Source organism: Brachycentrus maculatus, unplaced genomic scaffold (assembly GCF_059751285.1).
Source record: "Brachycentrus maculatus isolate JH-2025_06_01 unplaced genomic scaffold, ASM5975128v1 h1tg000049l, whole genome shotgun sequence".
Classification (NCBI taxonomy): domain Eukaryota; kingdom Metazoa; phylum Arthropoda; class Insecta; order Trichoptera; family Brachycentridae; genus Brachycentrus; species Brachycentrus maculatus.
Window position 1 is genome coordinate 1,489,972 of NW_028280803.1, and position 144,179 is coordinate 1,634,150.

General features: G+C 32.2%; 2 protein-coding genes and 1 non-coding gene across 3 annotated transcripts; all 3 read left to right on the forward strand.

The window, feature by feature from the left end:
• Nucleotides 1-18,083: 18,083 nt before the first annotated feature.
• LOC148312179 (paired mesoderm homeobox protein 2A-like) lies at nucleotides 18,084-101,799 on the forward strand. The gene is made up of 4 exons (XM_088277753.1): nucleotides 18,084-18,363; nucleotides 36,163-36,356; nucleotides 94,640-94,880; nucleotides 101,468-101,799. The coding sequence occupies exons 1-4, from the start codon at nucleotides 18,153-18,155 to the stop codon at nucleotides 101,662-101,664; spliced, it is 843 nt and encodes a 280-aa protein (XP_088133879.1). The 5' UTR covers nucleotides 18,084-18,152; the 3' UTR covers nucleotides 101,665-101,799.
• On the forward strand, nucleotides 80,208-80,279 carry TRNAH-GUG (transfer RNA histidin (anticodon GUG)). The gene has a single exon. It is a non-coding gene; the product is annotated as a tRNA-His (tRNA).
• A 10,367-nt stretch (nucleotides 101,800-112,166) lies between the features above and the next one.
• Mp20 (muscle-specific protein 20 transgelin) lies at nucleotides 112,167-113,700 on the forward strand. Its single transcript, XM_088277709.1, has 4 exons — nucleotides 112,167-112,254; nucleotides 112,410-112,621; nucleotides 112,800-112,920; nucleotides 113,040-113,700. The coding sequence occupies exons 1-4, from the start codon at nucleotides 112,225-112,227 to the stop codon at nucleotides 113,229-113,231; spliced, it is 555 nt and encodes a 184-aa protein (XP_088133835.1). The 5' UTR covers nucleotides 112,167-112,224; the 3' UTR covers nucleotides 113,232-113,700.
• Nucleotides 113,701-144,179: the final 30,479 nt, after the last annotated feature.

Below are 144,179 nucleotides of genomic sequence, written 5' to 3' on the forward strand. Positions count from 1 at the left end.
AGATATCTGAACAGAGATTAAGCCTCTTTTCATACAAAGGTCTGGTCATTCACAGAGCTTGCGGACTGGATAAAGCTGAATCAAGTGATCACATTAAATTTTTAAAAAATGTTCCATAGGACGTTCCCATTCCAGTAAGACATCCATATTTAAGTTTTATGTACATATTATACTAAAGTAAACAAAAATTACCATTTTGATTTCTTTTCCGCATGAATAGATACACATAATTTCAATTGTTTTTAAAGTAAAATTGATATCTTTGTCTTTAAAATTTTAAAACACCATTTTACTGATGGTCATGTTTAAAAAAAATCATAATCCATTAACAAATTGCTCGAAAAAAACTAAAAAAAAAATGTTTTTAAATTAGTTCGTTTAAAAAAAAAAAACGTCATCTGTTGAATTTATTGATGACTAAAGTCTTACGTATCGAAGTGTTGTACAAAAGCTTTTTATTTATGCCGCTAGATGGTAGTACATAAAAGTTTTTGACAGGCGCTTCTTTTTCGTTTTAAAAGTGTCAATTGTAGGTTTGTGTATTATTTTTTTTTAATTCATAAATATTTCTACATCCGCTAACATTGTCAACCATAGAAACATAATGTAAAAAATTAGTCAATTGAACCGCAAACGCTCTCAAGTCAATTGGTTTATTATTGTTAATGTTCTTGATGATATTATTATGCTAAAACTTATGTTGTTTATTACGGACAAAAAAATCAGTTAAACAATAATCAACAAAAAAGCCCTCCTTTTATTCAATAATCAGGTGACACCAGCTGTGAATACAATTACAGTAGAAGCTCTTATAACGAACATAATTCGTTCCAGTATCTTACTCGTTAAGCGAATCATTTTTTCCAACACACAATCTCGTTGACTGTAAATCACATTCGACAAAACTCTCTGGCCAAAGTTTTTTCCAAGCAGAAGTAAGGGTCCTCTTGATAACTCCTTCGGATAAGTCTCGGCTCACAAGTGAATGTCGTAAAAAGTTAGGTACCTACTCTGTAACTCGTTATGCGCAATGTCGCTCGTTAAGGGAGTAACTTTTTCACATTTTTTTGCTCGTTATGCGAATTACTCGTTATTAGAGGTTCCACCGTATATATATTTTTTACCGAGGATTTTTTAGAAAATAAAAAGGTAAAAATAAATCAAAATAATATGTAATGACACTTTTATCCAAACAAAAATAAGGGTTAATTTTTTTACGATTTATCACACCGTAACCTTACATGTTTACAGTTAATAACAACATCAATAGAATAATGGTCTATTCATGCGTAATGTGACATAAATCTTGAATTGAACTATAGAAAAGCAAATACACCACACAATTTGTTTAATATTTGCATAGGTAAGTTAAGGACATTTTACTTTATTTACGCATAAACGCATGGAAGTTTTTAATATGTAGGTAACAGAGAAAAATGTCCATAGTAATATAAATAGGGAAGAAAAATGACGGTTGGTTTATTCGATTCAATATTTAGATATAGTAAATAATTGTCCTGCGATTAGGTATATACGAGTATAAATAATAAAAACCCTTACCGCACCCAATGGTGCATAGGGCACTGCTTCATATAAACGCAGTGTTATCTCGATCGTTTACACATGAAGGAAAGGTGATCAGCCCTCCATTTCAGGTACCAGTCCAGAGTAATATTGAATAAATATTAGAGTGAAAAAATCACCTATATTTATTAAACCCCCTTGGGAATCGAACCCGGGACCTCCAGAACGGTAGCCGAGCATGCTGACCATTACACTACGGAGGCGGACAAGTCTACTAGTCAACACACATATTGTTTTTGGTTTTAAACAAATTTTTAAGCGTTGGACTAATTTTAAATGGTTTTAAAAGTTTGTTAAATACGTAGGCGTATCACAAAAACTTGCTGTTGAGGTAGGATATTCGAAAGCCCGCAACTTGATTTGTTTTAAACCCATGTAACATTTAACTTAATTTTTTGGTTAAAACACCGTTTTTGTATTGAAAAAAAAAATGTTTAAAAGAAAGAGTTATTGATATTTGAGGAGTTAAAACATGATAATTGAAAAAAATATATATGTTTATTCTAAAAAAATCTAATTTCAATATGTATTCTTAAAAAAAAGTGGGCGGAGACACATCTGGCTCCTTGTGCATTCGGTTCCTGAATTGTATGCTTGCCTGTATCCCATTAAATTGAATGATTACGTATTTAATTGAAATAAAAAATATAAAACAAATCATACATAAAATATAAAACCACCTCTACTGCTTACTAAAAATCTACACATATCGAAGGATAATAGAAAAAAGAGGCAAGCTATTTCTACAAATATGTATGTAAAAATAACTGGAGATGTGGAGAAACCCATATTTGTGAACAAGGATTTAAACACTCCCAAAATGCTGTAGAAAGTCTTTATTATTTAAAGCTTCCTAGAAGCGCCTTCCTTGATCTGATTAGCGCCGTGATGAGCGCCATTCGTCAGGGGGCCGGCCGCGGACAGGCGCTCCGGAGCTGCGGACTGATGGGGGCCCATTAGGCAGCGGACAGTGACGAAACGGGGGCACTTTCGTGACTCAAATTAAGACATTTCCAAGGCACTTCCAACGTACGAACATTTACAATTCAGAACTTTGATCTTCTCGAGAAAAAGAATAATAATATCAGCTCCTTTTCGTTGTGTATCCATGTGATATATAAATAAATATATATATATATATATATATATATATATATATATATATATATATATATATATATATATATATATATATATATATATATATATATAAATATATTTTTTATATATATATATATATATATATATATATATATACACACATAAATGTGCATATATTGTATATAGAAATTAATGAATAATAATAGTTTGTTCCCGGTCATAAATTTCACGTATTTATTAGATTTTAGTTTTGTACTGACATTTCTTAGTGGAACTGCATTTTATATAATAAAATAATAACTATATACTTCCACACAAATCTACGTAGAAAAAACTATAGAGTAAGAATAGTAGAAAAAACAGATAATTATTCAATAAAAAACAGATATAAGGAGCTTCTTCATTCAATTTATAATTCATATGGCAAAAACCTATGGTTCATTTGCATTTTTTGTTTTTTTGTTAAAATCCGTTAAAATCTAATATTTGTATTTAAAATTAGCACATTTAATCAATTTATATTTTTGATATCTATTACATTCTTTTTGTACCTTTTATTATATATAACCTTAAATAAAATGTATACCCACACACAGGTCATGTCTTTGTGGGATCTTTTTTTTGTACTGATCTAATAGATTATTTCTGAACTGTAATTATATAATGTCCACCTCCGTAGTAAAGTGATCAGTGTGATTGGATACCGTGCTGGAGGTCCCGCATTCGATTCTCAAGGGGTCAAAATAAATATGGTTGATTTTCACTCTCATAATTATTTAATATCACGCTTGACTAGTGATATTAAATAAATATGAGAGTGCAAGGTTGTTAATTAATGCCCTATGCACCATTGGGTTCGGATAAGGGTTAAAGAAGAAAGAAGAAAAATTATATTATATGGTGCTTTTGCCTAGAATTCACTCATGAATTACATAAAATTATAGTAACTTTAAACATAAAGAGTAAATTCACTCACGAGTAGGCATAGGCTATAAAGCTTAAAAAGTAGCAGCCAGAGTAGGGTCATGATAAGCGGTGTTGCATAAGCCGTAGCTAGATTTCAGAGTCAAATAAAAAGTCAGAGAAAAATATATTGTATAAAAATATATTGTGAAATGCAAAAAAAAACAAGTATTGTTTTTCTTTTTTCACTGTATATATTTTGAATAATGTATAAACCATATGAACGTTAGAGGGTTGCATACTTCACCTCAAGGCTTGGAATAAGGATAAATAAATAAATAAATACTTTTTCTCTTGCACGTGTATTTTTTCAAGGCGTCTTCAGTTACTGAAAAAATATTTCAGTTGTTTAGTTGATAGTTGGAAAGGGACTCGGGCCCTAACCCGGCATTACTAACGACAACACATTTGTGTGGAAAACTTTTCGCATTTCTCTTGCTTGCGAATCTTTTCCACGCGGGGGAAGATCACAATTCTTCGACCCCTATTTTTTACTGCGAAATTAACTTAAGGCGGTTCATTCGATCGCTGGTGAAAAAAATATAGGTGTAGACTAACTTACTACCTAACTTTAGTACGCTGTATTTATTAATTAATTAATTTATTTTTAAATGCGTAGGACGCAGCAAATCTTGGTTACAACTGTCGTCAAGAAAAGGCGATTCAGTTGGCTTGGCCATGTACTCCGCATGCCTCCTGAGAGCCTTAATCAAGCTTGCCTCTTTTACAAGGCATCAGGTTCGCGCCGCCCAGGACGACCACTGCTGACAATTCGTCGGCAGTTCTCGTCAGAACTTCGGGACGCAGATCTGACTTGGGAGGATGCAAGAGAGCTGGCAGCCGACAGAAAAGCCTGGAGACAGTTTGTGGACTCCATATGCTCCACCTAGGGAGCGGATATGGTATTATTTATTATTAAGTCATATATATAATATTCCCGATGAGTAATTTCTATTTCTCATTTTGGGACATGGGATTAAGGTTAACAAGACTGGAACACAAATAATAAAGTTACAATTAAAAAAATATATATAACCAAAACTAATACATGGCAAAATATAAAAACAATAAACAGGTTTAATAAATAGGAATAGGAAGCATATTTAAAAGAAATAAATAAAATAAATAAAGCTATATTTGTCTATTTAAAAAAAATCACTGATTTTTAAATAAATCTACGAAGCATATTACCTAGAATTTAAATTAAAACTATCGTAACTACCAATTCAACAAACACATACATTTTTCATAATATTTTGAGTGTGTCTACATCTTTCTTCACAAATCTGGGTTTTGTTTACTAAGGAGTTACATTTTTCATATTGATAGCTCAACATTTGTTGATAAAGAAGCCATTATAGGGACTTTATAGATTCAGTTGACATTTATAGGGTTTACAACCTGTTACAGGACGATTTAAGTATTTTTTTTTAAAACTTTTAACATTCACCATTCTATCCATGAATCACAAAAGGTCTCGTTTAAAAAAAAACTTACTCAACTCAAGCATAGATTGTGCTGAAAACTTACATGTGAAAGAAGGAAAGATACATTATATTTACAACTTCTGAAATTAGTAGAGTAGTGTGGTTGTCAATCATGGGTAGAATGATGAATGTTACACTGTATAAAGTGATCTCTTAAAACATCAAATGAGAAGTCGTAAACCGTATAAATATCCAGACTTCCATATTCTTCTTCATCTAATTTGAGATATATCAATATCAAAAATATAACTCCTAAGTAGGTAAAACCTAGTTAGTAAACAAAGATTTGGATACACTCAAAATATCAATCATTGTATTTTAATAGACAAATATAGCGTAATAAGCTTAAAAAAATTATCAGCCATTTTCTTCATCTATGTTCAGATATCAACAAAAATTCGTAGACGAAAAGGTATTTTTCAGATTTGTGTATTTATTAGATAAGGGAAGAAACACCGTTCAAAGATTTGTATCAAAATGTAAAGATAATATTATTTTATAATTGTATTAATTTATTTAAATATCAAATATTGGTAACTTTCCTTGAAATACTTGAAAGTTGAAATGTAGAGGGTTGCTCCACGAGTTGCTGAAGCTTTAAATTCACCTGGATAATATAAAATGAAGATGATTAGGTAGGTAAATAAATCCAATTCAAACAGTCGCTACCTTTGATAGATAGATATCCGTTCCGTAATTTTATCTGGCCAGTTCTTTCTGGCGGCGAGGGAAGGTTTTGCCACCCCCGCGTGGAGTGGGAGGAGCCTACGGCTGCTGGATATTTGAAGAACTAATGAGCACCCTCTCTTCATTTTGTCCTGACACCCCCTGCCCTAGACACCCTTCCACCCCCCTTCGACCGTCACCCCTCCGAAGGAATGCACAGGTCTGCCAAATCAGCGAGACCTTTCAATTGTTTCAAATTCCTGATTTTACACATTTTCACGCCACGATATTATTCGTCATTTGAACAATTTGGGAAATCATAGGATTTTTTTATCTTCCTTTGACGATTTCGTCGTTTATGTTAAATATGAAATTTCGTAAAGTATTTGATTGAAAGGCAAATATTTTAAATGAGACTATTTGCTTTTAAGTAACGAGCTATTTGAAAATTGTTGGATATGGACTTTTTGAATATTCCTTGAATTACACAAAATGAAAGAATTCTGAAAATAAATCAAGAATATTGAAAAAAACGATACCTACTTATACTACACTGACTAACTAACTAATCTTAACGCCGCTTCCGCGCAGGGGTAGGCAGAGAGCATAGAACGCCACACCAATCTGTCTTTGCAAAACCCATTATTGACAACCACACTACTCAAATTCTTGCAAGTTCTATGTATATATATATGAACCAATTTTGAAACATTATTCTTGAATCACTAGAACTTCACTAGAGACATCTATTGGTGAGATGAAAAGAAGCTTTTTTATTGAGCAGAAACTCTTTTATTAGTATGTGAGATCCGAATCAGATTTTGTGAACAAGTATTTGGACACACTCAAATGTTGTAAATAGTGGTATTTACCAAGTAAAATTGAATTACGTATAATTATTTATTACTACGTTTGAGAAGCTTTGAAGATTTAAAACTGTAGGTTGAATTATCTCGTGGTTGGTTCAGCATATCCGCTTCACTGAGCAACCCTTACCTGCTATCACCTACCCTTGTGCAGAGTTCCATGGTGTCTGTAGGTACCTACGTAAGTTGGATTCCTCTACCCCCTGGTGGAACGGTTAGAGGTCAGACTATTGGGGTGTGTTTGTAAGGAGACTTTACATCCCCAAAGAAGGTAACATTAAGGCCCAGCATTCATAATTTTCTCTAAATCCAGGTAAAAACGCTGTTTTTGCATTGAAAAAATAATAAGATTTTCTTCGAAATGATTATGTTGTTTTGAAAAGAAAAGAGTTATAAAAAGGTAAAGAGTTGAAAAAATTTTTTTTTTCTATAAATGTTGTAAAAAACCAAAAAAAAAATCTAATTCTTTTTAAAAAACGGACGTGAGCAGACATGTGACCTCTCCGTTGGTCTGGTAGAATGAACGCTACTTAATGAATGCCGGGTATTAACTTTGGTTACATACTTTGGTATGGTAAGATATTTTAAAACCATTTTAGTACTGATATATTTTCTTATATAAGCGTAGGGCTGATCACCTTTTCATCATGTGTAAACGATCCAGATAACACTGCGTTTATATGAAGCAGTGCCCTATGCACCATTGGGGTGCGATTTGAGTGTGTTAATTTTAAATCCAAAGTTTTTCCTAGAATTATTTACTCTGTTGACAAGTTGCTGCAGATGTTCAGCAGTGTACCTAAGGAGTTATGTCAGGAAAGAAGAATATGGCGTTCCATCCACTTTTCCTACCGCTTCAGGAAATGGCGTGATGGTAGTAGTAGCAGTACAATACAATACCACAACATTACAAAATGATAACATATAAGTTGTGGTAAGGTTTTTCTTCTTCCGTATAATTGTACCCGGTGGTGACCATGCATTCCTGTGCTGACTGCCAGTTCGTGCTGCCTTGGTCAGGGGTGAGAGGTTGCGAGGGAGGGTTTGTAAGGGGGGGGGGGCATGGCACTAATCCTGTTACCAGGGAGGACATATTCAGCCCTTGAAAAAGGAGAAGCCTTTACTTTTCGGGTGATTTATCCGTAACAGAAAGAGAGTCGAGAAAAATTATAAATGAGATGTTTTTTGTTGCTCTTTGGAATCGTGACTTGAGACTTCACAGCCTCCGAGAGTCAAAATTTGTGTTTTTTATAGAATTATAAATGTTTCATGTGTGTAAAGTGATCACTTAACAAGCCTACGACAGGGAGTAAGCCCTATAAATACCCAGACTTCCATATGTACGTTTAGATATCAAAAAATGATATTTATTTTACTGTAAACCTGCCCACATCTTTTATTCTCAAAACTAGCAAGTGCGCTAGTCGTCAAGTTGGTAAACTTGCGCGGCGCGCTGTCATAGTCTGTGCGAGTGATGTGTACTGAAGTTTTCATACTAGATTTTCAATATTACCTTGATTCAGAGTACTACTTTGAATATATTTTTCAATATTCATACTTTTTTAAATACAATATAACATCCAATTTGTTTTGTAAAATGTCCAATTTGATTTGAAAGGCGTCCTATTTGGTTTCTAAAACATCCAAATTGAAGTGAAAAATCTGCTTTAAAATCACTGTAAATATTTTATTATAAATAAGTAATAATAAAATATTTATGGTGATTATAAAACAAACTTACATTTTAATTGTAAAATGGAAAATCATAAAGTTAGTGCTTCAAATATAAATTATATGAAAAATCTGTATTTGGCAATTTGTGGTAGTATTAATAAATCCCACTTGTACCAATTTTTAACTTGCTATAAAAAATTACAATATAAGTAGGTACGTAAGTTTATTTTGCTAGATTTCCCAACACGCGATGCCACTGGTGAAGAAAATACGTACCTACATAATGTCTCGCACAGGAAGGGTCGCTAGTCGAGGCGACTGTTGAATATTTAATGAAATTAATAGAAAAATGAGGGAACTTCTTCTGCACGAGCTGCCACTGCATATCACAGATAACAATATTTCCTAGCCTCGTTGCTCTCCTGACCAACTGTCGTATCTGCGTTTTCACTACTTACTTTAATTTGCGTACCGCAAAAAGTACAGAGTTTTAGTTCGTTGGGCCGCGTTACATGCGCAGATCCAGACTATCCATCCTCTTTCCGCAAGGGTAAGCAGAGAGAATAGATCGCAATATCAATCTGTCGTTGCAAATAATCTTCGCGTCTTCCAGATTCTTACATCTCCTCATATGTACCAGCTGTCCGGCAGTCCGTTTTTTTTTTAAATAAAAGCTACTACAGTCATAAGATCACGCACCGAACAAGCGCACTGATCCGAAGAAAGACGGCCAAAAGCACAAGCCAATCTAAGACAATCTTCCGTTTTATCATGCTATTCGGACTGCCGGACAGTAAAATTCCGTGTAGTGCACAAGCGCCCTAAATCAGTAAATAAATGTATAGTGTTATTCACATTGATGTCTCAAATTTTGGATAAAAATATATATCGCTCACTCCTTTCAAGAACGTCATAAATCAAAAATCGTCAATTTTCAGTTGTGCATGTTTTCGGAACGCCCCGAATATGTACTATATCCCAGCAAAAGAGTAATATTTTTAACTTAATATTTACCCGCTACAGGGCAGAAAAAGTTGTTTTTGCATTTTGAAGAAAAGGTATTATTTAATTAATTTTTTAAATATTCTAAATATTTTTCAAGTGGAGAAAAAACATTCAGGTTTTACCTAAAAAGATCTGTTGCACAGTAAAAAGTTCAATAAGTGGCTTGATATTTATTTTTAATACATCGTGCTATATTTTTTAACTTAAAAAACGTTCTCCTGAAAAATCAAGTATTTTTATTTATGACGTTCTTGAAAGGAGTGAGCGATATATACCCATATATATTTTTTCGATTAGAGCCTTTTTTCGTGTACGAGTTTTCGGTAGCGTTTATGGTAAGTTCTTATTTTATTTTACGGAAATCTTCTTGTAATATATGTAAGATTCGTCCTGAATGATTACACATACTAGAAGACGTTTTGAAAACATGATATTAAAGTAACATTTTGCCAGTTATTTTATTCAAAATGTATGATGTGTCGAAATCCTAAACAAAGATTTGGATTAAAAAAATGCGAAATGTATTGTAGTTGTCCGCCTCCGTAGTGTAATGGTCAGCACGCTCGGCTACCGTTCTGGAGGTCCCGGGTTCGATTCCCAAGGGGGGTAAAATAAATATAAGTGATTTTTTCAATGTAATATTTGGACTGGTATCTGAAGCGGAGGGCTGGACCTTTCCTTCATGTATAAACGATCAAGATTACACTGCGTTAATATGACACAGTGCCCTATGCACCATTGTGGTGCGGATAAGGGTTTTATTATTATTATTATTATAGTAGTTAAAAAAAGCGGAATTCTCCTAATATTGTGTATATTATCGATAAAAAATGATGAGTTTAATACATATAAATAAAATAAAGCATGAATCACATCTCCCTTGTGGTACGATTGGAAATAAATGACGCATTATGATTACAAGTGTGTTTTGGTAAGAGCTTCATACTCGGGCGCCACGTGCCGCAACTGGCGTCGCGTGGCGAGCACGTGGGAAGTGATTCCAGCCCAATAACACGATTATGAGCAGTGGCGGCCGTAGCGTGTAGCGCGTACCGAGGGTAGCTTTGGGAGTGCGATCTGGGAGTGTGCCATCCTTATTGGATTTTATTGTAGTCTGCATTGCCAATATGTGACCGAGAACGCAATGCGGTCACTTATATAAATTAACGTTTTAATGTATGATTTATATTAAATTATAATTCCAAACCATTTCATAATTGAAAAAATGTCTTTTGATATTTTAAAACGGACAAATATTTCCATCTACTAACTATCATATTATTTTTTGTCATCAAAGATAAAGAAGAATATGGAAGTCTGGCAATTTACGGATCTTTCAAGTGATCTAATATGTTAAGCCCCCTAGAGATCAATAAAATTGCGACTTAATTTCTAAACAAAATGTCACAAAATTTCTTAACAATGGCTGTAATAACTAAAAAAACAATAGACTTACAAGAATTTGAGTAGTGTGGTGGTCAATAATGGGTAGAATTGGTGAATATTACACGTATGTAAAGTGATCACTTAAACTAGCCTATGACGGTCGACAGCCCCGTAAATGCCCAGACTTCTTCATCTTTGATGAGATGTCAAAAAATACTTGGTAAATACCACTATTTCTCCTTTACATTTGGTCTTTTTCAGCTGTACTGGCTTCAATAATTTCATAAATTGATTCAGCACTCTCCGGTAAACAGTGATATTTACCAACTAAAACTTAAAATTTTAATAATATTAAGTTTCAGTTTTAAATATGATTTAAGGAAATGTGATGATGAAATGTAATAATAACTAACTAACTAACTAACTAACCATCACGCCGCTTCCCCGCAGGGGTAGGCAGAGAGAATAGAACGCCACACCGCTCTGTCTTTGCAAACATTCCTCGCCTCTGCTCCTTTTTCCAATTACATTCGCCTCATAAATTTGTTTTACCGTTCTTTCCTCATTCATTCGTTCTACATGTCCAAACCATCTCAACACACCTTTCTTAATTTTGTCGATAATGCTTATCTCAGCTTTGCATTCCTTCCTTATTGCACTATTCAAACGTCTATCATACATCGTTTTGTCGCACATTCTTCTAAGAGATCTAAGAGATGTAATAATAATGTAAATTATTAATCGAATTGTGAAGTTTGGTGGATTATTTTTAGAGTTTCGGGCGGTGGAGGAGGTTGGGCGCAGACTGATTGGGCCCCGCAATACATTATTGGGCGCAGGTGTCGCGTCAGTCAGGCTGACAGCGGCGGCGCGGGGGGGCGTCGCCGCTGCTCATTTTTCACTATTGACAACTTCCTCGCGAAGAAGACGAATGAAAATGTCTCGAAACACACTCGCGAATATTGGAAAATGTCACTTTAAAGATTAAAAATGCCTCGAAAAAGGTTTTAGGCGAAGAATTAGCGTAGTAAGAAATATACTTCACAATAAAGAACGATGTTCAGTACACAATTTGATACTGAAGCGAAATAAGGCGCGTATTAGGTTTATATATATATATATATATATATACATATATATATTTATATATATATATATATATATATATATATATATATATTTATATATATAAACATATATATATTTATATATATATATATATATATATATATATATATATATATATATATATATATGCATATATATATATATATATATATATATATATATATATATATATAAATATATATATATATATATATATATATATATATATATATATATATATATATATATATATATATATATATATATAATATATTTATAATTTTTTTAATCATGTTTTAAAAAAATCATGTAAAATAATTGGGAAAGAATCATACATATATTTCATGAAGGAATATTAAAAGAGTTTCTGCTCAATAAAAAGCTTCTTTTCATCTTACCAGTAGATGTCTCTTCTGAAGTTCTAGTGATCCACGAATAATGTTTCAAAATCGGATCATAGTATTGTGGTTGTCAATAATGGGTAGAATTGGTGAATGTTACGCGTGTGTAAAGTGATCACTTAAACCAGCCTATGACGGTCATCAGCCCGTCACAAATGCCCAGACTCCCATATTCTTCTTCATCTTTGATGAGATGTAAAAAAAATAATAATAAGGAATTCATATTTTTTTATACATCTTATTATACATAGAGTCTTCCTCAGTTCCTATTTCCAACTACATTCGCATAACATTTTTACCTTTCATTCCTTACTCATTCGTTCCACATGTTCAAGCCATCTCAACAATCCCTTCTTAATTTTATCAATTAAAATGTCAGCTTTGCAAAGTAGTAGACTTCACACCTAGATCTACATTTATCTCTTTAAAAAACAATGACTTTGGATTTGTCAACATTCTTGCACACAAGGTGTATAACCTTTCACATATCGCTCACTCCTTTCAACAATGTCATGTATCAAAAAACTTGATTTTTAAGGAGATCGTTTTTAAAATTTAAAAATATAATGAAATATTTTTAAAATAAATATCAAGCCACTTATTGAACTTTTTACTGTGCAACAGATCTTTTTAGGTAAAACCAGAAGGTTTTTTCTCCATTTGAAAAATATTTAGGATACATAGAAAAATAATTTAACAATACATTTTCATCAAATGCACAAACATCACTTTCTGCCCTGTAGAGGGTAAAAATTAAGTTAAAAATATGCCACTTTTGCTGGAATATAGAACATTTTCTAGGCATTCCGAAAACATGCACAACTGAAAATTGACGATTTTTGATAAATGACGTTGTTGAAAGGAGTGAGCGATATGGCAAAAAGCACAGCATTGCCAGCATATAAAAGGCAGCTGTCATTTTAACGACTAATTTAATTTACTACAATGTTACATAATATGTCGTAGTCATACAGGAGAAAGTGACCAAGTGCATTGTTTTACAAAAACGTGATCATTGACTATTTGATATCTTACTAGCTTAATATAGCCTTGAAAAAATTCCAAAGGATTTTAAACTTGGAAGTATAATATATTGACTAGTTAAAAATGACTAACTACATTGGTGTTTATTTTCTTGCCAAGCAATAGTGACTTAAATGGCCCTCCTGAACATTTTACGTTTGGTAGTTGGTCACTTTCTCCTGTACGACTACGATATATGTGTTTATTTATTTACTGGTATTTTACACCCAGATCTACATTTATCTCTTTCAAATATTACTTTATACCGGAGTTAGTATCAGGACCCCATTGTACATAACCAGTTTAGCTTTCACTGTTAGACCAATATCAACTCATTCTAATTGCTGTTCCATAATATCTGAACGTTCTCACACGATTCACTTGTTCTCAGCGGCAAGTGTAGAGAGGGGGCTCTGTGCTCTGCTTCCCCCCGTCCCGGGGGGGTCATGAATACCCGCCGGGGGAGGGAGAGGGGTCCCCCGGGAGAGGGAGGGGGTTGATTAGTTTTTAATTCTCACGGCCGCGAAACGCGAAATATGTTATGGAACTTTAATGTGAATCCGAGTGTGTGGGAAATTCTTCGAATCATTTGTTTTGAGAATCATATCAATTTATTCACCTAAATCTATGTATATGACATATGTTACATATTTATTTATTTATTTCATAATGTACATAGTTCTCCGTAGTGTAAAGGTCAGCATGCTCAACTACCGTTCTGGAGGTCCTGGGTTCAATTCCCAGGGGTGGGGGTCAAATAAATAAAAGTGATTTTTTCACTCTAATATGTATTCAATATTACCACGGACCTGAAGCGGAGGGCTGATCACCATTCCTTCGTGTGTTAACGATCAAGATAACCCATTATACCGTTTATATGATGCAGTGCCTTATGCACCATTGAGCTGCGGATAAGGATTGGAAGAAGAACATTAATTTAATTAACTTAATTTTCCCCATTTCTGTAAAAGAGTTTTTACTATGGTGCATATGTTAAATTTAATTTTGATTTATTTATTTAATTTTCATATATCAATCATTTTGTCACCTGAATGCAGAGCTATCCTGACTGCGCATAGGAACATTTTACAGGAGAAGTAATTACATTTTCGAAAGTGAGTTTTTTCTCAATCATTTATTAGTATTTCCTTTTAAATATTTAGATTCATAATGTTGAATAGTCTATGTTTTCAAAAATCTTTTACACGACAAAATAGCATACCTAAAGTACACAATATATGTTATATTAACAGGCGCCGTGGCATAGTTGAGTAGTCGTGGGTTTGATTACTGCCAATTGCAAAATGAATTCAAGAAAGTTTTATTTTCAATTGGTCTGGGTGTTTGTGATGTATTTTTCACATTTACCTTCCATATCCTTACTTACTATCCTACCTGCAGACAAGCATCTAAAATAGACGCTTTGCGGGTTATTTCTTTTAAAAAAAATAACAAATTGATTTTTTTTGACACAAAGGACAGTTCTGCATTCAAATCAGATGACCAGCTGCGTTATAAATAAGTAAATTTAGTTTTACGGTGTCGAGGGCACATTTTACAAGATTTATTTATAAAATTACAATGTAAGAAAATAGTGTAACCAATCGAATACGACATGTCTACTTCCATTATGCTCTTATAAATAATAGGTACTTTTATATTTAGTTTCTATTTTTAATGACTTTATAGACAATCGAAGCAGGTTATACAGATTTATTGCATAATAATGAAAAATAAAAAAAATTACCATACCATAATGTGCCCTAACTGGATTTTCCCGTGCCGAGGGCACATTTTAGAGCACTTAATTAAAAATTATATGAATTGTATATGACATCAAAAAAGACATGGCTGAATGTTGCAATCTATTTCAGATTAACTCACCTTCATTATCCAATTATGAATAGCTCCTCCAATCTTAGTTTTGTTGTTATATCGCTCACTCCTTTCAAGAACGCCATAAATCTAATATCGTCAATTTTCAGTTGTGCATGTTTTTGGAATGCCCAGAAAATGTACTATATCCCAGCAAAATGGGCATATTTTTAGCTTAATATTTACCCGCTACAGGGCTGAAAGTGTTGTTTTTGCATTTAGAAGAAAAGGTATTGTGTAATTATTTTTTTTAATAAACTAAATATTTTCCAAAAAGAGAAAAATCTTTCAGGTTTTACCTAAAAAGATCTGTTGCACAGTAAAACGTTCAATAAGTGGCTTGATATTTATTTTTAATACATTGAATTGTATTTTTAAACTTTAAAAACGATCTCCTGAAAAATCAAGTTTTTTTATTTATGACGTTCTTGAAAGGAGTGAGCGATATGATATTATGGATAGTGAAAGCAGAGATTAGTTTGACGTGTTTCTGTGTTTGTACAAAAGTGTGTTAATTATGATTTTTGGGCATTGTTTGGTGCTTTTTTGTGTTATGTGAGAGTTATTCTTGATTGGATAGTTTTAGCATATCAATAGTTGTTTGACTGTCGTTGCAATTTGTTGAAATAAGGGATTGCTCTGCGGGAGTCCGTCTCGGAACTTCAAGTATAAATTATATTAGTATTAATTATAGTATATTCAAATATTTTTCAAAAATATTTTTGGGCAATAATACTATTTAATAATGCATTACTCGTACCACCCAAACCAAAATTTCATACTGTAGAATAGAATGATACATAAAGCGTAATATTTTTTTAAAATTTATATTTGAAGCACTAACTTTGTGATCTTCCATTTTATAATTAAAATGTAACTTTATTTTAATTATAATATTTTTTACTTATTGTTTTGAATTTAGGATCTTAAGTATGGTTTCAAAGATGTAAATAAGTTTTTTCAGTATTTTTTTATTGTTTATATTACAATTATGAATGAAATTTTTTTCCCTTGCAATATATAATTTTTCAATTTTAATTTTTGCTTAACTTTGTATCCATTTAAAAAAATGTTTTTTAATAATAAATTTACAACCTAGTAGACTAAAATCGTTGTTTTATTTTAATATTTAAAATTTTCTACATTTATGCTCAGATATCAACAATAATATATAAAAAAAACATTATTGTGACCCCCTTGAGAATCGATCCTGGGATCATGAGCATGGTGGCCAAATACGGTAATCACTACACTATGGAGGCGGACAAAAGTTTAATATAGTATGTTAATTTATATTATTTTTTGAGCCATGTAAATGCATAGACTTCCACACTCTTTCTTCTTCATTTATGTTGAGATGTCAAAAATAATGTATAAAATAATTCCCAATTGGAGATAATCCAGATTTGTGAAGAAGTATTGTTAGTATAAGGACACACTCAAAAATGTTGTGTTTATTTTCTTAATATTTTTTTTGGAGACACATTTACATATTACAAATTTCAAGAATGTACCCTTACTGAAATTCCCGTGCCGAGGGCACATTTTATAGTACTTATTTTTATGAAAAAAATAATTACGAGATGCGATCGAGGTGACATAAAAGCTAAAAATAAGGTGCAAGGAAATACAAGTCGTCCTTAAAACTAAAACCAATACTCGCCGCTGTCCTCAGCCAAACATTGTCCCTCGCTCGGGTTCCATCCCCAACTGTTGGTGCTGCCCGGGGTGGGGGCGCGCCGGCCAATAAGCGCGCGAGCCGCCCGCGGCGCAGCGCCGCCATTGGACAGCGCGCCGGGGGCGGCCCCGCCCCTCGCGGCCAGCTACCCTTATTGAATTAGTCTTATCATTTGATTGCGAGCCCGACCCGCGCGCGGTACTGTCCCTGCTCCGCGCGCCTAATCCGATATATCGCCCGTTATTGGATTAACCGCGTCTTGTCGTGTCTTCGATTAATTTTATGATTCGATTTGTTACCCTTGCGACCCCCCCGCGCTCCGCCCCCCCGATCGCCCCCCGACACCAGCTGTGCAAGGAATGCCCGACGCAATCCGATGACGATTACTCAAAATGACTTAGGCGAACTTTCTGATTGAATGTATCCGATTATAAACAATATCTTAGTTATAATTTATTACAATACTTTACATTCTCCGGGCTCAAAATAGATAATAAAAAGTCATACAAAACTTCGAAATTATTTTAATAATTAAAGGTTTTTTTTACTTATCTACCCATATATAATATGGTCTTAAGTACTAACAACTACTGATTTTAATTTTTTTTTACGATTTACTGAACTAAAAAATATTTATTTATTGCTCTCTATGTAAAAAAAGTGTGACTGAAAAAAAATTACCCGTATAAAAAATAGTATAAAAAAAACATTTCGTAAAATCGGTTTTGCGTATTTTCGTACATTTTTGACATTCGTTATAAAATCGGGACGTTTTGATAATATCGTGACAAATTTGTGACTAAGACCATCAAATAGTGTGTACTAACTGTTTGGAGAATTTGAGAGTTGAGGGAAGTTTCGTGACGTCATTTGTTCGCTTGTTCGTGGATTTGGTCGTCCCAGGCGTCCGGTAAGCTCGTCGGTGGCTTCTTTATATAAAAGAGACGTTTTGATAATATCGTGTGAGCAAAAGTTTGTGACTAGGAACATAAAACAGAGTGTACTAACTACTGTTTGGAGAACTTGAGATAACAGTTTGGAGAACTTGAGATAAGTGTTCGAAGAACTTGAGATAACAGTTTGGAGAGCTTGAGATAAGTGTTTAAAGAAGTTGAGATAACTGTTCGGGGAACTTGAGATAACAGTTTGGAGAACTTGAGATACCTGTTTGGGGAACTTGAGATTACAGTTTGGAGTTGAGATACCTGTTTGGAGGAGTTGAGAGTTGGTGTCGGCAGGGGTCGCGACGTACCTCGCGGTGGCCCTGGCGCAGGGGCGGCAGCAGGGCGCCACGCTGTGGGGCGCGGGCGCGGAGGCCGAGGGCGGCGGCTGGCCCATGGACTACCCGTACGGGATGCTGGCGCCCTCGGGCTTCGAGGGCGGTGAGCTGGCCGCCTGCGGGTACGGCGAGCTGGCCTCCTGCGCCCAGGTCTCGCAGGCCTACCGCTACTCGCGCGGCTACCAGCCCGCGCCCGGGCCCGCCCACTGCCCGCGCCCGCTCGCCGACTCGCACCGCCCGCCCATCTTCCCGCCCATCAACCTGCAACGTGAGTACAACCATAACCATTCATAATCACTTAATCGAACTTGTACTTTTCTACTCAACCTTTGGTTGAGTGGGAAATGAAATGATCAATCATTTACCGAAAATGGTCAACAATTTTCTGTAAATGTCTTTGCACTGTTCTGTGTCTGTCTGCTGTGCTGGTGGGGGTCGCCGAGGCGTCTGTGTACCGGCCAACGTCGGGTAGGAATCGGATCTAGCTGACTAACTGAACTAACTAAATACTAATCCCTTTCACTGCCTACATCGGGGTACTTCTATAAAATTTGGTGGTGGATTTACAAACTTGTATCTATTTTGATTAGCAGTGACATGGATATTGAAAGCTTTTTAATGTGAATTCACAGTAAAATCGGGATACAATTTTGTTTCACATTTTTCAACAAATTTCGCAACTTAGTTTAAAAAAATTGGTTTGGAAGAGAAGGTCTGTCAGGAAGCCTAAATGCTTCTGTATCAGATCTGGGAATACAGTGGGACATCTTTCAATATGTAGTTTTCTCCTATGACCTTTTTCTTCTTCTTCTTCCCTCTGTTTTCTACTAAGTACTCACTAAGTACTCATCACGCCGCTTCCTTGCAGAGGTAGGCAGAGAGAACAGAACGCCACAACACTCTACCTCATCAAACATTATTCTCCTTTTTTATGCCTCTATTCATACATACCCGCTGATTGTACTCTATATAATGATAAAAGTAATATCGATAAAATTAAGAATCACATTTGAAAACATTAAAAGTATACCTAACTTCGAGGCAAAACATTATGTTTGAACCCAATTTTTATCTTTTATATGCTAAGGGCAGCTAAAAGAGCCGATGCCGACGCGTATTGTTGGGTTGTGTGTGTGTTTTAAAATAAATATGCCCCGTCGGAAAACATTTAAGCTTTATATATACATATATATCGCTCACTCCTTTCAAGAACGTCATAAATCAAAAAACCAGATTTTTCAGGAGAACGATTTTTAGTTTTAAAAATATAATGCAATGTTTTAAAAATAAATATCAAGCCACTTATTAAACTTTTTACTGTGCAACAGATCTTTTGAGATGAAACCTGAAGGTTTTTTCTCGATTTGAAAAATATTTATTTTATTTAAAAAAAATAATTAAAGAATACATTTTCTTTAAAATGCAAAAACAACACTTTCTGCCCTGTAGCGGGTAAATATTATGTTTAAAATATGCCGCTTTTGCTGGGATAAAGTACATTTTCTGGGTATTCCGAAAACATGCACAACTGAAAATTGACGAATTTTGATTTATATATATATATATATATATATATATATATATATATATATATATATATATATATATATATATATATATATATATATATATATATATATATATATATATCCAAATTTTTATTATTTATTATAAGTTAACAATAATTTTGTCCTGAAAAAATCCTTAAAACCTGTAAACACATTTGAGCACCGACGGCTTTATTTTTGGGTCGTTGGTATGAAGTTGGTGTATAGGTAGGTACGTTAGATTAATTTTAGTCAAAATTTCTGACGATTTTACTGGAAAATATGACAACTGTACTGCTTCTAGCATGACGCTGTTTTCTCGCAGGGGTAAGCAGAAAAGATGGAACGCCACACTCTTCTGTGGTGACATACACTCCTCGCCTCCTTCACGTCCATACATCTAGTCACACATGCCCCCCGATTACGCAGACTTTTGACACCACCAGATTTAAGGTTCTGATTGATCTAATCGTGCCAAGTCTTTTTCCTCATGTATATTTATTTTATTTTTAACTTAGGTATTTATCAAAAAAAAATACAAAATGTTTGGTTAGTAGATAGTTCTTTCCGGAGTTGAATCATGGGCCCTAAAGATCAGCATTATGAACCGACTAGAAGCATTCGAAATATGGCTGCATCGCAGAATACTACGCATTTCATGGCCCAATATGGTCAGCATCGAGAATGAGCTCCAAAGAACAGGAGCAGGAAGACAGTTGCTTATCAATATCAAAGTCCGGAAGCTGTCCTTACAGGACCGTATATTTTTAAAGATTTTTCTTGATAGGTAGACACGGAAAAAATATTAATGAAACATAAAATTTTATCTATTCGAGTATTTTGCCCTTAAATATCACTAGGGAATAATTATTGTATATGATATTTTTTCACAAATTTATGTAAATAATTCGTTTACGTAAATTTTTATGAAGAATGAATATAGTTGGAAAAAGGAGCAGAGAATACCGAGAAAAAATTGTCTCTATCAGGTATGTCAAATACTTGAAAGCGGTCAGGTTATGTATGAGGAGATGCATGAATGTGGAAAAGGCGAATAATAATTGCAAAGATAGAATAATGTTACGTTCTATTATTTCGAAGAGGGTTGATGGTTATTTAGCTAATTACCCTATTTTTAACTCAAAAGTGAGGCGATGTAATAAACGGTGAAGTTTTATATTTTTCATAAATTAAAAAAAAACTGCATACTTAAGTGTTTGAGAAATTATTTGAAAATAAAATAAATACAATTTTAAGCGTATTTGAAAATATAATAAAGACAATTTTAAGCTTATTTGAAAATATACTAAAGACAATTTTAAGCCTATTTGAAAATATAATAAACACAATTTTAAGCTTATTTGAAAATATACTAAAGACAATTTTAAGCGTACCTATTTGAAAATATAATAAACACAATTTTAAGCTTATTTGAAAATATACTAAAGACAATTTTAAGCGTATTTGAAAATATAATAAAGACAATTTTAAGCTTATTTGAAAATATACTAAAGACAATTTCAAGCTTATTTGAAAATAAAATAAAGACAATTTTTTTCTGGACTCTTGTCATTCGATGCCGGTGACCAATTGAGGGCGCCACACTCCATACTGCATGTCGGGCAGAGGGCGTACTGAAACAAAAGACTCAAGACATCCCTTCCTCCTCCCTTCCTCCTTCCTCCTCCCTCCTTCCTCTCCCCGTGAGCGATTGCGGGTCTAATTGGAGCTGACGGCCGCTCGAATCTTACGGGGAGACCACCCCCTCCTTTTTCTGTTTTCCTCCCCCCGTTCCACCCCCGCGGACCCGCCCCTACGGCATTTACTTTGGAATGATTCCTTAGCGCTAAAGGTAATTGTGTGACGTATGCCGGGAGCTGGAAAACCCTCGCAGAACTCTCGTCATTAGTGAATAGTGTCGTATAATTAAATTAATTTATTTAACCTTTTGTTTGCTGGGATTATTTGTTTGCGTGTGTCTCTGGGTTGAACAGTAGAATTGGTTCTGAATAAAATTGTAAATAAAAAAACTTGTTTTTTACCACTAGAGCTTTATTTACTTTACTAGTTTCGGAAGCCACAAACTCAACTTTAACTTCGTTTATATTTTGACCCGAAGATGGAAGCATCTCTAGCTTCTGAAACTTGCCGTTAAAATAAATATATTTATTGTAACTGCAGACAGTTGGTAGAATTCCATATTGAATTGTTGGGTAATTTATCCAAAATAAAACACGGTTTTTTGGATTGAATTGGATTGAACACATTGAGTGTTTGATAATGTCCTAAGAAGACGTAACGCGTCACGTATTGAAATATGCATAAATAAATGTAGAATTCAATCCAAAAAACCGTATTTTATTTAGGATATATTACCCAACAAAATAAATATAGCTCAAATGGTAAAAAAAGTGTTTTTTTATTTACAATTTTATCATGTCTTACCATAAAGTGAATGCCGAAACAATAAATAAAATAGTTCTGAATAAGTGGCAACAATATAATGCAAGAAAATTAACTGGTTCGAATTACTCCAAGAAGGCCTTAATTACATCATCTTACTTTCAAGTTAAAAATACAGTAGACAACCCACATTTCATTGAAAAACTTAATATTGTAAATGGTAATAATTTTACAACATTTTGAGTGTGTCCAAATACTTGTTCACAAAATCTGGATCATCTCCAATTACAGAAATCATTTTCATATTTTTTTTAAAGTTTTTTTTTGCGTTTCTCATGTGTGTGATTATAATCCAGGATTCGGACCTCATATACTAATAAAAGAGTTTCTGCTAAATAGAAAGCTTATTTTCATCTCACCAATAGATGTCTCTAGTGAAGTTCTAGTGATTCAAGAACAAGGTTTCTAAATTGGTTCATATATGGTATATAGAACTTCCAAGAATTTGAGTACTATGGTTGTCAATAAGGGGTAGAATTGGTGAATGTTACACGAGTGTAAATTAATCACTTAAACCAGCCTATGACGGTCGTCTGCCCCGTAAATGCCCAGACTTCCATATTCTTCTTCATCTTTGATGAGATTTCAAAAAATAATATGGTAATAATTTTGTTTTTTTTTCGGGGTTACTTCAAATACGAATCACAGTAGTTTTCAATAATAACAAAAATATATACAATACATAAGAAAATGTTAGTACGGAGGATATAGTCAGATGGAGAAGACAGAAAAGACGATTCTGGGATGCCCATGTCTATAGAATGCAAGAAAATAGACTGGCCCAAATTGCTTTTCAAGAGAACCTAGACGGAAGGAGACCATCTGGATGACCTCCGAAACGATGGCGTGACAGCTGCCAGTCCACGTCACAAGAGACGGATAACGGAACAGACAGATCTGAGGATCTGTCTATTATGATTTAATTCATACGTTTCTTCATGTGCGAGTTCGCGACAATATCTATGGTTGAATTAGTATTTGATTGAAAAATCGTCTAGTGTGTATTTAGGGGTTATTTTTTTTAAATATTATCATTTTCATCAGGTATCTTCAACCGCTTCTCCGCCTCCATGGTGTAATGGTTTGGGTATTTAGCCATCATGCTGGACGTCCGGGTTATCTTCAACCGCTTCTCCGCCTCCATGGTGTAATGGTTTGGGTATTTAGCCATCATGCTGGACGTCCGGGTTCGATTCCCAGGGGGGGAGGTGAAAATAAATATTAGTGATTTTACATTTATTTAATTTTACCCTGAACTGGTGATCACCTTGCCTTCATGTAAGTACAAATCAAGATAACACTGCGTCAATACAATGCAGTGCCCTATGCGCCATTGGGTGTGGATAAGGGTTAGAAAAATAAAAATCTTCAACCGTTTGATAACCTTCTCACAAATGTAACGTTTATTTTTATATCTAGATTCGGTCATTTAATATTTTTTTATAAATTATTGAAACAGTTTCAGAAGTTTGATCGTCTCGGAAAGATATAAATATAACTGAGTTATGAATGGAAATATGTAAATTTGAGACATATAACTTTTTCGTCAAGGGGTTATATCAAATGTTCAATGGAGTGAGAAATATTACTTAAAAGATACATAAAAAACACAATTTTCCTTTATTCATTATTTATGGCTTTGTTCAAATATACCGCTTGTAATGGTATTCTGTAAATGTATATACTAAATACTTATTATATAGTCTATTTAAATAATATAGGTATCTCAACTCGATAACAAACATCTATCGTACCTCTTTATATGAAAAAAGATGGAAGTCTGAGTATCCCAGGGCTTACGACCTGCCCTTTGGCTGGGTTAAGTGAGCCACTTCATACGATTGTGTAACGTTCACCATTCTGCCCATTATGGAACATCCATATTGCATTTCTTGAAACCTGTATATATGCAATCGTCTCAGGACCTTTCACATATCGTTACAATTTTCGATACATTTGGAAGTATGGTTGATTTTAGCGGCGTCAGTTGAAAAATTGTGAAGTATTCATTTAGTTTTTTTTCCATTTGAACATGGTGAGATTCATTCCGAATTAGTTGATATATATTTTTTAATGTATATGAACTAATTTATATAAATTCATCATAGAATTTAATTTATAGAATTTGTCCGCCTCCGTAGTGTAATGGTCAGCACGCTCGACTACCGTTTTAGAGATCCCGAGCTCGATTCCCATGGAGGGGACGAATAAATATAACTGATATTTTCACTATAATATTTATTCTATATTACCCTAGACTGGTACCTGAAGCGGGGGGCTGATCACCTTTCCTTGCAAATAACACTGCGTTTACATGATGGAGTGCCCTATGCACCTTTGGGGTGCATAGGGCACTCCATCGTGTAAACGCATCATCCCTCATCATGTAAGGGTTTGAAGAAGAATTTATAGAAAAGGGAAGTTCCCCTATTTTCTGTAATAAAATGTTATTGACACAATAGCAAAATATTTATTTTTTATATATGTGTATTTTTTACGATTTTTGTTTATGCAAATGTTTTTTGGGGAAAACAAAGAAAATCTGAATGGACGGAGAAAACGGAATACAATATTTCGATATATTGTGATTCAAAATTTTATGACGATATTTTAGCACTTCTACATTGTAGGTACGTATCCGTTCGCTTGCAGTTTTCCATTTCCGCTCGAGTAAAATTGGAGGGAAAATCGAATATAAGGGTTGTTGCTGTCACATAAACTGATCCGACAAAACTGAATGTTGCAGCCATCATTTGGAATCACCCCGTAAATTATTCATTGTTTGAATCAAAAGCGCGAAATGCAGCGTTTCGATGGCCTCCATAAATCTATGGTTCCCGCCAAATATCCTCGACCAAAGTTCATCCCACTGAGAGTTTGATAGTAACTTTTTATCTATGTGAATAAAAATGAAAATCATAGTTTGTCCAAAATCTTAAATCTCTTAAAATTATGCACAGATTGGTTTGAAATTTTGAGACACACACATACAAACACACACACACACACACACACACACACACACACATATATATATATATATATATATATATATATATATATATATATATATGTATATATATATATACATATATATATATATATATATATATATATATATATATATATATATATATATATATATATATATATATATATATATATATATATATATATATATATATATATATATATATATATATATATATATATATATATATATATATATATATAAATACATTTGTGATAAGTAAAAACATGTTTGTTTAGTACACCATTGTTTACCACAATGGCGGCGCCATCTGTTGAATGTAACAATTACATAGGCAATAATCAAGTAAATAGCGTGCTTCTTCATAGCTGCTAAAATATTGTTTACCCACAAGCGTTGTGAAATTGAACTTGTTAGAGATGTACTTTTTCCCTTTTACCTCGTTTGCATTTACTTTTTTCCTCTTTTACATTTAACAAGACTGAGTTATAGTAGCACGTGGCCAGGTACAGATGCTTAGATAAAATATAAAGTAATTAGAGTACGCTCTAATTAAAAATTTGATACAAAATATTTTGATCAAGCAACTCTATCTGATACTATCTATCTGATGAAAAAAAAAATATTGAATATAAATACCATATATCGGTGAATAAATAATAATAATCTATACCGACGAAATTCACCGAAAGAAATAGTAAAATGATATCCACTTTCCTTCAGCCCAACCCGCGCCGTTTAGTTTTGAAGAATGATCGCCAATTTTGTATGCAAATCTTGCCCACTGCTTGCGTTAGCGCCACATTATTCCTGACCGCTCCCATAATATCTGCCATTAATAACAACTCACATATACGTGAACAACTTACCCCACACAGAGACATTTCTATAACGTTTCACAGTGAAGGCTTTCGTGGATATTTTTATGAAGGAAAAAATATGCAGTTAGTAGTGGCTCGTGGAAAGAAAATATATTTTAGGGGAGTGTACTTTATGTACTCGACTGCTAAAAGGAAATGGATGTATAAATTGAAAAATTTCTTACATTTATCTACGAATATTTATGTATATTAAAGACAACTTAATTATTTTAATTTAACTTCTTTGAATATAAGGAGATATGTAATAAATTTTATTTTGCCGCATATTTTTAACGATTCCATTATGCGATACAAACTAAATAAATGTGTTTTTTTATAAGTTTTCAAATTATTTATTTGTTAAATATATGCACATAAACATACACATTCACATTGGTTTATAAATTCATAAACATAAATGTGTAAAATATCAAGATAACTCTGCGTTTATATGACGCAGTGCCCTATGCACCATTGGGGTGCGGAAAAGGGTTTTATTATTATTATTATTAAACATCAATAACATTTTTGCAGTGACCATCTAGCCACCTTGTGTGTTTTGTCGGTGGAGTTCTTTTTAGATAAGTTTAAAAAATATATTTTAGCATATTATACACACAAAAAAATAAAGAAAAAAATTATACATTAAAAAATATTATTTTCCCTTTGTACCTTTCATATTTTTGTTTTCCCTCTTACCTCCGCCGCGGTAACAAATTAAAAATGCTCGGATCTATGTATTGAAGTGTTCTACATTCTTTCATATTTACTGTTCACTCTTGGGATCATCAATCCCTCGTCGATGGTGAAGCAGATACCATAGTTGTGCACTATATGATTTTTATACTTTTCACGAGTTTGCTTATAACGAAAAATACCAAAAGAAAATTTTATATAAAAAATAACACATATCGCTCACTCCTTTTAACAACGTCATAATATATCAAAAGTCGTAAATTTTCAGTTGTGCATGTTTTCGGAATGCCCAGAAAATGTACTATATCCCAGCAAAAGCGGCATATTTTTAATTTAATATTTACCCGCTACAGGGCAGAAAGTGTTTTTTTTTGCATTTTGAAGAAAAGGTATTGTTTAATTATTTTTTAAATATACTAAATATTTTTCAAGTGAAGAAAAAACATTCAGGTTTTACCTAAAAAGATCTGTTGCACAGTAAAATATTCAATAAGTGGCTTGATATTTATTTTTAATACATTTTGTTATGGTTTTAAACTATAAAAACGATCTCCTGAAAAATCAAGTTTTTTTATGTATAAACGAGTGAACGATATATAAAATATGATAATAACAAAGTAAATACTATATTTCACTCGTTTAGGGGATGATTTCATTTAGGGTCGAACAATACAATAAGTGAAATATGAAGAAGTTAGTCAAGTTGTTTCGGGTAATGTGTTCCTAGAAGATGAATCGCTGGAGTTGATAGAAGAATCAGGAAACATCTCGTCTGTCATATTTCATACTCTCATTCGCCTCATTGTTTTCCCATTTCTCCGACCCTTCCAATACTTAAATAATATCATATTTTCAGGATATAAATTCCACTTTATCGTGCGAATTCTTATTTTGCTACTGTTAGTAAGGAAATAAAACAATTTTATATAAAAAATAAGGTTGCTTGAAACGAAATTAATTTAATTTACTTTCTATTACTTTCTTTTAAGCACTTTTTATTGGTACACTTTTTCCAACCGGTTTCGACAAGAACCTTGTCATCATCAGGGTTTATGTACTAATTCTCAAATATTGAAATACTCATAGTTAGGTTATAGATTAAGAGTTGTTTTATTTTATAAAGTTTATAAAATGTGCCACAAAGTATCTGCGAAAAACAAACATTCTACACATTATTCTTTTGAATAATGGGTAAAATCGGTGAATTAAAAAATCTCACCAATAGATGTCTCTAGTGAAATTCTAGTGATTAAAGAACAACGATTCGAAATTGGTTCATCTATATAGAACTTCCGAGAATTTGAGTAGTGTGGTTGTCAATAATGGATAGGGTTGGAATGTTACACGTGTATAAAGTGTTCACTTAAACCAGCCTATGACGGTCGTCAGCCCCGTAAATACCCAGACTTCCATATTTTTCCTCATCTTTGATGAGATATCAAAATACAACATTCAAAATATTATGAATTAATTACTCGTTTTACTTAATTATTTCAGTAACGGATTTATTTAATTAATTTGTGGATAATGCCCCTCTAAGTATGTGGTATTCTCACATTCGCTATTTCCACAATAACCGCACCGCACTACACCACACCATACAGTTCATTTAATTTCCTTGTCATCAGCCGAATCCCATAAACCATTTACCACATCCCATAAACTATTCAGAACAAACCATAAGCTGTTTACCTTCATACATAATATTGGGATCGTATCAACAGCAAGTGATTTGATTATTTTCACTCAGGAAACTAACTAATCACGTCGGTTCTCCACAGGGGTAGACAGAGATAATAGAACGCCACACCACTCTGTCTTTGTAAAACAATATTCGCCTCTTTCTCATTTTTTCATCTCTTCATACGTACCTGCTGATTATTTGAATCGACAATTTGATTAGTTTACGTATTAATTTTTAAATCAAACACAGATTTTTTGAGTCTACTAAACTGTTTTTATTAACAAAAACACATAAAAAATTAAAATTGGGACAATTGTTTCGCCTAGTTATGGCATTTTCAAACGAATGCAATTGTCACAATATTAATTCATAAATTAAAATGGAGTTCTACAAATTAAACGCCAAATCAATAAATAATTTGATAAGTAATTTAGCAGATATTCGTGACTTTACGTAAGAAGAAGTCTTTTGATATGAGATTATAGAAAGTGCGGCATTTACAGGACTAACCACTGACCATCAATTGCTGATTTAAGAGATCACCTTAAGCACCGTGTAAAATTAACCATTCTTTCCATGAAAGACAAATTTCGAAAATTCGCATATAAGATATACAATAAATATGTACAGTTGAAAACATCTGATATAAAAAAAATCTTCGTCTGAGAAATCTATTTTACATAATTACAGTAAGTTAAAAACGAGAGGGAGAATGTAGGAAGAGGTGCATGAATGTGGAAGAGGCAAAGATTGTTTGCAAAGACAGATTGGTGTCGTATTATATTCTCTCTGCCTACCCCTGCGGAAAAGGGCTAGATGATTTGTTATTTAGTATGTTCCCTAATTAAGTTAGTTATTTGTACTTTTTCAATTAAAAAAAATACTGACATGTTATTTCATTTGTGTATTTCAATAGCATTACAAGTGGTTAGTAAATAAGTTAAGTTACAAGAAAGTTTCTTGACTGTATAAGAATATTTTCAGAAAAAAAAATTTTTGGTAAGAAATTTTTTGTTTACAATTTTCGTAAACAATTATTAATCAAATAGTAGTAAAGAGAATAGTCTGTCTTACGAAGAGAATTTTATTTTTACTTTTTTTGTATGTATATTTCTAGTGTCACATTTACTCTGTAATCCCGAAAGTTTATTGTGATACCGAAACTGAAAACTTGTTTTTATATTCAAATAAAAACACAGGCGCCTTTACGGTGACAGTAAATGGCGAAATGGCAAAAAATTATGGCGACGCGATTGAATCGCATTACGGCCGCACAGACACGCGTCTCGCCCACACCCGCACGCGCACACACACTCGCACACACCGGATACATGCCCTGCTAGGGGAGGAAGAAGACTTGCCCCTTGCAAGAAGAGGGAGTGTGGATCGTGAGAGGTAGTGAATGATTCAGGGATCGATAACATTCAGGAAATTGCAATATTCCTGAAAAATATACGCATTTTTTATTATTATTTTTATTTAATTGTTGAAACATCTCTCACTCCTTTTAAGAACGTCATAAATATAAAAAACTTGATTTTTCAAGAGAACGTTTTTAATGTTTACAAATAAAACACAATATATTAAAAATAAATATCAAGCCACTAATTGAACTTTTTACCGTGAAATAGATCTTTTTAGTTAAAACCTGAAGGTTTTTTCTCCATTTGAAAAATATTTAGTATATTTAAAAAAATAATTAAAACATACCTTTTCTTCAAAATGCAAAAACATTTTCTGCCCTGTAGCGGGTAAATATCAAGTTAAAAATATGCCTCTTTTGCTGGGATATAGTACATTTTCTGGGCATTCCAACAACATGTACAACTGATTGACAATTGACGATTTTTGATTTATGACTTTCTTGAAGGGAGTGAGCTATACGCATACATATACATATACATACGTTCATAAATTCATTTACATATTTTTTTGCGGAGACCCACCCACCATGACTTATGTGTCTTGCAGGTAAAGTTTTTTTTGACACGCTTTTTTAAAATATTTTTTTATATCCATTTTAACTTAACCTAAGCACAAACAAGATCAGAGAACTCTTTGTAGAAAAGGAATTGAGACCATCTTTTGTAAGATGCCTCAGACGCTCATAGAATTTGTCGCTAGACATATACATACAAGGGTCGCTAGACGTAATGATGACGAGCTGAACCACGATATGTAAAATTAAAAAAAAAACTAAGTGAATGAGCTATACATCTTTTGGTTTAAGTCTGAATGAATGATATCTCCAAAATGGCTAGAGCATGCGTTTAAAATTCAATTTTATTAATATTTAAAGCATTTACTTTGTGGTTAGTAATTTTTACTTTTTTTTTACAAAAATGTTAATAATATAAGTATATAACCAGTCACCGATTTTTTTTTGTCTACCGGTTTCGAGACGTACCCGTCTCTTCGTCAGGACAATCACTACCACAGCATGCCATGGTGGTGAAGGGCGGTATTGTTTGCATGCTGTGGTAGTGATTGTCCTGACGAAGAGACGGGTACGTCTCGAAACCGGTAGACATAAAAATGTCGGTGAGTGATTATTTATTAATATTATTAACATTTTTGTAAAAAAAAAAAAGTATATTTTTTTAACTTAATGGATGTTCACTAATGGGCAGAATGATGAGCTTTACATTAGTATATAAAGCGATTAAGCCAGCCGAATGCCAGGTCATAAGCCCTGGGATGCTCAGACTTCCTAAAAATCTCAAGTTGAGATACCTTTAATAGGTTATAGAACGAATGAGTGAGGAAAGAACGGAAAAACAAATTTATGCGGCGAATGTAATTGGGAAAAGGAGCAGAGGAAGACCGAGAAAAACATGGCACGATCAGGTATGCCAAATACTTGAAAGTGGTCAGGTTAGGAGTCGTAACAATCGGCGGGTATGTATGAGGAGATGCATGAACGTGGAAGAGGCGAAGAATGTTTGCAAAGACAGAGTGGTGTGGCGTTCTATTCTCTCTGCCTACCCCTGCGGGGAAGCGGCGTGATGGTTAGTTAGTTAGTTTTTATTTGAAAATAGACCGATCTCGGAAATAATTGTTGATCCCTGAAGAAGCATGTCTCTCAGCGGGAGCTACCCAGGAGTGGGGTGGGGGAGGGCCGCGGGGGGTGGGGGTGGATCGATAGAAGAAGAATCCCTCCCACCCTCCCCCCCACTTCCCCGCCGAGTCCTCTTCCTCGTGTCGCGAGAAGGGACATTCTTTGTAGGGAATAATATGGCCACACAAAATGGACGAATGGAAATGGCGATGTAGTTTCTTTTTTATCAAGTTTTGGTGATATTATACTAAGAACCTCACTAAATATATATTTTTTAATTTGACAATTAATTAATACATTATTTATTAATTTTTACCTATATAAAAAAATATTGTACATTATATAATTTATTGATTTGGTATTTAGTTTGTGGAATAATATGTTGATTAATTAAAAAATTTAACATTTATATTTCTATGAAATAAAACTGAATTAGAAGTCCAATACAAGTGTTTCATTTTCAATAATATTGTAGATTGATTTTATCTTATTTCTTTAATTATTTTAAATTTATAAAACACATTAAATATGCTTTTACATATTTGATCCTAAAACTAAAAAAAAAACTTTTTTTAATGTTTAATTTTCAATAAAGTAAATAATGACTAGTACAAAATATGTCGCGTTCAAAAGGAAACGATATTTTTAGCGAAAAATATTTATACTTTTTTTTAATAACATTTTTTACATTAATTACAAGCAGTACCTGGAGACGCATTGCTGTGGTTCGGCCTGGTTAAATGGAAAAGAAAAGTAACAGAAAGCTCGTATTAACAATATTGATAATTACAATGATGCAATGACAAAAAAAATGTATGAAACAACGTTACAATAAAGAATATAGAAAATTCTTAGTGATAGCAGCTATAACTAGCATTGCGTTAGTTGATTTTACGATCAACAGATGGCGCTGCCATTGTAGCCAAAAACAGGTTTTTGCAAAATTTGATTTTATCTTCCAAATTTAAAAGTAAGCGCTCAATAAAGTAGAGCGTTGCGTCAAATTTCAAAGAAATTGGTGACTTACTTGAGAATATTAAAAATTTTGTACAAACTAACATTTACGTGGAAGACTGGAGAAAACTTGGGATGATCAAGTGTTTCAAATATTTGAAAATGGTCAGGTCAGAAGTCGAAATAATCGGCGGGCATGTATGAGCAGATGCGTGAATGTGGTCTTCCAAGTGTGGTGAAGATTGTTTATAGACAGATTGGTGTGACGTTATATTCACTCTGCTTACCCCTGCGGAAAAGCGGCGTGATGGTTACTTAGTTTGTTACATTTACCATATTCTTGAATAATATGCAATACTCTTTAATTTAAAAAAAAAAATACATAACAAAAAAATTACTTCAGTTACGTAGCTACTAGGATAAATTTGAGTTGCCATAATGATGTTTTTTTTAAACCAATCAACAGTTAATAAACTTACCCTAATAGAAAGGTATTTAGATGATATACATAATACATAGTCCAGAGAGACAAGGCAATCGAGCCTGCGATATGTGCATGTAATGCTAAATAAATTTGACATCAATAATGTTACCTTTAGTACGTGTAAGAAAAATATTCTTGATGTCTATTTGACTAGTTGATAAAGAAAATTTCTATTATTTGATAAAAATATGTAATTTAAGTTTATTACATAGTTATACTTTTATGTGCATAACAGTTAATTTTTATTTTTAGATTACTAACTAACTAACTAACTAACCATCACGCCGCTTCCCCGCAGGGGTAGGCAGAGAGAATAGAGCGCCACACCACTCTGTCCTTGCAAACATTCTTCGCCTCTTCCACGTTCATGCATCTCCTCATACATACCAGCCGATTGTTACGACTCCTAACCTGACCACTTTCAAGTATTTGGCATACCTGATCGTGCCATGTTTTTCTCGGTCTTCCTCTGCTTCTTTTCCCACTAACATTCGCCTCATAAATTTGTTTTACCGCTCTTTCCTCACTCATTCGTTCTACATGTCCAAACCATCTCAACCTACTTTTCTCAATTTTATCGATGCTTATCGTAGCTTTGCATTCCTTCCTTATTTCACTATTCGCACATCTATCATACATCGTTTTGTCGCACATTCTTCAGATCGAGAGATCGCATTTCGACTGCATTCAGTGTACTTTCATCCTTCTTTTGCCAACTTAGATTACTTAAGTGAAAACCTCTAATTGGAATGTTATTTTTTTAATTTTATTATATTATGTTATTTTTGTTAAATATTCTGTTAATTTTCCAATAAATAAATAAATTATGTGTTTGATATAGAATTTTTTAAGGTGTCGATAACCCTTTACCTACCAATACCCGCATCAGAATTCTCCGATGAAAGGTGTAATCGAATCGACCCTAGAATCGATTCGTCCATCTGTCATCCCGCCATGACTGCCCATCGCTACGGTCCGTCCCTTCTTCCTCTTCTTCTTCCAACTCGGTTGGCGTCTCGGCTAATTAATTGCCATTGTTAATTCCCTTCCTACTCCGGATTTGGGAGACGTTTAATTCCGTAAATTGATGTTCCGCGAGTGAATAATTTATGGTCGAACAGAAGCTTCGGGCGGGAGGCTTTCGGGGGTGGCGGGACTACGTTTCGCTACCCTCTCTCTCTCGCGTAGAGGGGGTTGCTCCTCCATGGGCGCAATTAATTTAATTTAAATTAACGGGTGCAGTAGACTTTCATAAAAACAGGTCAGGTAGACTTACGGAAAACTTGAATAAGAAAACCTTACTATTACTACTTCTCTTTAATTTAGGTTTTTAATTTTTTGTACTTTTTTTTGCATTTCGCAATATAATATAATTTTTCCTCTTCTTCAAACCCTTATTCGCACCCGATGGTGCATAGGGCACTGCATCAGATAAAAGCAGTGTTATCTTGATCGTTAAAACATGAAGGAAAAGTGATCAGCCCTCCGCTCCAGGCACCAACCAGTCCAGGGTAATATTGAATTAATATTAGAGTGAAAAAATAATTTATATTTATTTTACCACCCGCCTGGGAATCGTACTCGGGACCTTCAGAACAGTATCATTACACAAAGTTTAAATAATATAAAGTTGTTGTTTTTATCTGCCTTCACGGTGTAATAGTTGAGGTGATTAGCTACTGTGCTGGAGGTTCCGGGTTCGATTCGCAGGGGGGTGGGTGATTATTTATCGAATATGTATTTAACATGACCCTGTAAGGGTATCTGAAGCGCAAGGCTGATCACCTTTCCTTCGTGCGTTTAACGATTAAGACAACACGGCTGTCCAAACTTAAAACACAGTAAGGGACATTTTTTTTGTAGTCTGTTTTTTTGCATTTTTTGACTAAGTAGAATCTACTTAGTCCAACAATGCAAAAGAAACGTACTACATAAAAATGTCCCTTACTGTGTTTTAAGTTTGGACAGTCGAACACTGTTTCAAATAAATATTACACGGAAAAACCCTCTAAACTTAGTTACATAGTTATTCGGCTCAACACAGGCCATGCCTAGAGAGCCGTAATACGTATAATAAATGTTTATATGAAATGAATATGTATATTGAATGTATCTATGTAATATGATAATAAATAAATAAATAAAATAAATAAATAAACAGTTTAATAAAAGTACAATAAACAGGTTAATTTATTTTTTAAACTATCTTTAAGTATACTAGGTAGTTTTATAAAGATAGGAAGCTGCTAAAACTGCAGATGCTTTCCTTTCATTTCATCTTAAGCGTGTGTCTGGCTTAAGTAAAGATGTAGGTTCTGCCAGTATCGGATAGTTCCCGTTCCCACCCTTCCCTTTCCTCTCGTCCACCCGCTCCACCATGCCCGCCCCACTTACCCTAATGATATTCCTGCACTCCGCCTAATGTGCCGTTAAATCACGTACCAGCTAGAGCACTCCATGCTCCGGAAACATTCATTGCCCGGGAAGGAAGTAGCTCGCGACACATGGAAATCCCTTACTTAAGCAAAGTTCGCGTGAATCAACTGAGCTTAAGTCGGATGACAAGTGTGACTCACTTAGGAAAATTATAACGTTAAATTATATGAATCGCTCGCAAAGTACTGCATCATTGTTTTATAAATTGTATTATAAATTGCTCTACTCGCACAGCGATTTAGAATAGCTGAAATCTATATGTATTAGCTTTTTTCAGAGATGTATGGAAAGATCCATGCTTGATTTAAGCCTGATGGATAAAGTAAGAAATTAGGAACATTAACAGGAACATATCCAAAATAGAGGATATCATGGATCGCGTGTCTCATTTTGTCTCTAAGTGATACTCCAAATGACTATCTAATCGTTCGTATTTCATCAGCTAAATAACATAGATAGAGCCCCACATGCTGAAGACGATAGGTACATATCGTAGTCGTGCAGGAGAAAGAGACCAACTAACAAAACGTAACATATTCAGGAGGGCCATTCACTTTTGCACTTTTGTCACTTTTGCTTGGCAAGAAATAAATATCAATGCAGTTTTAACAAGTCAATATATTATATGTATGTACTTCCAAGTTTAAAATCCTTTGAGATTTTTTAGGGCAATATTAAGCTAGTAAGATATAGTCAATGATCACGTTTTTGTAAAAAATGCACTTGGTCACTTTCTCCTGTATGACTACGATATACTCGAGCGCGAGTTGGGAGCCATTATTATAATTAATATTGTATATACAATACATCTGTCATCAAAATATTTTTTTATTCATTTTCATTAAGTAAATAAATTTCGGAATCACGTGTCAATTTAGTTTTCTCTTCTCCAGCTGGCCTGCCCTACAAGATGTACGGAGGGCACGAGGCGCTGGCAGAGAAGCGGAAGCAGCGGCGCATCCGGACCACCTTCACTTCCGCCCAGCTCAAGGAGCTCGAGAGGGCCTTCCAGGAGACGCACTACCCGGACATCTACACGCGCGAGGAGATCGCCATGAAGATCGACCTCACGGAAGCGAGAGTGCAGGTAGGAGAAACCCACAAGCAATATACTGAATGTAATTCCTAGTCCCAAAAGTAGAAACCATTCAAAATAACAGCAATTCTCCAACTGTTTAGAGTGAAAAATACTTCATCTAACTACGATACAACAAAAAAGTTCATCTTCGAGATACAAACATGACTTTACAATACCGAAATGCAAAACCAAACAATTCCAAACGAACTTTTTGGGATCCAAGCACTTAAACTACCTTCCTAAAGATATAAAAAAAGATGGCATAAAAATGCTAAAAAATAAATTAAATGAATTGAATACGCGTGTTTATGTAAGAAAGAAATAAAAACACAACTAAAAATAATTATAATAAAATGTATTACCGACAAGTGTAAGTCCCTCTCCAAGCACAAGAGTTTAGTCTCATTATTGGAGAGAATTCGTTATTAAATTAAGATTATAAAAATAGAAATGTTTAGAAGATAAATAAAATAATGTTTTTTTTTATTTGTAACCATATTAAATAAAAAATATAAAAATATATCCCCGAATATGAAAAAGTCGCCCGCCTGGAAGGGTGTACTGCAGCCATCTAGTTCACAAATCGCTCACTCCTTTCAAGAACGTCATAAATAAAAAATCGTCAATTTTCAGTTGCGCATGTTTTCGGAATGCCCAGAAAATTTACTTTATCCCAGCAAAAGCGGCATATTTTTAACTTAATATTTACCTGCTACAGGGCAGAAAGTGTTGTTTTTGCATTTTGAAGAAAATGTATTGTTTAATAATTTTTTTAAACATACTAAATATTTTTCAAATGGAGAAAAAACATTCAGGTTCTACCTAAAAAGATCTGTTGCACAGTAAAAAGTTCAATAAGCGGCTTGATATTTATTTTTAATACATTGTATAATATTTTTAAACTTTAAAAACTTTAAAGATTTTTGATTTATACGTTCTTGAAAGGAGATTTCAAATATGATTGATGTACGATGCCGTTTGCAAAAATTATAACATTTTCCGATAGTGTGATTAATTTTGCGTCACCCTGTATAATACGCACATAGATGATTCATTAATGAGCGAATCTTTTGAGAACCTTATTTTATGACCAAAAAAAATAACTAACTTAGACAGTCGTTTACAAAATCCCGTAAAATATAAGTAAAGTTAAGCTTTCACATATCTTCTGCGGATAGCGGATTTGTATATGTACATATATCTACATCACATAATACTCCCACGTATGTACGTTAACGAATACGCTTGTGAACAAAGAAAGGGATGAAGTTCTACGCGAATTTTAAAGGAACCACCCTTGAACATAAGACAAATTACTTTTACAGCGTGTGTGATGATTTAATATCGTAAATCACAAGAGTTAAATTAAAATTTGTGTTAATCTTAATTTCTTACATTGCTTCATAACTTTAGGGACCAAAGTAAGGTAAACTTCCCCCTAAATTACTTATTTATTACTTATCTAGTCTTACTCTTAAATTTCGGTTTGAAAAAGATTTCAAATTTAAAATATTCAAATATTTATAAATGGATTAAAATATTTGTATTATTTACATTAAGTTTTAACAATAGAACATAATTTAAACGAAAAAATTCGTATTATTTTTAGACATCTCAACATAGATGAAGAAGAATATGTAAGCCCAGATTTCCGTATTCGATAATCGAGATTGGTGAACAAGTATTTGGACACACTAGAAAAAATATATTCACATTTTTGTGTGTATCTAATATTCATAAATCTGGGTTTCTCCATTTGGAGTTATTTTCGAAATTTGATATTTTAACATAAACGGAGAAGAATACGAAAGTCTAGGTATTAACAGGGATTTTGACCTGTCATAGGCCAGTGAAGTGATCACTTTAATGTAACACGTGTTTAAAGTGAACCAGCCTGTGATAGGGCATAAGTCCCGTAAATACCTATACTCTTTTGTTGAGATGTCGAAATGCATAGAAATCATGCTTCATTGGATTTCTTGTTGGAATGTTTATATTTTAGGCTTCTTCACCACTAATAATTACCAGTGATTAAAAGTTATTAGTTTAACACATCGTTCACTCCTCAATTTTTCGAAAAAACATTTTCCTGAAAAATCAAATAACTTGATTTTTCAGGAGATCGTTTTTAAAGTCTAAGAATAGAATAAAATGTATTAAAAATAAATATCAAGTCACTTATTGAACTTTTTACTACGCAACAGATCTCTTTAGGTGAAACCTGAAGGTTCTTTCTCCATTTGAAAAATATTTAGTATGTTTAAAAAAATAATTAAACAACACCTTTTCTTCAAAATGCAAAAACAACACTTTCTGCCCTGTAGCGGGTAAATATTATGTTAAAAATATGCCGCTTTTGCTGGGATATAGTACATTTTCTGGGCATTCCAACAACTGAAAATTGACGATTTTCGATTGAAAGGAGTGAGCGACATGTAAAATAATAATTATGATAATTATAAGTAAATAAAATGCTTCTGAAATAATCATTATATGATTTAAATTGTAAATGAAAACACTGGTTTTATACCACTTGAGAGTGTTAAAAAAACAACCTTTTTTATTTACAATTTAATCATGTCTCACCATAAAGTAAATGCCGAAACAATAAATTTATTTATTTTTTTCAAAATATTGTAGTTTTCACATGACAAAACATAATCTCCCAAGGTTTTTTAGAAACCATATTTTTACCGGCATTTATCGTTATTATTCAATCATTTCACTTTGTAAGAAAATATCTTTTTACAGTTAATTTAACAAATTTTCATCATGTTTAAAAAATATACATACAATACCCATACATACACACGCTTCATATGACGTGCTTCATTTGGAATTGGAACAAAGAATTCATTTGTTCTGGGGACGAAAATGCGCGTTTGGATTGGTCGAGAAATTAGAGGGCTACCCTCTCAAACCTCCCACTCCGACCCTCGCGCGGTGCCTACGCACATATCATATACACACACACACATATACACAAGTGCTATACATTATCTTCATTCGTATATACGAGAGGGAGAAAAAAACGGCGACGTGTTTATTTTGTGGAACGGAATCAAAAGTTACACAGGGAATGTGACAATTTACATGTTTTATTCCTGGTTTAGTAAATTACTAAATGTTTATTTTCCGCAAGCTATGCGACATTGAAGTCCTAATACAAAACGTTATTGACTACTTTGTATTTTAAGAAAATCGTATGTGACTTAAGGAGCTTTAAAGCGGTTTAATTTTGTATTTATAATAAAAGGGATACGTAAAAAAGTACAAAATAAAAATAATGAAAATCAAAGTGTAAATAATAAACATTTTATTTATTGAATCGGCATTAACTTTGTGGAATGACATGATCATTTTATTAAAATTAAACACTTGAAAAATCCACATTCTCGAGTTTTATTTTTATTTACGACTAGTTTCGAAAACGACAATTGTTTTCATCTTCTGGTACAAATTAAAACTAACGAATAAAAATATATATAGGTTAATAAGTATAGGTAGGGGGGTTAAGGAACAACAATTTTTGTAAAAGGACACATTGATTATAATGGTGACGTATTTTAAACAGTATATTATTAATTATTACGAGAAAGTGGATTATTCAAGTGTTTAATTTTAATAAAATAATAATAAACATAATAAATTCAATTTCAGAACATCAAAGGTAGCTTAGTAATAATAATTTATCTTAATTTGAAATTACCTTGTATCTTGAGATAGAAGACCATAATTTTTATATATCAACAGGCATAGAGATTTTACATGTAAATAAAACTGGTCCATGTTCAGAAAAATTAATCTAGAAAAAAAAGTAAAGTAATTAATAATGTCTTGCCCATATTAAATAACCAATTAAATTTAACTTTAAGTCCGCTTTTAAAAAATATTCCCACTGCGATTCCTTTACCTTCTTTCGCTCTCTTTTAAATAATAAAAATAATAATAAGTTTAGTTTTGTATAAAAAGGAAACCGTAGCAATTTCACTTGGAAATAATGATGGAAAGGTGGTCATGAAGTATAATTTAAAAAAAAACATTTTTAATTTTTTATGCTTTATTTTTGTAAAAATATTTGATATTTATTTTTACGTTTTTGATTTCTGACTAATATTAAATAAAAAAAATATTGTTTCATTATCTGACAAATGCGATACCCATTATACAAATTCCGATAGTTGATTCCTAATAGAAGAAGAGTAACAAAAAAGGGTTGTGTGTTAAGACTTTTTTTTTTTAAATATTAAAAACAATCTTTAACCAATTTATAGAATACACCTTATATTGATATTTTTTTCACATTATTTCAAAATTCATATCTTAAGACTGGATATAACTGTGTACCAATCTATATTACTGGTAAAAATGGCTCATTTAAAAAAAAAGTTATATGGATACAAGGCTAAGGATAATATTAAACATTCACAGGAAGGCCCTCGGGTTTCACGGCTGACATAAAAATAAAGAACTATTAGGGAATTAGCAAAACTGAGCAGCAAAAGGGAGGAAAAGGAATAAAATTAACCTGACGCTAATTAGCGCGGGAAAGCTGACACGAGCCAGCATTATGAAATCAAGCTCGCAAAATGGCTGACAGAATAAACGTGTCGCCATTTTTTCAGGGTTGCCAATGCGACAATTTTTATTTCTATCAATTGAGTCTCTGAAAGGAGAATGTTTATTTTAATTAAGATAAATGTGAAAATAAATTTTCGTTATTTTCCCATATTTGTGTATTTATATATATATATATATATATATATATATATATATATATGTATATATATTTATATATACATATATATAAATATATATATATATATATAAATATATATATATATATATATATATATATATATATATATATATATATATATATATATATAAATATATATATATATATATATATATATATATATATATATATATATATATATATATATATATATATATATATATATATATATATATATATATATATATATATATATATATATATATATATATATATATATATATATATATATATATATATATATATATATGTATATATACTAAGTAAAACATTAATTTAAAAATGGATAGATTCTACTACAAAGTGACTGCCGAATCAATTAATGAAATAAAAAATTCAATAATTATAAAGTTGGTACCTTACTTAGAATATAATAAGCGATATTGAATATGCCGTAGATAGATTTTAAGCTACTTTAAATTTACTTACCTAAAAAAAATTGTTGCAAAAGTAGGCAGTATAATAAATATTCCAAAAATTTAATTATAAATATTTCTACATCAAAATATTCAGACACGTAAGAATCCGGATATTTCTTAAAAATAGGTATTGTTACAAAACGGAGAAATTTTGTAAGTACCTACATATTTGGGTAGATTGTAATGACTAATACAGGTATTTTAATCTCAGTTTAATAACGCGTTTCGTTTTTCATCGGTCGGAAAGGGGTATTTACCTCCGAGCGCCGTACGGCAATGTGTAAAGAGTTCAGTCATAACTCTGAATTATTGGACCTCTGATAATTAAAATCCGCGAAGTATCGACCCCCCCGCGCCATCACATATCACAATTAGAGCCCCCTGGCAGGGTGTGAGGGGGGTCGGGTGTGGTTCTCACAATCTGAAACTTTATCGCGGAAATTCTGCATTGTGTGCATATGTGGAAGTTGCTCGTATCAATAATTTATTACAATTATTGTATTGAGTTTGCTGGCGTTGAACCAATCTGGTAGCTATATGAAAAGAGTTATTCTCAATATTATTAATATTTAAAGCATTTACTTTGTGGTTAGTCATTTTTTCTTATTTATTTTTTTTTACAAAAATGTTAACAATATTAGTATATAACCACTCACCGAGATTTTTATGTCTAGCGGTTTCGAGACGTACCCGTCTCTTCGTCAGGACAATCACTACCACAGCATGCAAACAACTCTACCCTTCACTACCATAGCACTATTTACACAATTAAAACTACACAAAATGTATAACACATGCGATTTTTGGTCGACCTGAAGACTAACATGCACTAAAGGTTTCAGCACAAACATGCATTTTGAGCCTTGGTTAGTGCCGAGCTAGTCTATGTTCAACCTCAGCTTAACAGTTTTGTAAAAAAATAAATAAGTAAAAAGAGTTATATTGTTGTTGTTGATATCTCAACATATGTAGATGACGAATAATATGGAAGCCGGCATATTTACAGGACTTACGACTTGATTTTGGTAAAGTGATCACTTTATTCATTTCATTCAAACCCTTATCCGCACCCCAATGGTGCATAGGGCACTGCATCATATAAACGCAGTGTTATCTCGATCGTTAACACTTGAAGGAAAGGTGATCAGCCCTCCGCTTCCGGTACCAGTCCAAGGTAATATTGAATAAATAAAAGAGTGAAAAAATCACTTATATTTATTTGACCCCCCCTGGGAATCGAACCCGGGACCACCAGTACGGTAGCCGAGCGTGCTGACCATTACGCTACGGAGGCGGACAATCGATCACTTTATAGACTTGTAATATTCACTAATTCTACTCATGATTGACAATAGGGTGGACCGAGATTTTTTTGTTGCGAATTTAACTATGAAAGGGGTCTACAATGTTGCCTTTTGAATTATTTGTGGCAAATTTTTAGGGAGTGGGTTCTTTTTACATGAAAAAATATATTTCCACGAAATCCATGTATTATGAAAATAGAAATGATGAAAAAAAACTTAGCATCTCTAGGTAAAATGATGTTCATGATAAATTACATACAAATATCCACATATTTCATTGCTACAAGAGTTGCATCATGCCAACTGACAGATGAACTTCGACGTTCATTAACGTCCATACTCCTGGAAATGTAAATTCTGTCTTTCTTAATGCAGACATATGTTTCAAATGAGTTAGAATTATCATATATATATATATATATATATATATATATATATATATATATATATATATATATATATATATATATATATATATATATATATATATATATATATATATATATATATATATATATATATATATATATATATATATATATATATTTTTTTTTTTTTTTTTTTAAGGTTTTTGAATTGGTTCATATACATAGAACTTCCAAGAATTTGAATAGTGTGTTACACGTGTGTAAAGTGATCATTTAAACCAGCCTATGACAGTCGTCAGCCTCGTAAATGCCCAGACCTCCATATTCTTATTCATCTTTGATGAGATGTCAAAAAATAATATGAAAATAACTGGAGATAATCCAGATTTTGTGAACAAGTATTTGGACACACTCAAAATGTTGTAGAGTTAGAATTTGGTTATTTTTCAGTGTACATTTTAAAACACCAATATTTCAACGTCATGAAATTATAAATATAAATATTAATCCATGGAAGTGTAAGTTATTGCACGTTACAGGAGCGGGTATGTAGGGGTGGCATGTAGAGGGGAGGGGAGGGGGGTGGTGCTGAGGGCTGGAGGGGGAAGGAAAGGGGTGAATCGCGATGTGGTTGATTAAAATTTTATGTTACTCTGTTAATTTTTAGGGTGCTTCAAATTATTTTTAGTGTTCCCGGGTAACGGATATTGTTCCGCGATTATTGCCGGCTCTAGGATTGCAACGGGACTCGGAAAATTATTATGTTGGTGAAAACTTTAGACCAATTATTCTGATATTGGGAAATTAACTAACTATTTTCTTCTATTTCATATATCGCTCACTCCTTTCAACAACGTCATTTATAAAAAAAATCGTAAATTTTCAGTTGTGCATGTTTTCGGAATGCCCAAAAAATGTACTACATCCCAGCAAAAGCGGCATGTTTTTAACTTTAATATTTACCCGCTACAGGGCAGAAAGCGTTGTTTTTGCATTTTGAAGAAAAAGTATTGTTTAATTATTTTTTTTAAACATATTTAATATTTTTCAAATGGAGAAAAAACATTCAGGTTTTACCTAAAAAGATCTGTTGAACAGTAAAAACTTCAATAAGTGGCTTGATCTCCTGAAAAATCAAGTTTTTTGATATTTGACGGTGTTGAAAGGAGTGAGCGATTTGTATACATATTTTTATCATAAGTATCTAATATTGTATTAGACATAATGTTCATATTGAATTACTGTATGAATTTTAAATTTTTAAAATTTTACATCGGTTGCCGATCTATATTGCTAGTTCTTATAATTGATGAAGAATTTTTTTTAGTGTGTCCAAATACTTTTACCAAACCTGGGTTACTCCACTTGAGTTATTTTACATTTTTTGACATCTCAACATAGATGAAGAAGAATATGGAAGCCAAGGTATAAACAGGGTTAGTGACCTGTCAGAGGCGGGTAAAGTGATGATTTTATACATGTGTATCATTCACTATTCTATCCATGATTGACAACCATATTACTCAAATTTTGGCCATAGACAAATGATCAATCTCATTACGTTTCGTGATAGAATTCACAACAGCCATCGATGATTGGATTTAGAAAGCTTTTATTTTGCAAAGACCCCTTTGTTTGTATGCAAGATCCGAATCCGGATTATCTACCTAATTTTTATACTTTGACCAGCTATTTTTTATTCACAATAGTTTTAGTGCAGCGTTGTCCTTGACTTGTACATAATTTTTTATACATATATATTTATGTATATGAGAAAAACGATAAAATTACAAAGGCAACCGGGTATTTGAAAAGATGGTGGAAAAATGAAAAACGATATGTGTAAAAATGAAACAGAAAAAAATAATTTAAAAATATTTTCTGAACTAGAGCAGTGATAGATAGTCGAGTGAAAAAATCTTTCAGAGCTTGCCATAAAAGTTCAGGGCGGCAGTTTGTTTTCTCTCCTCATACACGAATATGTAATATATTTGCCGAGGGCGGACAATTTGGCACGAGAGTCCGGACATGGGGCATATGCTGCCGCCCTTCCCGACCCCTTCCCCGCCCCGGCGGGCCCGCCCTTGCGTCTTCGGCCGCCGCCCACCGCCAAACAACAAACTATTCTGATTTAGGATAACAGGACGCTTATTTGCAAAGGATGTGCGTAATGTGCCAGGGCTCCCTGGCGATTTTGCGAAGGACATTAACATTTACTAAACTTTTCTTTATATTATTAATATTTAAAGCATTTACTTTGTGGTTAGTCATTTTTACTTTTTTTTTAAACAAAAATGTTGATATTAGTAAATAACCACTCACCGAGATTTTCACTATTACAGCATGCAACCTTCACCACCATAGCACCATTTAAAATATTTTGTGTAGTTTCAAGTGTGTAAATGGCGCTATGGTGGTGAAGGGTGGTATTGTTTGCATGCTGTTATAGTGATTATCCTGACGAAGAGACGGGTACGTCTCGAAACCGTAGATATAAAAATCTCGGTGAGTGGTTATATACTAATATTATTGACATTTTTTTAAGTATTTACCAAACTGTTTGTATATATATAAATATGTATATACATATAACAGTATAAATTAATTCATTGATCAAAGCTTGATTTAAAAAAAATATTTTTATCTACGTTTATTATATATTTATACATGTTGCACGATGTATAAAATGATCACTTAGGCACAAATTTTGTATAAAAAATAGTAAAACTCATGTTTTATATTTAACCCCTTTTTGGCATCATTTCAACCAGAATCGAAAAAACCTTGTTTAATTCATGAGTTCTTAATTAATATTTGTTGAAAAGTGGTTAAAAACACAGTTTATATTTTTATTCATTTTTGTTGCTTAAAAAAATCTATCAGCATTAAAAAATTAAATTTTAATTTAGAAATAAACTCCTACATATTATGTTTATTTAAGCTATTTTATCGAAATACTAATATCCATAAATATTTAAGATTCATTGCTCTTTATTGTAAAATCCTTTTATTCATTGTGTACGGAATATTAAAATAACGTAAGGATGCTCCTTCACCATTCTGTTCACCTAGTACTTTGTTTTTACTAGAGGTGCTCTCGTAGTAGTATTTTACCGAAAATGGCGCTATATACAGAATTTATTATTATTAGCCGATCATAAAAACAAAAAATGGATAGATTTTACCACAAAGTGACTGCCAAATTAATTTATGAAAAAAAAACTCAGTTTAGGCCATAATATGCCAGGGTTTTCTGGCAATTGCATGAAGGACATTGACTTTTAACTATTGCACCTAATCATAAAAGGTAAAATAGAGGGTGGACGAGGTGTGGGCAGAAACTAAATCTCCTGGCATCGGAATGTATGAGATTGTACGGGGATCAAAACAGTTGAGGCGCTTTTTATAACTGCCCAAGTCAAGGACAATTACTCTCAAGTGATAGTTGACGTCAGGGGGACTTGACATGATACATGAATAAGAAGATGTTTTATAATTCAATCTGTTTTACTCGAATATTCTTGTTTTTTACATGCGCAAAATAGCAAACATCTAAAGATCCAAATCCAAAAAGCTCCCTTTTCCCAATGCTAGGGGAAACGTTCACTGTAATTACTGGACAAATACTTCAACTAAATCACGAGGATCGAGAGAGAATGACGAACAGTATACACCGAGGACTGAAAATAAAAAGAAAAATACTTGAAAAATTACCAGGTGTTGTTTAATACGAGAGCCCGTTTTTTCCCTCAGTTTGCGTTGTCATAGGGATGGGGCAATTTAATCCATCAAGCTGCGGTGGGTGGCCCTAGGGGTGCGGGCGGCGGATGGGTGGGAGAGGAGAGGGGAGGGGAGGAGAAACTACCCCCTGCGTTGGCGATCTGCCTGTGAAAAAATATTCCCAAACACCGAAGCGCAAGATTGATGGCGTACTCGTTAATTACAAACATCTTCTTTATGCTGATTTTTTTTCGTCGGCTTTTTGGACAGTGGATGTTTTGCAAAGTATTGAAATATTGCGGCAATTCGTTTGATTAATAACCAGCATCAATCCCAACGTCTCATTTACATATGTGTTTTGTCGTTTCAATTTAGCAGAATAAGAAAAAAACCTCAGAATCAAGAACATTAAATATTATATTAAATGCTGAAATAAAATTTAGTATTATTGTTTAGATCGGTATAGTAAGTTACTAATTTAAGTAATGTAAGTTACTAATTTACTGATTTACGTATAAATAAAACTTTCAGCGAGATATATATATATATTATTATAAAATTAATATTTTATTATTTTATATATAGGAATATATTATTGTCATATGTTGGTCAGAGATCGATGAAAATAATAAAAAAAAATCTGTAATAAAAAACAAATTAAAAAAATAAAGTATAAAATTTAGCCTTAACACTTTTTCAATTGCAATTTTCAATACAAAGGTAATTTACAAGATAATTGATAGTTTAAAATAGATAATTGAGGGTACTGGGGATTAACATAAACTCTGTTTTAATAGTATTTATCGTAACAAAGTCAAATAATATGGGTAAAATTATATTATTTACAGTAATTTTAATGAATATTTATATAATTGAGATGAAAATACATCGATGCTCCGCTTACTCATTATTTGCAGGTAGTCTTAACCATTGTTGTAATCTTGATATTTTTACGCCTTCTAGTTAATCGACAGTAAATATAAAGACTATAGGTTATAAGTTTGACACGCTGCTAAATAATTGAGCTTTAGATAATCAACTACGATGCATCGGTTATTCTAAATTTGGCACGTGATGGGTGTCACGGCTTTATGGCGTGTCAGTCAAAATTCACTCAATTTAATGGTCAGTTTGAACGTATCCCATGGGAGTGATTTGAATATTAGAGCTTAAATTCGATCCTCGCATTGTGCACTCCACTTCATAGATGAACATAATATTTATTTAATAATAATTGATAAAACATAAGCTTTATATTTAACCATTTTTGGCCCATTTTTTATTAATTAAAAGCATGTTAACTTTGTAATATGGTTAACATAACACTCTCCTTATCAAGAACGATATGGAGAGTATTACATTTAGGTTCTATTATTCCAACCGAAATTGTCATATTCCAACCGGTTTCAACAAATATCATTCATGAATAATATATTTTGAAACCGGTTGGAAAAATATACCATAAATAAAGTGGTTAAAAACAATGCTTGTGTTTTGTTAATTTTGTTACAGTTTATAAAATGTTCATCAGTATTAAAAATACATATTAATTTAGAAACATACATCTATGTACGTATTTCTTCAATTTAAATTGCTTAAAAACACATTTTTACATTAAATTTAATATTATCAAAACACCTACATGCGTTAATATTTTACATTCATTGCTATTTATCATAAAATTTATTCTAAAACTTTATTCTTTGTATCCGAAATATTAAAATAATGCGTCGATGCTCCTTTGGATTTCTGTTCGCCTAGTACTTAACTATTCATCAGAGGTGCTCTCGAGGTAGTATTTTTACTAAAAATGGCGCTATCCAAATGAATACTGTTTGAGATATATTAATACAAACTCAGGTTATATGCTTCTTATAATAAAGTCTACCTCTGCTTTGTCTTCTGGTATGTTCTACTCTCCTGTTACATATGATTATTTTGCAGTTAATTTTAAAACAATTTAAAATATAAGTGAAGAGGTGTTAAAAATAATTTTAGAAATTCACAACATTTTAAGTGGGTCCAAATACTTGTTTAAAATCTAGATTATCTCCAATTACAGTAATACTTTACATATTATTTTTTTAAATCTCATCAAAGATGAAGAAGAATATGGATTCTATAAGAATATAGTTCTAGTGATTCAGGAACAATGTTTGAAAATTGGTTTATATATATATAGAACTTCCAAGAATTTGAGTAGTGTGGTTGTCAATAATGGGTAGAATTGGTGAATGTTACACTTGTGTAATGTGATCACTTAAACTTTCATAGACGGTCGTCAGCCCCGTGAATGCCCAGACTTCCATAAACTTCTTCATCTTTGATGAAATGTCAAATAATAATATGAAAATAACTCCTGTAATTGGAGATAATCCAGATTTTGTGAACAAGTATTTGGACACACTCAAAATGTTCTAAATTTTAAAACAATTTAAAATAAAAGTAAAAAGGTGTTAAAAATAATTCTAGAAATAATTCTAGTCCTACTTTATTTATATATATGAAGCCTTGTGATATTAAGCCAAATTAACTATGATTTATTTACTGCATGTTCAAAGTAGGGGACGTATACTAAATCATCCTTCTTAGCGGAAGAAAGCGAACCTTTCAAGGCGTAACTAATAACGTGAAAAATCTCCTCGTGCAGGCTCCGTCTTGTAATACGGGTAACCTAGCGTGCTTTACCGTCTACCGTGACAGCGTAACAGCGTGTAAGAGCGTAACACCGTACCAGTCTGGAGCAAGGACCCGAGAGCTAGCGTACCATAAACGCAGAGCATATACATTTCCTGGCAAATTGAAACGACAAGTTAAACAACGAAAAAACGAGAAAGGTTTTCTTTAGAGATGCCGGAAGCGTAGTGGAATGACTAACAATTTTCAGCGTTGCTTAAAATATACGAAGCTATGTAATCTTATTTTAATATATTTATGTATCTAAATATACACCATTGTAACGTCATGTGATTCCAAAGCTCTTTTTTACTTACCTGCTGATACAAACTATTGTAGTCGTGTTTGTCTGTAAATATTTGGGGGTTTTATTTGGTGTATAGTTTGGGGATGTTTTTGTTAGTATTTTATATATTTTAATACAAGCTTCAATACATTTTTTTGTGTGTATTGTAATCTATTATATTCTACTAAGATGAATATATTATGATATCTTTTTTACCTTGCTTGTAGAAGGACCTACATAAAATGAATATAAATACATATAAATGATATTTATAATGTAAGTATTATATTATGTATATTATACTCTATTTTCCACTTGTTAACAAAGAAATGCTTAATGTTCTTCGTAACATTAATAGAAACTACATTTAAATAAATACAAATCACTTCACACTTTGTGTAGTGGATTTAATATAGTATATCACACAGGACAACAAATTAAACTTTGATTCATCTTAATTTCATAACTTAAGGGACCAAAGTAAGGTGTTTTATAGTAAGATGTACTCCTCAAAATGAGAGCCTTTTCCTCATGCCAAGAAAGGGATGTACTTCTGAAATAAAGGAACTCATATTTTCTTGAATGTATTTTTAGCTGAAACTTTGTAGCAAATTTTATAAACTTAATAAAATAAAACTCAAATATTGTTTATAACCTCTTTTATTTTTATTACTTTTTTCCAGCCGGTTTCGACAAGCAATTTTTCATCTTCAGGGATGGGTGCGTATCCATCCTTGAAGATGAAAAGGTGCTTGTCGAAAACGATTGGGAAAATACTACCAAACATAAAGGCGGTTAAAATAATGTTTGAGTTTTATTATTTAAAACGTACATATGTTCGTAAATACGTTTAAAAATACATATGTATGTATTCTTCTTCTAACGCTTATCTGCACTCAATGGTGCATATGACACTGCATCGTATTGACGCAGTGTTATCTTGATTGTTACTTACATGTAGGCAAGGTGATCACTCCTGCGCTTCAGGGACCAGTCCAGGGTAATATAAAATAAACATTAGAGTGTAAAATCACTAATATCTATTTCCAGCCCCCTGGGAATCGAACCCGGGACCTCCAGCATAGTAGCTAAACACGCTAACTATTACAACACGAAGGCGTACAAATATATGGATACCATATTATTACTCAAACAGTCAAAGTTTTTTTCTAATTGGAAGTCAAAACACCAAATACTTCATATCGTAAAAATAATGGTCTCTCATTGGAATTGCAAGATTTTTGAAATTTCAGTCGCAACTGAACAAGGGTACAGGCTCTCTGCATCAGGGGGTGGTAGGCACAGCGCGGGTTCAGGGTGTGTGTGACGTCAGAGCTAGAGGAAAGGGGGAGGGGGGAAGGGATAACATGATTAGGGCAGGTACACATGTCCCCGGCAGTTCTACAAACAGCCGACTTGGATATTCACACCTTTCGCGTCCGTCGCGTGGTTTCCATATTTGCCGAACGTATACGTCATATGGTATGCTTGCCTGGTAGCGTGTTTGCTGTCATACGTCATTTTAGGACAAAATGCGATGTTCGTGGCGATTTTGCTAACATTATTACAGTCAGAATCTCCAATAAACGATAGATATAATCCAATGATTAAAGAAAACACTTCGTTTTTACCACTTGAGTTTTATTATAGACTACGTGTTTCAGAAGTTAAACTTCCATCATTCAGGTCTGTATAATAACTAAAATATAAAATATAAAATTGTTCTATATATAAGGAGAGGGGAAAGTAAAGGGAAGGGGTTAGTCAAGGGACGGAGTTTGAAAACAAAGGAAAAATGGAAAGCAATGGTGAAGAATTTTGAAACAATATATTATTTAATAAATTATTATTAGAATTCAGGTTTTTTTGGATTTCTAAATTTTCAAGATAATTCATAATTTGGCCTTTATATGGAACAAGGTGTAATAATTTTAATTTATGAGAGTGAAATGAGTGATTAGTATCTATCATATGATTTGCAAATTCCGAAAAATAATTACTTACAAGACCGCTATGATGTTCTTTTATTCTAATCTTTAAATTTCTCGCAGTTAAACTGCGATTGTACCCTTTACGGTTTAACTAAAAATAGTTGCTAAGTGATTTTAAAAAATAAGCTAAAAAACCTATTTTTATTCACATCTTGTATTTTCAGAAATGACGTCATGAAATGGATGAATTTGGTTTAAAAACTGTTTACATAAACAGCAGTTATCTTCTTAAAACTAGAAAATTTAAATTCATCCATTGACTTTGTGGTAATTCTATTTATTTTTTAAGTAAATTTTTAATATGTAAATTACTTCAAACATATAGTTATACGTATTTCAATGTATTCCACTCGATAAAGATCATAATCACGGTATAATAGATAAAAAAATAGTGGCATACAGTTTATTACGGAATTAATGCTCAGATGTTCTAGTTATCATAATACGAGTTGTTTAACAAAAAAAAATATGTCACGATAATCAATCATAAATTTTTAAAGAATTTGTTTTACTTGATTTTGTATACCCTCATCCGCACCCGATGGTGCATAGGGCACTGGATCATATAAACGTAGTGTCATTTTGATCGTTAACACACGAAGGAAGGGGTATCAGCCCTCAGCTTCACGTACAGTCCAGGGTAATATTGATTCAATATTATATTTTAAAGAATAGTTAGGAATGTGGAATTTCATATATTTAACGATTTTTTAACCATTGATAACTGAATATTATTTTTATAAATACATAAATTGCTATTTTTTTTTGAGGATTTATGAACTGACAAATAATTTTTCTTTGTTCATCAAACGTTCACAATTTGATTCTTCTATCCACTGTTACAAATATGTGATTTCTACCAAAAAAGAGTGTCATTAATAATGTTTATAAATAATAAATCTAAGATAAATTATTCCGCCCACCACGAGATAAAATAGATTCTCCCACGCCGAATGAATTTACAACAAATAACACAATATAAAATTGCACGCATTTATTGGAGGTAGGTACCCAATAGATAGATAGGATCGTCAAAGTACCATTCGATACGGCTGTTGTGTGCTTATTCTGGAACAAGTATTCTGTTGTTAAATGCGATAATTTGGCGGGCGACTGTCAAGTTGACAGGCGTCGCGCACGCGCCGCGGGACCCGCCTTCCCGCCAAGAGCGCTGTCAAATTACGCGGCAAACAGTCTCGAGAGTTCCTGCTTTGAGGCATTTGTTATTCTATGTGTCATTTAATACGGTTGCGAGATCGGGACGGGACTCTGTTGGGAAAGTCATAGACAAAATAATAATAAGAAAAATTATCTCTGTATATTATGTATCGTGGGTGTAGGTAGGTACTGGCAAAAACTGGAAAACTTGAAAATATGAAATTTTTACTTAATGATGCTCATTAAAAACATTTCTACGTTCGATTTCTAAGTACATAGTTGGAAATGTCATACAATTGTGGTTTTAAAAGAAAATTCAACTTTAAGTTTATCAGGCTAAAAACATTAAATTAGAAGGATTTTAGAGTAAACGATTTTTGCCAGTATAACCACGATATCAAAATGAATAAAACACATATTCTTTTTGAAGTCTTTCAAATAGTTGAAAGTATTTAGGATGAGGGGATGAATAGATGTGGTAAAGGCGAATATTGTTTGCAAATACAGATTGGTGTGGCGTTCTATTCCTTCTGCGTACCCCTGCGGGGAAGCGACGTGATGGTTAGTTAGTTAGTTAGTTGACTAAGCAATGAATAGGGCACTCGTGGTTGCATACCCGTAGGTACTTGTTTTAGCTTGTGTATAGTGCTAATATGTAAAAGTTAATTGAGGATATAAAAAGAATAATATTTTAATTGGATGCCGTTTAAGTTTATAGGAAAGTATATTATAAAACAACAACTAAATAATTTATTATTATTTATTCAGGCACTGGATTATTTATCTTACGTATGATATATTATTATAAAAGTGTCTCGACTTGAGATGACTTGACTCGACTCGACTTAAAGTAAGCCATAATCCTCAACTGATGGCGCCACAATCAGTCATAGTTCCAAATCTATGTATAATTAAATACTACACACATGTAAAAGAGATCCATGACTTTTGCATGTTTACAAGTTTTATAAATTAATGGATGTTTAATAAAGGGCCGAATGGTGAACGTTACACAAGTGATCACTTAAGCTAGCCAAATGCCAAGTCGTAAGCCGTGGCATGCTTAGACTTTCACCTTCTTTCACATAAACAAATATAAATGTTTTATCTATCAGTATTACACAAAAAATGAATGATGATATGATATGAAAAAGAAAAAAATAACGATGAATGATAAGGAGAATCCATCAATGTTATGATAAAGTTATACATTTGAATAAGCCTTGTGTTATGGACTCCATGCTGGTAAATAAAATTTCACGACGCGAGGATTATCATTTTGCTAAGTGAATTGAATTCTTAGATCCTCGAAAGCGTCCATTTGGTCCTGTTCGCCCATTTCCGTCTTCTCATTTCCGCTTACCACCATTCCGTTACCGGCCATTGCTTCCGCTCTGAGGGAAAATGAGGGTTTATGAAAATATCCTTGAAAGAAAATGGAGTTCTTTTTTAAATTTGGTTTCTCCTTTGTAATTCTAATTTTTTAAACATAAATATCTACATCGACGTTCTCGTTATATAGCCAGAGATGTAATGAGTGCGAAGTCTTGAATTTATTAATTATATACGTAACTTCTTCGGCAGCATTTATGATTGAACGTAGTTTTTATTAGCAGAGACCTTCATGAAATTTATGTGTGTAAGACTCTTTCGTACATATATTTTTTTTCCTTATAAGATAAGTTTTAAAAGATATTCAGAACACAGAAATTATTCCTTCGGAGACCACCGAAGAGGTCACATGTCTGTTCACGCTCGTTTTTTTTGTATATTGGATATTTTTTGTTTTTAGAATAAACATACTTATATACAATAGAAAAATATTTTTATACATTTTTTACTCCTTACCTTTCAATAACTCTTTTCTTTTCAAAACCATATAATTATTTCGAAGAAAAAAAATATTTTCAATGCAAAAACAGTGTTTTATGAAAAAAATCTATTACGTAAAATGTTACCTGGAGAAAATTTAGTTGCGACTTAACGAATAGTGGGCCTTAATATGTTAAAACCATAGCTACATAAATGCATACGTACTAAGGTAGGATAAGTTGGTAACTAAGAGATTTGTTTTTAAACAAAATAAAATGTCTGATTTCACCAAAATGTAAGATAAGTATTACGCCTTAATTCTCGCCTAAGTACTAATTTAAGGCGCAGAATATTTCGGCGATACTCGTAATTGTTTGAAGCAGTTTGAGTTTTACGAGACCATTCCTACCCCCTCCCTCGGTCTAACTCTTTCCCTAATTAATTCAACCCTCTGTTTTACCTTCTGGTTTGTTCCCGACGAACTTTCTGGAGAGAAGATTATTAAAATTTCTCCCTTGCCAAAATTAGCTAGTCTTATCGTTATACAACTTTTTCATCTTCGGTTTCATTAAATTACAATTGATTTATTATTATTCATTACTGAGATTGAATTTATTTGAATATAACCCATAAATATGCATTTTACTTCAAAGTTAAAATAATATTTAAAAAAAACAATTATGGTTAAAAATATTCTAAAAATTTGAGACACTTGTACAAGATCACTTTCTTTTAGTTTATTAATGAATACGCGATTAGTTTCGAGAACCACAGATATTTTTATAAACAGTTGAAAATACAATGAGGGAAAACAAGCTTGTATTTTCACTTGTTTATGAAAATGTCTGTATTTATCGGAATAAGTCGTGTTTACCTCAAAAAAGTGATATTGTACAAGTGTCTTATTTTTTTTAATTCAACAATCTTGGTTTCTATTTTACTTTTTATATTGTCTTGTTTTAGTGTTTTGAAAGTGTTTTAATTTATTTATTTTATTTTTATTTTTTATTTTTAAATTATCATGTTATCATTGTAATATAATGGGAGTTATTGATTATCAAATCGCAGCGTCAGAAGTCTCGCTTCAAAAATGCTAATGCATATTGTATTTCTATTGCAACTCTCAATGTCACCAAATGGCGCATTAAGTGCAGTTTATACGAATGGTATTTTTTAATCAAAGTAAAACGGCAAGTGCTCTAGAGGGGTGGGGGATGAGCAGTAAGCAGTCACAGTGTGCTGTGGGTAGCCACCCCTGTAGCAGTGCTTCGCTCCCGTCCCGGCTGCAGCCCTTAGCTTCCCCCAGCACCCTCCGGAGCGAGCACTTGATGTTTGCTGGTTAATTCACACGTTAGAGCGGTACAGGGTGGGTGGCTGCACTAGCTTTCAGAGGTGCATTGTAACCTTCACATTATGAAAAAATATTTATAATATTTTGAGTGTGTCCAAAATACGGGGCTTACGACCGTCATAGGCTTTTTTGTCTTGATTTAATATTATTTTGCATTTCACAATAAATTATAATTAAAAGTACATCAAAAGCTGTCCCACCGCATGCCCAGATCTGATACAGAAGCATCTAGGCTTCCTGACAGATCTCCTCTTGCTAAGCAATTTTTTTTAAAAACTAAGTTGCGAAATTTCTTGAAAACGTTAAACAATATAAATTAAAAGTACAAAAACAAATTAAAGCCATAAAGATTCCACAAAAGCATGGCGTGTGTGTGGGTATACATTTTATTACAGATTATAATAAAGGGCGCTGGCAAGACTACAATAGTTGTCACTTTACACACTTGTAACATTCACCAATTCTACCCATGATTGACAACCACACTACTCAAATTCTCGGATGTTCAAGATATATATGATCCAAAAAACGTTTTTTTAGTCAGTGTTTGATAATGTCCCAATAAGACGAAACGCGTCACATATCATATATGTAAGTAAAAATAGAATTCAGATTAATTTTGGACATATTACCTAACAATTCAATATGGAAGTCTACCAACTGTCTGCAGTTACAATAAACGACTTTACATGCGATTAAATTATTTATTTTATATATTAAAATGCATGCAAAGTAGAAGACTTTCATTAAACTTATTTGTTTTGCATATTAGTGTCTAAAGACCTTGCAACGGCCCTGCCGCCTGACGTCCGTGTAACTACCCCCGGGGGACCAGGGCCGCCGTGAGAACTATCCTTACCCACCGTTCTGAAGAGGGGCATCACTTTTGATATCCGAAACGTCGCTATGCTGTAATTATTGTCAAAATAAACCCATTACGCTCCTCAGGGAAGATGTTTATCGCTCCGCATTGAATGTTGCCCTTTTTGCAGGCGAATTATGGGAATGTAATCTGTCGCGAGATAAGCGTCGGATCGACGTGGAATATGCTCGGGATTAGGGGGTCTATTTTTATATCGTAGGGTCAAGTTACATTTTCAGATTAGATCGAGATACTTGATCAAAATATCGTAGTCGTACAAGAGAAATTGTCCAACTAACGAAACGTAAAATGTTCAGGAGGGCCATTTAAGTCACTTTTGCTTGGCATGAAAATGAACATCAATGCAGTCATTTTTAACAAGTCAATATATTATGCTTCCAAATTTAAAATCGCTTTGGGATTTTTTCAGGGCAATATTAAGCTGGTAAGATATCAAATAGTCAATAATCACGTTTTTGTAAAACAATGCACTTGGTCACTTTCTCCTGTATGACTACGATATGTTGTATCTAATTAACACGTTAAACGCCAACACTAAAATTTGTCAATTTAGAAATTCATAAAAAAAATTCTGGTAAGTTACGTATTTTAATAATTTAATGTTTTTATTTTTTTTTATCATTATTATTTGATGATGGGTTCCATGGTTCAAGCATTTTGAATATAGCTCTTGATTGAGGTCAGTGGTGTTAATTGAAACATATTCTAATTGCTTTATATTTTTAACTATCTGTACCCTTAAGCTACTGTGGCTCATCTTGGTTAAATGGAAAACAAATAAAATAAAAAAAAACACATTTCTAATCTTTTTTGCACTCAGCAAAAATTAAGAAGAATATGTAAGTCTAGGTATTTTTACAGGGCTAACGATCTCTAATAGGCTGGTTTAGTGATAACTTTACACACGTGTAACATTCACCAATTGTACCCATTATTGACTGCCACACTACTCAAATTTTTGGAAGTTCTATATATATATTGATCAAACTCGTAACACAGTATGTACGAGTTCACAACAGCCATCTATGTTGGAATGAGGAAAGTTTTTATTAAGTAGAGACTCTTTCCATTTGTTGGTGAGGTCCAAATCCTGAAATGCATCACATATACTTGAGAAACGCTTGAAAACATTTTTTATTTTTATTTTTTATTTTAGCTTATAATTTGACCAATTAATTTATTTACAGCATATTGAGTGTCCAAATACTTGCTCACAAATAATCGTAATTGCTCCAATTTTGATTATTTTTTTTATATTACGCAAAATACTAATTGGAGATATTTAGATTTTTTTACAATTGAATTATTTGGACACTCTCAAAATTTTGTGAAATATCCACATTGTCAGAGTTTAAAGATATCAATGAAAAGAATCACAAACGTACATCTGCTAATCAAAAAATAACGCTCCAATTATAGTCGAATTGAACGCGGATGACATTTTAATATCGAAATGCGATTGTATCAGTTGATTGGTGCATTTACTGTCGCAGATAGCGAACAATCAAAGAAAATCAATCAATTCTGGACACGGGGTGTTTGCGATTGGTTTGCGGGGCAGGAAATCAATTGTCAGACAATCAGTTAACCCTCTAACGCCTCGGGGAGCCAGTGCCTACCCACCACGTGCGTGTAGGGGGTTGATCATCACCGAGATTTCTATCAGATATAACGTGAATTTTGCCAACCGTTAAAATGAACATGGGACTAGAGAAACTGTGCTTCAAAAACCACACGGGATAAGCGTTATATTAATTACATTTTTTGACATCTCAACAAAGGTGAAGAAGAATATATGTCGAAGTCTGGGTATTTACAGGGCTTAGGTCCACTTCTCAATCTGCCACATTAACCATTCTTTCCATGATTGATTCCACCGTATGCGGTGTTTGAAAATGATGCGGAATGCATCGAAACACGTGTCACAGTAGATTTTAAGAAATAGTGGTATTTACTTAGTAAAACATTAATTAAAAAAAAATATTTTCAATAAATTAGTGTAAATGCACTAAGCGCTATAAGAAGTTCCGGCAATAAGGGGCACGCGAGTTTGAGGACTTCCTTGAAGTGGCTCCCATGAAACATTAATTGAGAACCACTGCACTAAACCACGGACGCGAATGATCAGTTTAGCGAATATCAAAAAGTTTGATTCATAATTTCGTAAATCAAGTATGCAAAGCTCACAGACGTTTATATAACGATCACGGACCATTTGTTGTGAGCCGGGCTTAGTCGGTATAATTACATAAAATAATGTGATTAAACATTTAAGTGCATTAGATCTAATTACATGCGCTCAGCTGTCAGCCAACAACCGGAACTGTCAGAAAGTTTCCGGTACCCAATTTGAGTAAAAGTTTATCCCTGTTGGCTTCCGTGTGGAGCTCAGAGACGCGGGAGGCTGTACATACATGCTTCAGGAGGATACAAATATGCATCTCGACATGATTGAAAGGAAAGAGATGGTCAGGCCAATCAAAATGTGATTCAAATGAGTGAAGAAAGAACAGTAAAAGAAATTGATGAGGTGAATGTGGTTGGTAACACAATTGAATGTGGAAGAGGTGTAGATTGATTTCAACGACAAATTGGTTTGGCGTTCTATTCTCTGTGTCAACCTTCTGCCGGAGAAAATAAAATGCCACACCCATCTGTCTTTGCAAAAAATCTGATTGTTATTATTTTTTTTTGTAACGATCAAGTTAACACTGCGTTTACATGGTGCAGTGCCCTATGCACCATTGGGTGTGGATAAGGGTTAGAAGAAGAGTTTAATATTTTTTTAATATAATACAATCATTAAGTTTTTTTGAATGCTAACGATGTAAAAATCTGTCTCTATTAATTGAATTACATATAAAATCCACACGAATGCATTTAGTCATTGCTTATTGACTACGAATAAGCATACCATAAAACGTCAAATAGCTTCAAAATCACATATCATTCCCCGCCAAAAAAAACTCTTTCATAGAGAGTTGATAAATGACATTGATGCAGTTTCATGAATCACTTTATAGAGTTGTACTTCCCGCTGTTTACACTTGACGGAACGCACTGCATACAAGTAGGTCCACCGAACAGTAGTGCCATCTGTCGCCGACAGAGATAATGTTTTGATTCAACTTATGTCGAGATATTAATATTTATCTTGCATTTTCCCTCCGCGCTGACCGGAAAACGTTTATTTATTACCCAGCTATTTTAGACTGCATGGTTCGGTTGCAACACCATACGGAATTGGGTCAAGTATCTAATTCAGAAAACTTGTGAAATGGCTGTCAAATCACACTCTTAAAACTTGAGAAATTTTAAAATTTATATACGCTGTGTTCCTCTTATTTTGAATAGCCTAACGTCCAAGTGACACTGAAATCTAGCTACAGCTTATACAAAACCGCTTATCATGGCCCTACTTCTGATCATGCCTTATCATGCATACTCTTTGTAATGGCTTCAACTTTGTAAGTTTTATAGCCTATACCTACTCAGGAGTTGATTTACTATGTTAAAAGTTACTATAATTTCTTGTAATTCATGAGTGAAAATTCTAAGCAAAATCACTTGCTATAGATTGTATTCCCTATTTACATACGCGACAGCATAAAAAATATTAAAAAAGTGTAAAAAATCATAAAAAAATATGGTGGATGGGTTTTCTTGTAAAAAAAAAATCAATTCAGGATATCGAAAAATAAACTTCATTTTTGCTTATTGTATCAAAATTTTATTTAAAATACTTATGAAAAATACGAATGTGGTTGGCAATAGAAGCAAGAGATAAAAAAACGTGGCAAGATCAAATTTTTTAGATACTTGAGTCGGGATAATCGGCGTGTTTGTATGAGTGGATGCATGTATGTGGAAGAGGCGATGATAGTTTGCAAATAAAGATCAGTGTGGCGTCCTATTCTCTCTGCCTACCCCAGCGGGGAAGCGGCGTGATGGTAAGTAAGTTTTTTTAAAGAAAATTACATACAGAAAATATATTCACCTATCCCCCGGTAATATGTAGTAATACATATTATGTATATAATGCAAAAATATGTATTTTAAAATATTGAAAGTAGTTATTTTTTTAAATTTGGCAGTCACTCCGTGGTAATATCCGTTAATTTTTTTCCTTAAATTTCACTTACTGAATACCACTATTTCTAAAAATCTATCGAGATGCGTGTTTCGATACATTCCGCATGCGGTATTTTTAAATGATGCGGAATGCATCGAAATACGTGTCAGATTATATTAAATGAAAACTGGTATTTACTCAGTACAATTTAAATGAAATATTTGATTTTTAACCTGGTACTGACATTTCAACATACATTTTTGAAAAGAAATATCTCTCAAAGCCTTTACTTTTAGAGGCTTGTCTGCAGGTAGGTTTATTAAGGATCAGGAAGCTAAATGTAAAAAACACGCAACAAACTCCTTGACCCATTGAAAATAAATATTCCTTAGATTTATTTTTTAATAAAAGTGGTATTTACAATGTAAAATTTAAATTACAAATGGTTTTCTAATATAAGGGTTATATCGTGGAATTTCATCTCAGGGTATCGATATAATATTCCAAGCTATCGACTCAACTCTGTCGGTACTTTTTTTCATGGGGAGATATATTGACTTTTTGCAAATTGAAAGACAATAGATGGTAGTGAAAGGACATTCCCTCTGTTGGTTTACAATTAACAAATATTTTTCAAGAGGTTCAGGTAATCGAAGGATAATAAAATCGACGACTTTAATCAGTCCAAATATTTACAAATTATGTATAAAACCCGACTCGCGTTTCTGAATACTTTTTTTCTTGATATTGATATCTCAATGTAAATGAAGACTATGAAAGCTGGGTATTTAAAGGGCTTACGATCACAACCACGATTCTCAAATTTTTGTAATTTATTATAAACTTTATAAAAAAGACGATATTTTCAGTATGTGAAATAATTCGGAAAGAAGCTCAAACATTTTAAATAAGGGTCACTGCTAAATAAAAAGATTAGGTACTCAAATCAACCATAGACGTCGCCGAAAACTCACATATCGCTCACTCCTTTCAACATCGTCATAAATAAAAAAAAAACGTTTTTATAGTTTAAAAATATAATAAAATGTTTTAAAAATAAATATCAAGCCACTATTGAACTTTTTACTGTGCAAATGATATTTTTAGGTCAAACCTGAATGTTTTTTCTCAATTTGCAAAATATTTAGTAAAATAAAAAAAAAAACAATAAAACAATACCTTTCCTTCAAAATGCAAAAACAACACTTTCTGCCCTGTAGCGGGTAAATATCAAGTTAAAAATATGCCGCTTTTGCTGGGATATAGTACATTTTCTGGGCATTCCGAAAACACGAACAACTGAAAATTGACGATTTTTTAAATACGACGTTGTTGAAAGGAGTGAGCGATACGACAGGACATGTGAATTATTGGATAATAAGGATCTCCGCTAAATAAAAGCATTCTTTATCCATTCATAGATGGCTGCTATGATCTCAATCATGGAACGTCATGAGATTGATCATATGTATATGACTTAATATTTTTGTAGTGTAGTTGTCCATCATGGGTAGAATGGTGAATGTTACAAGTGTATAAAGTGACCACTTAAACCAACCCTTGATAGGTCGTAAGTTCTTTAAATACCCTGACTTCCATATTCTCCTTCATCTATGTTGAGATGTTAAAATATAAAAAATCGGCAGTCGTCGTGCTTACTGAACGGTTCCTTAAAATCGGCATACTAATTTATGACTGAGCTCATTAAAAAAATAAATAATTGATAAAATCCTGTTAAACAATTATTTAATGAAATCCAATCATATTTTTGTTATGACAGCCGGACAGTGCCGGGATTCAATACTCCTATTCACCAAATATAAAACCTCGGCAATGATTTCGCGGACCATACCAATATCTGAAATATGTCACTTCCTAACTACAAAGCAAGAATAAATACAATATTTCAGTCAGATGTACAATTCCTTGTCTTATGTATTCATCCCTTTTTAATATACTTAAAAAGAGATTATTATTTTCTACAATACAATAATTAATACATGTCATATATTTATTATGTACAAATTGGCTACGGTCGTAAATAAAGGAAAAAATCCATAAAATTAATTTATTATGAAAATCATTCTATTGTGTACTGGCAGTGCACAACGGAGTCCTGGTTCTAACTCTAATGTATGGAAGTGAAACATGGAGTTGGCAAAAGAAGGATGAAAGTAGACTGAATGCAGTCGAAATGCGATCTCTCAGAAGAATGTGCGACAAAACGATGTATGATAGATGTAAATAAGGAAGGAATGCAAAGCTGAGATAAGCATTATCGATAAAATTAAGAAAGGTGTGTTGAGATGGTTTGGACATGTAGAACGAATGAGTGAGGAAAAAACGGTAAAACAAATTTATGAGGCGAATGTTAGTGGGAAAAGAAGCAGAGGAAGACCGGGAAAAACATGGCACGATCAGGTATGCCAAATACTTGAAAGTGGTCAGGTTAGGAGTAGTAACAATCGGCAGGTATGTATGAGGAGATGCATGAACGTGGAAGAGGCGAAGAATGTTTGCAAGGACAGAGTGGTGTGGCGCTCTATTCTCTCTGCCTACCCCTGCGGGGAAGCGGCGTGATGATTAGTTAGTTAGTCATTCTATTGTAAGATGGATAGTGTAATGGTTGTGCTATTTAACCTTCATATTATCTTATCAAATTCGGTCATAGTTCAGATTCCAGACATTGGTCTTATAAATATAATGTCCCGTTTAATGTATACTGTAGCAAGTGTCATTTTTTCTAGTGTATAAGTACATGTGTTGGTGTGTGTGTGTATGTGTGTGTACTACCCCGGATAGTCAATTGAATTAGTATTAGGCCGCCAGGGGCGCAGCTGGGGAGGGTCGGGAGCAGAGTTAATCAAACTGTATTGTTGGGGAGCTTCCGCTTGCTTGAGCATCCCCCCTGGTAAGGTTACACCGCCACTGTGTCAGGAAAACAGTTCAGGGGGTCCTCGTAAAATTTGAAAATATTTTTAATTTATCTTCCAAAAAATACTACAATGTATTATTCTTCTAACTCTTATCAGCCCCTGATGGCACGTAGGGCACTGCATCATATAAACACAGTGTTGTCTTGATCGTTAATACATGAAGGAAAGGTGATCAGTCATCCGCTTCAGGTACCAGTCCAGGGTAGTATTGAATAAATATTTGAGTGAAAAAAAAACTTTAAAATTTTTTATTTAATCTCCCCTGGGAATCGAACCTAAAACCTCTAGAACGGTATCCAAGTGTGCAAATTCTGGTGATTCTTGTACAATGTTTCGAAATTGGATCATATATATATATTTAGAACTTCTCAGAATTTGAGTAGTGTGGTTGTCAATCATGGGTAGAATTGGTGAATGTAACACATTTGTAAAGTGATCACTTAAACCAACCTATTACGGTCGTAATTCCCGTAAATGCCTAGACTTCCAGATTCTTCATCATCTATGTTGAGATGTCAAAAAAAACAATGTTTTTTAGTTAGTTTTTAAATTTCTTATTTTTTTTTGTGTCACGAGCCGCCCTTGTTTGCACTTTGGTCACCATAAACAAGCGATTGAGTTGTTGCGACAATGTTTAACTTTTTCCGTACTATTGCACACCCCTCCGTGCTAATCAGCCCCTCGCGTCAAGTCGCCGCACAAAAATGATCCTTGCGCCCCCCTCCACAAGCGATATCCGAGCAAATACACCCCTGCGCAAAGATTCACTTGTCGCCCCGAATACAAAAGAATGTTAGTTTATGGTCTGAAGATATATCCGACAAATGTCGCATTATTTCAATTGAATCGAGAAAAAAATGTTTATTTAATTAAGGGTGGATTTTTTTCATGCAACTTTTCAATAAACAAAACGAGTACACAATATTCATGTCTAAATTATTGTTCACAGATGCTGGGTTTTTATCAATTTGATGATAGTTATTTTTGTATATTATTTTCTGACATCTCATCAAAGATGAAGAAAAATATAGAAGTCTGGGCATTTACGGGGCTGACGACCGTCATAGGCTGGTTTAAGTGATCACTCGTGTAACGTTCACCAATTTTACCCATTTTTGACAACCACACTATTTAAATTCTTGGAAGTTCTATATATATGATCCAATTTCGAAACGTTGTTCTTGAATCATTAGAACTTCACTACAGACATCTATTGGTGAGATGAAAAGAAGCTTTTTATTGAGCAGAAACTGTTTTATTAGTATGTGAGGTCCGAATTTTCGATTATAATCACACAACTGAGAAACGCCAGAAAATGTCATTTTCATTTATATTATTTAAGCTTATAATTTGACCAGATAATAATATTATATGAAAATAACTCATGTAATTGGAGATAATCCAGATTTTGTGAACAAGTATTTGGACACACTCAAAATGTTGTATATAGTTATTTATATTGATAGTATTCTAGTTTATACTTTGGGAAGGATCTTATGGGTATACATTTCACTATGCTTGCCTTTTTTTATAAGCTTTCTTACAATGTAATTTAGGTTTCAAATTCATTAAAATGAATAACTCTTTCTCTATCAGTTAGAACATCTTTTTAACGGTACATAGATAAATGGTAGACTTTTAAAATGTTCCTTTTTTACACATAAATATTTTTTTAGTTAATGAAAAAAAAAAACAAATGCATCCTTAAGTTTCTAAAATGATTTCAGAATAAGTGGAACACCAAGCTATTACAAAAACAAAAAGTTACCTTGGGAAAATTTAAAGGAAATGCACATACACACACAGACTCACACATATAATATATCAATGTAAAAATATGTATATACTTAAATGAAAATTTTAATATGCTCATATAAAAATAAATTTTTATTCTCACGTACATTATTTAACGGTGATTTATTTATCTCTTTCAAAAAGAACTCTCTAAAAATTTATTTATTATTCAACCCAAAGCTGTCACCAAGCTGTCATATAAACTCATGGGATGTATCTCGCGTGGATGCAAGAGTTTTTCTCTAGTATAAAACAATGACGAAACGTCTCTTCACATCTTTGCATATTTTTTCTTGCCCTTAGATACATACGCATCCATACAAACACAGACACACATTTAATAATTTTTTACATTGAATAAATTCAATAGTTAAGTCATGGGACGGCACTGAATTTGTATTTTAATTATTTCATAATGTTATTAATATTCCAACCCCAGTGTTTGGAAGTGAAGCATAGAGTTGGCAAAAAAGTATGAAAGTAGACTGAATGCAGTCGAAGCAAAACGATGTACGATAGATGTCAAAAGGGTGATATAATGAAAGAATGCGAGGCATAAGGGGTAAGCATTATAAAATTAAGAAAGGTGTGTTGAAATGGTTTGGGCACGTGGAACGAATGAATGAAGAAAGAATAGAAAACAAGTTTATGAGGCGAATGTAGTTGGTAATAAATGATGACGGGGGAAAACTTCACATGAACAAGTATTTCAAATACTTTAATTTGGTCAGGTCAGGAGTCGGAATAATCGGCGGGTATGTACGAGGAGATGCAAGAATGTAGATGAGGCGAATATTGTTTGCAAAGACAAATTGATGTGGTGTTTTATTCTCTCTGCCTACTCTTGCGGGAAGTAAAGTGATGGTTAGCGCGTTAGTTAGTAATTGCCATAATTTCGTCTCGATTGATGAATGAAATCTGGTCAAATTATAAGCTTAAATAATAAAATTGAAAATTATTTTTACTGGCGTTTCTCTTGTGTGTGATTATAATCCAGGATTCGGACCTCACATACTGTTAAAAGAGTTTTTGCTTAATAACAATCTTCTTTTCATCTCACCAATAGATGTCTCTAGTGAAGTTCTAGCGATTCAGGAATTTAGCGATGTTTCAAAATTGGTTCATATATATAGAACTTCCAAGAATTTGAGTAGTGTGGTTGTCAATAATGGGTAGAATTGGTGAATGTTACACGTGTGTTAAGTGATCACTTAAACAAGCCTATGACGTTCGTCAGCCTCGTAAAAGTCCAGACTTTCATATTTTTCTTCATCTTTGATGAGGTGTTAAAAAATAATATTTTTTTGTTATTCATCTATGATTATCTCTTGCTTACTCCCAGCTAAGCCGAAGCTTACTGCTTTAGCATAGAAATCCGGCAGCTTTCTGTCATGAATAGGTAATGGGACTCAATCCATCCCTCAGCAAGAGGGGTAGGTGGTAGTTTCCGCGCAGCAAGGGTAGTTTTCACGCTTTGGAGGCCATATCTATAATACAAACATCTCGGGGTGGGATTAGCTTCGGCGGAACATTTGTTGAACACCCTACCCTATGTTTTTTCTATTAAGGACAAGCCATGAAGTGATGAATGGGGCTCGGGGGCAGGAGGAAGGAAAACCTCCAAGGAAGAAATATGACGTCCCATCAAATATTCAATGGGGTTTTAAAATATGACACAATACTGTTCTGGAATCCAGGAAAAAATCTAACATGTTGAATATAATAAAACAACAACTGTTTATTTAACTTTCTCAATTTTTATTGGATTTGACCAGTGACCGGGTTTTGTCGTTATGAGTATAACAATATATTCATATGTATACCAAAGTACACACATATCGCTCACTCCTTTCAAGAACGTCATAAATCAAAATTCGTCAATTTTCAGTTGTGCATGTTTTCGGAATGCCCAAAAAATGTACTATATCCCAGAAAAAGCTGCATATTTTTAACTTAATATGTACCCGCTACAGGGCAGAAAGTGTTGTATTTGCATTTTGAAGAAAAGTTATAGTTTAATTTTTTTTTCAAATAAACTAGTTATTTTTCAAATGGAGAAAAAACCCTCAGGCTTAACCTAAAAAGATCTGTTGCACAGTAAAAAGTTCAATAAGTGGCTTGAAATTTATTTTAAATAAATTGCATTATATTTTTAAACTTTAAAAACGTTCTCCTGAAAAATCACGTTTTTTGATTTATGACGTTCTTGAAAGGAGTGAGCGATATGTTTATCTACATACACTCAAGCACAAGAGCTGTTTTTTGGTGAGGCTTATCGCAATAAAACTTATAAGATTGTATTAAGTACAAATGTGTGGAAACTGTATTAAATTGTATAAAATATGTAATTTTAAATAAATGATAAAATAATGTAAGTATTTATATAGTTTTTGTTTTATAATTTGAAATATAGTCAATTACGAAATATCAGCATGTTACAAAACTAGAATAATATGTTGAAAAAATGGATATGTTGACGTTATACTCTATTATAAACTAACTAACTATCATGTCTCTTCCCCGAAAAGGTTAGCAGAGAGGATAGAGCGCCTCATTACTCTGGCATTAGAGCTAAAACCATGATTCCATTCACTGCATTTATTTAAAATGTACTTTTTTCCAATTAAATACCTATTTTATTGTAAATGAAAACACTTGTTTTTTTACCACATCAGTTATATTTATTTAGACGACTAATTTTGGAAGCTACAGATGCTTACATCTTCGATCTGAATATAAACTAAAGCATAAATAATTATCTGTACTGTAAGAGAGGAGGGGAGGTAACTTAAGGGGAGGGGTGTGTGTCAATGAAAACAAGTGTTTTAATTTATAATTTCATCTTGTATTACCCCATTTCATCTTGTGTCCCCCTCTGTAGTGTAATGGTCAGCACTCTCTGCTACCGTTCTGTAGGTCCCGGGTTCGATTCCCAAGGGGGGTAAAATAAATATAAGTGATTTTTTCACTGTTGTATTTATTCAATATTACCCTGGACTGGTACCTGAAGCGGAGGGCTGATTACCTTTTCTTCATGCGTAAACGATCAAGATAACACTGCGTTTATATGACGCAGTGCCCTATGCACCATTGGGGTGCGTATAAGAGTTTTAAAAAAATAATTATGTTACCCCAAAGTGAATGCCGAAACAATAAATTTAATACTTATTTAATAATTATAATGATACACAAAGCACACATATACGCATGAGTATTTTAAAATACAACTTACACATTCAAGTACGTGTTATACCTACACCCGAACAATGAAAGCTCAAAGCGGTAAAATACCTTCATAATGTTTGTAAATGAAATGAAACACCAAATGCAAAAGCTCAGGTTTACTCGCACAGTCCTAAATGTGTGCAACTTACATAGCTTTAGTGGAAGCTTCTCTGTACTTACCGCAGGCCAAATATGAATTTTCGCTGTGTATTCGGTGATTCAGAAAACGCTTAACAAAATTACTTAAAACATAATTTCAGTTTTATTCGCACATTAGTACTGAGTTAACGATATCTTCTTTTATGTTCTTAACCTTGTAGATTAGTAGATAGTGTCGGGTTGTGGTCCCGTGGTTATTGTCGCGGACTCTTGAGTCTCTCGGTTCGAACCCACTCTGCCACAATTTGATACATATTCAAAATGATGAGCCGTTTACAGAAATAGTATGAAATTGAAGTATTTTTGTAAATAATATATAAAATACAAATATTTATCTTTTTTTTTAATGAAAAAATATTGGTTTGCAATAAAAAATGACATCTCCTTCGCCATTCCGGTCTACTATGCGCCACCCTCTTTAGCTCCTCATACGTTGAACAGCCTATATCCTCGTATAAGTCGCAAAGACATTTGCAGTGTGGGCGTCCTCTGGCATTTGTTCCTTCGATCTTCCTTTGATATCAACGGTATACAAGCTAATAAGTAAACCGAGATTAATGACGTTATGAATTTAGGATCTCTACCTCGAATATTTAAAAAATTAAAATTATACTGATTGTATAAATCGACTAAAACTTGGCATCACCAAGTGTTTCAAACGTCTGAGAGTGGTCAGGTCAGGAGTCGGAATTATCGGCTGCTATGTATGGAGAAATGTATGAATATGGAAGAGGCGAAGATTGTTTGTAAAAACAGATTGGTGTAACATTCTATTCTCTTTGCCTACCCCTATGGGGAGTGACGGTTAGTTAGTTATTTACTTGGATTGATAAACATTGCAAATAAGCTAACTATATTAGTATTATATTATTTTTCATACTCAACTTTCTTATTCTTATTATTTGTTAGCCTCTAATATAATTGAAGTCTTCCAACCGCATTCGCCTCATAAATTTGTTTTACTCTTAGCCTTGCATTTTTTCCTTATACTCGTATGCTTATATCAACATATGTACATTATCAGAACATCTATCATATAACGTTTTGCCGTACATCTTCTAAAGGTGGGGACTGACCGGAGAATTTCGTCGTAACATAACATTCATGGCGAACATCCGAACATTGGATGTAGTGCTCGGAACAAGCTCGGCTCGCTGTACTGACTATACGAATGCTCGAATCTTAACGTGTTTCGTTACGACGAAATGACTCCGGCCAGTCCCCACTATATCATGTGTTCTCTGACGATTTTTAACTTATATTGCTATTACAATGTTAGATTGGTAAAAATGATTATTGTTTAGCAGTTTTGTGTTGCCCCTGTGTTTATGTGTAATGTAAATTGTTGATAACAGGTGGCGACACAGTGCTGGCGCTGGGGCCGGTGTTTGCGTTGGCGCCCGCCAGGGGCGCCGGTAGCTTCGGCAAATATCGCAACCAACTGTTTAGCTGGCTGTTTATTCGGGCGCTCCAACACCCGCCGAGGGTGTTTTCTAATAAAATAAGTAGCTCTGCAAATAAGGATAAATGGGGCGGAAAGGCTCGCCATTGTTGCGTTCTGTTCCGCTGAACATTTGGCGGGAACACACAATGGGCGGCGTGTTGGGCTGGCAACACCACTCTATTAAATGCTAAATGTTAATGCCGTTTTTTGTTGCCAACACCCGTGTTATAAATGCTAAATGCTAACACAGTGTTTTGTCGGTGATCAAACCGTTATGTTCCGACCTGTTTTCGTAATTAAATCGTATTTACTTTATGGCTGCACATCAAAATAAATCCGTGGGGTACAAAATACATACAATGAATCGAGCGTTTGAGTCCATCTTTCTTGTATATTGTATGGTACTCACAAATCATCGATGGAGGAAATGATTGGGATTATGTATATGAAATGGATATATTTTGACATCTCAATATAGATGAGGAAGAATATGGAAGTACGAATATTTACCATAGGCTGAGAATGTAATCACTTTATACACGTGACATTTACTATTTTACCTATGATTGAAAACCACACTGCCTACTCAAATATTTGTAACTATGTGCGAGTTCGCGGCAGAACCTATGGTTGATTTGAAAAAGCTTTTTATTTTAGCAAAGACACTTTCAAATCGTGGGTATGGTGAATGTTACACGTTTAAACAGTGATCACTTAAACCAGTCTATGATAGTCGTAAGCTCTGTAAATACACAGAATTCTTCATCTATGTTCAGGTGTCAAAATGTGAAAATAACTCCTCAGTGAAGAAAGTCAAAAGAATGCCGATTAAGTTTTTATTAGCCATAAATGATTTCACCATTCACTCTGTTTCCAGCATCACTTTCCTTTCTATACCTGTATCAACATTCTATCCCTAGAAAACATACTTCCCAAATACACTAAAACTAATCATCTATCTGTTCATTTTGTGTCGGGTTGTGGTCCCGTGGTAAGTATCAAGGACTCTTGAGTCAGAGTTTCTCGGTTCGAACCCACTCTACCACATTTTGATACCTGTTTCTAATAATGAGCTGCTTAGGCTCACATAAATAGTATGAAATTGAAGTGTTTTTGTAAATAATAAAAACACAAATACTTCTCTTTTCTTTAAAAATTAAAATATATATATCTTGTTTATAACTGTTGAAAATCATTTACCAACAATTTTAGGTTAAACCGTAGAAGGGTGCAATTGGATACCTGTTCCAAAATTTTCCCCTTTACTTCAATTTTTTTAATTTTTCACATTTCAACAATGGATTTAATATAACATTTTTGACAAATTCACTAAAAACATGCTGATTAAATTGCGAGGTTCATGATTTTTTACAATGTTGTCAAAGTTTGTTAATTCTCCGTTAATAATTGGTTAATGAAAGATAAGCTTCGGAAAGGGAGGGACGAAGGTTGTAACAAGTGATTGGGGGTAGGTCCTGGTACCAACAATAAGCCTTGCATTATTCATGGGCCCGGGGTTTGGGGTGTCATTAGTATGACGGCTTTAAGGGTTGTTTTGTCCCGCTGCGACCGCTGGAGAACCACTTTGATTACCAAACTTGTCGCTCTGAAGTCGTGGCAAATTAATAAACTTATTTAATTAAAAATAATTTTAGCATAATGAAATAATACGAAAAAGTAATGTTGGATAATTTGATAAAAAAATTCAAGTGATTTTTTTTTATCGCGCAACACCGAACATATTTGTTAAAACACAATAATAAATTACTTACACAACTTGTGCAACCTCAGTGGTCATATATAGCGTCTGACGTGTACATTTAAATTATATCTTATTCTATTTATTTGTATCGTGTATACGTCCCTCTCTTTTGTTCCACTCCTGTAGCATCAGTACGTAAAGCTTTCTTTCTCTTTCTCTTTACGTCATATCTTTCTTCTCTCTTATGTAACGAAGTGTGCCTAACGTACGTGACGCGTCCTTAAAATTGCACTCCCGACTCTCGTCTAATTATGGATTATCCAATCGCCACCTTAGAAGTTTCACTTCAAAAACATTTATTGTGGAAAAGCGAATAAAGATATATTTGGCGGTGTCAAAAGTCTACGTAATCGGAGGACATGGATGACTAGATGTGAAGGAAGCTAGGAGTGTATATCAAGATAAATAAGTGTGGCGTTCCATCCTCTCTGCCAACTCTAGTAAGAAACAGTATAATGGTAGTCGCGCCGCCCAAGACGACCACTGCAGCAGTGCACTGCTGACAATTTGTCGGTAGTTCTCTTCTGAACTTCGGGACGCGGTGTAACTCAGGCGGGTGCAAGGGAGCTGGGATCGACTAAAAAGTCTGGAGACAGTTTGTGGACTCCATATGCTCCACATAGGGAGCAGATATGGTTTAAGAATATGTAATATATTATATTTTTAGGGACTATTTGAAATATTTGTAAAGTAAAAAGGTAGGTTTTTTATTGAAACAGTTTCATTTATATTGCACCATACTTCGACAACCCTTCCACACCCTTTCTCGGTTTAATATTTAAAAGGGGGTTAAACGAATCATAATTCGCTTAGTGAATGTTTTGTTCGTTATGCAGGATAACTGGCGGGGTGTAATCGAACATGTTTTTTATATTATCATCCCTTATCGTTACTACCCCTACTAAACTGACCCTTCGAGGGTTAATAGCGACCTGATGGGTTACTTATCGAACAGATAACGTAAATATTACATGATTACCCACTGCCCTGGAAACGAGAGAGATTCCGTGAAAATAGCTCCTTGAAAATCTATTAACTAAGTTTTACGTACGCTGTTTTTATACATACGATAAGAGGCTTGTCTGCAGCTAGGATAGTAAAGATAGGGAAGGTAAATGGAAAAAAAACATCATATACGCCTAGACCAATTGAAAATATATCTTTCATGAATTTATTTTGCACCTGGCGGGAATCGAACCCTTGACGCCAGTTTCAAGCCAATATTAATAACGCTGTTCTCTCCAATATAGAGGCTGAGCTCTTTGCTTGGAGAGCGACTTATTATTTATTTTTTATGTTTGTGTGTATTACAACATTATTTATTTGATTATATTTTTATACAAAAAAAAACAATGGGAATATATAATTTTCTTGATGTTATATGTAGATCACACAAATAGAAAATCATCACGATCGTAGGCGGGAGATATGCGGATTCGTGGGCGGGGAGTGTAACAGCTGCTACCTTTAGATCCCCAATACTGACGCAGAGTGTAGTGGAAAGATGGCCGTGTCGTCCGCCGCCGGTGACGCGTCGGGATTAATCTCAACAAATGTCCTCCACCTTGCCAAGTCGCGTGAATAATTAGCGTAAATATAGTCCAAATGTTCTATTCGCGATTTGGTCTTTTATGGTGGCTACATTCAAGGAATTTATTTATAGAACTTGTCTAGAAATTAGTAGATAAAAAAAACTTTGTCCATACGTCGATTTTACAGGTGTTTTTTTTTAACTTTTGTTTCTAACGACTTCGAAACCGATTGTTTATCGATGTAAATACTGTACATTACTATTCCATGCTTTAATTTTTTTGCATTGGCAAAAATATAAAACTGTGTCCGTCTTTGGACGGAAATTTAAATGACTTTAAGTCATATTATAGAACTAAAGAAAAGTACACATAATAAAGTAGAAAAAATTAGAAACGAATTTAATAGGATACATCGCTCACTCCTTTCAAGAACGTAATAAATCTAAAAACTTGATTTTTCAGGAGACGTTTTTAAAGTTTAAAAATATAACACAATGTATTAAAAATAAATATCAAGCCATTTATTGAACTTTTTACTGTGCAATAGATCTTTTTAGTTAAAACCTAAAGGATTTTTTTCCATTTGAAAAATGTTAAGTATATTCTAAAAAAATAATTAAACAATACCTTTTCTTCAAAATGCAAAAACAACATTTTCTGCCCTGTAGCGGGTAAATATTAAGTTAAAAATATGCCTCTTTTGCTGGGATATAGTACGTTTTCTGGGCTTTCCGAAAACATGCACAACTAAAAATTGGCGATTTTTGATTTATGACGTTCTTGAAAGGAGTGAGCGACATATAAAAAGGATACAGGTAAATAATATTGTTATTTTTATATTTTAATTTTTTAACAACAGGATGCCTAAATATTTTATCAATAAGATAGTAAAAATAATAAAACATGTAACTAGAAATAAAGATAGAATAAGACATTATTAAAAAAAACTGAATCGCTAAATTGCACTACGTAAAAAGGTTTTGAAAATGTATGATGACATGCCTGAATGTATGAAGAATAAAAAGATTTTAAATAAATTTACGTTTATTGTAAGATGTGATTAAATTTAAATATTAGTTTGTATACTAAGTGAATTATAAGATAACTTTAGAAAACGAAAAAATAAATTAAAAATAACGATCGTTCAAAATGAGTTCGCTGATTGTTTTGTCATCTAACGGTCGTAAACCTAACGCAGACATTAAACTGACCCTTATGCGAAGTATCGTGATGTTCGTACGAGCGCTACTTGATTAGGGGATTTTAAGTGCAGTTTTGTGGACATGGAGATTGCCCCAAAACCATTAATATAAATGATATTGACGTTTGTCCGAGATACATTGGCACAATTAATGGCAGGGATGATATTCAACAGCCAACTCTCATGGCTAATGCAATGAAAACGTCATTATTATAAGTGGAAGGTTTAATGCACAGTCATTAAACTAATTAAAATCTAAATAACACATTAAAGGATAATATTTTTTTTCCAGGATTTTGAACATTTTTATTTATTTATTCAGGAATTGTACAGCTTTATATTTAAAAAGTATATAATAAAAAATAGTTACAATAATAAAAATAAAGCCAATTAAACAATTCCGCATTTATGTTATATTTTTTATTATGCTATTAAAACATTAAGAGATAAAAAAAGAAGAAAAAAATATATAAATTGAAAAATATCTACCCTTTTGTAAAAATAAAATAAAATTACTTTAAAATATATCAATTAAATATGAGATAAATATCAGCAGCAAATTGCTTTATTCGTATCAAAATATAGAATCCATATCATGAAATAAACAATTAAGTTAAATGCAATTCAGATTGCACTCGTGATAGAACCCGCATTAAATCAGGACCAATAATGACTCCTAGCCCCGGAATGCACTCCGCCAAATTAACTAAGCTACATAAATGCATTTCTGCATGTTGCATGAGGAGGGTTACCACACATCCCAATAAATATGGGACTGTCCTCGTTTCAAACATTTAAGTATTTATCATTGGTTCAAATGGGATAAAATCCAGACTACTGTTAGTAAAACTCAACCTCTTCTTTCCTGGCTCTATCCCTACTTATCGTCTTTGAAGATTGTTGGTGTCATCTCTCCTCGTCCTCAGGTTGTAGGTCCTTCTATCATGGACAACGTCACCTAGGCCATGCCTTCAAATCATGTTATCTTTTTGTAGCATCTATGATTTTTTTGGTTTTCCTCTAGATGCCTTTTGAAGGAAGATCCATGCCAATTGCCAGGCTCACAAAATGATGGATTTAAAAATTAAGTGGGAATAAATAATTAAAAGTGCCTATTTAAACTGCCAAATAAAAAAATATACATGTATATGCAAATATATATTAAATATATATCTTCTTAGAATCTTTACCTACACTCGATGATGCATAGGGCACTGCATTATATAAATGCAGTGTTATCTTTACACATGAAGGAAAGGGGATCAGGTCTCCGCTTCAGGTGCTAGTCCAGGGTAATATTGAATACACATTAGAGTGAAAAAAGTACAAAAATAATACGTGTTTTCTGTTGGAAGTTACCAGAGCATGATATTTGTAGTGGACATGTCCATGATGAAGGCAACATGGCAACCCTAAATATTGTGTCCACCCTTATGAACTAGATTCAGTAGGAAACAATTATCGCAGGTCGCATAATACTCCTCACCGCATGCGGGGTGGGGTGGCTGGCTGTGTTGCTGATTTTATTTACGTTTTGTTACTGTCATATTGATTTACGTTTTAATCACGTCAACGGTGTGATACGTCCTAAATTAAATTTATCCTACGATCAAAATAATGTGTACGGATAAATTGATTATGTATTAAAAAAAACACTTGAATGTATTTTGCAGATACTTTGTGGCACATTTTGAACTGGTTGGAAAAAGTTTACCAATAAAAAGTGGTTAAAACAAAGTTATTTTATTGTATAAAGTAAAAAAAAAAAACACTTTCATAATACCACACACCACTTGTTTTGAAAACTAAAGTTGTTTTCATCGACAGGTAATTGTTTTAACAATGTGTGTAATGAAATAAAACTTGATTAGTGGTATTATACAAGTTTTTAATTAAAAAAAAATCAACATGTCATTCCGCAAAGTTAATGCCGAATCAATAAATAATAAGTAGGTACATATAAGTTGTTACGCTCAAAGTATTTTTTTTAAATGATTTTTTTTTAAATCTACAGTAAAAAAAAAAAATTTTGATCACTTTACACACGTGCAATATTCACCATTCTACATATAACTGACAACTACCACTCAAAAATTTAGCCATCTATTGTTGGTTTAAAAAAGCTTTTTACTAAGCAGAAACTCTTTTATTTACATTGGATACACGTTAATTTATCTACATTATATTAATTTAATTAAAAAATTATTGTCATTCATCTTGCTGAATTATTTTACATTCTGGGAGATGCCTTAACACATTATTAAAAAAAAATTGCAGCTTATAATTCGACAAGATTATTTATATTTAAATAAATGTTGTGGAATAACGGTATTTGGCTAAATGACCTGAAATTTTGTGAAAGATATCGGCTTATTAGCAGTTTCAAACAAAGTTTTTAAATATTAATCTTAATATATATATCTTCATGATATTTTTCAATGAACTTAATTTGTCAATATCTATAAAAAAATGTTTTATTTTTATTTTTAGGTCTTAAGCCCTGTAAAAGCCGAGACTTTACCATCTTGATTCTTCAGCTATGTTAAGATATCAATGAAAACTTGACCTGTCTTAAAAAAATATTCTAAGTATTTTATGACAATTCCCGAGAATTTTTTGCCACAATTATTATATTTATCGTGATATTTATACACATAAAATAACAAATGTTTGTAAGTTCGTAATCACCACTCAAAATATGAGTTTACACGATCTTGTGCTATATCATAAGTAGTCGTCAGCGTCATGTTTCCATCAGAAGCCACAATCATCAAAGGAACGTCTCTCAGATGTAGAGTTTTAATTTTACATTATAATCAAAATATCATGTGGATTTTGTGACACTCGTTTTATATAAATTTCAACGTGTCAAATAAGTGTCAACTAACCTATGTATTTATTCAAATTTAATGCTATTTTGTAATTTCACAATATAATTTTCATATTAAGAAATCTACAAAACGAGGATGGCCTAGAAAGACTAGTCACTACCAAATCAAACAGATCATGAAATCTGGTAGTGATATAAGAAGGGGATGATTCAGTTGGCTAGGCCATGTGCCTACTTTGTATGCCTTCCGAGAGCAGCCATCAAGCTTGCCTCTTCTACAAAGCATCAGGTTGCCATACCCCAGGATATCCACTGATGAAAATCTGCAGGCAGTTCTCGTCTGATGTTATAAATATAATCTTAGATTAAGAAAGGTGTGTTGAGATGTTTTGGACACGTGGAACAACAGTAGAGGAAAAAAGAAGAGGATAATACTCATTCATATGAGTATTATCCTCTGCTTGGTCATTGTATGATCCTCATTAGTTTAGAGACTAGAAGGAATGTGTATTTGATTACGAATTTTTATCGATTCGTATTCGATATCGTATGACCGATATCCTGAAATTATACGAAGCACTGGTCTGCATGTTTCCGATAGTTACCTAAGACAGCGTCGGCATTGATTGTTTCACATTCCTATATACAGGAACAACCTGCCAATTGTTATGTCTGTAGGAAGAGCTACTTCGGACATATGGTCTGTTCCATGTGTCCGAAGGAGTTTTCCGAAGCGGGATTCTTCTACACCTTTAAGGCTTCTTGCTTACTTTTAATATATACCTACGCCTTAAATTTTGTTTGTTATGTATGTATTAATTTTTTGTTGTTGAATGAAATTGAAACAGAAATTGAAAATTAAAAAAAAACATATGCTTTAAAGTTTCCATAAACTTTGAAGCTTTCATAACACTACTCTGACGATATCGGACATCATAAGTCGGTGTTAATGCTTAAATGCATTAACACCGACTGGTACTGGTCCGCAGATAGGGTGCGGGGTGTATGTTATGCGTTATATGTTTATGTTAGTGTTTTATATTATCAGTGCCCGTGTTAAAAAGGACGAGCAAAATTAAACAACATCGTTTATTAGCCAATTGCGTGGGATTACGAACAAATTATCAAAATGTAGAGCCAAAACAATTCATTTAATTTATAAATAAAATATATTATGGCGCTCTCCGAAGTGTCTCATCTATTTATTTGACCTGAGGTCTTATGGGATCAAAATAATGGAACAAATTTATATTAGTAAAATAATTTATAGAAATGAAAGATTCATAAAAATATTTCACGAAAAATATGAAGACTAATGAATTTTTTTTTAATATATTTTTTTTATCAGAAACCCATGTTTTAACATGAATTTTAATCGCAAATTAAAGTATAATTTATCTCAAACTAAATAATATAGATACCCCAAACCCTTGTCCGTACCCAATGGTGCATAGGGCACAGCATCATATAAACGCAGTGTTATCTTATTCGTTAACACATGAAGGAAAGGTGTTCAGTCCTCCGTTTCAGGTACCAGTCCAGGATAATATTGAATAAATCAAAGAGTGAAAAAGTCAGTTATTTTTTGACCCCCCTCTGGGAATCGAACCCGGGACCTCCAGAACGGTAGCCAAGTGTGCTGACCATTACACTACGGAGGCGGATAATTATATACATAATAAAATAAATATATAACAAATAGATTTCGGTGAATAAATTCATATAATTGTAAAATTAATGATTCGATGAATTTCCCAGTATTGATTATTTAAAGACTGATTACTTTTGTTTAAAAAAATCTTTCTTATTGATTTTTATAATTTAAGGGTTCTTTAAAAATACATTTAGTTTATTTTTGAGAAAAGTCTATCTTTATATTGTTTCTAGGTAAAAGACAAGAATATAGAGGTCTTGATCTTGATTATATTCTAAATAATTGTCATGGTCAATAACGCAATATGTAATCGGTTTGTTTAGACCAGCTGTTATAACAGATAACAGGTGTTTGCGGTTGAAAAGAAAAACAACTAGTCTACTACTTAAATGTTTGATTTATAGTTCAAGTGTGCAAAGTGAAAGTGTTTCGTTTAAAAACGAATAATACGCTGTTTTATGTCGACCCGACCAACCGCTTCGGTAGCCGTGATCGTCTAGTGGTTAGGACCCCACGTTGTGGCCGTGGTAACCCAGGTTCGACTCCTGGTCACGGCAGTGTTCACTCACTGTCATGGCGAAGCATTTTTTTTATTTATTTATTTTTTATCAAAATTTATTTGAGCAATAATTTCAAAAGTATTTATTTTTATTTTTATACCTATCTCTATATATAATATCTGAGAAAGAATATGGAAGTTAAAATATTTACAGGGCTTATGATCTATATGATGATGACCATAGGCTGGTTTAGTGATCACTTTACACACGTGCAACATTCACCATTCTAATCATGATTGACAACCACACTACTCATTTTTTTAATTCCTTGACATATGATCAATAGATAGATGGATACCGCCTTCGCCTCCGTAGTGTAATGGTCAGCGCGCTCGGCTACCGTTCTGGAAGTCCCGGGTTCGATTCCCAGGGAGGAAGTCAAATAAATAAAAGTTTTTTTTAAAATTCTTATGTTTATTCAATATTACCCTGGACTGGTAATCCCTGAAGCGGAGGGCTAATCGCCTTTTCTCATGTATTAACGATCAAGATAACACTGCGTTTATATTATGCAGTTTCCTATGCATCATTGGGATGTGGATAAGGGTTGAAGAAGAATGATAGATATTTGATATTTCTAGGAGTTCCAAAAATTTGAGTAGTGTGGTTGTCACTCATTGGTAGAATATTACACGTGCACAAAGTAATCACTCAAGCCAACCACCTCATAGCTATCCCAGGCTTACTACCATTTTCTTTTTCATCTATGTTGAGATGTCAATATTAGAAATGTGTGCATTATTTTTTCTTTCTTTTCCATGTAACCAGAGTGATCCACAGCAACGCGTGGCTAGTTTATAATATCATTTTAGCTGCCACCTCATTTGCTAAGTTCGTGGTATTTTTAAAAAGCGACTTGACACCTACCCAAAGATCGAATCTCGCAGATGGGTAACAAAAATAGACGAAAAATGTCTACATTTTGTCTGACATTGCAAGATTTCAACATATCTTGTTGGTATCTTCTACAGAAAAAAAACGTTGTAATAAGATAATTTCCTGTCATCGTATTTTACAGTCGTCGAACAAGGGAGACATTTGTTTTTATTTACTTAATTACTCTTAATTAATAATTAGATAATTATCGCTGTAAAATTTATGTTATTTGTAAATTTTATTTTAGTATTACTAGATTCGGATTATGACTGAAAACAAGAAAAAAATAAACTAAGAATATAGGTTAGAAATAAAACTTTTTAGGTTCTAGAAAACAAGGGGAAAATGTACTAAGAATATAGGTTAGAAATAAAACTTTTTAGGTTCTAGAAAACAAGGGAAAAATAAACTAAGAATATAGGTTACAAATAAAACTTTATAGGTTCTAGAAAACAAGGGGAAAATATACTAAGAATTTTAATATTTATATTTTTAACTTCTCACCAGTATAATGATGTCCTAATGTCAAAAAAGTCGATATAACTATATAGTTGTTGTTTTATTATAAAAACTGAAGTTCTACCAAGAAAAGTCACTGCAAAACTTACATCAATGAATCAAAATAAGCTTATAATTATATTAATTGTAAGTTAAAACAGTATTACAGATTTTCAATGCATTGCTTTTGGCAGAGCTAACATTATACATTCCGTACCAAGATTAATCGCTTGATAACATTGCATCACATCTATTTCTTGCTGGATTTAATAGGCAGCTTCGAAGAATTCTTAGCTGCTAAGTATTTTACCATAATCGTAATCGAATATAAAAACCGAATTGAATAACGATATGTTGGAAAAACCATTATATAATTCGATTATTATATTTGACAATTTAAATCCAATTGAACTCCAAATATAGGATTTAATCTCATCAATACATCATGTCTCCAGTGAAATTATAGTTATTCAAGTACAATGTTTCGAAATTGGATCATATATATGTGCCGCCTACTTTCAAAATATTTCTACTACTTTCATAAAATATCCGCTAGATCCATGCAAGTCGATTTTCTAAAACATGCAAAATTCTAGGGTTAAATTTATGTTTAAAAGATTTGTCTATCTTTAGATAAAATATTATGAAAAAGAGAATTTTTTTTTTTAGATTTTTTTCAGTATTAAAAAAAACACGAGACACAATCCGATAATGACGTAATCTTAATTTTTGACCTATCCCCGCTCTCTGATTGGCCGATATGAGTCAGAAGGCAAGGTCCATGAATATAGCAGAATTTGAAATACAACGCTGTTTGTAAGCAGGGTTTTCAAGTATATAAATATTTTAAACAATAAAACGCCCAATTGGAATTACGATAGAGTATTTATTTTAAAATCTTATAAAATAGGATCTGGCGGATTTTGAAAGTAGGCGACACATATATCGAACTTCCAAGAATCTGAGTAGTGTGGTTGTCAATCATGGGTAGAATTAGTGAATGTTACTTAAACCAGCCTATGATGTCGAAATGTAAAGTGTTCGTTCTCAAAGATGTGCGAAAAAAACGCGTAAGCTTGCCGTTCGTAGTGTGTATAAGATATATTATTATATGAGAATTGAAATAAAAATAGTTCAAAGTGGGCGGATTCCCGCCCCCGCCAACTCCACACGTGTTTTAAGTAAACTCGTATCTACAAGTAAATTCATATATTTTTATATATTCCAATATATCTTTGTGAATGTTATGAATTGTATACATATAAGTTGACAAAATCTCCTCCAAGATGCCAAAAGCTAAATCAGCTAAATAACACTGGCCAACAATGATTTTGTAACACAAATTTTGATGACTGATTTGGACTAGGTCAATCGTTCTTATTCAAAATCTATATGGTGACAAGCTTGTATCACGTCAAGTTTTAACGTTACAGTCATATCATATTTGTATGGACCCCATACGTTGAAACCGTAATAGTGGTTGGTATCTAAAGATGCTTTAGTCTAAGGTCTAAGGGATTGAAAAAAAAAAAGATAATTATGGAGCAACAGTGGAAATATATTAACTTATTAATATTGAATACAATAGCATTATATATTTTTATATATTTTTAGACATAAATAATGAGATAAACTTAAGTCGATATCAGAATTAAAAATATCCATAACTAAAAAATCTGACGTGCTACATTTTTTTTGGTTTCGTTTTTTAATTCAGCTGTGCAAAGTGCGTAAAGATCAGGTATTTTCATGCCAGTTACAAAATAAAATTTGTGGGCAGTGTTATTAACTAAATCTTCCGAAACCGGCTGTCATCAAAAAATGTTTTCAAATGGTATTACACAAAGTGAACGATGAATGATAAGGAGAGTGTAACATTACTATACCACAAAGTTAAAAATGCTTTTAATATACAAAATTGTTTGTTAATAGATATATTTGTTAAAAAATATAAAATGAAATAATTGCCGACTTTCAGAAAATATTGAAAAATATCGAAAATATTGTTTTAAATTATTTTTCCGATATGATTTTGAGCTAAAGAAGTCCTTACTCTCGCTATAGCAATTCCTACTTTAAAAAAAATATGTTTTAAATTGTTATTTAAATAAATGTATAAAATATATGTTAGTAAAAAAAAGCCTGAAAAATGCAATATGGAAAAATCCTGAAATGAAGATCGGCAGCATAATCAAGATATACAAAACTTGTGTCCGACCCATCATGACGTATGGAATCCAAAGTAGAGCGGACACCGTTGGCACAAAAAACGCGCTTAGAGTGTCAGAAATGAAGACTCTAAAAAGCATTTAAGGCAAGAGTCTTTGAGATAGAATAAGAAACGTCAGCATCAGGGAAATATGCGAGATCGAAGATGTCGTTAGATGGGGAAGGCAACGAAGGAGACAATGGTATGCGCATGTGAGGAGAATGGAACCATCCAGACTCCCCCACATCGCACTGTACGGCCAACCCCATGGTAGACGACTTAAAGGCAGACCACCAAAGAGATGGGTCGATAGCTGGGAATCGACATCGCAGGAGGCTAATCCCTTTTAAAAACAGGCCACAAGGCCTACAACAGGATGAAGAAGACAAAGAAGAAGAAGAAGAAAAAAATGTCAACATAGAAACAGTAACAGTTACCCATTAGTCACACCTCTACTAAGTATGCGTTAGAAGAAACAATGATAAATGTTTGTTGATTTGAAATATATTTCTCCCAAATGCTCAAATGAGACGTGAAATTCTAAAGCTAAATGATTGCCACTTAGTTAAATGGGGAATACATTATAAGGAGTACATCAACAGAGACTCTTATTATATTATTTCAAGGTATTTGTCACACGATTTGTGCTGAGAAACTGACAAATTAATTATAATTTGAAGCAAACTAAGATTTATTAGCCATTGTTTGCGATTGGCAGCGATTCAGGAATTTAGTCATAGTGTCTCATATGGAAAATGAGATCTTTTTTACAGTGTAGTTTTTGTATATTGTTACAAATTGGATTGGTGATAATGATAAGTGGTATTCTAGTTTTTTTCTTTACTTTCTCATGACCCTTCTCTAGCTGGAATCTGGGTTCAGTAGTCATATGAGTCATCTCAATAAAAAAACAATAAATCACCTGTTTATTTTGCGTAGGTTGGATGATAAATTAATATTTTTAATTCATTATGCTATTGAGTTTTGATTGAAACCGGCAATTATGTTTCCAAATCTATCGAATAAAGAAAGGAATTCGACAAAATTGCAAATATAGATGTTTCAATAATTAATGAAATATGGAATTTCAATGATGTGTAGAATGATAAATGTTTAACAAGAGTATAAAGCGATTACCAAAGTCAGACAAATACCAGGTCGTTAGCCCTGGAATGCTTAGAGGTCCATCTTTCGTATAAAGACGATAATTATTTATCTTAAGTCGGGACACCTAAATGCTTTTCTATTCTCACCCTTATCCGCACTCAATGGTGCACAGGGCGCTGCATCGTATGAACGCAGTGTTACCTTGATCGTTTCTTACATGAAGGCAAGGTGATCACTCTTACGCTTCAGAGACCAGTACAGGGTAATATTAAATAAATATTAGAATCCAAAATTACTTCACTATAACAATTGTGATTTATTCTTTTAAAGGAAGGAGAAAACTTTTTTCATCACAAAGTTCTAAACACAAGGTGGCTTAATTTTCGTGTTTTAAATAAGATACCAAAAAAGATGATCTGACGACATTGTCACTGTGGGAGGTATAAACTGGCTGCAGCAACTAACCGGAGGAAATGGAAGGAAATGTTATACACACACTCACACACACACACACACACACACACACACATATATATATATATATATATATATATATATATATATATATATATATATATATATATATATATATATATATATATATATAAATATATATATATATATATATATATATATATATATATATATATAAATATATATATATATATATATATATATATATATATATATATATATATATATATATATATATATATATATATATATATATATATATATATATATATATATATATATATATATATATATATATATATATATATATATATATATATATATATATATAAATATATATATATATCAAATAAATTAAAACTGACAAGATTTAAAATACATAGAAAAACAACGCGTATTTACGATTGTCGGGTAACACTTTTGAAACGAATTCGTAGCCGCTTTTCGGAAAAAGCGAGCGGTCTCCAACCTTCAGACCGCATTTCCCAAAGTGTAGCCGGTCGGAATGGCATAATTTAAGTTAAACAATCCGAATAAACACAGCCTTCATTAGGTTGGTGCGCCATCTTGCCCCCCTCCCCCCTCCCGGCCCCGCCGGACCCCGGACGACCAATCAGCTCTGCGCTTTTACATTTTATTTATTTTCCTTTCCAGCCCTGATTGCCGGACACGAAGGGTTCGCTTTAATACAGAACCGGAAAAGGTATCGTTGTGCAAACAGCGGCCCGCCCTGTGTACGGAAAAATACAACATACGAGAACATCCCTTACAGGCCCTTTTAAATTTATTTTTATGTATACTTGTATATAAATACGCGTTAGAATCATCAAATGTCAAGGGTGAACTTATGGAAAAATAATATTAAAATATTTATTTGAGCATTTGAACATTTTGCAAAATTAATTTGTACCTAAAGAAATGATCTTAATCAGGGAGAAATGTTCAATTTAGCATGGCAGCGTTTATTTTACATATCGCTCACTCCTTTTAAGAACGTCATAAATAAAAAAATCGTCAATTTTTAGATGTGCATGTTTTCGAAATGCCCAGAAAATGAACTTTATCCAAAAGAGCAAAAGAGGCATATTTTAAACTTAATATTTACCCGCTACAGGGCAGAAAGAGTTGTTTTTGCATTTTGAAGAAAAGGTATTGTTTAATCATTTTTTAAAATATGTATACGAATATTTTTCAAATGGAGAAAAAACATTTAAGTTTGACCTAAAAAGATCCGTTGCATAGTAGTTCAATAAGTGGCTTGATATTTATTTTTAATACGTTGTATTATATTTTTAAAGTTTAAAAACGTTCTCCTAAAAAATCAAGTTTTTTTCATTTATGACGTTCTTGAAAGGAGTGAGCGATATATTCTTCTTCTTCTTCTACCTTCTTATAGATCCTCGAATCTGTCTGCTTCGTTATCCGTCTCTTGAGACGTGGCCTACCAGCTGTGACACCTTCTTGAAGGTCTTCCAGGTGGTCTTTTTCCGTTTGGGTTCTCTTGAAGAAAAATTCGGGCCAGTCTATTTTCTTGCATTCTATTGACATGGGCATTTTAAAATCGTTTTCGCTGGCTTCCCCATCTGACTATATCATCCATACTACACATTTGCTGATTTTTTGCGTTTCTTATCGGTCTTTTAACACATTTCTAAAAAAATTGGCTCTCGCTGTGTTCCACGACTAGTTACATCTTACCGGGTCTCTACTTATGGTAAGTTTATGGTGTTTTCTCTGTGGATATCATCATAATTTATAATAACAAAAACTAACTGGCTAACTGATCATCATGCCGCTTCTCCGCAGGGGTGCTCAGAGAGAATGGAATACCATTATGTTGAGACCTCAATACCAGATATAAAGACTTTTTTTTAATTTAAAATTTTCTTGGTAAATACTGCTGTTTCAAAAAATTAATTGTGACACGTGTTTCGATGCATTCCGCATCATTTTTGTATGTGATGCTTAGCCTATTTTTTTTGTCCTTGGGGCATTGAAGAGTGAAGAGAGTAGCTATTTCATATATATTTCATATCAAAACACATGTTATAATTGATTCTAAGGAATAGTGGTATTTACTAAATTAAAAACGGGTAGATGTTATTACCACAGAGTGACTGCCGAATCAATCAATGAAATTAAAATCAAATGTTTTTCAACAAGCAAAATACTAATTTTTGAATTTCATTCAGAGTTATTTCGGGATACCGAGGCTTAATTTCAATCAAAAGCTATCAATCAATTAATTCGCATAGTTACATTTAGCGACTGTACGAAAATACCAATCATGTACATAATGGCTCCAGTTGCAATGCGAAATCATTTTATGATGTAAATTATTGTTCATTACAGGTTATTACATTTCATCCATTTCACAGATGAAAATTGAAACAGGGTTGTACCCTCATTTAATTAAAAACTCACTGAGTATTCATTATTTAATATAAAAATAGGATGTGTTTAAAAAGAAAAAAAAAACACATATGGTAATATAACACTCTCCTTATCATTGATCATTCACTTATGTAAAAGTACTTTGAAGCTCTTTTTTTAATATAATATCGGACTATAGGATATATCGTTCTCAAATTTTTATTTTTGGTGATAGTAGAGAAGAACTGCAGACGGTGACAAAAGAGTAAAATATATGAAAGGAAAGTGATTAACTGAAGAATCCAAAGTTTTTGAAAGAGATGAATGTAGATCTGGGTGTGTTATATTGGTAAATGGAGGAATTATGGAGCAGGTCAAAGATTTCGTGTATTCTAGAAGTATGTTTTCTAGATGATAAAAGTAAAAAGTTATTTTGTGAACGTTATTTTTAGTGGAAGCATTTACGTGGGAAGCGAACGTGGGGGTGATTTTAATGAAATTTTCAAACGTTTTTATGCCATCATACTGACAATTACGCCGACTTAAATAATTTATAACTAAATCACTGATGTATTTAAAGATAGAATTTGTCATTTCGTATTTGTCTATTTATTACAGTAACTAAGTATTTATTTACGTTTGATTTATTCAAGTAATCAAAATATTGTTTATTATTCATGTTTAAATGAATGTTTTTTTTTAAAATTTTATTATTTTTTAATTATTTTTTTTGACACCACATAAAAGATTGCATTTACGGGGCTGACGACCGTCATAGGCTGGTTTAAGTGATCACTTTACACGCGTGTAACATTCACCAATTCTACCCATTATGACAACCACACTACTCAAACTCTTGGAAGTTCTATATATGATCCAATTAAAAAAATATATGAAAAATAACTCCTATAATTGGAGATAATCCAGTTTTGTGAACAAGTATTTGGACACACTCAAAATATTTTAAATTAATGAATATATTAATTTGATTGTCCCCCTTTTGTTGATGATACAGAAGATATATTATTATGAAAAATCAGTAGGAAAATGAGTAAGACAAAAATAAAATACATATGATATTTATAATGAGTGTGAATTATGTACAATATTGTATAATTGTGTAACATTAAAATCGATAAAGATGCGAAAAATAAGGAAGTAAGATCAAGTAAGGAGTTGAGGAGGGTGACCAGAGAAGGGATAATGTGATGAATAGTAAAGATTCCAATAGTAGATAGTATTGTGTAAAAATTGGTAGTTTGGAAAAATAAACAAATAAAGATATTAGATCGGATGTAGAATGTAAGGAAAATCGAAAGATTAAAAGTTTTTTTAAGGTGATATGTACGTGTGGATCGAATGGATAGCGAGAGAATGACCACGAAAGTATATTAGACAAATGTGAACAGGAGAACAGAACGAGGACAGCCAAAAAAGACTTCAGATCAATCAGTACCTAAAATCTGATGTCAAAAGTTTACATAAAGGAAATGCATGTACGTCTGTGATGTGATGATGATGTCGACGTGCCCTACGTAAAATGCTCTAACTACTTTGTCAATTTTGAGATATTTGGTGTACGTTATCTGCTGACCGTTATCTACAAATATAAATAAACTAAAAATATATATAAAATCAATACGCCTAGTTTTCAAGCGTATAAAACGCCATCTACATCGAATTTTCGAAATGAACTGAACTCCTAAAACGCCAAGTACTTAATTTTGACAAAGCATAATGTTTTGAAACGGTTTACTACATTATTTTATCGTGTTTTTGAATGTATAATACTTGTTTAGAATTTCAGATAAAACCGTTAATTAATAAAAAAATACATTGTAAAATCTTCTAAGCTCTCTCCTGTAAAGTAACAGATTTGCAGATAGAGTACTTTACGTAGGGGCCGTCGATGTGATCTGATGATGATGCTGTATAGATGTTAAAGAAGCTATGAGTGTATGTCGAGATAGAAGAGTGTGGTGTTCCATCCTCTCTGCCTCAATTTCAATCTGGGAATGTACACGGCATGTACCTACAAATGCAAAAAATCACTAGCATTTCTATTCAATTAAAATAGTAAACTGCATAAGAGAATATTTATTTTTAAATCTCCATCAACCCTGTGGACTAATGAAGTTACGGGCTATCGCGAAATGTGCATTCGGCCGGACAGAAAAGCTGTTTGCATTGAAAATTTTCCAAACATGCACTCGGCGGATGGGTCACAATTAGCCCATTCGGGTTACAAACCTCCGCGCTCGGGTACACAATCAGCGTGCGTTACACTTGACTACACGTAATTGAATCAATTGCATTCGACGCTCGTTTTTATGCACGCGAAAAACAGAGTTCTCTTTTAAACCTTGACACTAACAATCCATGCAGATTTTTGTTATTTGATTGCTAAATCTGCCATATACTCGTATAACCGAATACTTAATAAAACTAACATACTTTTTTTATAAATAAGAATATTACTTTCATTAATTGATTCGGCAGTCAATTTTTGGCAATATCCATGCATTTTAATTTGAATTTAAATGCCAAATTTATGCATTCAAGATGTTCGAATGAAAGAATCAAGGCCGGGATAAGCATTTTTTTTTTAGATGGGAATTGCATTTATTATTTACCTTGCTTATTATGTACAAGGTTTATAGATCATTTAGTGGATTTTTGTTTCTTCTAGCTAATTAAATATGTTTTTATTTGAATCTGTGTTGGGAACAGGAGGGATCATCTAGTGTGGGTCAAATAGGAACTTCTCTGCATTTGCTCATTGCTGGGAGGAAATTACGTAAAACTCCTCAGGAGAAGGCGGACTGTTGACTGTCATCAGCAGACCTTCCGGGATAAGCATTACGTACCTATCGATAAAATAAAGAAAGATGTTTACAACATTTTGAGTGTGTTCAAATACTTGTTCACAAAATCTGGATTATCTCCTATTTCATAAATTAAAATTAGTATAAAGAAAGATGTGTTGAGATCGTTCGGGTATGTGAATCGGATGGATTAAAAAATCGAATGAATTAATGTAAAGTAAATTTATGAGGCGGATTTGGTTGGTAATAGAAGCAAAGGAACTCCGAGGAAAACTTAAGCATAATAAAGTATTTCAAATAATTAAATGTAGTCAAGTCAGGAATAATCGGTGTACATATTTGATAATGGTGCGGAATGCATCAAAACACGAGTCACAATAGATTTTAAAAGTCAAAATTAAATTCAAAAGAAAAAAATGTTAACCGTTTTACTTTCATAAATATATTACATATTTTTTAGATGTAGCTTCCGCATTGCAGAGGTCAGAATTAAACCCCAGTGCCAAATTCTCAAATAATAATGTAATCTCGCTTTGAGAAGTATTATTTAATTCAATATTTAGGTAACAATGATAACACAATATTCATTGACGAGTTTACTGCAGTAAAACAATATCTTTCAACTTAAAAACAAACATGTCGGTACCAGGACTCCATTGTGTATTGCTTGTTTAGCTTTCGTTGTTAAGCTTTTATTTGTTACAACTGAAATTTCTGTACGCCAATTCAATACAACTTGAAATAATTGAAAATGTATAGATTTTTCATTCAAATCTCAGCATAGATGAAAAGTATATTTGAGGTAGGTATAAAGTAATCTACTATGATTTACAACCATATTTCTCAAATTTGTGAAGCTGTATTTATGCTTCAGTTGAAAAGAGCAACGGCATGTTACTTCGTCAGCGTCATCTATGTTTGATATTGCTAAGTTTTTTTATTAGCAGAGACCTTCATGAAATGTATGTATGTTAGAATTTTTCATATGACATACTAGGAGACGCCTGAAAATGTCGATTAAAACTTATTTTTAAGACCAGTTTTTTTTGTTCTTTATTTTAAAATCTTATCCGCACCTAATGGTGCATAGGGCACTGCAGCGTAGCAACGCATTGTTATCTTGATCTTTAATTGCATAAAGGTACGGTGAGCAGGCCTGCGCTTTTTGTACGGGTCCAGGATGATTTGAATAAATATGAGAGTGAAAATCACCCACATTTATTTCGACCCTCCCTGGGAATCGAACCCGGGACCTTCAGCACGGTGGCCAAACGCGCTGACCCCTACACTACGGAGGTGGACGACCTTTTATTTACTATATTTTAAGTGTGTCAAAATTATTATATTTTGTAATTTAAAAAAAAATAACTGTAAAATTTGTTATAATTCGCTTAAAGGTTATTTTGAGAGTTTTCCGAAGAACGTGCATTGATGACGAATACGTTCAAAGGAATGGGTACGAATAACGAAGGCCACTGAAATCAGAATACACAATGTGTTACCGTTTCTCGTGCACTAATTTGAGAGCCAGGACGTCCTCCAGCCAAAGCAAACACCACTTGTAACTTTATTCTCTCTGTATCTAACTTAAAAATAAATAAAACGACATGTCATGTTTCAAATTTTATGATCTACGCTTAACGTTTTCATTAGAGAAAATACATCACCCAGTTTATCATAAAAATCACATTTATCTTAATTATAGTGTACATATTTTTTTTATAACATGTTGTTTCTAGGATTCCACGTGTTGTATCGAGGTCACATTCTTGTTCGATAAATTATTTATTAAATGTATATAACATGGTAATATTTTTCTTTATAAATTGGGTGTAAATAATATGTAAAGTGGGTGTATAATAATAAAATAAACAATGTGTTGCTTTGTAATTAAAGAAACGACAATAAAAGTTTATTCTTAATTAATCTTTACAATAATTTTTATATCTATCTGATTCTGACAGTTAACAATATTATCGGAAGTCTTTTGTTTAATTCTGTGCGACGCATGCGACATCTGGTGGTAGAACTGTTTTATGTAGGTACTATTTATAAGTACTTAATAAAATGTATAGGTAGGTACCTAGTTATTTTATTACATGTATAAATAAAACACTAGTATTTTTGGATATAATTTATATTTCAAGCACTAACTTTGTGATTTTCCATTTTATAATTTAAATGTCACTTTGTATTAAAATCACTGTAAATATTTTATTTAACTTAATTATAATGTCTACCGGTTTCGAAGCTAACCGCTTCTTTATCAAGACCGATAAATACTATAATAATAATAGTATTAATCAGTCTTGACAAAGAAGCGGTTAGCTTCGAAACCGGTAGACATTATAATTAAGTTATAATAAAATATTTTTGGTGATTTTCAAACAAAGTTACATTTTATTTATAATATTTTTGAGTTTATTAATGTCAAAGCGACAAATTTCAAGAACTACAGATGTCATCGACAACATACAAACAGTTCGTATTTTCATCTGTTAATGAGAAATCGGTTATTCTAGAGAAAAGTCGTGTTTACATTAATAAGCTCAAAAAGTGGACTTATATGTACTTACATACAAATATTTTATTTTCATATTTCAGTCATTATGTTATTCCACAAAGTTAATACCAAGTTAATACAATCACGGATGAGGTGGCCGAAAGTCACGAAATCTTTAGTTTCAACCTACCATTAAAATTGAATTATTATAACATAGGTGCATAGGGCACTGCATAAAATTATTAATGAACTTTTAACGAAGCAAAACTTGAAATAAGTGCATCATACTTGCCTTAATAATGACGTCAGCTTGTTATTTAATGCATTATTTTATTAACACAATAATACTTATTAATTTGTAATTAGTTATATACATGCTCATTACAATCCTGAATATTTTGCAGTAAACTGTAAGCCCAGAAAACACATGTGATTTAAAATGTCATACATCACATTTTGATGATAAATGCATACACGTTTGTAACTGAGAGATCTTTGGTATTTACATCGCCAGTGTCTCTATTTTAGAATTGGACACTAACCTTCCCAGTAACCTTGCGGAGTTCTCCAAGTTTAATGCTGCATATTTCTCATACATAGGTAGGTACCTATACAATAACGTACCTCGTTTAACGCTACCCCCGATTAACGCTCTTTCAATATAAGGCGTTTTTTGAGATTTTAACAGAACAGTAACATCAAGTTATACACGAATTCGAGTTTTATAAAACAATTTCTTGTACTGTTCCAATTATAAAATTCCACATTCCACTCACTCCTTTCAACAACGTCATATATCAAAAATCTTGATTTTTCAGGAGACCGTTGCGTTGAGACAAGTTTAAGAATATAATGAAATGTATTCAAAAAAATATCAAGCCACTTATTGAATTTCTTACTGTGCAACACATCTTTTTAGGTAAAACCTGAATGTTTTTTTTCCATTTGAAAAATATTTAGTATGTTTAAAAAAATAATTAAAAAATACCTTTTCTTCAAAATGCAAATACAACACTTTTTGCCCTGTAGCGGGTAAATGTTAAGTTACAAAATATGCCGCTTTTGCTGGGATATAGTACATTTTCAGGGCATTCCGAACACACGCATAATGAAAATTGACGATTTTTGATATATGACGTTGTTGAAAGGAGTGAGCGATTTGTAAAAAATACCTGCATGAGGGATGGTAGGGAGGAAAAGGGGAAAGAATAAAGCCCAAGTCAAAGACAAATTGTACGAGACGAGGGACACACCACGATATCAATATCGACTGATAATGTTAAATGATTATGTCGAGTTGAATGCATCGAAATAGAATCTACTTAGTCCAAAAATGCAAAAAAAACGTACTACAAAAAAAATGTCCCTTACTGTGTTTTGAATTTGGACAGCCGGTCTATTGGTGAGATGAAAATAAGCTTTTTATTGAGCAGGAACTCTTTCATTAGTATGTGAGCCCTAGTTATTAACGTTGTTATTGTTACCTTTCCAGGTGTGGTTCCAGAACCGGCGCGCCAAGTTCCGCAAGCAGGAGCGGCTGGCGCAGCAGAAGGTGGCGGGCCCCGGGGGCGCCGGGGGCACCGACTCTAAGGGGCCGGGCGCGGAGGGCGCGCGGGGCGCGGCGCCGCCCTCACCGCCGGCCGCCGCCGCCTGTCCCACGCCGGGCTCCACGGCCAGCCTGTCCTCGCACCACTCCTCCAGCGGGGACATCAAGCCTCTCAATAACGGATCAGGTGAGAATGAACAAATAATACTGAAATCACTAATCCAGCACTGGGAGATTTTATATACATATTTAATTTTTTTTATTTATTCGGGAATCGTACCTACAACTTTACATTTAGTAAAAGTATATAAAAAAAAATAGTTACATTTATTTAAAGAAAAAAGCCAATTACACAATAATATGGTAACAAAAGTTTTTTTTAATGATTTTAATTCATTTTCAAAATATTTCTACTTGCAATCTTAAAATTAAAAACGTATTTCTCCCCAATAAAGAGACTAAGATCTTGTGCTTGGAGATGGACTTAGACTTGTTAGTTATGTTTGTAAGTAATACAATTGATTTTTATTGAAAATTAAAAATCATTAATTTTTTTCTTTTTCAGATTAACATATAATATATAAAATACATTTACTGACGACTGCTGACGACACTGTGCTTCTTGTCGATAGTAGAAAAGATCTGCATTAGCTAGTGTCGACGGTGTATAATTTGTGCAAGTAAGGTGAATTCGCTAATGAATGTGTGGAAAAGTATGGAAGTGGAGCATGGAGTTAGCAAAAGAAGGGTGAAAGCAGATTAAAGTGCAGTCGAAATGCGATCTCTTAGATAAATGTGCAGCAACACGATGTATGGATAGATGTTCGAATGGGGAAATAATGAAAAAATGCAAAGCTGAGATAAGAATTATCGATACAATTAAGGAAGGCATGCTTTAGACATATCGCTCACTCCTTTCAAGAACGTCATAAATAAAAAATCGTAAATTTTCATTTGTGCATATTGTCGGAATGCCCATAAAATGTACTATATCCCAGCAAAAGCGGTATATTTTTATCTTAATGTTTACTTGCTACAGGGCAAAAAGTGTTGTTTTCGCATTTTGAAGAAAAGGTATTGTTTAATTATTTTTTTAAATGTACTAAATATTTTTCAAAAGGAGAAAAAACCTTCAGGTTTTACCTAAAAAGATCTGTCGCACATTAAAAAGTTCAATAAGTGGCTTGATATTTATTTTTAATACATTTTATTATATTTTTAAACTATAAAAACGATCTCCTGAAATATCAAGTTTTTTGATATATGACGTTGTTGAAAGGAGTGAGCGATATGGAATAAAGAAATAAGAGTAAAACAAAAGTGTAAGGAGTTGCATGAATTTAGGATAGGCGAATAATGTTTGCAGGAACAGAGTAGTATGGGGTTGTATTCACTCTGCCTACTCATGCCTGAAAGCACGAAAAGCAACCGTCTTCAAACTTCTCTTTTTAGTTTTATGATTTTGAACAAACGAATATAAATCAAGAGATAGACACATGTAAAACAAAAACACTTCTGATAGACGGTACTAAACACAGATCGGTAGTGTAATGGCAAAGGGGTATATCTGTCAAATTTATCATTTTCTAAGTTTTTTCCACAAAATGTCTTTAATAATGTTTTCCAAAATCTGGCAAAAGGATATATTTTATATGTACATATTAAGATATGTACATAAGAAATATAAAAAAAACAAATGAGTTATTTAATTTCACTATTTTGTTTTTGCTCTCCTGTAAAATTTGGTCTGAGACAGATATATCCCTTTGGCTTTACACTACCGAGATATGAATGAGTATAATATAAACACGATTAAAATATATTTTTATTATTTTAATGCGTCATATACATTTTGTTTTTACAACTCACGCGTGTATTTACGATTCGCTAACAAAATTTATTTATACTACAGTTTACTGTCAGTTAGAATATTATACATACAAATAAAACGAATCACGGATGTTGCTCATAATGAATCACTTTACTTAGTAAACACCGCTTTTTCTTAAAATCTATTGTGACAAGTGTTTCGATATTTTCAACATCAATACCAAACACTGTGATGCTGAATGTATTGAAACACGTGTCACAGCATGTTTGAAGAAACAACACAAAATTAAAATGTGGTTGTCTATCACATGTAGAATTGAGAATGTTCACATCAACTTGCTAATGACAGATCGTAAGCTTTGTAAATACTTAGCCTTCTTTCATTTTTTCATCTGACTGCAGTTTTTCATCTTTTTCGCATCAATCAAATATTTGTTGATTGAGGTGGAGTGAGGAGGGTGATGATTTTGATGATGATGTTAGTAAAGGAGCTCCAGAATATTACTGCTATATGGGAAAGAAAATGGAGGAGAAATAGTAGGTCCTGTAGTCGTACTAGCTTATTTTAATAAGCATTATTAATGCATTATATAGCATTTTATATGGCATTTTTGTAATTATGTAATTTTTATTTGTCCGCCTCCATGTGAAGTGGTTAGTGGATTTGGCTACCATACTAGAGTTCTCGGGTTTGATCCCTATGGTAGGTTAAAAAAGAGTGATTTTTCTTCACAATATGCATTCACTATTATCCTGTATTGGTACCTGAAGCGCATGACTGATCATGTCTTGTCCTGGTTTTCGCGCAATTAACGATCTAGATAACACTATTTCGATGCGATGCACTGCTCAATGCACCATTTGACCCGGAAAAGAGTAATAATGAAATGAACGAAAATATTTATTTTCCAGTGATATTCTAAATTTTTTTATTTTATTTTATATAAGATACATTTATAATGTTCGACTATTGGAAATATCGCAGACGCAAGTTAGACTCGCCCATGCATAGTGAGCTTTGGATATACATAGTCCAGGTAGTTACGTCAGAAAGCTCATGACGTTTAACGATCCGTGACAAGAAGCTTTAAGCGATGCTATTTTCCAGAACTTTGAATGAGAATCATGATAATTTAGAGCCGAATACCAGAGATGAGTAATACTTCCTATTTTCGAAATTCTTTGTGTGTTTGCTTCCTACTCGACTATCATATGATGCTTAAAGCAACTAAATTTAAAAAGCGTGGGAGAAAAATCCGAATTTACTTAATTAAGCTTCATGAATTAGAGTTCCAATATGTTTTACATATTTTCGGCATTGTTTTTCAGTTGGTAAGAATAGAATCCTCGGAAAAACACTGACATTTAAAATAAAGGTACTTTCCGTGTTGACTAGAAAAAAATTAATTAGATAAATTAAAATATATATGAGATCTTTCAATATAATCATTTAATTCATTAATCGTTTCATGTGTGACTTCTCGGCCACATCTATGGTTGATTTGAGTAAGTTTTTTTTGAGACCCTTTTATTTAAATGTATAAAAAATCCTCAACTTACTGGGAGATACCTGAAATAATGTTTTATTTTTATTTTTTATAAAGCTTATAATTGTTAACAAACAAATCCTTGTTCACAACTCAAGGTTTCTCAACTTACCAGTTATTTTTACAGTTCGACATCTCAACATAGATGTAGAAGAATGTGGCAAGTCTGGGTATTTCCAGAGCTTACGACCCGTCATGGGCTGATGCCAAATAGCTGGTTTATTCAATAAGTTAATGTTACGTGATCACTCGAACCAGCCTATGACGGTCGTAAGCTCCGTAAATGCCCAGACATTCATATTCTTCATCTATCCTGAGATATCAAAAAATAATACATGTATGAAGCTGTTATTATTATGTGTAGGTATGCATTTGTGTGTACATATGTAGATGTACTCTGTGTGTGTAAAGCTAAGGACTTTAGGATTTTGGACCGGATTTCGATAAGTATTTTCAGTAATTTAAATAATGCGTATATATATATATATATATATATATATATATATATATATATATATATATATATATATATATATATATATATATATATATATATATATATATATATATATATATATATATATATATATATATATATATATATATATATATATATATATATATATTTATATATTTAATGAATTGAAAATTAGTTAATGTCTTCAACACCAAGTAGTGAAAACGTGAATTTTTCTTTTTTAATTGGTATCCAGGAGACTCATGAGAGTGATTTAACCTTGTGAATAAACGATGTTGCTATGCTATTTCATAGTAATTAGATGAATTGAAGTCTTGGCAAAACGTTAATGTACACTTCTTACAAAGTTATATAATAAAAAGTAGCAATTCATCACTCTAGCTCTTTTGGCTAGCAACGAGGATATTACAGTCTGACAAAACTAGGAAGAAGACCTATCTGAGCTGATAAAATGAGAAAGTAGTCCCATTGTAGCACTAAGCTTCTGTTAAGAGCAGCTGCAGACAGAATTAAAAATTGCCATGTTTGCCAACCTTGAAAAAACAAAGTAAGTACTCAAGATTTCAGTTCATATGTGCGCGATGTTCTTGTTTTAATAAAAGCTTGTTGGCGTGGAGATCTTCGTCATCATCATTTGTTCAAAATGTCACATTGGCAGCAAGTATCATCAATCTAATAACTATATGAATTTTATCACAAAACATACATGATATTTGAAGAATTTAACCATTACAATATTTCAAAAAGTATTGTCAAAGAGTGATTGACAAATTATTTTACGAGGCGAATGTGGTTGGTAATAGAAGAAAAACTGAGGAAATCTTAGAATGATCAAACATTTCAAACACTTGAGTGTTGTCAGGTAGGGAATCAGAATAATCAGCGAGTATGTATGAGGAGATGCATATGTATATATGAGAGACGAATATTGTTTTCAATGTCAGATTGGTATGGCGTTTATTCTATCTGCCTATCCCTGTGAGAAAGCGAGTTGATGATTTGTTAGTTATTAAGTTAGCAAAATACATATTTTTTTTTTATGATTGTAATAATTTAGTACTATTTTCAGTCAATAATAATATGAACGAAAGATTACTCTTACATTTTTAAGCTTACTCATTGAAATTACATAGTTTAGACAATTTAAACTTTGCTTCAATTTGAAAAAATAAATATGCTTTTCAAAGTGGAAAACAATGTATGACAACAAAAAAATAAATAATGGAAAGTTGAGATTCGGCAATATCAATAAAATAATCAATAGAAAGGTATGCTGAGATGGTTTGGACTCGTAGAACGAATGAGCGAGGAAAAAATGGTAAAATAAATTTATGGGGCGAATGTAGTAGGAAATAAGAGCAGAGAAAGACCGAGGAAAACGAGGCAGGATAAATTATTTCATAAACTTATAAGTGGTAAATATAATATAATACTAATAAGTATTGTATTATATTTACCACTTATAAGTTTATGAAATAATTTATCATGCCTCGTTTTCCTCGGTCTTTCTCTGCTCTTATTTCCTACTACATTCGCCCCATAAATTTATTTTACCATTTTTGACCAAATTCAGTAGGAATAATCGGCGGGTGTGTATGAGGAAATCCTCGAATGTGGAAGAAGCGAGTAATATATGCCTGTATGTATGTGCGTATATGTATAAACATTTGAATATTTGTGATTTTATGCACGACATTGTAAATAAAATTGATTTTAACACGATATTCTTGAATTACTGTGACAAACATTTTAAATTAATTTCCTGTTTGACATCTTTGAAGACATTTATAGATTCATGTGTCATATTAATCAATCAAAAGTGCAAGGAAGTTACCGGTTCTGTATACAATTAATGAACTCAATTATTCATACAAGTCCCATTACACTTCTTGGACAGCGAATCGTGAATATGAATGATGAATTGTATGACCGTGATATGAAAACATACGGTAATACAAAAGCCAAAATATAATATGTACTATTTTCAACTTAAAAGCGAACTTTTCAATTAATTATTTTGCTCTAAAATTATTTAAAAAATTGTGGTTACTAACAAAATTCAAAATGCCAAAGTTGTTAGAAATAAAATATCCCGAAATAAAAAAGTATTTGTGCTATGTACGTGTTTGTATGCATGCATGTTTATATTTATATATTTCGAACGAATGAATTAGGAAAAAGCAGTTTAAAAAAAATGTGGGGCGAACGTTGTTGGAAATATGAGCGGAAGAAGTCAGAGGAAAACTTGGCATGATCAAGTATTTCTTATACCTGAAAGTAATTCCCTAATTAATTACACAAAAGCCATCTTTGGTGGGACGAGGAATGATTTTAATAGGCAGAGACTCTTTCCATTTGTATGTAAGGTCCGAATACATACATGAGAAACGCTTAAAAATGTCCTTTTCATTTTATTATTTAAGTTATAATATGACTAGTTTATTTATTTATTATTTTATAACATTTTGAGTGTGTCCAAATATTTGTTCACAAATCTGGATTATCACCAATTAGTATTTTTTTTTTCATTATCATTAAATATCCTCATCCCTAACAGATCGCTGTACATGACTTTTCTCATCCCGCCATAGATGGCTATAGTAAACTCGAGCATGCTACGTTACAAATTTAATCAATATATCTTAAGAATTTGAGTAGTGTAGAATTTATTCAATCATGGGTAGAATTGATGAATGTTACACGTGTGTAAAGTGATTACTCAAACAAGCCTATGACGGTTGTAAATACCCAGATTTCCATATAATCTCTTCTTCATCTATGTTGAGATGTCAAAAAATAATGTAAAAAATAACTTCTAATCGGAGATAATCCAGATATTCGAACAGGTATTTGGACACCCTCAAAAATGTTGCATTCAATAACTATTGAAATTTTCTTAAATGATCTATTTTTTTCCAGTGAAACTCGGTGACGACTCACCCCTAAGTACCAACAACAACAAATGGGGATGCGGCAGCATGGGCGGCGGCGTGGGCGGCGGCGGGGGCGGGGGGCTCTCCGCCCACCACGCTGCCTTCTCCAGCCTCCTCGCGGGCTCTCCGTATCTCCTGGCAGACCAGATGAACAGCCTCCCCAAACACAACCACCTCTTCTAGGCGGCCTAGTCCCAAACCAGTTCGTCGGTATTGTCCACAAATATTATCCAATACTAGCAATTAATAGAATTATAGAATTAAGACATGTACAATGAATTCGCAGGTTTATAATCAATTTCACTTTTCAAAATATTTTGAGTGTGTCAAAATCTGGGTTTGTCCCTTTTTGAATTATTTAAATTGATATCTGAGTATAGATTTTGAAAATCAAGGAAATCTTGATATTTACAGGGGTTACAACCCTTAGATAAGCTGGTTCAAGTAATCACTGTATACACGTGTAATGTTCACAATTTTTTGCACGATTGGCAACCATACTACTCAAATTTTATAAGTTGTTTTTATCCTTGAATTGACAACATCTTTCACATCATGCAAGTTCTTCGCACCGTCTATGGTCGTGATGAGCATATTTGTTTTACATTTAGCAGAGACCTTCATGAAATGTATTATATCTTAATTTTTTAAGATGTATTCGTTAATAATAAAAATACTCAAATCAAAAACATGCCGATAAAATGGTGTCAATTAAAGAATACGTACAGCTTTCAAAGTAAGAGAAGTGTGGTGGATGGTCAATGTTAGACGTGTTTAAATTGATCACTTAAACCAGCCTTTGATAGATCGTAAGCCTTGTAAATACCCAGACTTCCACATTCTTTTTCTTCTATATCGGGATAAAAAGGTTCTCCGCACCTGATTTAGATCAACACATTAAGTTTTGTTGTTGTTGAAAGAAGGTAATTTAAAATTGAGAAATTTAATTCAAAGTATTAATCGATCGAAAAGTGATTTATCAATTTATTTAAACATTATTTTTTAATGATGCTTTAACAAAATGTTTAAACAGAATTAAATTTATAGGATTTTAAAAATGTTTATATGATTTATCGAATCCAATTATTTCTCAACATTTTAAAATTAAAAAAGGCCAAACTAAATATTTCGCATATTTCTACATAAAATAAAGTACAAAGGAAATACATTTACACTCATTTTTATTTTTTATTTTATTTAAAATAAAAAAACGCCATCTCAGTAATCACTTATAAAAACAATGAATAATAATCGAATTCCATAAGGAAAATGCCAATATCATGGTTGATTGCTAGGATGGAATTTTTATATTGATTTTGTAGATTTTTTGTTGTTATTTTTCATTTAAAACTTTTTTAAGCAAACGATATCTTCAGTTATTTTACTTTCTGTTACGAAAATCAGATAATCAAAAAAGAATTCTCAAGTAATTTAAAGTGTATATATTTTAAGTAATTTTCCACCTAATGTATAAAATTTTATATGATAGCTTCTTACTAGATCGTGTGCTAATCATATTAAATTTTTCTAATGTAAATATGTAATTTTTAACCTTCTAACCGTTCCAGCAGTATATTTATTAAAATAAATTATTTCGGAGTTGTATGTATAATTAATCTAGAAAAATTGAGATCAGTTTATTTTTGTACAAATGTTTCTTTAATTCTGTTTTAGAACTAATAATATAAATAAGATTTATGTAACTGTACCGAAGAGAGCATAAAAATATGTATTTAATTGTCCAAAGTATGTTTAAGGAATTAGTACATATATAAAATAATACAAATTCCAAGCCAAAATTGTTTGAAAATATAAAAAATTAAAAAAACTTCTTATCAAGATTTCATTGATAATTCAGTATAAATGAAAATATGTAATATAAATGAGTAAACTTAAGTCTAGGCATTTACAGGGCTCAAGATCTGTCAGTGGCTGGTTTAAGTGACCATATTATGTAAATTTTGTTACATAATATGATCAATGAAACGAGTAACATTAGTAACACAGTGTAAAAACAGTTCCACCCATGATTGATAACAATTAAGTATCAAATTGTGGTACAGTGGGTACGAAGCCAGAAATTCTTATTCGGAGCCCGCGACACTTACCACAGGACCACAACCCATCACATTTTTTCATGATTTAATAAATATATTGTATTTTAAAGTATCAAACATTCCACCTTTTATATTTTGACAAAATAATATGGACAATTAACAGTTTTTTCTTCTAATGATTTTTAAAACATTCATACATATAATATTTACATGCATTTTAATTTGATTAATGTTAACATTATTAAATTGTGATACAAAATTATTGTTGCTGATAACAATAAAAATGTTATTTTTCACCAATCTTTGTACGATTGGGTTTTATAAATGAACAAAAAGTTTTATGCAAAATACTTTTTTTTATGTTTAAAAAAGGTATTACGTAGTATACGCATTAGTAAAAATATTATATAAATAATCGTATTAAGAACAAATTGATAAATTATTTCATATGGTATTTACACATACAGTAATTTTCAAAAAATAATATATTCAAGTTGCGAAAATTCGTTTTGATCAATTAATTATAGCACATTTTATACTATACTTTGGAAATCGTCAATCAAGTATCTTGTATTTCTACAATTAATTAAATTATACGTTCTCAACATTTTGAATTTGTCTAAATACTTATTCAAAATCTGGGTTTTTCCATTTAGGAATTATTTTAACATTTTTCGAAATCTCAACAAAGATGAAGAAGAATATGGAAGTTCGGGTATATTTATAGAGCTTATGATCTGTCAAAGGCTGATCACTTTACACAAGTGTGACATTCACCGTTCTACCCATGATAGACAGCCACAGTACATAAAATTTCAACTTAATTCCTAGATATATGATCAATCTCATGACACAGTGCATATTAGCTCACAACAGCCATCTATATTTGATCGAGAAAGTTTTATTTAGCAGAGACCCTTTTATTTGGATGTGTGCAAGATCTAAACCCTGAATTATTTTTACATACTTACTGAAAAACGCCAGAAATCATGTTTTTATTTTTTTATGCAGTTTACGATTTCTTAAGCAGACTTTCACATATCGCTCACTCCTTTCAAAAACGTCATATATCAAAAAACTTAATTTTTCAGGAGATCGTTTTTAAAGTTTAAAAATATAATAAAGTGTATTGAAAATAAAGTGTATTAAAAATCAAGTCACTCATTAAACTTTTTACTGTGCAAACAGATCTTTTTAGGTAAAACCTGAAGGTTTTACCTCTATTTGAAAAATATTTAGTACATTTAAAAAAAATACTTAAACAATACCTTTTCTTCAAAATGCAAAAACAACACTTTCTGCCCTGTAGCGGGTAAATATTATGTTTAAAATATGCCGTTTTTGCTGGGTACACTTTCTAGGCAATCCAAAAACACGCACAACTGAAAATTGACGATTTTTGATATATGACGTTGTTGAAAGGAATGAGCGATGTAAGAAGATTTTTTCACTGTTTAACCTTTTTTTATAGTAATTTAATATTTTTTTGTTAAAATTAATTACATTCACCTAAAACAACTTCGATAATATCGTTAACAATTTATAAAAATAAGTATGTATCGCTTAAAATTTTTAAGCAAATCCGAAATAATTATTATTCATCAGATTATATTTTCGCGAAGCTGACGTGGAATGTTTACAAAACTATCTTAAATTAGATTTATTATTCTTGTGTTGGCTCTGGTTATACTCAAAAGCTCACGGTTAAAATAAATATTTACATGGGAATCAAATACAACGTAGTTTGAGTATGGGTATGCTGTAAAACAGCGAATTCTTTCATAAATCACATTTTAAGACAGATCAAAAAAAAATCAAACACGTATGTATTTCAAAACAACTTTGTTTAATCGAATCGTATGAATGAATATCTTATAAAATATTTATTACTTGTTTTTTTAGTAAAAGCACCTTTTTATACAGGTTTAAAAAAGTGTTTAATATTTAAACTGGTGATATATCTATGTATGGTCATGTTTAAAAAAATCAAACATTTAAAAAAAATCAACTTCGTTTAATCGAATCGTATGTATGAATATTTTATAATCTTTATTTTGTAAAAACATCTTTGTATACAGGCCTCAAAAAGTGTGTTTAATATTGAAACTGGTAATATATCTGGTCATGTTTTATTATAGTTTAATAATAATAAGACATGACTTCAGAAAATATTACGTGGTTTTTTGAGATACAGGTAATTTTAAGACACTTAAAAAAACACACATTCTTTTGTTTGTCATTCTACAAGTTTAAATGGATAAGCAATCTGTTTTCATGTAAAATATTTTTTAAATAATAAACTTTATTTCTTAGTTAATAATTTTTCTACAACTTTGGTATTTTTTCAGCAAAAATGTTTGATTTTGTGTATACCAATGTTTTTCACTGAACGATATTAAATAAACATAACTAGACTTAAAACCTTGAAAATTCTCCATTCAGTTATAGTCAAATTTTACAATTGTGTATTAATTTTTCAGTAAAAAGATAACAATTTTGGAATTGGAATCAAAATAAATTTTAAATTTTCCCCAGAAAACACATGGTTAGTTTCTTTTTTACATAAAAAATCAGATTCCAGCGGATTTCATAGGTGTCAATAATTATTCGATAAATTAATTATATTTAAAAGTTGTAAATAAAATACTTTAAGTTGATGGTCCACAATATGTATATACAATGTCCCTCCTTAATGAAATAATATATCTAGTCATTATATTTATTAAACTTAGATTAAGGGTAATTTGATTCAACTTAGAAATTAAGGGAGCCATACGGGAACAGAAAATTTATGTATTTAAAATAAAATAAAAACAGATGTAATTTTTATTATTTTTTTGGTTTGTTTTATTTTTCGTAATATTGAAATTGAATATGAAAATTTTCTGTTTCTTGGAATGGTATTAAATGTTTTTGTGATCACATTCATGTGGAATTACAATAAAGTCGAATTTTCAAATATGATAATCTTTTATTTCACCCTTGTAGTATGACACTATTTATTTAATGTTTTGAATATTGAAAGCATTAACTTTGTGGATCATATTGATATATTATTTTGATAAATAAAAATACTTGGGTTTTTGATCCACTCACATTTTTATTAACAACCAACTAGTTTCGGCAACAATCTGTTGCCCGCTTCAGGGTTTAATTTATGACTAGTCATAAATTAAACCCTGAAGAGGGCAACAGGTTGTTGCCGAAACTAGTTGGTTGTTAATAATAATGCAAGTGGATCATTAAACAAAGTATTTTTATTTATGAAAATAACCTATTTATTTAAGTTTAAATTTTATCAGTACCTATGCAAGAGCTAGAGCAAATAGGGAACTAATATCAAACATCAAATGAAAGCTCATTACACATAAATCTTGAAAAAATATACAAAAAAAGACTATAATACCATTTATTATATAACATTAAACCACGAGTGTAAGTCCCTCTCTAAGCACAAGAGCTCAGTCTCTTTTTTGGAGAGGCACAGTGATTCAAAATATAAAAGTTTTCCATATGTATAAATGTTTCGAATAAAAATGTTATAAATAAAAATGTTAATATATTAAATAATCAAAAAAAAACAAAGCCCGAAACGTGTCCTACTTGGGACCTGTATTTAGATGAGACACGTTCAAGCTACTGCAACTGGTCCTCAAGGGTAAGATCGAGGTTCGAAGAGTTGTCGGAAGAAGGAGGATTTCCTGGCTCCATAATATACAAGAGTGGACAGGAGTACGTAGCGTCGAAGAGCTGATTCGGACAGCCCAAAATATGGACACTTTCTTAAGTGATAGTCAAAGAAGAAGTTGCAAGATATTGATAATTTAAAATTGTTGGGTAATATATCCAAAATTAAACAAGGTTTATTGGATTGAATTCTACATTTATTTTTGTTTACATCACGTATTAACAAATACATAAAAAAGTGGAATTCAATCCAATAAACCTTGTTTAATTTTGGATATATTACCCAACAATTCAATATGGAATTCTACCAACTGTCTGCAGTTAAAATAAATATTAATATTTTATTCTTCTTCTATCACCTATCCACACACAAATGGTGCACAAGGCACTGCCTTAGATCGACGCAGTGTTTAACTACTCGCAAATTGGTAAGTATGTGAGGGCAGTGTGTTTATTTCTTAAATATAAAGGAAAGTAAATGACATTACTGAATACACGAGCATAGGATGAAGGAAACTACTTTTGTAAGGCAAGGAAAATGAAGAGAGAAATTATGAGACGAAAAGGAGACTAAATAAATAAAAATAACTTGTATTTTAATAATAATAATAAAACCCTTATCCGCACCCCAATGGTGCATAGGGCACTGCGTCATATAAACGCAGTGTTATCTTTATCGTTTACACATGAAGGAAAAGTGATCAGCCCTCCGCTTCAGGTACCAGTCCAGGGTAATATTGAATAAATATGACAGTGAAAAAATCACTTATATTTATTTTACCCCCCTTGGGAATCGAATCCGGGACCTCCAGAACGGTAGCCGAGCGTGCTGACCATTACACTACGGAGGCGGACAGATTTATATTTTACATTCTCAAAATGTTTTTCTTTTGGATTTTGTATTTTACATTCTCAAAATGTTTTTCTTACCCTCATCTGCACCTAGTGGTGCATAAGGCATTTAACTGATGCATTGTCAAATTTATCGTTAATTTAATTATGCGAAGACAATGTGATCAATCTTGCGCTTCAGGCTTCAGCCAAGGGTAATATTAAATGAATATTACTGTGAAAAAACACTTATACTTTTTCCTACTCCATTGGGTATAATATGTTATCATGAAAATAAATATAAAATAGCAAAGTCATCTTTATTTATAGGATATGTAATAATAATAAAATGAAAATTGAAAGATTCGAAAAGTGTCATTTAAAAAAAAAGTATAGTAAGACATAGATTTTTCTCAAAGCTGCCACAGTTTTTTCTTTATTAAAATAAAGTAGGCACTGTCTATGTGCCCGATAGAGAACACTATTAAATGTATGTGTAATAAAACTAGAATTTTATTATTATTACTAGTTAACTAATAAGCAATTTGTTCCAAGCAGCATTATTACACATATTCTTACTGAATCAACGAGTTTAATAAGGGGCCAACATGACGTTTTTATGATACATATATTTGAATGTCGTATGAAAATAACACACACTTGTTCCTAGTGACACATTTCAAACTGCCCCTGAATGCTGCAAATACTTGCATATGTCCATCATATAATATTATGATGTATAGTATTTGTATATGACTCTTGAACTGCATTGCAGGGCTGGTTAAAAATGACTCATTTTATGTATTTATTTTTATCATATTTATGTTATTACAAATTACAATAATGTGTGATTTTTTCCTTGCCAAGGACACATTTTACAATACTTATTTGTAAGATAATAAAGAGAATTGATTTTCCACTTTGTGGTTATATCTATCCATTTTCAATTTGAATTTTACTTGGTATGTACCATTATTTTTTCAAGTATTTTGTTGAATATGTATATCGAAAACGCGTCACTATAGATTTTAAGAAAAAGTTGTATTCACCAAGCAAAATTTAAATTAAAAATAGGTAGATATAACCACAAAGTTGCTGCTGAATTAATTGATTAAATATCTGAATTCAATTCCCAAATGCCACATATCAATGTGGATGCTTCAAGAGAGACAAAAGAGAGATTTTCGTCAAAAGGCTAATTTTAAATTTTCAACGATAGATGTTATCTATGAAATACCGAGAGTGAGATTTATTTAAACAAATTTTACATACATAAGTCACATATATAATATTCTTAATGAGTTCCAACACATTAAAAGACACAAGATTAAGGTAAACAAGACTGAAAAACAAATAAGAAAACACAGGGCCAAATGTAAAATTTAAAGCAATAAAGGTACAGTATATAGGCATATGAAAAAACAAAAGGTAAGAAGTATGTTTAAAGGAAAAAATAAGAATACACAAATCGCTCACTGCTTTCATATATCAAAAATCGTCAATATTAAGTTGTGCATGTTTTCGGAATGCCCAGAAAATGTACTATATCCCAGCAAAAGCGGCATATTTTTAATTATATATTTACCCGCTACAGGGCAGAAAGTGCTGTTTTTGCATTTTGTAGAATAGGTATTGTTTTATTATTTTTTTAAATACACTAAATATTTTTCAAATGGAGAAAAAACATTCAAGTTTTACTTAAAAAGATCAGTTGCACAGTAAAAAGTTCAAAAAATGGCTTGATATTTATTTTTAATACTACATATTTTATTTTTAAACTTTAAAAACGATCTCCTGAAAAATCAAGTTTTTGATATATGAGTTGTTGAAAGGAGTGAACGAAATACCTTTCCATAAAGTGTTTTTTTAGTTCATTCATGAACATGAATGAACTGAAATATGTGAAATGAGTGTGGAAGACATGATATTGAAAAATAACGTATTTCCACATTTTTTTAATATTACATGAAAATACCACGTATCTGTATATAATATATTGAATGGCCTTTTTATCCAAATAAATATTGTTTGTAGCTGTAAAATGATTGTGGGTCTCTCCATAAAACTTTGGTATGTGTGATGATAATGATCTAATAACAAAACGTGAGTCAGCGGGAATGTTGGTCCATGCGGTGGGATATTATTCTGGAAGATTGGGGAACGGAACGGGAAAATGGATCGGCCGAAGGCGATTTCTTGTCCAATATTCCCACTAAAATTAGGACGCCGGAAAATCTTCAGCGGCGTAGGCGACTGGCGTGATAATATTATTTTTAAAAAAAAATTGAAAACCGCATTTTTGTTTGGAATTAGACAAATATGTGGGATTTTTCTTTATTTTTAAAAGATATTTGACATCTGAACATAGATAAAGAAAAATATGGAAGTCTGGGTATTTGTTTACAAGGCGGATGACCTTTCATAGGCTGGTTAAGAAATATGTACACGTAAAACAAATACCATTCTACCCATGCTTGACAAACACTCAAATTTTTGGAAGTCATACATATATCGCTCACTCCTTTCAAGAACGTCATAAATCAAAAATCGACAATTGTCAGTTGTGCATGTTTTAGAAATGCCCAGAAAATGTACTATATACCAGCAAAACCGGCATATATTTAACTTAATATTTACCCGCTACAGGGCAGAAAGTGTTGTTTTTGCATTTTGAAGAAAATGTATTGTTTAATTATTTTTTTTAAAAAACTAAATATTTTTCAAATGGAGAAAAAACCTTCAGGTTTTACCTAAAAAGATCTGTTGCACAGTAAAAAGTTCAATAAGTGGCTTGATATTTATTTTTAATACATTGTGTTATATTTTTAACTTAAAAAACGTTCTCCTAAAAAATCAATTATTTTGATTTATGACGTTCTTGAAAGGAGTGAGCGATATGATCAATCTCATGACGTTCCGTGATTGAGTTCATAACAGCCATGTAGAATAAGATTTTTTTAACATCTCAACATAAATAAAGAAGAATATGGAAATCTGCAATGGGGTGGTCGAGTAATCACCTTTTACACGTGCAACGTTTACCCACGATTGACAACCACACTACCTACTTAAATTATTGGAACTCCTACATTTATCATTAATCTCGTGAAAAAATAAATAATTTAAGTACTTCATAATTCATAATTTCGACCAATTTTTTCATAAAAAACGATGATTACTGTGTTTTATTAGAGTTCTAATATGTTTTACATCTTAAAAATGAGATATTATATTTTCACAACTGTTTAGCAATTTCTTTAAACAAAATCTACAGCTAGTTTTCAACGACCATTTGAATTCTAACATCACTTCCATATATCAAAAAAAGTTTAAAAGTTTGTTATACCCAAAATATATAATTTATATACTTATGTATATTTAAAATTATCAAGACCTGAAATAATTCGTATGTTATATTTTATAATGAACAATATAATTAACGTTATAAAGTATATCATATCATAAAGTGATCACATATGATATCCAATGCTATATGCTTTATAACACTTTTGTGAACACCTACATTTGTACACACAAATGCATGCACATTATAATAACAGAACATCACCATGATATGGTTGCCATCATGATATGGTTACCAAATTAGTAAGCAAGAATTCAAAGTTTTCTTTCCCATTTTTACTAGACTCAGATGACCTACGAATTTCCTGTTTTGCATGTAGATCTGTTTGATTAACATAAAAATTAAAGTTATTTTATTTCGATATAAAGTCCCTATTATCTGGTATTTTAAAGTTCTATCAATTTAATATTGTGTATTCAAGGTATTCATCCTTTTCATTAAATTATTCAGCACAATTTTATTTTGATTAAAACATACTAACATACATTTATTTTGGTTAAAATAAAGTAAATTCATTATAAATCAAGTTTTCTAGAACGTATTAATTAAATCTTTAAATTCCACGACGTTTCTCCAAAAAAATCTGACAAATGTTGAGCAGATGACACTTATTTATTATTCAAGAAGCCGAAAATATTAGCGCAATCAATCTTTGCAAAGTTATGACGTTACACCACTGGCCGCGGGAAGCGCGCAGGGTGGGCGGGAGGTGGCCTATATAGTCCGCCACCAGCGAGTCGATCTTCAGTTCAGGTCTTCCTCCGTAGTCCGCCTAGCTCTACTCCACACACAACCACAGCAACCATGTCTCTGGAACGCCAAGTTAGGGCCAAGGTCAGCATCTCGATCCCTATCCAAGTGCTTTGTGAAATAAGTGATGTGCAGTGATGTGCCTACAGCGCAATATACTCTCAACCGTTACTGTGTTATCCATCCAAAATACAAAAGTTTGCGTCTATTGTAATATTCGATCTTCTTTATTATTTTAGCTGGCCGGTAAGCGCGATGCTAACCAGGAGAAGGAGGCTCAGGAATGGATGGAATCCATTCTTGGAGCCAAGTTCCCCCCTGGCGAACTTTACGAGGATGTGATCAAGGACGGAACCGTCCTTTGCCAGCTCATGAACAAGATCTGCCCTGGATCAGTTTCCAAGATTAACACCAGCGGTGGACAGTTCAAGATGATGGAAAACATCAACAAGTATGTATAATACATAGACCTTCATTTCATAGTGTTTCTACTTCATTATCCAAAACTAGTTCTTTATTATGTAAATTAATTCCATTCCTTTAAAACTTAGGTGTTTTATAAACATCCTTTATTATTTAACCATATTAGTCATGGGAATGTTACTAACGATGTTCTCTTCTTGTTTCAGCTTCCAAATGGCTCTGAAGAACTACGGAGTCCAGGATATTGATGTGTTCCAGACTGTTGACTTGTGGGACAAAAAGGATATCTCTCAAGTCACCAGCACACTCTTTGCCCTGGGTAGACAGGTAAAACAAAAACATATTTTTAAAAAACATTCAAATTTTGAATTTCGTGAGATAAACATATCTTCAGATGACCTCATTTAAAATGCGGAATTATAAGTAATTTTGTAATTTTTTTGCAGACCTACAAGCACCCTGAGTGGTCCGGCCCGTACCTGGGACCCAAGCCCTCCGATGAGTGCAAGAGGGAATTCACCGACGAACAGATCGCCGCTGGAAAGTCCGTCATCGGTCTCCAAGCCGGCTCCAACAAGGGTGCCACCCAGGCTGGCCAGAACATGGGAGCTGGTCGCAAAATCCTCCTGGGAAAGTAAATTCCCCAAATCCACATATTTCCAAGATGAACTTACACCAGTTCGTCGAACTCTAGTCATTGGAAGAATCGCCACAGCTGTTTAACAACCCATGAACTTTCTAATAACAACCCATCTGTTAAATGGACCATCAGCCAAAGATGTTGTTTAAATCTAATTTTCCAATCTACCCTAGTGATCAATATTACGTCGAAGTTATCAGTATTCCAAGAATACCATCTTCATCAAATAAGTACAAAACAATGCCAAATTGAAAATGTAACAATATTGACTTTATTATGGTTTGTACAGCATGGGAGAGTTGCCAGGTTTCCAAAATATGGATGACCTTGGCGTATTCGAGTATGATATCAGTCGAAGAGGTGTTTATGTATTTTGTACATATTTTAATAATTACTCTTAATGAAACCTAATTTTATTTTGTATTATGTAACATTTTATACGAAAAAAATACATTATTTTAAAGAAATATGTTTTTAATTCATTCAAAAAAACCTAAGAGACCAGTAATTGGTAAAATATAAATACCCAAAATTACGTAGAATCACCATTATTTATGTAATATTTTCTCTTTTATTTCTTCTTTCATGATTTATATCAAAAGTTGGCTGAAATTCAATTGCAATAGTGATAAGATCGTTGAAAGCACAGCTTTCTCTTTCGATATTTGAGATTCCTCTTACATCACCTCCAGATATATCCAGAGGACCCACCCACGCACCTTGCGGCACACCTCGCTAGACTTCACACATGTCCGAGATGAGATACAAGACGGTGGTATTTATAGAGTGGTGTTATTGTGTCACGCTGAAAGCTACACTTATTTGGTGGTGGCTCCTGAAATATGCGAGGAGTGGGGGGAGGGGTCTCCACCCGATAAATTAAGCAGCGTGGAAGTGTGACCTTTTCAAACACCAAATACATATTTCAACGTATTGATAATTTGGATAGTAGGTATTTGAAAAAATAAAAATTTGGATTCAGTAATTGTTTTTATTCAAGACTTCCATATTTACACCAACTTATAAATCGTGATGAAATAAATATATGTTTTTAAATCTTTTTAATAGGTATCTACATTGTTGACAAAAAACTTATTTAAAGTAAATTTTTATACATCTTTTATACATGCTGTTCGGTTTTTGACCTTTTAGCGAAAGCTAAAATGACAGTACACAACGGTGTCCTGGTTCCAACGCTAATGTATCAAGGTGAAGCATGGAGTTGTAAAAAGAAGGATGAAAGTAGTCTGAATGCAGTCCAAATGTGATTACTCAGATGAATGTGCGGCAAAATGACGTATGATAGATGTTCAATTGGTGATACATATAAGGAAAGAATACTCGGCTGAGAAAAACATTATCGATAAAATTACATGCATGTAATCTTATACATATCCGCAACTTGTTCACACACACGATCACGTGATTTGCCAAGTTTTCCTCGGTCTTCTTTCGTTTCCTTCTATCTCGGTCTGCTTGCATTCCCAACTACATTCACCTCAGAATTATTTTATATTTAATATTTAAAATTAGCTTTATTTTTCATCGAATAAAATTCGGAGTTTAATTTTATTTTTATGCGAGTTAAAATTTTTTATCCAATAATATAATTAAAAGTGACTTAAAAGAGATATAAATAGCTTGACACATGGTTTCCACGTGTTGCCATAAAACAAAGTGACAGGTGACGGTGACGCATACGTCATTTGCGCGGACGGTAACATAATTTTACCTAAATTAACGCAACTATGCCAATTGAATCCAAAATAAACTTGTTGTAATAGTTATTTTCAGCGTTACCGCATTAAAATCTGGCAAAAATAAATAAGCATAAACGGGCGATAAATCACAAATAATCCTCAAAGTTAAAAATACACCTCAAATTTCGCATTTTAAGAAATTATGTTCGAAATGATTGATAGCTGTTTCTATGGAATCATATTTACGTCATGGCCTGAAGCAGTGCCTCCTATATCAAAAATTTAAATGCTTAATCTTAAATATCATACCAAAGTTATAATGGGTGTAATCGTTAAACCTTATTCTATACTAGGCAAATATATTTTTTTAAATTTAAAAACATATTCTTAACAATGAAATTTTTTTCTTAAATATACATATCGCTCACTCCTTTCATCAGCGTCATATATATAAAAAAATATATATACATTTAAAAATGAACATAGAATCCGTATAATTAATTTCAAGCAATCAAAACTAGCTCAGAGTTTAAGGCGAGTTCTTGTTTATCGTTATATTAAAAAATACAGTGGTTTAATAATTTCGGTAAATTTCCATCCCAAAACACTAAAGTCGGGACCGGAATGAATACGTAAATCACTGGGTTCATTACAACCGCCGTACCTACTTGTTACGAGGTAATTTGACCTCTGCTTGTGTGTTATTACCTACCCAGAGAAGGTTTCCCATCCCTGGCACATAACTTTCATTGTTATTTAACTTTTTATACCGCCCATTTCATACCCTACCGAGGACAACAGTTATTTGCTAAAACTGCTACAAGTTTACGAGCCACTGAAATCTCTCATTTTCATCTCCTATAAAGGTGTCTACCTTACTTGAGCTTACTGAATACTGGCCTACTAAAAGATATACCCCTGTAATATAAGTACATTTATCACTGAAAATTTTAATTTAAGACCTAGATCTCAATCATTAAAATCCCAACGCGCTCATTCTGACGTCTGTTCACGCTGATTTTTTTTTAGAATAAAGTTTTTGTTTTTGTTTGTTATTTATGTTGAAAAATATTTTTGAACCTTTCAATAACAATAATAATTTTCTTTTCAAAATCGTATAATTATTTCGCAGAAAAACTTATTTTTTCAATACAAAAACGGTGTTTCAAGAAAAAATCAGTTACGTAAATTTAACGTCGTAAAATGTTACTTGGATTTACAGAAAACTAAGTTGCGACTTATCGAATACTACCTCAATACTGAATACGGCCTTAATTAAGAGCTTTTTGCAAAATGCAGTGCCATTTCGCTTATCCGAACGTAGATCGTGCAGAGGGTCGTTCGGATTACTGAGGATTACGGAGTGTTTTAAGAAAAATGAGAAGAAGAAAATCCATGTCTTCCGAAAATAAATAATTGAATTAAATCAAATAAAATGTTTACCTTAGGATGCTCACCTAGAGTGTAGTTAGAATGTGTAGAGCGCTCCATATTCTAGTCCTTCCGTGAATACACATTTTGTCTGGTTTTTTTCTTAAAAAATCATCTGATTATCTGACTTCATATTTTTGAGAGTATGTGTCAATCGAATTGCAATTTACACACTTTTTAAGTAGACATCGCAATGAAAAACATGCACTATGCTTAGTTGGTATCAGATCATATGTTTAAAATTGTCATAAAAACTGAAATTAATATTAAATATTAAAATATGTAAATGTATCAAATCAATATGTTTAATATTAAATAAATACTAATTGTGTAATTTTATAATGTTTATAAAATGCGCCACAAATTATCTGCGAAAAACATTCAAGAAAAGATATAATTTTAACATTTTTCTGTGAAAAGTTTCTGGCATAAAATCTATTCACTAGCGACATCTATGATCTCCATCCAAAATTTAATACCTAATTTCGTCTAAAAAGCTTTCCTAAAGCTTTTTAGACGAAATCTTTCAGCGGTAACTGTGGACGATGGGGATATTTTTCGCTGAAGCATCTGTTTCAGAATATTAACGAAAGATTGCGCTAAAATATGAAATATAAAGATATTTATTGATTTTTAATCTAAATCATGAAGCTTAGTTATATTAAAGTTTACTGTTTTTCATTTTAACTATTTTAGAAAACATCATATTGCAGTGGGAATCTTAAAAAAAAACTTCTGTAATAACCACTTAAAGGTATTTTAAGTATTTTATTTTAAGTATTTTGAGTGTGCACGTTTTTTTACACTTATTATTATATTGTACATAATATTATATGTATGTATGTAGAGTTACTTTTTATAAAGATTTTATTGATATCTAAATAAATAAAAAGGAGTAATTTATATATGAAACATGAAAGTGTAGATTTTAACAGGGTTTATGAATAGTCAACGGTTGGTTTAAATGATCACAGTTACTAAAAATAAATAAAAAACATAATCACGTAATCTTTATTTCATCCTTAAGCAAAAAGTTTATCCTCTTTTAATATAATTTTATATTTCTTACACTCCGTCACACAGTTGGTGCATAGAGCACCGCATCGATCTGGCGTTTTCATTCGGATATTATTGCATGCCAGCCCTGCTCTCCAGATTGGATCTAGAACTGGAATTATGTTATTGAATACAGATGACACAAGTGAAGGAGCTCGGGACGAAGGAGATCATTGCTATTTGAGAGAGGAAATGGAGGAGGAATAGTTGGCCAGGAAAACAGAGCAGCTTTTAGATACTGTTAATGCGACTATTTTAAGTCACTTGATATCTATGAAATAAAAATCGCGTAAATAAAGAAAACATGCTAAAAATATTACATTTGTATATAATTTGATAAAATTAATAAAATATATAGGTTCATAGGTTTCACCGTTTTAAATATTTCATCAACGACCCATTTTCGTAGGTCTCGGGACTGGTTTAATTAAATTTATTTACAAATCTCATGTCGTAACTAAAGGAATGAAGTAAAATAAGTAAATTGGAAAAAGTTTTAGTGTTATATTTGAGTCGTCCACTTGCAAATCACGTGATGTTAAAAAAAATGTTTTTAGCCTTCTACCGATTTGAGTTTTTTTGGGATATTATAGTAAGAGAACTGTGGATCGGCATAGCGAGTTTTGCAAGAGTATTGATTTTTCTATTCCATTTTATTCCTAACTTTATGAGTTTTGGCAGATTACGTTAAATAAATACGTTAATATTTTTAATTTTCTACCGATTAGAGCCATTTTCAAAATAAACTGAATTTTTTAACAAAACGTGGTTTGCAAGTGGACTACTCATTTTACTACTAACAAAACAATTAAGTTTTATATTTATAGTGCTTCAAATATATAATTTATATTTGAAGCACTAACTTTGTGATTTTCTATTTAATAATTCAAATGTAACTTTGTTATAAAATCACTGTATAGTGATTTTAAAACAAAGTAACATTTTAATTATAAGTTTTATTATATTTTGTAAATAAGTATTTTCTCATACCCTCGGTATGAGAAAATCCATTGAGGGCACATTATTTAAAAAAATATTTTGAAATTATGTGTATGCTGAAAAACAAATAAATAAACAAGGTGCAGTTTTACCAAGTAATGTGAGTAGAAAATTTGTTGAAAAGAATGTGTGAGTCGTTAATGAATATATAAACATGCCTAAAATAAAACCACTGGGCGGATTTTCACTCTCCCGCCATTTTGCAAGTCAAACCGCACCACAGGTGAGTTCCACCAATCCCTCTCCTTCCCTCTCTTTCCCTCTCTTCTCCATCACGCTCCGCTTCACTCAGGTGAGTTATTATAGGAGAGTTACATCAGAAATAACACTCCCGCAGTAACTCAATACCTGCGGGCTTATTCCGCGACCCAGTTCCACAGATGTCGACGTCCGTTAGACTGGTTTGGTATAGAATTTTATCCCTCGATGCAGGTGTTACGCCGGTTTGTTAGCGTCGGAATAAGACGGCTGGACCCGGCTTGGAACCAAATTTAGGCGGTGACGTAGCGAGACTAGCGACGAAAACCTGAAACACGGCAGAACACCTATCGGCAGGCGGATCAGTTTTCCGAATTTGATTTTCCAATACGTTTTCCGAATCCGGAGTTCGGAATTAACAGTAGAATATCTGAACTCTACAGTGGAATCATACACATAAGCAGTATCAATTTGCACAAACGTGTTCCAGTGCGAGTATTTAGCTTATATGTTAACTACTTCTGCTCAAATTCTTTTTCCACATTGCAGTAGTGTCTTTGATCCTAAACATCTATACTGTATCCACTCGTATAACTTATGTTATAATTTGGAATACAGAACTGATCACCAAACCTTAATATAATTCAATCTCAATTTTTTACCAAGTCGATCCGGCAGCAGTACCCCATATGAAGTACCCCATGGAACATTGGGTGCAGAAATAAGTAGTTAAAACTTGCTATATGTAAAAATAAAAAATTTGCATTTAAATAAATCCACATTGAAAAAGAGCTTTACAGAATGTTTATTGATTCTGTTAATGATGTATTCATAAATAATTTTACTGTATGAATTATATTTTATGTAGAGCATGGTTACATTTAATTTTAGTTTTGCGAAATCGGAAAACTGACGTATGCAGCAAGGGTAAATAATAGATTTTAAAATGAAATCCATAGAAAAAATATAAATGGTGGACATATAAACATAGGGGTACTTAATTTATTTTGAAATATATTAGTTATGTAAAAGATGGGTTTAAATAAAATGGTCTTTAAAATTAGGCTGGTTTAAAAAAATATTGTTTTATTTTATGTAACGAAAAAAAAGTTTTTTTTTGACACATGTTGAATAAAAGTGGGTTTTAATGTTTTTTTTATTCGTGTTATTTTCAATTTTGGGAATGATTTTAATTTGTAATAATGATATGGATAATACTAATGTTGAGTTATTTTGTATGGAATCACCCATAAACATTGATTAATATTAATATGTAGTATGTAATATTGCATAATTAACTAATTAACCATCATGCTGCTTCTCCGCAGTGGTAAGCAGAGAGAATAGAATGCCCAACTAAATTACATATATCTGCAACATGTTCAATTTTACGGATATTTAAGTAGATAGCATCAATAATTTTATACATTTTTCTTGTGAGAAATAAAATCATTTGAAGAATATGTTTAATTTACTTTTATTTCGTCAAGGATAAGTTTTTTTTCCAGTAGATACAACGACCACGTTTGTGAGTAAATTTCTATGATACAATGTCCTAAAATAAGTTCTCCCAAAGTGTGGAAAACTTCCTCAGCGCTCGCGGAGGGAATTCATTATCAAATTGTTTTTATACAGTCGCTACGCGGGAAATTATTAACCCCCTTGACATTAATTCATTTCAATCTAATTAAAAATTACTTATTATTTTAATATATCAAACGAAATACAGTTAAGTTAAATAACAAATTCGTTGATATTACAATACATGTGTTGTGTATTACAATAACTCAAACAATCTGTATAAACTGTTTTTTGTTGTTTTTAAAAAACATTCGCAAATACAGTAGAACCCCGAAACCTCAAAATAATTGCAGCTGTGACCTGTTCGGATTTGGAAAAGTTTGGATTAGTCGAGAAATTTGTAATACAGTAGGTACATACATACATAGTACTTTACACTTTACACAGTAGTTACGTTGTACGCGCCACCCTATGCCGCCTATACATTATTTGCAACTTTTTTACATTTTAATATAATATTACAGTTCTTGAGTAACAATACAGGTACACCACTGGTTACTTATTTAACTTTTCAATAATCACTATGCAAAATTAGGTTACATATAAAAAAAATAATGTATTCAATTCAAACCACTATCCGCACCCCAATGGTGCATGGGGAACTTCATTATATAAACATAGTGTTATCTTGATCGTTAACACACAAGGAAAGGTGATCAGCCCTCCGCCTCAGGTACCAGTCCAGGGTAATATTGAATAAATATTACAGTGATAAAATCACTTACATATATTTATTTGCCCCACCCCCTGGGAATCGAACCCAGAACCCCCAGAACGCTAGCCGAGCGTGTTGACCATTACACTACGGTGGCGGACATTATGAATAGTAATTATAAATGTAGTTTCAGCCTTTGCGTGTTTTTTTTAAAAAATGTTTTCCTATAATTGGTTTTCTTCAAAATCGTGTCCGAATTTTTCGGGATTTCAGACTTCCAGAGATCGGAATTCCAAGGTTCCATTAGAAACAAATATTTATAAATACGAATAGATGATATTTTTTGCGGAGACCAACCAAATCATTTTATGTGTATTGTCTAGGGGATTTTTTTTTTAAAACAATAAAAAAATCATTCGACTTAATGTCCATTCGGTCAATGCAGTTATCTCCTTCGAGTCATGTACCTCTACGGAATTCTCCTGCAGCGAACATATGTATTTATATAGTGAACATATCGTAGTCATACAGGAGAAAGTGACCAAGTGCATTTTTTACAAAAACGTGATCATTGACTATTTGATATTTTACTAGCATAATATTGCCCAGAAAAAAAATCCCAAAGGATTTTAAACATGGAAGTATAATATATTAGAAGTATAAAAAATGACTGACTACATTGATGTTTATTTTATTGCCAACTAATAGTGAGTTAAATGGCCCTCCTGAACATTTTACGTTTTGTCAGTTGGTCACTTTCTCCTGTACGACTACGATATTCATGTTCCATTTTTTTTAAAGATTTTTGTTTAAACAACATTTTTCCTTTGAATTGATTTTTCCGTCAAGGTTCATTTCAATAATTCGAGAAAAAAATCTTAAATAATAATATAGAATGCTTCTTCGTAATGGGTTAGGTTTGGAAGAAGGTGAACGTTGGCAGTTAAATTTTAGTTATTAATTCAAGCATCATGTAGAAAAAAATCAGGAAAAACACTTTAACGCGAAAACTATTTTAAATCTTTCCCGCATATTACGTTACAGTTTATAATTAACAAGTCAAATAACAGATTGATGATATGGAAGTTTTATAAAAACGTTCATTGTATATTTCGCTCACTCCTTTCAAGAACGTCAAAAATCAAAAAACTTGATTTTTTAGGAGAAGATTTTTAAACTTTAAAAATATAATACAATGTATTAAAAATAAATATCATGCCACTTACTAAACTATTTACTGTGCAACAGATCTTTTTAGGTAAAATCTGAAGGTTTTTTTCTCCACTTGAAAAATATTTAGTATATTTAAAAAAATAATTAAACAATACCTTTTCTTCAAAATGCAAAAACAACACTTTCAGCCCTGTAGCGGGTAAATATTAAGTTATAAATATGCCTCTTTTACTGGGATATAGTACTTTTTCTGGGCATTCCGAAAACATGCACAACTGAAAATTGACGATTTTTTATTTATGACGTTCTTGAAAGGAGTGAGCGATTCATCTTACTTAATTCAATAAAATTCATGATTGATTTAATTTTAATGTTATAATAATCTCAGATACGTATAACATAATAATCTATCATATTATATCAATAATTTATTTATATTATTTTTTGACGTGTCAACATAGATGAAGAAGAATATGGAAGTTGGTCACAACCCCCCTAAATACACAGACTTCCATATTATCCTTCATTTATGTTGAGAAGTTAAAAAATAATATAGTAAACTCCTATAATTGTAGATAATCCAGATTTATGAACAAGTATTTGGACACACTTAAAATGTTGTAAATAAGTTATTTATGTAGTTTTATATCTGTATATCATGTAAAAAAACTAATTACTGACTATCACGCCATTTCTCGATAGGGGTAAACAGAGATAATAGAATGCAATACCAATCTGTAACATCTGCAAATAATCTACACCTCTTCCGCATTCGTCCATCTTCTCATAAATACCCGCCGATTATTTCGTACCCTGACCTCTGACCATCGTATTTGAAATACTTGATCATGCCAAGTTTTCCTCGGTCTTTCTCTGTTTATATTTCTAAATATATTCACCTCATAAATTTCTTTTACTGTTCTTTCTTCACTCATTCGATTCACCTGCCTAAACCATATCAACACACTCTTCTTAATTTTATCGATAATGTCTTGCATTCCTTCCTTACATCATTATTCGAGAACATCCGAGATGGCATTTCCTTATTATCCTTATTATGTCCGTCTCCGTAAAGACATTAGACTGCTTTCTCACCACGAATGTGTTCCCGATAACGATTTCCGGTGGGTAAAATATATTATTCATTTCCAGAAATACGTTTAAATAAAATATTTCAAAATTTACTGGAATTTAAGACTGATTATCTGAGCTTAAAATTTTAGGACAAACTAAATCATTATGATACAAGTAGGGACTAGTGAATTATTGGATACTAATTAGGAGACAAAGAAACAATAGATACTATGAATTAGTGGTATTTACCAAGTAAAACTTATTAAAAATAAAAAATGGATGGATATTATAACATTATAACAAGTCACCGTTATCATGTTATCACAAGCTATCGAAACAATTAATGAAAGAAAAAAAAATTGTGGTCAATAAATCGGGTTTAAATGTCAAATATATACATATATTGTAATGCAATATAAATATAAATGTATTTATATATATATTTATATATATATATATATATATATATATATATATATATATATATATATATATATATATATATATATATATATATATATATATATAAAAGTATTGAAGAGATTTGGAGATATAATATATGTATATGAAAAATCCTAGTTATATGGCCATTGAAAAAAAATCCTTGTCATATAGGCATTTCATAGTGAAAATGTTATCAAATTGAATTATACCATAATTATATGGCAAACTTGTACCTTAATTTCACTGTTTACTAAATATTTTAATTTTAATTTTTTTATTACTGCTGAATCATTTAATAAAACAAATTATTGTTTTAGGAAAGTATTGGGTGCTAAGAAAAAAGCCTTTCATGGTTTTGGTTATTTATTTAACTATTCATCAAAATTGAAAAAAAGTTATTCAAAATATTTTTTTTGCAAAAAAAAATGTGTGTTTTTGTATTTATTAATAAATTTACCGAGATATTCATTCCTGTTTTCCCGGGAAAGACAGATGTTTATATCGATACACAAACCGGGAGCAAAAGAGTAAAGCTACCGAAATATCCTCTTTCCTCTTTATATTTCTCAATACAATTCTCAGCCCGGCTCAGTGGGTGCGACGACAGCGACTTGAGAACAGCCATGGGTTCGACTCCGGAGCGCACATTAAAAAAAACCTACTGTTGAATAATTGAAATAATTTAAAATGGAGTGAAGATACTCTACTGATGACGACATGTGAGTATGCGTTTATATCAAATTGTAATAACAATAATATACTAAGATAAAACTGACGTTATGAAATTGGCATTGTAATATTAATGTGTTTAAAAAAATAGGTCAATAGAAGGTCATAGAAAAAATAGAAAAAAAAGAATGGAGGGTTTTTAAGAATTATCTCTCATTCATAAAATTTTTGTTTTAATTATAGATAATTAATTATGTTTTTTTTTTAAATATTATTTTATATTTTTATGGGTAGGTAGATACTTTTTGTTTGCTGAAGTTTTAAGTACCTACACGTTTCAAAACTTTATTGAAACGGAACGAAATTCAAATGATGCGAGACGTTCTTTTGTTTTTTTTTTAATATTTGTATTACGAAATATTTTCCCGCCTGTTCTACAATCTGTCAAAAGTCAAAATAGTCTCTTCAGTTAAATTTAACCTCTCTTTCATTTTACCGTAGGTATTTATGTGTGATTATATTATGTGTTTTAAGTTATATTGAAAATGAGATTCTACAACGATTTGATACGTTACCTCATGAAACTAATAATAATCTGCACGGTAATCATGATTGTGGTATTTTTAGACATTCTTCCCGCCCAAAAATATGTTATAATGACAGGATTGGCCTTCAAAACGAGAACGGACGATCCTAACTTAAGTTTGGCGTTCCGTTTATACTCGTAAAGCATTTGCGTGAAATGGAAACCCATAAATTCTTCAAAAATGAAATGCTCGAAACGGATACAAGAAAATTAAAATTAAAATATTTTGTTTTCAATATTGCTTTAATTAGAATCGGCCATATTAATTTATACTCAATGGTGTAAAAAATATCGAATTGAAACGGTGTTAATATCATCTTACCTTAGGTGTATCAAATCCTGCACTCTAGATTCTTGGATATAAAGGTAGAATATATTCGATAGGATACAGATGACGTACGTGAAGGAGCTAAGGGTAAAATCAAATTGAGGGGAAAATGGAGAAAAAATAGTCGATACGAAAAGGAGAACAAAAGTAATGGTTCGGGCTCTCAGGGTTACATATCCGTACTTGTACAAGCTTGTTTAACTTGGACCCTGCTTATTTGCACATGTATGTTGAGGTTTTTATTAATAATTATTATTATTTCGGTATAACTCCACGGCGGGTCTATTCTACAAAAAAAATGTTACCTAATTATTATTTCTAACAAACGAAAAGCAGTGAAAAAAACACGCATACCCGTTTTGTCACTCGCTTTCGATTAATTATCGTTCAATTTTCGCATTTTCCAATAATAATAAATAAATAATAGTCGCAACGCAAAATAAATATTCTAATTAGGTAGCAAATGTGTTAAAATATTATTTAAATGTGCTTTATCAAAACTTCAGACGCATTCCGCAAGTACGCCATATTTCTGTCAGACGATGAAGGTGATAATTATTATTACGCGATTTACGGAGTCCTTTGAACTTCAAAATGCATTCATTCTGTGTCTGTCAAGAGTCCAAGAAATGTGGTTCAAATTGACCCAATTTTTTATTTTAATTTTATGATATTGCAAGGTTTAATACTTCATAATTTAGGTAAGGTACATAAATACTAGTTCAAAATACATAAATTCTGATATATGTATTTGAATTCATGAACATACATATTTGTTAAACTATTGTATATGAACTAGGCGTATTTAGCCCATATATGCTTTATATGTTCTGCATAAAACAATAAAAATCATTTTACAACATTTTCAGTGTGTCCAAATACTTGTTCACAAATCTGGATTGTCTCCAATTCTCTCTGAAGAGTTTCTGCTCAATAAAAAGGTTCTTTTCATCTCACTAATAGATGTCTCTAGTTAAGTTCTAGTGATTCAAGAACAATGTTTCTGAATTGCTTCAAATATATAGAACTTCAAAGAATTTGAGTAGTGTGGTTGTCAAAATTGTGTGTAAAGTGATCACTTAAACCAGCCTATGACGGTCGTCAGCCGTAAATGCCCAGAGTTCTATATTCTTCTTCATTTTTGATGAGATCTCACAAAAGAATATGAATAAAAATCCTGTTTTCAGGCGTTTCCCGGTATGTAAATATAATCTGAGACAGAAGGTATGTAAGTGTTATATTAAGACATCTTTAGCACTGACGATGAGTTTTTAATATGTACCATGTTTTTAACCGTTTACATCTCTGACGTGAAACACCGACAGTTTTTGTTATTATTAACATAATTTCTTTTTAAAACAATTAATCTACGCCACTGATATTTCTCTATAAAAGCAGAATATTTTTTTTCTAAATGTTTTTTGCAGATAATTTGTGGCAAATTTTATAAAACTTTACAAAATTAAACTTTAAACTTTCGTTTTAACCATCATAAAGATCAACTATCATGGTATATATCCATTCATGAATATGACAAGATTCTTTTCAAAACCAGTTGGAGAAAAGTACCAAATACAAAACTGATGAAAAACAATGTTTTAGTTTTATTATTATTTTTTTTTAATATTATATGAATTACATCAGATTATTCTTTAATACCATGTTATCGTCCACGCATCTCAGAATAAAATTTATCTCAGAAGAAAAATAAGTGTTTTATTCAGGTAAGAAGTTAATGCCGTTATGTTGGCGAACTTCCAACCTTTTTACCGCTGAAATAATTCAACTCCTGTATTGCGCAATTTTGAAAACTAAAAAAAACAACTTTCCTTTGAGTCATTAGTTGCCTGTTTCTAGGTTATAAAAAGTAAGCAATTTAGAAAATGATCGCTGGGTTTTTTTAATGAAAAATAATCAAAACAATTTATTCCATAGTAAAATATTATTCATATTATTTTTTAACATCTCATCAAAAATGAAGAAGAATATGGAAGTATAGGCATTTTCGGGGCTAACGACCGTCATAGGCTGGTTTAAGTGATCACTTTACACACGTGTAATATTCACTAATTCTACCCATTATTGACTACCACACTGCTCAAATTCTTGGAAGTTCTATATGTATGAACCAATTTTGAAATATTATTATTGAATCAGTAGAACTTCACTAGAGACATCTATTGGCGAGATGAAAAGAAGCTTTTTATTGAGCAAAAACTCTTTTATTAGTATGTGAGGTCTGAATCCTGGATTATAATCACACACATGAGAAAAGCCAGAAAATATCATTTTCATTTTTATCATTTTAGCTTTAAATTTGACCAGATAAATTATTAACATATTGTCTCCAATTGTAAGAGTATTTTTCATATTGTTTACCTAAACCAGCCTATGACGGTCGTCAGCCCCGTAAATATCCAGACATCCATATTCTTCTTCATCTTTGAAGAGTTGTCAAAAAATAACCTTATTTTAAATCATTATCAGTATCACCCACGACTTTATAGGCGCCCTCGAGGGCGCATCTTCTGAAAATAGCGCTATACAAAATTTTTAAAATTCTTATTACTATTACAAGACTATTTATTACAACCTAATTCAGTCTTTGGATTTAATCACTAAAAGTTTCACAGCACAAATTTGGTAGCGTATTTTTAGATTCAAATTATTCGACAGTTTTGAATAAAAAACATAAGCTGGGAATGAAAATAAATAATACACAGGAGTCAAGATGTACCAAATTGGGGATGGAATCTAGAAACTAGAAGTAAATTCAGAGTTCGCATTTATTCATATAAATTATTAATATAAATATATTATTCATTTACGAGTATTTCTTTATTAATAATAAATCATGTTATTATATACGTAAGAAAAGAAATCAAAGAGAATCCAGTTTTTAAATGTCTCCAAAAACACTAATCAAATCTTGGCGATTTTTCGAAAGTTTAGTTTAATTCAAAGGGATTTTACATGCAATAAAAACTTAACGACATCGCGTCTCGTCAAGCGAACGATCTAATCCTATAGCTCGGAATGAGTGTTATAATCTTGAGATATTTCGGTCGAACTAAATTTAGTTTCTGATATTTCTTAACTCTCTTCACTCGAGGGATCCACTCGCCGCTTTCGTTGCCCATCGAAATAAAGCGGGTACCTACTTAAAATAAAATACTTCGAAAATATTATGATTATCTACGACATTGCAAAACCGAAGCTCTTTCAATAATAATCAAACCCTTATCCGCACTCCAATGGTGCATAGGGCACTGCTTCATATAAACCCAGTGTTATCTCGATCGTTTACACATGAAGGAAAGGTGATTAGCCCTCCGCTTCAGGTACCAGTCCAGAGTAATATTGAATAAATATTAGAGTGAAAAAATCACTTATATTTATTTGACCCCCCCTGGGAATCGAACCCGGGACCTCCAGAACGGTAGCCGAGCGTGCTGACCATTACCCTACGGAGGCGGATTAAATTGCTTCTGTATTTAAATCTCGCTTAAAAAATAGAATAAGCACAAAAACATTTTTTTCGTCGCAAGAAAAAAGGTGAATGTCGAGTCCAAAAAATATTTCATTTAATCATACCAAGGTTTCCTCGATCTTCCTTTGCCTCTATTTCCAATGCATTCGCCTAATAAATTAGTTTCACTGTCCTTTTCTCAGTCATTCATTCCACATGTCCAAAACGTCGCAACACACCTTTAAATTTTATCGATTATGCTTATCTGTCTTGCATTTTTTCTTATAATACTATTTCATCATCTATCACACATCATTTTGCCACACATTCGTCTCCGACAGATCGCATTTCGACTGCATTCAGTCTACATTCATCTTTCTTTTTCCACCTCTACGCTTCACTTCCATGCATTTTGTATAAAGTAAATATATGTTTTTCCTTTGGTAAAAGTAAAATGAATTATTATGGTTGATATATACACATTCCACAGAGAATCTTTTAAAACGTGCTATGCCATTGACACTCCATTTTAATAGTGAACACTCTTAAATAAATTATACATAATCTGTGAAGATGTGGTTCTAAGTTAAGGGAGAGTGAGTGCATCTCTTGTCAGTGCTTTCGTGTGGTGTGCATGTGAGCTGGGTTGCTGGGAACGTGTACAATAATGAATTCATGAAAAAGTTGAGCAATATCCATTTATTCATATTGATTTAGTTCATGAGATAAGTAAAATAGATTTCTTGTAAGCTTTCTGCATTCCACCCTACATACATCGTATAAACGACTGTTACAAATCAAATTAACTGCGGAAACAAATATTTTCTTTAATCACATATCGTATATTACTTAAGGGACAAAAGAAAAGTTAACTCTGAACTAAAAATGTTTATTTTAACTATTTATGTATTCATGTGATTTATACTTACTTATGTACATACATTAACACAATATTCTTTTCTTGATACGCTCCGTTAAATTCCTCAATAAATCTTCGAAGACTTAAACTTAAAATTTAAAAGAATATGTAATATTTTTTTATTTTTGTCATATCTTCCACGGTTGCGTGACTCATGATAAATTGATAACTAACAAATACTCATGAAAAAGTATTTTTAAATACATATCTCTTCAGCACTGGATAATCCAGGGAGGATATGTTATTGTAATTATTTTTTATCTTTATTTCAAACATTAAGGTATTTGTGCAAGCCTTCAAGGTTCACATGACATTTATGTTGTATAAAATAAAAAGAAATAACAAAAATAGGAACAAAAAATATTGAATTAAGTGGAATAATAGTTTATCAAGAACAAAATAATGTGAAAAGATATAAAGGTGTATTATAAACATCCTTTTTTAGAAACATATATCGTGGTCATACAGGAAAATGTGACCAAGTGCATTTCTAACAAAAACGTAATCATTTACTGTTTGATATCTTACTAGTTAAATATTGCCCTGAAAAAAATCCCAAAGGGATTTAAAAATAGGAAGTTTAATAAATTGACTTCTCAAAAATGACTAACTGAATTTGTTTTTATTTTCTTGCCAAGCAAAAGTGACTTAAATGGCCCTCCTGGACATTTTACGTTTTGTTAGTTGGTCTCATTCTCCTGTACGACTACGATGTATGTCATACCTTTAAGATCTCCTTTTTAAGACAAATTATAAGTATTTAATTTAAGAAATAGGGTAGGAATATCATTACCTAAGAAATACAAGATTCAAATATTAACAGTTGGGGTATTTAGATTCGCAGTGTAGATTATTTTGCTTTTGTTCGGTTTGAATAAAACATTTTTTCCGTAAATTGGTTAAAAATCCCAAACTCATTTTAAATAAAAGGTCGGGAGTATTATCACAGTTATCTACACTAAGTAGTTAAGTCTGTAACTTTTTTTTGGAATCCCAGGGGTAGAAACACAAGTTTATGTACCTACATCCTTTATATATATTTATATTTATTTGCCAAAATGTGACGGTCACGGGGTATTACCTTGCTTTAATTATTACGCCTACCTAAGATTTTCCAGTTGGCAATGTTACTATAATGAGTCAAGTTGGCAACAATGGCTCTCCCGAACTCGCGAGTGGGCAGACGGGAATTCGAGAGGGACGCGTTATCAAACCGAGGAACGTTCAGGAAAGTTGATGTAAACTACACAAGCTTCATCACCGGCACACCTGTCGCTGTGGTCTAAAAGAAAACCGGAAAACTCTGTTAGAGTGATCCGTGCCAGAATGAGTTGTGTGCTTTCTCTGTTAGGAAATATGTTTAATTTATTATTAGATTAAAACCAATATTTTTAGCTTTTCCATTTTTTTATTTGACCAGCGACCGGGTTTCGTCGTTACCGACATCATCAGACTGGATGATCGACATCACCAGTCTGATGATGTCGGTAACGACGAAACCCGGTCGCTGGTCAAATAAAAAAGTGGAAAAGCTAAAAATATTGGTTTTAATCTAATAATAAATTAAAAATGCAATTCCATCACGAAGTGTCAGTGGATAATATAAAAAAAGGAAATATGTTTGTTTAACTTAGTCTTAATAAATTGGGGAAATAAGTTATTTTGACCCCAGTTTTCTAGACTGTCTACAAAAGTATTTCGATATTTCGCTCACTCCTTTCAAGAACGTCTTAAATCAAAAAACTTGTTTTTTGAGGCGAACGTTTTTAAAGTTTGAAAATATAATATGATGTATTAAAAAAAATTACTAGCCACTTATTGAACAGTGCAACATATCTTTTTAGGTAAAATCTGACGGTTTTTTCTCCATTTGAAAAATATTAAGTATATTTAAAAATATAATTAAACAATACCATTTCTTCAAAATGCAAAAACAACACTTTCTGCCCTGTAGCGGGTAAATATTAAGTTGAAAATACGCCTCTTTTGCTGGGATATAGTACATTTTCTGGGCATTTTGAAAACACGCATAACTGAAAATTGACGGTTTTTGATTTATGACGTTCTTGAAAGGAGTAAGCGACTTGTTATACCTTGTTTACGTGGGCAGTTCAATGAACACGTAGACTGACGTCATAAAACAAAATGTACACATATTTAGAAGTTACCTATACCTGGGTCCCCTTCAAAGTGCCTTTATTTCATTTTATTTATTTATTGGAAAACCAACAGAATATTAACGAAAATAATAAAATAAAATAAGAAATATTAAAAAAATCTAATTAAAGGTAGACTGACGTCATAAAACAAATGTACACATATTTAGAAGTTACTCATGTTTGGGTCCCTTTCAATGTGCCTTTATTTTATTTTATTTATTTATTGTAACACCAACAGAATATTTATGAAAATAATAAAATAAAAGAAGAAAAAAATGTAATTATGGGTTTCCACTTTAAAATAATCTAAAAAATGGCTTGTAAATAAGTATAACTATTATTTTTTGATATCTCATCAAAGATGAAGAAGAATATGGAAGTCTGGTCATTTACGGGGCTTACGACCGTCATAGGCTGGTTTAAGTGATCACTTTACACACGTGTAACATTCACCAATTTTACCCATTATTGACAACCACACTACTCAAATTCTTGGAAGTTCTATATATATGAACCAATTTAGAAACCTTGTTCATGAATCACTAGAACTTCACTAGAGACATCTATTGGTGAGATGTAAAGAAGCTTTTTATTAAGCAGAAACCCTTATATGTATTAGTATGTGAGATCCGAATCCTGGATTATAATCACACACATGAGAAACGCCAGAAAATACCATTTTCATTTTTATTATTAAGCTTATAATTTGACCAGATAATTTATTTACAACATTTTGATTGTGTCCACACATTTTTGACTCACTCAAAATTTGGACACACTCAAAATGTTGTAAGTATAACTATATAAAAAGTATAAAAATGAAACATTACTATCAGAACTGGACATACACACACACATTAGTATGTCCCATAATCAGAAAATATTATGCATTATCGTTTCATCTTGTATTTAGTATTATAATTAGTATAAATAACTATTAAAACGAAGTTTCTATGACCGAAAACGTTAGAAAATGACTCTTATCGTTTTAAAATAAACTCAACATTTAAATGACACGACGATAGGAGACACCACTTTTCGTACTAACTTGTGAAATGTACAATTATTTATTCAAACGTATCAGTTATTTTAAAATTTACTTCAAAAGCTTTTTAGCTTTTCTTCATAATAATTTGATATAACCCACTATCGAAGTGCAAATAAATTGAAAATTTATTGTGTTTATTTAATGATTCGAATCCTCAGCCATGTGTTTGGTATTTGATATTCTGAGATAAAATTTAATGCATGATTTTTTTTTTAAATGAACAAATATTATTCAAATGATTTGGAAAAGATCTGAGAATATTCACAAACTGTGGCGGACATACATTCCACAATTTTCACATCCTTTGAAAAGAAAATAATTGAATATTTATTTTTACAGAATAGATATAAAGAAAAAGTTAAATCTACAATTTTCTATTGTAATTCTATCTTAGAAATATTCTCAAAATGCTATGATTAAAAAAAGTAATCAATTTATAAGCTTTACATAAATAAAAATAAGTCTCTCAGTATGTTCAAAGTTAAATAATTCGTTAAGGATCTTGGATACATTTAAAAATCAAATCAACCATAGATTCTGTCCAGAACTCATACATAAAATGACGTGTGAATTATGATATGTGAGTTCCAAAATATTGGGTAGTGTGGTTATGAATCATGGGTAGAATGGTGAATGTTTCGGGTGTATAAAGTGGTCGTTTAACCACCCTATGACGGGTCGTCAGCCCTGTAAATATCCACACTTCCATATTCTTCTTCATCCATATTGAAATGTCAAAATATAAAATATATTCTAATAGCACTGGCTATGACGGAAATGCCTTAAATTAACGAAAAAATATGGAACAATCTCTCTTCAAAAAAATCTCGAAATAGTTATTTCTAAGTATGGAAAAGTGAACAGTTTGCCAAGTTTTTTGCATCATTCATTTGGCTTCACACTTCACAATTTTAGCATAAAAATGGGAATGAATTATTCTTTATTAAATTTAGAAACTAGAATTTAAAATGACGAACGTTGGACGGATTAAAAAAAATTGGCACTTAAATTTATTTGAAAGTAATATTCAGAGACCTTTTTTATATTTGAATATTTTAATTTAAGTAAATGGAAATCTTTATCTGAACACGTGGTCCTTAGTGGGTCAGAGGTTTATATAAAAATATGAAAAACACAACATAATACCCAGACCAATCAAAATGATTCGTCTCTCTACTCGTTCAAACGTACAAATGTCTTTCACCAGTGTCTTGTCGTTGAATGGAGTTGCATTTATTATTTACCTTTAAAAGCTTTATACATGTGTAGATCATTAAGTGGATTTTTGTTTCTTCTAGTTATTTTTTTTTATCTGTGTTGGAAACAGGAGGGATAAACTAGTGTGAGCCAATCAGGAACTTCTCAGCATTGCTGGAAGAAAACCACGTAAAACTCCTCAGGAGAAGCCGGACTGTTGACTGTCGTCATTAGGCCTTCCATTCCACTAGGGTTCAGCATTTTTTATCTTAGCTTGGTTTATGGTACCAATGCCATTCACTTTTTTATCATATATGATACCACCTCTCCTGAGAGTTCCTTGTGAACTAATATGGATCCAATGTCGGATAGGTCCTCACCCAGGCTCCTGGAACGCGCCTCCAGCTGTTGTCTTTGAAAGCTGAAAAGGGGGCGAAGCATTGACAGGCGAGGGACATCTTGAGGTGATTTCAGGTTGAATCTAATAAAATATTTAAAAATAGTAATATGTAGAGTCCTTCGACCTAAACAACAATGGTTTTCTAAAGATAACTCGAAGTAGCAATGCCTTCTTATAATATTTACGCATGCCAAGCGTCCTCAACATCATCCGAATATTCTCGAACTTTTGGCGTAACAACAGCTGCCTCGCTTCTCATAACCTATCCTACTCTCCACGCCGGTTCTAAAATATAATATTAGTCATAATGAGTTCACAAGTGCCAACTTTACGATTGGAAATGATATCGCCGACGTCCGTGCATTGGAAGCATCAGCAAATTGAGGGTTGGAGTGATTTATTAGGGCTACATTAGAATTACGACCGTTGGTCATCGGCATTGGTGAACGAATTAATTTGCCCGATGATTTTTGGCCCTTGATGTACGAAAAGTGACAATTTTGATATAAATTCAATACAAACTTAGACGTTGAGAATATGTATCACATTGTATCAAACGTAATGCGATACGTATATCTGTATTAATAAAAACGTACATTTAGACATCACCTTAAATAAAAAAGAATATGCAAATCTTTACCATGTTTACGGGAGTATTTTCAAGGCTTAAGCTGGTTTAAATTATTGTTTTACAGATTTGTGAGATTCGCCCTTCTGTCCATGATTTATAACCACACTACTCAAATTTCGGAAGTTGCATATATTGTATTTTATATCATTCAATTGACATTTTTTCACATCCAACTCATTGGCGAACATTTTGGTAACTCAACCTAAACAAAAAAGAATATGGAAGTCTGGGTATACAAAAGTTTAACGACCTGTTATATGCTAATTTAAGTGATCACATTATACACCTGTAACATTCTACCCATTAAATAATTTTACACATTTGTAAGTTGATCACTTAAATCAGCCTTCGACGGGTCTTAAGTCCTTTTATATTCTGCGCACTTTTATATTCTGCTTCATCTATGTTGAGATGTCCAAACGTAAAAATGAGAAATCCAGATAAGTGATCAAGGATTTGCATGCAAAAATGTACCCAAAAATGTTGTGAAAAGCCCACATGTTCGTTTGTTCAAAATCTTAAATCTCCTTAAGTAATTCAGTTTTGAAATTTAAAATACGTTGCATTCAAATGGGGCCGTTTTAGGCGCTGTGTAGACCTGCCCAAAACAAAGACAATAACTCTCAATTGATAGTCGACGTCAGGGGGACTTGACATGACAAGCACGGAAGAAGAAGATTATATCTTCCATAGACACATGAAGGCGTTTTTCAAACAATATTACTAGCTAAAATCTAAAATAAAATTCACACCACTATAACTTACTAAAAGAAAACTAAGTGCTTTATTTATTTTTCATAGATGACCACGATAAATTTAGCTTTTAAAGAAGATCAAAGTGTTTCAAGATAACATTATTGTATTACCGACTCGGATGGTATTGGTATAAGGTGACTTTGAAATATAATTCAGCAGCTGTTAATATTCCAGAAAGACCGAAACGTTACGTATTTAATGTGCATATTTAATGTAATTTAATGGACTTGTCTGTTAGTACGAGTCGGATCAGTTTATTTAAAATCCAATGTGGGTTTGGGCAAATTTTCTTTAGGTTTGGCAGTCTGTTTGACGCCATTTACGTATGTATTAGCAGTATTTTCTGTACGTCAGCATTTTTAGGCAGTGCATGTGTGTGCGTGAGTATATATATATATATATATATATATATATATATATATATATATATATATATATATATATATATATATATATATATATATATATATAAATATATATATATATATATATATATATATATATATATATATATATATATATATATATATATATATATATATATATATATATATATATATATATATATATATATATATATATATATATATATATATATATATATATATATATATATAAATATATATATATATATATATATATATATATATATATATATATATATATATATATATATTTATATATATATATATATATATATATATATATATATATATATATATATATATATATATATATATATATATATATATATATATATATATATATATATATATATATATATATATATATATATATATATATATATATATATATATATATATATATATATATATATATATATATATTTATATATATATATATATATATATATATATATATATATATATATATATATATATATATATATATATATATATATATATATATATATATATATATATAAATATATATATTTAAATATATATATATATATATATATATATATATATATATACATTTTGAGTGTGTCCAAATATTTGTTCACAAATCTGGACTTATCTTCACTCACGCAACACACAAGTCATTAACACAGGAGTTATTTTTTTACATTTTTTGACATCTCAACATAGATGAAGAAGAATATGGAGGTTTCGGTATTTACAGGGTATAGTAACTGTCATAGTCTGGTTTTCGTGATCACTTTGCACACGTGTAACATTCACCATTCTACCCATGATTGACAACCACACTACTCAAATTCTTGGAAGTTCTATATGTATGAACCAATTTTGAATCATATTTCTTGAATCACTAGAACTTCACTAGAGACATCTATTGGTGAGATGAAAAGAAGCTTTTTATCGAGCAAAAACTCTTTTATTAGTATGTGAGGTCCGAATCCTGGATTATAATCACACACATGAGAAACGCCAGAAAATACCATTTTCATTTTTATTATTTTATTTAAGCTTATAATTTGACCAGATAATTTATTTACAACATTTTGAGTGTGTCCAAATACTTGTTCACAAAATCTGGATTATCTCCAATTACAGGAGTTATTTTCATATTATTTTTTGACATCTCATCAAAGATGAAGAAGAATATGGAAGTCTGGGCATTTACGGGGCTGACGACCGTCATGATGACGTGTGTGATTATAATCCAGGATTCGGACCTCACATACTAATTTAAGAGTTTCTGCTTAATAAAAAAGCTTCTTTACATCTCACCAATAGATGTCTTTAGTGAAGTTCTAGTGATTCAAGAACAAGGTTTCTAAATTGGTTCATATATTTAGAACTTCCAAGAATTTGAGTAGTGTGGTTGTCAATAATGGGTAGAATTGGTGAATGTTACACGTGTGTAAAGTGGCCACTTAAACCAGCCGATGACGGTCGTCAGCCCCGTAAATGCCCAGACTTCCATATTCTTCTTCATCTTTGATGAGATGTCAAAAAAAACTACTAAGTTGTATTTTATTATCAAAAACACATAATAAAATTATATTGTGACAATTGTTTCGCCTTGTTAGAAATAAATTGATAACAATATCGGGAATCCCATGTTTTGTTTAACCGTTTAATGAATAATAATTGTACTATATTTTCTGAATGGAAATGTTCCAAGAATAATAAGCTTATTATGCAAAGCTTTATAAACACCTTTAACCTTCCCCTCCCGGTGATATGTATTTACTAAAGCTTGACTTTTTAAATGAGAATATCAATATAAAATATAGCAAATACGGGCTCAGAATTTTTGTATTCCTCCGTAATATATTCATGTATTACATGAAAGTATTCCAATATAAAGTTATTCACTTGCAGCGACGATATTAAATAATTTGTGGAAAAATCGGGAATATAATCACCAATACACAAACGTTTTTCATTGTTTGCTTGAATGAGTTGCTTTGTGTATACGCGCATGTCGTTGCGAGTTTAGTAGTGTCGCTGCGCTAGCTATTGCGACTATTTAAGATGTCTTTTTTCTCGTTTTCAGATAATTATCAGAGCTAACATTATAAAATTGTTACATTTCAACTATGGTCAATAAAAGCAACGTTTAGGAATGTTCACATTTTTCCTGTTTTTAAACCACATTTTCATATGGTGTACAAAATACATAATCACCAGTGCACGCGGAAGTTTTTAGCACCGTAAGGGAAAGATATATATGGAGTGTTACACTAAGTATTATCCTTGGCTCTACCCGACCCAGTTTCTCCAGGGTATGCTTGGCTACAATAGTTTAGAGACTAGAAGGAATGTGTATTTGATTACGCATTTTTATCGATTGTTGCGCGGTATGATCGATAATCCTGAAATTATCCGGAACATTGGTCTGTATGTTCCCGATAGTTACCTAAGACAGCGTCAGCATAGATTGTTTCACATTCCTATACACAGGACCAACCTGCCGATGGTTATGCCTGTAGGAAGAGCTACCGCTATGTTGAACAATATCACATTGGATATTGATCTGTTCCATGTGTCCGAAGGAGTTTTCCGAAGCGGGATTCTTCTACACATTTAAGTATTCTTGCTTACTTTTAATATATACGCCTGGAATATTGTTTGTTGTGTATACTTATATTATTTTTTTGTTGAATAAATTGAAATTGAATTGAAAATTGAATTGAAAATTGAAAAGTGTAGGCCGTAAATGCGAGGTATGCTTATATCAAATTAAAAATGATATATGGATTACATATAACATTTAATCCTAAAAGGTAATATGGTAAGATAAGATAAGAGGTGTCCCAAGTGAGAAATTAGCGTACAAATTCAATATTTCAGCATTTGAGTTATCTGTAAGTTTTTAGCACCGTAAGGGAAGGGTTTAAGATGGCAGAAGACCCAAGGAACTACACATGATGTGTTTGTTTATTAATATGTCAGTCAGGGCACTGCGTTAGTCACTCTAAAACCATTTAGCTATGACTCAATTACTAAGTTAAGTTGGAACACAATGCTAATATTTGTGTACTGGCATTTCATATGGTATCTTTAGAATGCAGCTCAGAAAATGTGGGTGGTGGCTGTACAGCACTTGTCTGTGATAGTAATACCGTAAAAACTTATACTTTCTTAACTAAACTAACTTTGTGATGGTAGTATAAGTAATTTAATGAATATTTCGTAGTCATACAGGAGAAAATGACCAATGAAAATTTTAGTATTAAGATAAAGTCTATTTAAAGTATTTTTTTTCTTGTCATTCAGGTCACTGATTACATACTTCCGATAATACTGATAACAATATGAATCTTCTTATTTTTCAGTACAAGTTGATTACAAAAATAAATTTTAATGATACCATGATTTTTTTATTGACTTTAAAGTTATGACGTTGATATGAAATGTTATAGACGTTGAAGATAACTTGTAAAAAGGATCCAAGAGCATTGCACAAATATGTACAATTTCCAGAAATTAATGCAATATAGATGCTCAATAATAGGCAGAATGGTGAACATTTTACACGTGTATCAAGTGAAGAAATCACTTAACCCAGCCAAATGTTAGGTCGTAAATAAGATGCTCAAGATCTTATTTTTTTTTAAATGACAGGTTTTCATCTAAAATTAATAAACCTATAATATTTTATTTTTTTAGCTGAAACGCCTTCGCAACCGCTCTTGGTCAAACAACTTAATCAAGAGCCCCTAATAAATCGAAGAGCAACATTTGTATATTTTAAAATACAATTAATATACGTTAAAATGTATCGCTGAAAGTCAAAGAGAAAATTCTTTACAACAAGGTCAAAATTTCTCAAAAATAACTCAAAGACCCACATAAAATTATACTTGTTTTTCTTTACATTTTACGCACGTATTATTTTCAAATTACTAAGGATTTGACATATGTAAATCATTCTATTACTAACCTAAGAAATAAAATACTCCCACAGGTCACAATTTTAGACGGCGAAAAGGTATAATTTGAGTGCTTTATTAACCTTATGATACATCAAAATGATTTACGTTCCTGCACAGGTGCTAGAGAGTTTTTACTCCAAGGATGAGTAGTTTTTTCCGAGTATTACGCAACGCAGTGGTATTAATAATGTGGCTATGTGTCGCACAAAATAGGTCAATTTACCTAAAAATAGTTCATTGATCGAATTATGGTATCTATGTACATTTTTCAATGTACAAGATACAAAAAAAGGTCAGTGAAGAGGTTGGTTCATTGATCAAATTATGGAATCTATGTGGATTTAAAAAAAATACAAGATACAAAAATAGGGTCTGGAAAGGGGTCAGTTTACTTATTAAATTATGGAATCTACGTACATTTTTCAAAATACAATATAAAATCAGGAAGGAGGTCAGTTCAGCAAAGTAGTCGGTTCATTGATCGAATTATGGAATCTATGTACATTTTTCAAAATTTAAGATACAAAAAAGATCAGCAAAGTAGTCGGTTTATTGATCGAATTATGGAATCTATGTACATTTTTCAAAATTTAAGATACAAAAAAGGTCAGCAAAGTAGTCGGTTCATTGATCGAATGATGGAATCTTTGTACATTTTTCAAAATTTATGATACAAAAAAGGTCAGCAAAGTAGTCGGTTCATTGATCGAATTATGGAATCTACGTACATTTTTCAAAACAGAAGATACGAAAATAAGGTCAGCAACGAGGTCAGTAAGTTCATTGATCGGATTATGAAATCTATTTACATTTTTCAAAATACAAGAAACTTATTATTATATTTTTGTACTTGTAAAGTCTATGTAAATAGGATGTAAGGATAAGGAAGGCAAATGTGAAAAATAATCTATCTATCTGTCCATATTTTATTTCAGTTTTACTCGGTAAATACCACTATCTCTTTAAATCTTTTAATATCTCAAATGCCTTAAAATTATAATCAGCAAATTTTGAAACAAAAGAAATTCATAAAAACATAAATAACAATACACACATAATTAACATTATGATAATGACTAAAGCCTCCCCTCTAGTGTTTATGTTCTCACTGATAAAAAAGGGGTAAAAGCTCCTACCCCCTCGTCATCCTTCGACGTCCCAAGGACACAACTCGATGCGGAATACATCGAAACATGTGTCACAATAGATTAAAAGAAACAGTGGTATTTATTAAGTAAAACAACATTTTGAGTGCGTCCAAATACTGGATTATCTCTAATTAGGAGTTTTATATAATCCAGGATTCGGAAATCATTTACAAATTAAAGAGTTTCTGCTCAATGAAAAGTTTCTTTCATCTCTCTTTAAATGTCTCTAGTGAAATTCTAACACCATGTTTTCGAATTTGAACAATTTATATCGTAGAAGTTCCAAGAATTTGAGTAGTGTGGTTGTCAACTATGGGTAGATTTGGTAAATGTTACACGTGTGTAAAGTTACTTCAACCAGCTTAGGACGGCCGTATGTCCTGTAAATGCCCAGACATCCATATTCTTATTCATCTATGTTGAGATGTCAAAAAAAGAAGAAGTTAAACTTAAATTAGAAATGAAAATACACCATTTTACACTGGGAACGTGTTTGAGACATCTGTGTCGGCAATATTCTAGAACAGCCATACTCAACCTGCGGCCCGCGGGCCGCATGCGGCCCGTCAAGCTTTTTTGTGCGGCCCCCAACACATTTATTATCAGGAACATGATTTACAAAATCTGGCATTCTATAAATATAGAATCGTATATCTTGAGATTTATTTCGACTTTGACGTACAGACATGGAAACCCGAAGAGGATGGTCGTTGTCGTGTCAACATCAGATCTGGTATAAGAGTGTTGCTACTGCACACGCTAGATTTATTCCCAAAAACCAAACATTTGACAGACAAATATGCGCGCTATTATTATTCTGTTTTGGTCATATTTTTATAAATCTCAAATGGTTTTCCAAAAAAACGGGGGTGGTGGGTTTCATGATATTTTTTGTCATACCAGTATAGTGTTGCGGCCCGCGTAGCTTTACAAATATATGTATGCGGCCCGAAGAAAAAAAGGTTGAGTATCATTGTTCTAGAACATCGATACCTAACAATGTCTCTCGTTCTAAGAATACCGTTTGTTAAAATTAGTCTTCCAATATTACGTCTGGGACGACAATGTTAATAGATCGAATCACAGCCAAAATATATTTTGAACTTGTTTACAAAACTAGGAGCAATGAAGCGTGTCTTTTTATTGATTTCTTTGGCACTTTTTATTCAAGTTTAATTGTGTCTAATATGTAATTGTGGCATACGGCGATTTATAGCTACGATTAATATTCGTAACATCTCATTGAAAATAGGACTCTACCAAGAGACATAGTATTTGAAAAATGTAACAAAATCGCAATCTATCAAGGTCTTCGTATAATTTATCGACGTAAGAAAAATATTTTATGTATTCATTCTTAATCTCATTCACACCAAATGGTGCATAGGGCACCGCATAACGTTATGTTGATTGTTAATTAGGTGAAGGCAAGGCGATCAACCCTAGGCTTCAGGTACCAGTTCTGAATGATAATAGAATGAATAAACATTATAATAAAAATAAAATCATTTACATTTATTTTGAACCAAGAAATCGAACTTAAGACTAACAGTATGGTAGCAAAATTCATTACACTCCATTATTAAATATTCATCATCATAGATGCAAAAATTTATGGAGAAAATTTAAAAAGGTCTTCTTATTCTTCATCTTGTTGTAGGCTTTGTGGCCTGGCCATACAAGTCGTTGGTCCAGTAAATACCACGTATTTCATTATCGTCTCAAATGACATTTTCATTTATGTTGAGATATTACCACATTTTAAGCACATCGTAGTTACAACATTTTGAGTGTATCCAAATACTTGTTCACAAATTTGGATTATCTCAAAGTATAGGAGTATTTTTCTTATTATTTTTAGTCATCTCATCAAAGATGAAGAAGAATATGGAATTCTGGGCATTTACGGGGCTGACGACCGTCATAGGCATGGTTCATCTCACCAACAGATGTCTCTAGTAAAGTCCTAGTGATTCAATAACAATGTTTCAAAATTGGTTCATATATCCAACTTCCAAAAATTTGAGAAGTGTGGTTGTCAATAATGGGTGGAATTGGTGAATGTTACACGTGTGTAAAAGGATCACTTAAACCAGCTTATTACGGTCGTCAGCCCCGTAAATGCCCAGACTTCCATATTCTTCTTCATCTTTGATGAGATGTCAAAAAATAGCATCGTATTAAATTTTCATTGTCATTTTCTCATTTTCATGAAATACTATTTTCTCGAATCAGATAAGATTTTCATCCAGAATTATGGTGTACAGCACATCAGTAATACCAATATATAAAAAATAACTATCACTCAGCCAATTGGCATCAAACCAAGAAAGATTGATTCAATAACTTCTTTGTATGTTTTTTCAGATCTTTTCAGTTCATTTAGAATGTTTGATTAGCACCCACTTTCTGCAAATCGCCTCAACAATGATCCCTCTTTCAAAGAAAACGTTAAAATTACTTTTTATATCTCCCACACCTTTACGTTAGAGAGATTTATAATTTAAAGCTTTTATTAAAAATACCATTTTTGACTTTTTAAAAATAAATATATAACATAAAATGTAGTTGGTAATAGGAGCAGGGGAATGTCGAGGAAATCTTGACATGATCAAGTATTTAAAATACTTGAAAATGGTCAGGTCAGAAGTTGGAATAATCGGCGGGTATGTATGAGGAGATGCATGAATGTAGAAGAGGCGTAGAATGTTTGCAAAGACGGAGTGGTATGGAGTTCCATTCTCTCTGCCTTTCCCTTCGGGAAGTTCCCTGATGGTTATTTAATTGATAACCATACTACTCATATTTCGCAAATTTTTATATAAACTTGAATTGAAAACATTATTCGTACTATCGAGTGTAACTTCGCAGGTGACGTGTGTGATTGAAATAAGTAAGAATAATTTGCAGAAATTCTTCATTTATGTATTACAGATACTTTTTTTACAATTATTTC

Bases quoted from the DNA above. Each gene is read 5' to 3' on its own strand.
- Mp20 (XM_088277709.1), top strand. From the start codon at position 112,225: ATGTCTCTGGAACGCCAAGTTAGGGCCAAG. The intron at 112,255-112,409 runs GTCAGCATCTCG...TTATTATTTTAG, and splicing joins AACGCCAAGTTAGGGCCAAG to CTGGCCGGTAAGCGCGATGC. The intron at 112,921-113,039 runs GTAAAACAAAAA...ATTTTTTTGCAG, and splicing joins TCTTTGCCCTGGGTAGACAG to ACCTACAAGCACCCTGAGTG.
- LOC148312179 (XM_088277753.1), top strand. From the start codon at position 18,153: ATGGACTACCCGTACGGGATGCTGGCGCCCTCGGGCTTCGAGGGCGGT. The intron at 18,364-36,162 runs GTGAGTACAACC...TCTCTTCTCCAG, and splicing joins CCCGCCCATCAACCTGCAAC to CTGGCCTGCCCTACAAGATG. The intron at 36,357-94,639 runs GTAGGAGAAACC...TTACCTTTCCAG, and splicing joins TCACGGAAGCGAGAGTGCAG to GTGTGGTTCCAGAACCGGCG.